This window comes from Diplotaxodon limnothrissa, linkage group LG23 (genome assembly GCF_057381915.1).
Source record: "Diplotaxodon limnothrissa isolate DT_005_m linkage group LG23, D_limnothrissa_male_GT1.1, whole genome shotgun sequence".
Lineage (NCBI taxonomy): Eukaryota > Metazoa > Chordata > Actinopteri > Cichliformes > Cichlidae > Diplotaxodon > Diplotaxodon limnothrissa.
In genome coordinates this window covers 40,880,496-41,024,674 of record NC_140617.1, presented here as the reverse complement: position 1 = coordinate 41,024,674, position 144,179 = coordinate 40,880,496, and the positions used below count along the sequence as shown (strand labels likewise).

The 144,179-nt window shown below is 42.4% G+C and overlaps 1 protein-coding gene across 2 annotated transcripts; it reads right to left on the bottom strand.

Annotated features, from left to right (window-relative positions):
• Positions 1–84,686: 84,686 nt before the first annotated feature.
• Positions 84,687–143,663, bottom strand: nrp2a (neuropilin 2a). Of its 2 annotated transcripts, XM_085347135.1 has the most exons (18): positions 142,782–143,663; positions 133,642–133,819; positions 123,501–123,682; positions 116,839–117,069; positions 115,302–115,457; positions 114,592–114,761; positions 113,488–113,643; positions 106,994–107,138; positions 105,028–105,203; positions 104,505–104,684; positions 104,266–104,410; positions 98,145–98,225; positions 97,811–97,915; positions 94,357–94,622; positions 92,800–92,896; positions 91,148–91,180; positions 86,153–86,203; positions 84,687–85,495 (listed from the first exon to the last, which is right to left on the bottom strand). In XM_085347135.1, exons 1-18 carry the CDS (start codon positions 142,855–142,857, stop codon positions 85,191–85,193), a joined length of 2,733 nt encoding a protein of 910 aa, XP_085203261.1. In that variant the 5' UTR covers positions 142,858–143,663; the 3' UTR covers positions 84,687–85,190. The 2 variants fall into 2 exon arrangements, with proteins under 2 accessions (XP_085203261.1, XP_085203262.1); XM_085347136.1 differs by lacking the exons at positions 84,687–85,495; positions 86,153–86,203 and adding an exon at positions 88,382–89,212.
• Positions 143,664–144,179: the final 516 nt, after the last annotated feature.

Genomic DNA, 144,179 nt, shown 5'->3' with positions numbered 1-144,179 from the left:
CTATTGAATTGAACTGGAGTGAATGGAAGAGAATTAAATAATGGATTTCATGTTCATGTTTATCTATGTTGTAACAGTGACGACTTGAGACATCTGTTTGGCACTATATGAAGAGAATTAAATAAAATTTAAATGAAAATGATATTAACTGTATTTATACATTTTATATTTTTGGATGAGACACTGTCAGTGTGCTGTTATATAACTCAGGTATTTTTAAGGCCTGACTGGTGGCATTGGTGCCCATTGCTTTACTGTGCTGTTGGATGTGTATGTGGGCTATCCCTTGTACCTGACATTTGACTGGGCATCACTGTGTTGCTATGGCATGATCCTGGTAGTTGTTGTTAATAAAACAATAACAAATTCAAATTCAAACATTGCTGCATTCTTCTGTCACTGAGGATTCCAAACCTGCACTCAGTCTCCTCATTACTTTGGTACTGAACAGACAAACTTTGGAGCTCCTGCAAACTTTATTCACAAACTGCAACTATTTTACACAAATCTGCGACTGACAACAAGCACAGAGACTTCAAACAATCACTGAAGTAAGGACTGAAAGATTTACTTTTAAACAATAATGATTAAGACCTTTTTCGTAAGGTTGTTTTCCCTTGATTGCCAGCTGTTACTGTTTTTATCTTCATATCTTTCATATTTGTCCACCTAAACAATGCTTTAATGATACAGTTTGAGAAGTTTGATATGAATTTATCCAACTGACTTGAAAATGAAACTGACAACTGTCCTGTAATCTTACACAGAGAAACCAAATCCTGCGTCTTTGCCTTGACAGACGCCTAAAATGGCTCGAGCTGTGGTAAGTTACCCTTCACTGTGTCTGTTTCTAAACATTCAATCGTGTGAATTTTTAAAGAAAAATCCAACAACAACAATAATAATATGTAACAGAGCAAAACGTCAGATGACTTGAATGTTCCTCTGCAACACAAGATCCCTTTGGCTCAAAGTCTGCCTCCTCCACAGGCAAAGGAGAAGCTCCCACACTCATCCGATGCAGACCGTTGTGCTCTGGACAATGAAGTTCCCGCTTTCATGTTCAGACCTATCAGCGCACCTGCATGTGAGCTCCCAAGTCCACCACCTGCTGATGCCAGCTTTCATTCAAAGGACACAAACAAGATCATGCATCCAGATTTGAAAAGTGATCGTTCATCCCTGGATGATGAAGTGGCGTATTTCATGTGTCCTGCTGATGTTCCTCTGCCTCCGAGACCTCCACCCACTGCAGAGTTACGTCTCTGCAGAAAGCGCAGACATTCTGCTGTTTTTTCTGTGGAGGATGAAGAGGAACATTTGATGCCTAAACGCATGAGGCTGATGAGTTCTGATGTTCCACTTTCTTCAAGTCCTCCACCTGCTGATGCCAGCTTTCATTCAAAGGACACAGACAAGATCATGCATCCAGATTTTAAATATGATTGTTCATCCCTGGATGATGATTTGGCCTTTTTAATGTGTCCTCTGCCTCTGACACCTCCACCCACTGCAGAGTTAGGTCTGGGCAGAAAGCGCAGATATTCAAGCGTTTTTTCTGTGGAGGATGAAGAGGAACCTTTGCCTCAGCCTAAACGCATGAGGCTGATGACTTGGGATGTCTCTAAGTCTCCAGCTGCTGAAAAGAAGTATGTTTTCTTTACGTGTCCTGAAGATAAGAGGTCTGAGTTACCTCTCAGCTCCCCCCAAGGCCATCCACCATCACCGGTCAATAATAATGACACTGACCAGTGTACCATTCTGCTGCCTCCTGAAATCCCAGTACCTCCAAGTCCTGCCCCTGTTGGAGTTCTAGAAACTGTTGATTTTCCTTGTGTTTAAATTTAAATAAGTGTTTGTAGTAATAAATAAATTTTTGAGCAAATACATCTTGAAATGATTCGGTTGCTTATGATGGTTATAATTATCCAAACAGTATTGTTCCTAAGAAGATCTTTACTTTTTCTACTTATTTTCTCCATGAACTATTTTGATGTCTATTTTGAAGATCCACTCATATCATGACAGTATGCTTATTCTCAGTAGAGTGTATAGCCACATCTGAAGAAAGAATAAATTAAAGTCACTCATTAACAACTTACCACATACGCCGGAGCTGAATTCAAGATGTAAGCAGACGTTTCACAGATATCTTGGTTGTCTTTCCATTTCCTACACTAACAGTATCCTGAGAATTGTCTTATACAGCTGATATAAAGGTGAAATTTGATGACTTAATCGAAGCATCATCAGCTTAAATGCAAATGAATCCACTGTACTTGAGGTAACCTAACACTGACCATGAACGCCACAATCACTGTGCGCCAGTCCAACACAGTGCTTTACTGTGAACTCACCACAGTACTGCAAACTAAAGTGTTTATCTTCCAGTCCAATCCAATCCATCTTTATTGAGAAAGCACTTTAAAAAACCCAGGACAAAACCAAAGTGCTGTACAGTAAATGAGTTAAGAACAATAGAATAAACTTAACAGTAAGAAAATAAAACACATAATACATAAAAAAAATTTAAACAGCCCTATATTTAAAAACAAGATAAAACAGCAAAAATAAACTAAAAAACTCAAACTAAAAACCAACATCTTACAAGGTGTCAAAGGTCAGGGTGAAGAGATGAGTTTTCAGGAGTGATTTAAGAACAGGCAGAGAAGAAGCCTGTCTAATCTCTAAAGGCAGATCGTGTCACAGTTTCAGAGATGCTACAGCAAAAGCACGATGTCCTCTAAGTTTGCGCTCAGTCCTGGGAACATTCAGGAACAGCTGATCAGCTGACCTGAGACAGCGGGTGGGTTTATAAGACTGTGGCAGCTCAGAGAGTTAAGATGCAGCTAGGTCATGGAGAGCTTTAAAGGCAAATAAAAGAATTTTAAAATGAATGCCAAAAGAAATGGGCAGCCAGTGAAGTGAAGCTAAATTAGGGGAGATGTGCTCAAACCTTCGAGTGCCAGTTAAAACACAAGCTGCAGCATTTTGCACCCTCTGTAAACGAGTAATGTATGAAGCACTGATCCCTATATAAAGTGCATTACAGTAATCCAGCCGAGTGCTAACAAAGGCGTGGATAACTGTCTCAAAGTGCTGCTGTGAAATAAATGTCTTTATTTTATCAGCTGCCTGAGCTGAAAGAAGCTTGATTTTACCACTGCCTTAATCTGACTGTCAAGCTTCAGGTCAGAGTTCACTTTGACCTCCAGGTTTGTCACAGCTGGTTTAACGTACTGTGCCAAGGTATCTAAATACACATTGGGGGTCTCAGTAGGGCTACCAAGAGATTTGAGCCCTGGTGGAGGAGACCTTCTCAATAAAAAAGTGTTTAAAAAAACGTTTACAGGCTGCAGTCAGTATGTGGTGCACTAAGAACAGAGTTAATGGTTTTAAATAAAACATGCAGGTTGTGACAGTTTGACGAAATAATGTCAGATAAGTGTTGTCTTTTGGTATCTTTTACAGTTTTTTGATATTGATGCCAACAGTCCTTTAGCATCTGGAATGACACTTGTAGCTTGTTTCCATTCACGCTCAGCTCGACAGCACTCGCGTCTGACAGCCTTCAGCCAGGGGTCAGATTTAGTTTTAGGCTGCCTGGTTCTTAACGGAGCCACAGTGTCCAAAGCAATCTGGTAGGTGGAATAAAACCATGAGCTCAGTTCCTCAGTCTGGCTGCACAAAAACTCCGGGATTTTACAGTTCTGCTTAAAAACTGTTAAAAACTGCTCAGCAGTGGACGGGTCAAAAATACGACAGCGGCGAGCAGCAGCGCGGTTTAACTGAGGTACGGGCAAGAGGAACTTGAAGCATCACAGGACTTTCACAATATGAAAATAAATAACTTATTAAAACAGATCATATACACATCCAATAACTAAGTGAAAATGATTGTTTTTGTTTTTTTATTTGCTAATAAAAGTGTTAGTGCAGTCAACCATCGTTTTTGTCCTCGTGCATTAGTTTTGATTTAGTTATCAAGTAAAATTTAATAGTAATTTTTTTACTTTGATTTTTGGGATGTAGGATGATTGTGTCAGTGTGTTTCCACTTCCCCTTTTATTTTCTGTGTATTTAAGTCTGCTGTCTTCCTCTGGTCAGTGCTGGTGCGTCTGTTTTCCTCTGTTCACGTTATTCCCGGTTTCAGGTTATCTCCTGATTCTGTTTAGGTCCATGTTCATGTTCATGTTTTTTCATCAGAGTTTCTCGCATGCACCTCCTCGGATTCATGTTCATGTTTTTCCTGTCATAGTTGTCATAGTCATACCGAGTTATTCCCAGTGTAGGTTTTAGTTTTAGTTGTCGCCCCTGTTTGCTGGGCCTTGTTTTGTGTTCATGTTTTTTCAACCTAATAAATGATTTGCTTTTTGTTAAGATTCAGTTCCATCTCTCCCTTGTCTGCTTTTGGGTTCATACTGCAATCACATCAGCCACCGTGACAATAAACTTATTTTGATTTTTAACTTTCTTTATTTTTTCAAATTTATTATGTATATATAAACATTTTGCATCTTACAATATAAAGCCTGGATCCTGCACATATTGCACTTTGAACTTGAAGTGTGTTGTCTGTTTATTGGAGATTGTACTACTTGAATTCATTATCCTGGTGATATAACACATTAATTCTCCATTTGGAATCAATATAGTATATAATACAGTATCTGTCTATCCATCTATATAGCTATTGAATTGAACTGGAGTGAATGGAAGAGAATTAAATAATGGATTTCATGTTTATGTTTATCTATGTTGTAACAGTGACGACTTGAGACATCTGTTTGGCACTATATGAAGAGAATTAAATAAAATTTAAATGAAAATGATATTAACTGTATTTATACATTTTATATTTTTGTATGAGACACTGTCAGTGTGCTGTTATATAACTCAGGTATTTTTAAGGCCTGACTGGTGGCATTGGTGCCCATTGCTTTACTGTGCTGTTGGATGTGTATGTGGGCTATCCCTTGTACCTGACATTTGACTGGGCATCACTGTGTTGCTATGGCATGATCCTGGTAGTTGTTGTTAATAAAACAATAACAAATTCAAATTCAAACATTGCTGCATTCTTCTGTCACTGAGGATTCCAAACCTGCACTCAGTCTCCTCATTACTTTGGTACTGAACAGACAAACTTTGGAGCTCCTGCAAACTTTATTCACAAACTGCAACTATTTTACACAAATCTGCGACTGACAACAAGCACAGAGACTTCAAACAATCACTGAAGTAAGGACTGAAAGATTTACTTTTAAACAATAATGATTAAGACCTTTTTCGTAAGGTTGTTTTCCCTTGATTGCCAGCTGTTACTGTTTTTATCTTCATATCTTTCATATTTGTCCACCTAAACAATGCTTTAATGATACAGTTTGAGAAGTTTGATATGAATTTATCCAACTGACTTGAAAATGAAACTGACAACTGTCCTGTAATCTTACACAGAGAAACCAAATCCTGCGTCTTTGCCTTGACAGACGCCTAAAATGGCTCGAGCTGTGGTAAGTTACCCTTCACTGTGTCTGTTTCTAAACATTCAATCGTGTGAATTTTTAAAGAAAAATCCAACAACAACAATAATAATATGTAACAGAGCAAAACGTCAGATGACTTGAATGTTCCTCTGCAACACAAGATCCCTTTGGCTCAAAGTCTGCCTCCTCCACAGGCAAAGGAGAAGCTCCCACACTCATCCGATGCAGACCGTTGTGCTCTGGACAATGAAGTTCCCGCTTTCATGTTCAGACCTATCAGCGCACCTGCATGTGAGCTCCCAAGTCCACCACCTGCTGATGCCAGCTTTCATTCAAAGGACACAAACAAGATCATGCATCCAGATTTGAAAAGTGATCGTTCATCCCTGGATGATGAAGTGGCGTATTTCATGTGTCCTGCTGATGTTCCTCTGCCTCCGAGACCTCCACCCACTGCAGAGTTACGTCTCTGCAGAAAGCGCAGACATTCTGCTGTTTTTTCTGTGGAGGATGAAGAGGAACATTTGATGCCTAAACGCATGAGGCTGATGAGTTCTGATGTTCCAGTTTCTTCAAGTCCTCCACCTGCTGATGCCAGCTTTCATTCAAAGGACACAGACAAGATCATGCATCCAGATTTTAAATATGATTGTTCATCCCTGGATGATGATTTGGCCTTTTTAATGTGTCCTCTGCCTCTGACACCTCCACCCACTGCAGAGTTAGGTCTGGGCAGAAAGCGCAGATATTCAAGCGTTTTTTCTGTGGAGGATGAAGAGGAACCTTTGCCTCAGCCTAAACGCATGAGGCTGATGACTTGGGATGTCTCTAAGTCTCCAGCTGCTGAAAAGAAGTATGTTTTCTTTACGTGTCCTGAAGATAAGAGGTCTGAGTTACCTCTCAGCTCCCCCCAAGGCCATCCACCATCACCGGTCAATAATAATGACACTGACCAGTGTACCATTCTGCTGCCTCCTGAAATCCCAGTACCTCCAAGTCCTGCCCCTGTTGGAGTTCTAGAAACTGTTGATTTTCCTTGTGTTTAAATTTAAATAAGTGTTTGTAGTAATAAATAAATTTTTGAGCAAATACATCTTGAAATGATTCGGTTGCTTATGATGGTTATAATTATCCAAACAGTATTGTTCCTAAGAAGATCTTTACTTTTTCTACTTATTTTCTCCATGAACTATTTTGATGTCTATTTTGAAGATCCACTCATATCATGACAGTATGCTTATTCTCAGTAGAGTGTATAGCCACATCTGAAGAAAGAATAAATTAAAGTCACTCATTAACAACTTACCACATACGCCGGAGCTGAATTCAAGATGTAAGCAGACGTTTCACAGATATCTTGGTTGTCTTTCCATTTCCTACACTAACAGTATCCTGAGAATTGTCTTATACAGCTGATATAAAGGTGAAATTTGATGACTTAATCGAAGCATCATCAGCTTAAATGCAAATGAATCCACTGTACTTGAGGTAACCTAACACTGACCATGAACGCCACAATCACTGTGCGCCAGTCCAACACAGTGCTTTACTGTGAACTCACCACAGTACTGCAAACTAAAGTGTTTATCTTCCAGTCCAATCCAATCCATCTTTATTGAGAAAGCACTTTAAAAAACCCAGGACAAAACCAAAGTGCTGTACAGTAAATGAGTTAAGAACAATAGAATAAACTTAACAGTAAGAAAAGAAAACACATAATACATAAAAAAAATTTAAACAGCCCTATATTTAAAAACAAGATAAAACAGCAAAAATAAACTAAAAAACTCAAACTAAAAACCAACATCTTACAAGGTGTCAAAGGTCAGGGTGAAGAGATGAGTTTTCAGGAGTGATTTAAGAACAGGCAGAGAAGAAGCCTGTCTAATCTCTAAAGGCAGATCGTGTCACAGTTTCAGAGATGCTACAGCAAAAGCACGATGTCCTCTAAGTTTGCGCTCAGTCCTGGGAACATTCAGGAACAGCTGATCAGCTGACCTGAGACAGCGGGTGGGTTTATAAGACTGTGGCAGCTCAGAGAGTTAAGATGCAGCTAGGTCATGGAGAGCTTTAAAGGCAAATAAAAGAATTTTAAAATGAATGCCAAAAGAAATGGGCAGCCAGTGAAGTGAAGCTAAATTAGGGGAGATGTGCTCAAACCTTCGAGTGCCAGTTAAAACACAAGCTGCAGCATTTTGCACCCTCTGTAAACGAGTAATGTATGAAGCACTGATCCCTATATAAAGTGCATTACAGTAATCCAGCCGAGTGCTAACAAAGGCGTGGATAACTGTCTCAAAGTGCTGCTGTGAAATAAATGTCTTTATTTTATCAGCTGCCTGAGCTGAAAGAAGCTTGATTTTACCACTGCCTTAATCTGACTGTCAAGCTTCAGGTCAGAGTTCACTTTGACCTCCAGGTTTGTCACAGCTGGTTTAACGTACTGTGCCAAGGTATCTAAATACACATTGGGGGTCTCAGTAGGGCTACCAAGAGATTTGAGCCCTGGTGGAGGAGACCTTCTCAATAAAAAAGTGTTTAAAAAAACGTTTACAGGCTGCAGACGAGGCTGCAGTCAGTATGTGGTGCACTAAGAACAGAGTTAATGGTTTTAAATAAAACATGCAGGTTGTGACAGTTTGACGAAATAATGTCAGATAAGTGTTGTCTTTTGGTATCTTTTACAGGTTTTTGATATTGATGCCAACAGTCCTTTAGCATCTGGAATGACACTTGTAGCTTGTTTCCATTCACGCTCAGCTCGACAGCACTCGCGTCTGACAGCCTTCAGCCAGGGGTCAGATTTAGTTTTAGGCTGCCTGGTTCTTAATGGAGCCACAGTGTCCAAAGCAATCTGGTAGGTGGAATAAAACCATGAGCTCAGTTCCTCAGTCTGGCTGCACAAAAACTCCGGGATTTTACAGTTCTGCTTAAAAACTGTTAAAAACTGCTCAGCAGTGGACGGGTCAAAAATACGACAGCGGCGAGCAGCAGCGCGGTTTAACTGAGGTACGGGCAAGAGGAACTTGAAGCATCACAGGACTTTCACAATATGAAAATAAATAACTTATTAAAACAGATCATATACACATCCAATAACTAAGTGAAAATGATTGTTTTTGTTTTTTTATTTGCTAATAAAAGTGTTAGTGCAGTCAACCATCGTTTTTGTCCTCGTGCATTAGTTTTGATTTAGTTATCAAGTAAAATTTAATAGTAATTTTTTTACTTTGATTTTTGGGATGTAGGATGATTGTGTCAGTGTGTTTCCACTTCCCCTTTTATTTTCTGTGTATTTAAGTCTGCTGTCTTCCTCTGGTCAGTGCTGGTGCGTCTGTTTTCCTCTGTTCACGTTATTCCCGGTTTCAGGTTATCTCCTGATTCTGTTTAGGTCCATGTTCATGTTCATGTTTTTTCATCAGAGTTTCTCGCATGCACCTCCTCGGATTCATGTTCATGTTTTTCCTGTCATAGTTGTCATAGTCATACCGAGTTATTCCCAGTGTAGGTTTTAGTTTTAGTTGTCGCCCCTGTTTGCTGGGCCTTGTTTTGTGTTCATGTTTTTTCAACCTAATAAATGATTTGCTTTTTGTTAAGATTCAGTTCCATCTCTCCCTTGTCTGCTTTTGGGTTCATACTGCAATCACATCAGCCACCGTGACAATAAACTTATTTTGATTTTTAACTTTCTTTATTTTTTCAAATTTATTATGTATATATAAACATTTTGCATCTTACAATATAAAGCCTGGATCCTGCACATATTGCACTTTGAACTTGAAGTGTGTTGTCTGTTTATTGGAGATTGTACTACTTGAATTCATTATCCTGGTGATATAACACATTAATTCTCCATTTGGAATCAATATAGTATATAATACAGTATCTGTCTATCCATCTATATAGCTATTGAATTGAACTGGAGTGAATGGAAGAGAATTAAATAATGGATTTCATGTTTATGTTTATCTATGTTGTAACAGTGACGACTTGAGACATCTGTTTGGCACTATATGAAGAGAATTAAATAAAATTTAAATGAAAATGATATTAACTGTATTTATACATTTTATATTTTTGTATGAGACACTGTCAGTGTGCTGTTATATAACTCAGGTATTTTTAAGGCCTGACTGGTGGCATTGGTGCCCATTGCTTTACTGTGCTGTTGGATGTGTATGTGGGCTATCCCTTGTACCTGACATTTGACTGGGCATCACTGTGTTGCTATGGCATGATCCTGGTAGTTGTTGTTAATAAAACAATAACAAATTCAAATTCAAACATTGCTGCATTCTTCTGTCACTGAGGATTCCAAACCTGCACTCAGTCTCCTCATTACTTTGGTACTGAACAGACAAACTTTGGAGCTCCTGCAAACTTTATTCACAAACTGCAACTATTTTACACAAATCTGCGACTGACAACAAGCACAGAGACTTCAAACAATCACTGAAGTAAGGACTGAAAGATTTACTTTTAAACAATAATGATTAAGACCTTTTTCGTAAGGTTGTTTTCCCTTGATTGCCAGCTGTTACTGTTTTTATCTTCATATCTTTCATATTTGTCCACCTAAACAATGCTTTAATGATACAGTTTGAGAAGTTTGATATGAATTTATCCAACTGACTTGAAAATGAAACTGACAACTGTCCTGTAATCTTACACAGAGAAACCAAATCCTGCGTCTTTGCCTTGACAGACGCCTAAAATGGCTCGAGCTGTGGTAAGTTACCCTTCACTGTGTCTGTTTCTAAACATTCAATCGTGTGAATTTTTAAAGAAAAATCCAACAACAACAATAATAATATGTAACAGAGCAAAACGTCAGATGACTTGAATGTTCCTCTGCAACACAAGATCCCTTTGGCTCAAAGTCTGCCTCCTCCACAGGCAAAGGAGAAGCTCCCACACTCATCCGATGCAGACCGTTGTGCTCTGGACAATGAAGTTCCCGCTTTCATGTTCAGACCTATCAGCGCACCTGCATGTGAGCTCCCAAGTCCACCACCTGCTGATGCCAGCTTTCATTCAAAGGACACAAACAAGATCATGCATCCAGATTTGAAAAGTGATCGTTCATCCCTGGATGATGAAGTGGCGTTTTTCATGTGTCCTGCTGATGTTCCTCTGCCTCCGAGACCTCCACCCACTGCAGAGTTACGTCTCTGCAGAAAGCGCAGATATTCTGCTGTTTTTTCTGTGGAGGATGAAGAGGAACATTTGATGCCTAAACGCATGAGGCTGATGAGTTCTGATGTTCCACTTTCTTCAAGTCCTCCACCTGCTGATGCCAGCTTTCATTCAAAGGACACAGACAAGATCATGCATCCAGATTTTAAATATGATTGTTCATCCCTGGATGATGATTTGGCCTTTTTAATGTGTCCTCTGCCTCTGACACCTCCACCCATTGCAGAGTTAGGTCTGGGCAGAAAGCGCAGATATTCAAGCGTTTTTTCTGTGGAGGATGAAGAGGAACCTTTGCCTCAGCCTAAACGCATGAGGCTGATGACTTGGGATGTCTCTAAGTCTCCAGCTGCTGAAAAGAAGTATGTTTTCTTTATGTGTCCTGAAGATAAGAGGTCTGAGTTACCTCTCAGCTCCCCCCAAGGCCATCCACCATCACCGGTCAATAATAATGACACTGACCAGTGTACCATTCTGCTGCCTCCTGAAATCCCAGTACCTCCAAGTCCTGCCCCTGTTGGAGTTCTAGAAACTGTTGATTTTCCTTGTGTTTAAATTTAAATAAGTGTTTGTAGTAATAAATAAATTTTTGAGCAAATACATCTTGAAATGATTCGGTTGCTTATGATGGTTATAATTATCCAAACAGTATTGTTCCTAAGAAGATCTTTACTTTTTCTACTTATTTTCTCCATGAACTATTTTGATGTCTATTTTGAAGATCCACTCATATCATGACAGTATGCTTATTCTCAGTAGAGTGTATAGCCACATCTGAAGAAAGAATAAATTAAAGTCACTCATTAACAACTTACCACATACGCCGGAGCTGAATTCAAGATGTAAGCAGACGTTTCACAGATATCTTGGTTGTCTTTCCATTTCCTACACTAACAGTATCCTGAGAATTGTCTTATAAAGCTGATATAAAGGTGAAATTTGATGACTTAATCTAAGCATCATCAGCTTAAATGCAAATGAATCCACTGTACTTGAGGTAACCTAACACTGACCATGAACGCCACAATCACTGTGCGCCAGTCCAACACAGTGCTTTACTGTGAACTCACCACAGTACTGCAAACTAAAGTGTTTATCTTCCAGTCCAATCCAATCCATCTTTATTGAGAAAGCACTTTAAAAAACCCAGGACAAGACCAAAGTGCTGTACAGTAAATGAGTTAAGAACAATAGAATAAACTTAACAGTAAGAAAATAAAACACATAATACATAAAAAAAATTTAAACAGCCCTATATTTAAAAACAAGATAAAACAGCAAAAATAAACTAAAAAACTCAAACTAAAAACCAACATCTTACAAGGTGTCAAAGGTCAGGGTGAAGAGATGAGTTTTCAGGAGTGATTTAAGAACAGGCAGAGAAGAAGCCTGTCTAATCTCTAAAGGCAGATCGTGTCACAGTTTCAGAGATGCTACAGCAAAAGCACGATGTCCTCTAAGTTTGCGCTCAGTCCTGGGAACATTCAGGAACAGCTGATCAGCTGACCTGAGACAGCGGGTGGGTTTATAAGACTGTGGCAGCTCAGAGAGTTAAGATGCAGCTAGGTCATGGAGAGCTTTAAAGGCAAATAAAAGAATTTTAAAATGAATGCCAAAAGAAATGGGCAGCCAGTGAAGTGAAGCTAAAATAGGGGAGATGTGCTCAAACCTTCGAGTGCCAGTTAAAACACAAGCTGCCGCATTTTGCACCCTCCGTAAACGAGCAGTGGCGTGTCTAGAAATCTTTTGTTGGGGGGGCCAGGTAGGGGCACAGATTTGGAGAAGGGTGCCAGATGTAATTGTCAGATAATGTTAAAAACAATTCTACCAACCGTTAACCATAATTCAATAATCCTATAAACCTAATAACCAAATGCGCTTTTAACTCTTATTAGAATGAGATTTTAACCACTACGGTGCAAAGTTTTTAGATACTGCGTTGATAAAGTACAAGAGATACAATCAGTCAGTGTTTATTCAGCAGTCAAGGACATCAATATTTGCATAGTATTTTTACTGACATGTAGTGCACATATGTTTTGGGCAAAAACATTTTTTAATATTAAAATACGAACATTTTAACATACAATTGGCAAATTAGCCAATGCCAATGCAAAACCAATGCCTATTAAAAAAAGAAGATAATCTTCTCACAAACTGGTGTTTGATTTTGAAACAGGAAAAAAGTGTGGAAACAAATGAAAAGACTAACATTTGAATAAAACCTGAAAGCAAGTAAATACTTTCTATGCTGCCTTATGGTAAACTTTGGTAATATTGATGTATAAAGAACAACACTGGCTGATGATGAAATACAGTCAGCTGGCATGGTGACACTGCCAGTATTAACCTGCAGGGCTGGACTGGGACAAAAAATTGGGCATTTTCACTACAGACCAGCCCACCAGGTATTAAAGCCATAAAGCCTTTGAATGAAAACAAACGCTGTTGTGACAGCGATGTACACTGTCTTTTTGGTATATGTATGATCTCTATACATTTTACGTCAGATAAAAACTTTGTTCGCAAGATTCAGATAATTATTTAATAAAAGCTAAATATTTGAAATGAGAATAAGAAAGAAAAGTATTTCTTTGTGACCCCCTCTCCCTGTTAATGCCCTACCTGGCCCCTGGCAACACTTTGCTAGACCCGTCCCTGCACAGTTACCAGCTGTCAGCTACTTAGAAAAAGGATGCTGGTGTTATTTGTCTCTCAGAAACAGTTCATAACTTCCCTTCAACTCATTCATGTCACCTAAAAGGTAAACCTGTTTCTCCATCACTGTTCAGCTCTGATGATTCAGTAAGGACATCTCCTGGTTTCATCTTCATGTTTCCCTCTCACCACATATACAAACCGATATCATGACCAGCAGCTTTACAGCTGTGGCTCCAGCAAACATCAGCTGATACTAGAAATTAATATTAAATAAATTCTAACAACAGCTGATCAAGCTTAAACGTGCTGCTGTTGTTTAGCGCGACATCCGCTGGTTTCCAATGATCAGCTGATCGGCTTTTCTCTCTTGTTTATTTATCTCCCACTTTGCGCCAGAAACAGGAATCAGAATCAATAAAGTATTCTGATTCCTGTTTCTGGCGCAAAGTGGGAGATAAATAAACAAGAGAGAAAAGCCGATCAGCTGATCATTGATCAGTTTCATGATCAAAGTAGCAACAGAAGAGGGAGGGAGGGGGGGGGGGATAAGAGAAGAGGCAGCTGTGCAGCGTAAAGACAGAATAACTCCAGCTTTTTGTCTTTTCCCATTCTAGCTAAAGTACGGGACAAACTGTGTCTCTTCTCAGCTCAATACAAAACGCATAATATTTTCTCTGAATGAGGGACCATTCCATTTTTTAAGGAGCCGTTGGCAACTCTACTAACTAACCTTATGAATAAAATAAAGTTCACTATCAGTAACATCATAGCAACCGAACAGCTGTATAGAAACTCCGTCATGCTAGCTCACGCAGTACGAGTTATTGTAACTGACTGTAAAAAGTCAGCACAACGAAAATAAACTCCACCTAAACTTGGTTTATATCTGACCCAGATAGACTGCAGGTCATAACTTCTTACCTGAAGTTCAGTTCACCGCCTCCGGCCTCTGCTCCTCGTGCCTTTCCGTCATCCACCTGCCAGCGTGTTGCATCTGCTGGCCTCCACCACTTGCTAATGTTACTGAATCTGTGGAAGCTCCGCAATAGCCACCACCAAACAATTGAGTTATTTTTACACATCTCCCAGCATCTGGCCAATCCACCACCTTTCAGTGTTTATACTGTTACGGGGAAAAAATGAAAAAAAAACCCATTGGCCCATAAAAACGAAAAATCACCATCGGCCCACCGGGCAAATGCCCAGTATGCCCGATGGCCAGTCCAACTATGTCCTCTGGGCTGGAGGGTGGCGGATTAAAAGCTTTGGTGCATTACCGTGAGGCGAAGGCCATCCATCACAGCTTTTTTGGGTTAGATAAATGAAAACTATGTTTTTGTAATAATTCCTGTGACTCCTCCTGCTTTTTCAACTCAGCCCATCACACGTCTATGTCTCTCCTTGTTTCGTCTTTTATTATGAAAGGGTTGTGTTTCCATGTTCAGTGTGTTTCATTTTGCTTCCCCTGTGGTGTCAGGTTCATTTGTGTCAGCTGTGTTTCCACTTCCCCTTTTATTTTCTGTGTATTTAAGTCCGCTGTCTTCCTCTGGTCAGTGCTGGTGCGTCTGTTTTCCTCTGTTCACGTTATTCCCGGTTTCAGGTTATCTCCTGATTCTGTTTAGGTCCATGTTCATGTTCATGTTTTTTCATCAGAGTTTCTCGCATGCACCTCCTCGGATTCATGTTCATGTTTTTCCTGTCATAGTTGTCATAGTCATACTGAGTTATTCCCAGTGTAGGTTTTAGTTTTAGTTGTCGCCCCTGTTTGCTGGGCCTTGTTTTGTGTTCATGTTTTTTCAACCTAATAAATGATTTGCTTTTTGTTAAGATTCAGTTCCATCTCTCCCTTGTCTGCTTTTGGGTTCATACTGCAATCACATCAGCCACAGTGACAATAAACTTATTTTGATTTTTAACTTTCTTTATTTTTTCAAATTTATTATGTATATATAAACATTTTGCATCTTACAATATAAAGCCTGGATCCTGCACATATTGCACTTTGAACTTGAAGTGTGTTGTCTGTTTATTGGAGATTGTACTACTTGAATTCATTATCCTGGTGATATAACACATTAATTCTCCATTTGGAATCAATATAGTATATAATACAGTATCTGTCTATCCATCTATATAGCTATTGAATTGAACTGGAGTGAATGGAAGAGAATTAAATAATGGATTTCATGTTTATGTTTATCTATGTTGTAACAGTGACGACTTGAGACATCTGTTTGGCACTATATGAAGAGAATTAAATAAAATTTAAATGAAAATGATATTAACTGTATTTATACATTTTATATTTTTGTATGAGACACTGTCAGTGTGCTGTTATATAACTCAGGTATTTTTAAGGCCTGACTGGTGGCATTGGTGCCCATTGCTTTACTGTGCTGTTGGATGTGTATGTGGGCTATCCCTTGTACCTGACATTTGACTGGGCATCACTGTGTTGCTATGGCATGATCCTGGTAGTTGTTGTTAATAAAACAATAACAAATTCAAATTCAAACATTGCTGCATTCTTCTGTCACTGAGGATTCCAAACCTGCACTCAGTCTCCTCATTACTTTGGTACTGAACAGACAAACTTTGGAGCTCCTGCAAACTTTATTCACAAACTGCAACTATTTTACACAAATCTGCGACTGACAACAAGCACAGAGACTTCAAACAATCACTGAAGTAAGGACTGAAAGATTTACTTTTAAACAATAATGATTAAGACCTTTTTCATAAGGTTGTTTTCCCTTGATTGCCAGCTGTTACTGTTTTTATCTTCATATCTTTCATATTTGTCCACCTAAACAATGCTTTAATGATACAGTTTGAGAAGTTTGATATGAATTTATCCAACTGACTTGAAAATGAAACTGACAACTGTCCTGTAATCTTACACAGAGAAACCAAATCCTGCGTCTTTGCCTTGACAGACGCCTAAAATGGCTCGAGCTGTGGTAAGTTACCCTTCACTGTGTCTGTTTCTAAACATTCAATCGTGTGAATTTTTAAAGAAAAATCCAACAACAACAATAATAATATGTAACAGAGCAAAACGTCAGATGACTTGAATGTTCCTCTGCAACACAAGATCCCTTTGGCTCAAAGTCTGCCTCCTCCACAGGCAAAGGAGAAGCTCCCACACTCATCCAGTGCAGACCGTTGTGCTCTGGACAATGAAGTTCCCGCTTTCATGTTCAGACCTATCAGCGCACCTGCATGTGAGCTCCCAAGTCCACCACCTGCTGATGCCAGCTTTCATTCAAAGGACACAAACAAGATCATGCATCCAGATTTGAAAAGTGATCGTTCATCCCTGGATGATGAAGTGGCGTTTTTCATGTGTCCTGCTGATGTTCCTCTGCCTCCGAGACCTCCACCCACTGCAGAGTTACGTCTCTGCAGAAAGCGCAGATATTCTGCTGTTTTTTCTGTGGAGGATGAAGAGGAACATTTGATGCCTAAACGCATGAGGCTGATGAGTTCTGATGTTCCACTTTCTTCAAGTCCTCCACCTGCTGATGCCAGCTTTCATTCAAAGGACACAAACAAGATCATTCACCCAGATTTGAAAAATGATCGTTCATCCCTGGATGATGAAGTGGCGTATTTCATGTGTCCTACTGATGTTCCTCTGCCTCCGAGACCTCCACCCACTGCAGAGTTACGTCTCTGCAGAAAGCGCAGACATTCTGCTGTTTTTTCTGTGGAGGATGAAGAGGAACATTTGATGCCTAAACGCATGAGGCTGATGAGTTCTGATGTTCCACTTTCTTCAAGTCCTCCACCTGCTGATGCCAGCTTTCATTCAAAGGACACAAACAAGATCATGCATCCAGATTTTAAATATGATTGTTCATCCCTGGATGATGATTTGGCCTTTTTAATGTGTCCTCTGCCTCTGACACCTCCACCCACTGCAGAGTTAGGTCTGGGCAGAAAGCGCAGATATTCAAGCGTTTTTTCTGTGGAGGATGAAGAGGAACCTTTGCCTCAGCCTAAACGCATGAGGCTGATGACTTGGGATGTCTCTAAGTCTCCAGCTGCTGAAAAGAAGTATGTTTTCTTTATGTGTCCTGAAGATAAGAGGTCTGAGTTACCTCTCAGCTCCCCCCAAGGCCATCCACCATCACCGGTCAATAATAATGACACTGACCAGTGTACCATTCTGCTGCCTCCTGAAATCCCAGTACCTCCAAGTCCTGCCCCTGTTGGAGTTCTAGAAACTGTTGATTTTCCTTGTGTTTAAATTTAAATAAGTGTTTGTAGTAATAAATAAATTTTTGAGCAAATACATCTTGAAATGATTCGGTTGCTTATGATGGTTATAATTATCCAAACAGTATTGTTCCTAAGAAGATCTTTACTTTTTCTACTTATTTTCTCCATGAACTATTTTGATGTCTATTTTGAAGATCCACTCATATCATGACAGTATGCTTATTCTCAGTAGAGTGTATAGCCACATCTGAAGAAAGAATAAATTAAAGTCACTCATTAACAACTTACCACATACGCCGGAGCTGAATTCAAGATGTAAGCAGACGTTTCACAGATATCTTGGTTGTCTTTCCATTTCCTACACTAACAGTATCCTGAGAATTGTCTTATACAGCTGATATAAAGGTGAAATTTGATGACTTAATCTAAGCATCATCAGCTTAAATGCAAATGAATCCACTGTACTTGAGGTAACCTAACACTGACCATGAACGCCACAATCACTGTGCGCCAGTCCAACACAGTGCTTTACTGTGAACTCACCACAGTACTGCAAACTAAAGTGTTTATCTTCCAGTCCAATCCAATCCATCTTTATTGAGAAAGCACTTTAAAAAACCCAGGACAAGACCAAAGTGCTGTACAGTAAATGAGTTAAGAACAATAGAATAAACTTAACAGTAAGAAAATAAAACACATAATACATAAAAAAAATTTAAACAGCCCTATATTTAAAAACAAGATAAAACAGCAAAAATAAACTAAAAAACTCAAACTAAAAACCAACATCTTACAAGGTGTCAAAGGTCAGGGTGAAGAGATGAGTTTTCAGGAGTGATTTAAGAACAGGCAGAGAAGAAGCCTGTCTAATCTCTAAAGGCAGATCGTGTCACAGTTTCAGAGATGCTACAGCAAAAGCACGATGTCCTCTAAGTTTGCGCTCAGTCCTGGGAACATTCAGGAACAGCTGATCAGCTGACCTGAGACAGCGGGTGGGTTTATAAGACTGTGGCAGCTCAGAGAGTTAAGATGCAGCTAGGTCATGGAGAGCTTTAAAGGCAAATAAAAGAATTTTTAAATGAATGCCAAAAGAAATGGGCAGCCAGTGAAGTGAAGCTAAAATAGGGGAGATGTGCTCAAACCTTCGAGTGCCAGTTAAAACACAAGCTGCCGCATTTTGCACCCTCCGTAAACGAGCAGTGGCGTGTCTAGAAATCTTTTGTTGGGGGGGCCAGGTAGGGGCACAGATTTGGAGAAGGGTGGCAGATGTAATTGTCAGATAATGTTAAAAATAATTCTACCAACCGTTAACCATAATTCAATAACCCTATAAACCTAATAAGCGAATGCGCTTTTAACTCTTATTAGAATGAGATTTTAACCACTACGGTGCAAAGTTTTTAGATACTGCGTTGATAAAGTACAAGAGATACAATCAGTCAGTGTTTATTCAGCAGTCAAGGACATCAATATTTGCATAGTATTTTTACTGACATGTAGTGCACATATGTTTTGGGCAAAAACATTTTTTAATATTAAAATACGAACATTTTAACATACAATTGGCAAATTAGCCAATGCCAATGCAAAACCAATGCCTATTAAAAAAAGAAGATAATCTTCTCACAAACTGGTGTTTGATTTTGAAACAGGAAAAAAGTGTGGAAACAAATGAAAAGACTAACATTTGAATAACACCTGAAAGCAAGTAAATACTTTCTATGCTGCCTTATGGTAAACTTTGGTAATATTGATGTATAAAGAACAACACTGGCTGATGATGAAATACAGTCAGCTGGCATGGTGACACTGCCAGTATTAACCTGCAGGGCTGGACTGGGACAGAAAATCGGGCATTTTCACTACAGACCAGCCCACCAGGTATTAAAGCCATAAAGCCTTTGAATGAAAACAAACGCTGTTGTGACAGCGATGTACACTGTCTTTTTGGTATATGTATGATCTCTATACATTTTACGTCAGATAAAAACTTTGTTCGCAAGATTCAGATAATTATTTAATAAAAGCTAAATATTTGAAATGAGAATAAGAAAGAAAAGTATTTCTTTGTGCCCCCCTCTCCCTGTTAATGCCCTACCTGGCCCCTGGCAACACTTTGCTAGATCCGCCCCTGCACAGTTACCAGCTGTCAGCTACTTAGAAAAAGGATGCTGGTGTTATTTGTCTCTCAGAAACAGTTCATAACTTCCCTTCAACTCATTCATGTCACCTAAAAGGTAAACCTGTTTCTCCATCACTGTTCAGCTCTGATGATTCAGTAAGGACATCTCCTGGTTTCATCTTCATGTTTCCCTCTCATCACATATACAAACCGATATCATGACCAGCAGCTTTACAGCTGTGGCTCCAGCAAACATCAGCTGATACTAGAAATTAATATTAAATAAATTCTAACAACAGCTGATCAAGCTTAAACGTGCTGCTGTTGTTTAGCGTGACATCCGCTGGTTTCCAATGATCAGCTGATCGGCTTTTCTCTCTTGTTTATTTATCTCCCACTTTGCGCCAGAAACAGGAATCAGAATCAATAAAGTATTCTGATTCCTGTTTCTGGCGCAAAGTGGGAGATAAATAAACAAGAGAGAAAAGCCGATCAGCTGATCATTGATCAGTTTCATGATCAAAGTAGCAACAGAAGAGGGAGGGAGGGGGGGGGATAAGAGAAGAGGCAGCTGTGCAGCGTAAAGACAGAATAACTCCAGCTTTTTGTCTTTTCCCATTCTAGCTAAAGTACGGGACAAACTGTGTCTCTTCTCAGCTCAATACAAAACGCATAATATTTTCTCTGAATGAGGGACCATTCCATTTTTTAAGGAGCCGTTGGCAACTCTACTAACTAACCTTATGAATAAAATAAAGTTCACTATCAGTAACATCATAGCAACCGAACATCTGTATAGAAACTCCTTCATGCTAGCTCACGCAGTACGAGTTATTGTAACTGACTGTAAAAAGTCAGCACAACGAAAATAAACTCCACCTAAACTTGGTTTATATCTGACCCAGATAGACTGCAGGTCATAACTTCTTACCTGAAGTTCAGTTCACCGCCTCCGGCCTCTGCTCCTCGTGCCTTTCCGTCATCCACCTGCCAGCGTGTTGCATCTGCTGGCCTCCACCACTTGCTAATGTTACTGAATCTGTGGAAGCTCCGCAATAGCCACCACCAAACAATTGAGTTATTTTTACACATCTCCCAGCATCTGGCCAATCCACCACCTTTCAGTGTTTATACTGTTACGGGGAAAAAATGAAAAAAAAACCCATTGGCCCATAAAAACGAAAAATCACCATCGGCCCACCGGGCAAATGCCCAGTATGCCCGATGGCCAGTCCAACTATGTCCTCTGGGCTGGAGGGTGGCGGATTAAAAGCTTTGGTGCATTACCGTGAGGCGAAGGCCATCCATCACAGCTTTTTTGGGTTAGATAAATGAAAACTATGTTTTTGTAATAATTCCTGTGACTCCTCCTGCTTTTTCAACTCAGCCCATCACACGTCTATGTCTCTCCTTGTTTCGTCTTTTATTATGAAAGGGTTGTGTTTCCATGTTCAGTGTGTTTCATTTTGCTTCCCCTGTGGTGTCAGGTTCATTTGTGACAGCTGTGTTTCCACTTCCCCTTTTATTTTCTGTGTATTTAAGTCCGCTGTCTTCCTCTGGTCAGTGCTGGTGTGTCTGTTTTCCTCCGTTCACGTTATTCCGGGTTTCAGGTTATCTCCTGATTCTGTTTAGGTCCATGTTCATGTTCATGTTTTTTCATCAGAGTTTCTCGCATGCACCTCCTCGGATTCATGTTCATGTTTTTCCTGTCATAGTTGTCATAGTCATACTGAGTTATTCCCAGTGTAGGTTTTAGTTTTAGTTGTCGCCCCTGTTTGCTGGGCCTTGTTTTGTGTTCATGTTTTTTCAACCTAATAAATGATTTGCTTTTTGTTAAGATTCAGTTCCATCTCTCCCTTGTCTGCTTTCGGGTTCATATTGCAATCACATCAGCCACCGTGACAATAAACTTATTTTGATTTTTAACTTTCTTTATTTTTTCAACAATATTATGTATATATAAACGTTTTGCATCTTACAATATAAAGCCTGGATCCTGCACATATTGCACTTTGAACTTGAAGTGTGTTGTCTGTTTATTGGAGATTGTACTACTTGAATTCATTATCCTGGTGATATAACACATTAATTCTCCATTTGGAATCAATATAGTATATAATACAGTATCTGTCTATCCATCTATATAGCTATTGAATTGAACTGGAGTGAATGGAAGAGAATTAAATAATGGATTTCATGTTTATGTTTATCTATGTTGTAACAGTGACAACTTGAGACATCTGTTTGGCACTATATGAAGAGAATTAAATAAAATTTAAATGAAAATGATATTAACTGTATTTATACATTTTATATTTTTGTATGAGACACTGTCAGTGTGCTGTTATATAACTCAGGTATTTTTAAGGCCTGACTGGTGGCATTGGTGCCCATTGCTTTACTGTGCTGTTGGATGTGTATGTGGGCTATCCCTTGTACCTGACATTTGACTGGGCATCACTGTGTTGCTATGGCATGATCCTGGTAGTTGTTGTTAATAAAACAATAACAAATTCAAATTCAAACATTGCTGCATTCTTCTGTCACTGAGGATTCCAAACCTGCACTCAGTCTCCTCATTACTTTGGTACTGAACAGACAAACTTTGGAGCTCCTGCAAACTTTATTCACAAACTGCAACTATTTTACACAAATCTGCGACTGACAACAAGCACAGAGACTTCAAACAATCACTGAAGTAAGGACTGAAAGATTTACTTTTAAACAATAATGATTAAGACCTTTTTCGTAAGGTTGTTTTCCCTTGATTGCCAGCTGTTACTGTTTTTATCTTCATATCTTTCATATTTGTCCACCTAAACAATGCTTTAATGATACAGTTTGAGAAGTTTGATATGAATTTATCCAACTGACTTGAAAATGAAACTGACAACTGTCCTGTAATCTTACACAGAGAAACCAAATCCTGCGTCTTTGCCTTGACAGACGCCTAAAATGGCTCGAGCTGTGGTAAGTTACCCTTCACTGTGTCTGTTTCTAAACATTCAATCGTGTGAATTTTTAAAGAAAAATCCAACAACAACAATAATAATATGTAACAGAGCAAAACGTCAGATGACTCTAATGTTCCTCTGCAACACAAGATCCCTTTGGCTCAAAGTCTGCTTCCTCCACAGGCAAAGGAGAAGCTCCCACACTCATCCAGTGGAGACCGTTGTGCTCTGGACAATGAAGTTCCCGCTTTCATGTTCAGACCTATCAGCGCACCTGCATGTGAGCTCCCAAGTCCACCACCTGCTGATGCCAGCTTTCATTCAAAGGACACAAACAAGATCATGCATCCAGATTTGAAAAGTGATCGTTCATCCCTGGATGATGAAGTGGCGTTTTTCATGTGTCCTGCTGATGTTCCTCTGCCTCCGAGACCTCCACCCACTGCAGAGTTACGTCTCTGCAGAAAGCGCAGATATTCTGCTGTTTTTTCTGTGGAGGATGAAGAGGAACATTTGATGCCTAAACGCATGAGGCTGATGAATTCTGATGTTCCAGTTTCTTCAAGTCCTCCACCTGCTGATGCCAGCTTTCATTCAAAGGACACAAACAAGATCATGTATCCAGATTTTAAATATGATTGTTCATCCCTGGATGATGATTTGGCCTTTTTAATGTCTCCTCTGCCTCTGACACCTCCACCCATTGCAGAGTTAGGTCTGGGCAGAAAGCGCAGATATTCAAGCGTTTTTTCTGTGGAGGATGAAGAGGAACATTTGCCTCAGCCTAAACGCATGAGGCTGATGACTTGGGATGTCTCTAAGTCTCCAGCTGCTGAAAAGAAGTATGTTTTCTTTACGTGTCCTGAAGATAAGAGGTCTGAGTTACCTCTCAGCTCCCCCCAAGGCCATCCACCATCACCGGTCAATAATAATGACACTGACCAGTGTACCATTCTGCTGCCTCCTGAAATCCCAGTACCTCCAAGTCCTGCCAATTGGAGTGCTAGAAACTGTTGATTTTCCTTGTCTTGATAATTAAATACGTGTTTGTAATAAAGTTTTGAGCAAATACATGTTGAGATGATTCGGTTGCTTATGATGGTTATAATTATCCAAACAGTATTATTCCTAAGAAGATCTTTACTTTTTCTACTTATTTTCTCCATGAACTATTTTGATGTCTATTTTGAAGATCCACTCATATCATGACAGTATGCTTATTCTCAGTAGAGTGTATAGCCACATCTGAAGAAAGAATAAATTAAAGTCACTCATTAACAACTTACCACATACGCCGGAGCTGAATTCAAGATGTAAGCAGACGTTTCACAGATATCTTGGTTGTCTTTCCATTTCCTACACTAACAGTATCCTGAGAATTGTCTTATACAGCTGATATAAAGGTGAAATTTGATGACTTAATCTAAGCATCATCAGCTTAAATGCAAATGAATCCACTGTACTTGAGGTAACCTAACACTGACCATGAACGCCACAATCACTGTGCGCCAGTCCAACACAGTGCTTTACTGTGAACTCACCACAGTACTGCAAACTAAAGTGTTTATCTTCCAGTCCAATCCAATCCATCTTTATTGAGAAAGCACTTTAAAATACCCAGGACAAGACCAAAGTGCTGTACAGTAAATGAGTTAAGAACAATAGAATAAAACATAACAGTAAGAAAATAAAACACATAATACATAAAAATTTTAAACAGCCCTATATTTAAAAACAAGATAAAACAGCAAAAATAAACTAAAAAACTCAAACTAAAAACCAACATCTTACAAGGTGTCAAAGGTCAGGGTGAAGAGATGAGTTTTCAGGAGTTATTTAAGAACAGGCAGAGAAGAAGCCTGTCTAATCTCTAAAGGCAGATCGTGTCACAGTTTCAGAGATGCTACAGCAAAAGCACGATGTCCTCTAAGTTTGCGCTCAGTCCTGGGAACATTCAGGAACAGCTGATCATCTGACCTGAGACAGCGGGTGGGTTTATAAGACTGTGGCAGCTCAGAGAGTTAAGATGCAGCTAGGTCATGGAGAGCTTTAAAGGCAAATAAAAGAATTTTAAAATGAATGCCAAAAGAAATGGGCAGCCAGTGAAGTGAAGCTAAATTAGGGGAGATGTGCTCAAACCTTCGAGTGCCAGTTAAAACACAAGCTGCAGCATTTTGCACCCTCTGTAAACGAGTAATGTATGAAGCACTGATCCCTATATAAAGTGCATTACAGTAATCCAGCCGAGTGCTAACAAAGGCGTGGATAACTGTCTCAAAGTGCTGCTGTGAAATAAATGTCTTTATTTTATCAGCTGCCTGAGCTGAAAGAAGCTTGATTTTACCACTGCCTTAATCTGGCTGACAAGCTTCAGGTCAGAGTTCACTTTGACCTCCAGGTTTGTCACAGCTGGTTTAACGTACTGTGCCAAGGTATCTAAATACACATTGGGGGTCTCAGTAGGGCTGCCAAGAGATTTGAACCCTGGTGGAGGAGACCTTCTCAATAAAAAAGTGTTTAAAAAAACGTTTACAGGCTGCAGTCAGTATGTGGTGCACTAAGAACAGAGTTAATGGTTTTAAATAAAACATGCAGGTTGTGACAGTTTGATGAAACAATGTCAGATAAGTGTTGTCTTTTGGCATCTTTTACAGGTTTTTGATATTGATGCCAACAGTCCTTTAGCATCTGGAATGACACTTGTAGCTTGTTTCCATTCACGCTCAGCTCGACAGCACTCGCGTCTGACAGCCTTCAGCCAGGGGTCAGATTTAGTTTTAGGCTGCCTGGTTCTTAATGGAGCCACAGTGTCCAAAGCAATCTGGTAGGTGGAATAAAACCATGAGCTCAGTTCCTCAGTCTGGCTGCACAAAAACTCCGGGATTTTACAGTTCTGCTTAAAAACTGTTAAAAACTGCTCAGCAGTGGACGGGTCAAAAATACGACAGCGGCGAGCAGCAGCGCGGTTTAACTGAGGTACGGGCAAGAGGAACTTGAAGCATCACAGGACTTTCACAATATGAAAATAAATAACTTATTAAAACAGATCATATACACATCCAATAACTAAGTGAAAATGATTGTTTTTGTTTTTTTATTTGCTAATAAAAGTGTTAGTGCGGTCAACCATCGTTTTTGTCCTCGTGCATTAGTTTTGATTTAGTTATCAAGTAAAATTTAATAGTAATTTTTTTACTTTGATTTTTGGGATGTAGGATGATTGTGTCAGTGTGTTTCCACTTCCCCTTTTATTTTCTGTGTATTTAAGTCTGCTGTCTTCCTCTGGTCAGTGCTGGTGCGTCTGTTTTCCTCTGTTCACGTTATTCCCGGTTTCAGGTTATCTCCTGATTCTGTTTAGGTCCATGTTCATGTTCATATTTTTTCATCAGAGTTTCTCGCATGCACCTCCTCGGATTCATGTTCATGTTTTTCCTGTCATAGTTGTCATAGTCATACCGAGTTATTCCCAGTGTAGGTTTTAGTTTTAGTTGTCGCCCCTGTTTGCTGGGCCTTGTTTTGTGTTCATGTTTTTTCAACCTAATAAATGGTTTGCTTTTTGTTAAGATTCAGTTCCATCTCTCCCTTGTCTGCTTTTGGGTTCATACTGCAATCACATCAGCCACAGTGACAATAAACTTATTTTGATTTTTAACTTTCTTTATTTTTTCAAATTTATTATGTATATATAAACATTTTGCATCTTACAATATAAAGCCTGGATCCTGCACATATTGCACTTTGAACTTGAAGTGTGTTGTCTGTTTATTGGAGATTGTACTACTTGAATTCATTATCCTGGTGATATAACACATTAATTCTCCATTTGGAATCAATATAGTATATAATACAGTATCTGTCTATCCATCTATATAGCTATTGAATTGAACTGGAGTGAATGGAAGAGAATTAAATAATGGATTTCATGTTTATGTTTATCTATGTTGTAACAGTGACGACTTGAGACATCTGTTTGGCACTATATGAAGAGAATTAAATAAAATTTAAATGAAAATGATATTAACTGTATTTATACATTTTATATTTTTGTATGAGACACTGTCAGTGTGCTGTTATATAACTCAGGTATTTTTAAGGCCTGACTGGTGGCATTGGTGCCCATTGCTTTACTGTGCTGTTGGATGTGTATGTGGGCTATCCCTTGTACCTGACATTTGACTGGGCATCACTGTGTTGCTATGGCATGATCCTGGTAGTTGTTGTTAATAAAACAATAACAAATTCAAATTCAAACATTGCTGCATTCTTCTGTCACTGAGGATTCCAAACCTGCACTCAGTCTCCTCATTACTTTGGTACTGAACAGACAAACTTTGGAGCTCCTGCAAACTTTATTCACAAACTGCAACTATTTTACACAAATCTGCGACTGACAACAAGCACAGAGACTTCAAACAATCACTGAAGTAAGGACTGAAAGATTTACTTTTAAACAATAATGATTAAGACCTTTTTCGTAAGGTTGTTTTCCCTTGATTGCCAGCTGTTACTGTTTTTATCTTCATATCTTTCATATTTGTCCACCTAAACAATGCTTTAATGATACAGTTTGAGAAGTTTGATATGAATTTATCCAACTGACTTGAAAATGAAACTGACAACTGTCCTGTAATCTTACACAGAGAAACCAAATCCTGCGTCTTTGCCTTGACAGACGCCTAAAATGGCTCGAGCTGTGGTAAGTTACCCTTCACTGTGTCTGTTTCTAAACATTCAATCGTGTGAATTTTTAAAGAAAAATCCAACAACAACAATAATAATATGTAACAGAGCAAAACGTCAGATGACTTGAATGTTCCTCTGCAACACAAGATCCCTTTGGCTCAAAGTCTGCCTCCTCCACAGGCAAAGGAGAAGCTCCCACACTCATCCAGTGGAGACCGTTGTGCTCTGGACAATGAAGTTCCCGCTTTCATGTTCAGACCTATCAGCGCACCTGCATGTGAGCTCCCAAGTCCACCACCTGCTGATGCCAGCTTTCATTCAAAGGACACAAACAAGATCATTCACCCAGATTTGAAAAATGATCGTTCATCCCTGGATGATGAAGTGGCGTATTTCATGTGTCCTACTGATGTTCCTCTGCCTCCGAGACCTCCACCCACTGCAGAGTTACGTCTCTGCAGAAAGCGCAGACATTCTGCTGTTTTTTCTGTGGAGGATGAAGAGGAACATTTGATGCCTAAACGCATGAGGCTGATGAGTTCTGATGTTCCACTTTCTTCAAGTCCTCCACCTGCTGATGCCAGCTTTCATTCAAAGGACACAAACAAGATCATGCATCCAGATTTTAAATATGATTGTTCATCCCTGGATGATGATTTGGCCTTTTTAATGTCTCCTCTGCCTCTGACACCTCCACCCACTGCAGAGTTAGGTCTGGGCAGAAAGCGTAGATATTCAAGCGTTTTTTCTGTGGAGGATGAAGAGGAACCTTTGCCTCAGCCTAAACGCATGAGGCTGATGACTTGGGATGTCTCTAAGTCTCCAGCTGCTGAAAAGAAGTATGTTTTCTTTACGTGTCCTGAAGATAAGAGGTCTGAGTTACCTCTCAGCTCCCCCCAAGGCCATCCACCATCACCGGTCAATAATAATGACACTGACCAGTGTACCATTCTGCTGCCTCCTGAAATCCCAGTACCTCCAAGTCCTGCCCCTGTTGGAGTTCTAGAAACTGTTGATTTTCCTTGTGTTTAAATTTAAATAAGTGTTTGTAGTAATAAATAAATTTTTGAGCAAATACATGTTGAGATGATTCGGTTGCTTATGATGGTTATAATTATCCAAACAGTATTATTCCTAAGAAGATCTTTACTTTTTCTACTTATTTTCTCCATGAACTATTTTGATGTCTATTTTGAAGATCCACTCATATCATGACAGTATGCTTATTCTCAGTAGAGTGTATAGCCACATCTGAAGAAAGAATAAATTAAAGTCACTCATTAACAACTTACCACATACGCCGGAGCTGAATTCAAGATGTAAGCAGACGTTTCACAGATATCTTGGTTGTCTTTCCATTTCCTACACTAACAGTATCCTGAGAATTGTCTTATACAGCTGATATAAAGGTGAAATTTGATGACTTAATCTAAGCATCATCAGCTTAAATGCAAATGAATCCACTGTACTTGAGGTAACCTAACACTGACCATGAACGCCACAATCACTGTGCGCCAGTCCAACACAGTGCTTTACTGTGAACTCACCACAGTACTGCAAACTAAAGTGTTTATCTTCCAGTCCAATCCAATCCATCTTTATTGAGAAAGCACTTTAAAAAACCCAGGACAAGACCAAAGTGCTGTACAGTAAATGAGTTAAGAACAATAGAATAAACTTAACAGTAAGAAAAGAAAACACATAATACATAAAAAAAATTTAAACAGCCCTATATTTAAAAACAAGATAAAACAGCAAAAATAAACTAAAAAACTCAAACTAAAAACCAACATCTTACAAGGTGTCAAAGGTCAGGGTGAAGAGATGAGTTTTCAGGAGTGATTTAAGAACAGGCAGAGAAGAAGCCTGTCTAATCTCTAAAGGCAGATCGTGTCACAGTTTCAGAGATGCTACAGCAAAAGCACGATGTCCTCTAAGTTTGCGCTCAGTCCTGGGAACATTCAGGAACAGCTGATCAGCTGACCTGAGACAGCGGGTGGGTTTATAAGACTGTGGCAGCTCAGAGAGTTAAGATGCAGCTAGGTCATGGAGAGCTTTAAAGGCAAATAAAAGAATTTTAAAATGAATGCCAAAAGAAATGGGCAGCCAGTGAAGTGAAGCTAAATTAGGGGAGATGTGCTCAAACCTTCGAGTGCCAGTTAAAACACAAGCTGCAGCATTTTGCACCCTCTGTAAACGAGTAATGTATGAAGCACTGATCCCTATATAAAGTGCATTACAGTAATCCAGCCGAGTGCTAACAAAGGCGTGGATAACTGTCTCAAAGTGCTGCTGTGAAATAAATGTCTTTATTTTATCAGCTGCCTGAGCTGAAAGAAGCTTGATTTTACCACTGCCTTAATCTGACTGTCAAGCTTCAGGTCAGAGTTCACTTTGACCTCCAGGTTTGTCACAGCTGGTTTAACGTACTGTGCCAAGGTATCTAAATACACATTGGGGGTCTCAGTAGGGCTGCCAAGAGATTTGAGCCCTGGTGGAGGAGACCTTCTCAATAAAAAAGTGTTTAAAAAAACGTTTACAGGCTGCAGACGAGGCTGCAGTCAGTATGTGGTGCACTAAGAACAGAGTTAATGGTTTTAAATAAAACATGCAGGTTGTGACAGTTTGATGAAACAATGTCAGATAAGTGTTGTCTTTTGGTATCTTTTACAGGTTTTTGATATTGATGCCAACAGTCCTTTAGCATCTGGAATGACACTTGTAGCTTGTTTCCATTCACGCTCAGCTCGACAGCACTCGCGTCTGACAGCCTTCAGCCAGGGGTCAGATTTAGTTTTAGGCTGCCTGGTTCTTAATGGAGCCACAGTGTCCAAAGCAATCTGGTAGGTGGAATAAAACCATGAGCTCAGTTCCTCAGTCTGGCTGCACAAAAGCTCCGGGATTTTACAGTTCTGCTTAAAAACTGTTAAAAACTGCTCAGCAGTGGACGGGTCAAAAATACGACAGCGGCGAGCAGCAGCGCGGTTTAACTGAGGTACGGGCAAGAGGAACTTGAAGCATCACAGGACTTTCACAATATGAAAATAAATAACTTATTAAAACAGATCATATACACATCCAATAACTAAGTGAAAATGATTGTTTTTGTTTTTTTATTTGCTAATAAAAGTGTTAGTGCAGTCAACCATCGTTTTTGTCCTCGTGCATTAGTTTTGATTTAGTTATCAAGTAAAATTTAATAGTAATTTTTTTACTTTGATTTTTGGGATGTAGGATGATTGTGTCAGTGTGTTTCCACTTCCCCTTTTATTTTCTGTGTATTTAAGTCCGCTGTCTTCCTCTGGTCAGTGCTGGTGCATCTGTTTTCCTCTGTTCACGTTATTCCCGGTTTCAGGTTATCTCCTGATTCTGTTTAGGTCCATGTTCATGTTCATGTTTTTTCATCAGAGTTTCTCGCATGCACCTCCTCGGATTCATGTTCATGTTTTTCCTGTCATAGTTGTCATAGTCATACCGAGTTATTCCCAGTGTAGGTTTTAGTTTTAGTTGTCGCCCCTGTTTGCTGGGCCTTGTTTTGTGTTCATGTTTTTTCAACCTAATAAATGATTTGCTTTTTGTTAAGATTCAGTTCCATCTCTCCCTTGTCTGCTTTTGGGTTCATATTGCAATCACATCAGCCACCGTGACAATAAACTTATTTTGATTTTTAACTTTCTTTATTTTTTCAAATTTATCATCTATATATAAACATTTTGCATCTTACAATATAAAGCCTGGATCCTGCACATATTGCACTTTGAACTTGAAGTGTGTTGTCTGTTTATTGGAGATTGTACTACTTGAATTCATTATCCTGGTGATATAACACATTAATTCTCCATTTGGAATCAATATAGTATATAATACAGTATCTGTCTATCCATCTATATAGCTATTGAATTGAACTGGAGTGAATGGAAGAGAATTAAATAATGGATTTCATGTTCATGTTTATCTATGTTGTAACAGTGACGACTTGAGACATCTGTTTGGCACTATATGAAGAGAATTAAATAAAATTTAAATGAAAATGATATTAACTGTATTTATACGTTTTATATTTTTGTATGAGACACTGTCAGTGTGCTGTTATATAACTCAGGTATTTTTAAGGCCTGACTGGTGGCATTGGTGCCCATTGCTTTACTGTGCTGTTGGATGTGTATGTGGGCTATCCCTTGTACCTGACATTTGACTGGGCATCACTGTGTTGCTATGGCATGATCCTGGTAGTTGTTGTTAATAAAACAATAACAAATTCAAATTCAAACATTGCTGCATTCTTCTGTCACTGAGGATTCCAAACCTGCACTCAGTCTCCTCATTACTTTGGTACTGAACAGACAAACTTTGGAGCTCCTGCAAACTTTATTCACAAACTGCAACTATTTTACACAAATCTGCGACTGACAACAAGCACAGAGACTTCAAACAATCACTGAAGTAAGGACTGAAAGATTTACTTTTAAACAATAATGATTAAGACCTTTTTCGTAAGGTTGTTTTCCCTTGATTGCCAGCTGTTACTGTTTTTATCTTCATATCTTTCATATTTGTCCACCTAAACAATGCTTTAATGATACAGTTTGAGAAGTTTGATATGAATTTATCCAACTGACTTGAAAATGAAACTGACAACTGTCCTGTAATCTTACACAGAGAAACCAAATCCTGCGTCTTTGCCTTGACAGACGCCTAAAATGGCTCGAGCTGTGGTAAGTTACCCTTCACTGTGTCTGTTTCTAAACATTCAATCGCGTGAATTTTTAAAGAAAAATCCAACAACAACAATAATAATATGTAACAGAGCAAAACGTCAGATGACTTGAATGTTCCTCTGCAACACAAGATCCCTTTGGCTCAAAGTCTGCCTCCTCCACAGGCAAAGGAGAAGCTCCCACACTCATCCAGTGGAGACCGTTGTGCTCTGGACAATGAAGTTCCCGCTTTCATGTTCAGACCTATCAGCGCACCTGCATGTGAGCTCCCAAGTCCACCACCTGCTGATGCCAGCTTTCATTCAAAGGACACAAGCAAGATCATGCATCCAGATTTGAAAAGTGATCGTTCATCCCTGGATGATGAAGTGGCGTATTTCATGTGTCCTAGTGATGTTCCTCTGCCTCTGAGACCTCCACCCACTGCAGAGTTACGTCTCTGCAGAAAGCGCAGATATTCTGCTGTTTTTTCTGTGGAGGATGAAGAGGAACATTTGATGCCTAAACGCATGAGGCTGATGAGTTCTGATGTTCCAGTTTCTTCAAGTCCTCCACCTGCTGATGACAGCTTTCATTCAAAGGACACAAACAAGATCATTCACCCAGATTTGAAAAATGATCGTTCATCCCTGGATGATGAAGTGGCGTTTTTCATGTGTCCTGCTGATGTTCCTCTGCCTCCGAGACCTCCGCCCACTGCAGAGTTACGTCTCTGCAGAAAGCGCAGACATTCTGCTGTTTTTTCTGTGGAGGATGAAGAGGAACATTTGATGCCTAAACGCATGAGGCTGATGAGTTCTGATGTTCCAGTTTCTTCAAGTCCTCCACCTGCTGATGACAGCTTTCATTCAAAGGACACAGACAAGATCATGCATCCAGATTTTAAATATGATTGTTCATCCCTGGATGATGATTTGGCCTTTTTAATGTGTCCTCTGCCTCTGACACCTCCACCCACTGCAGAGTTAGGTCTGGGCAGAAAGCGCAGATATTCAAGCGTTTTTTCTGTGGAGGATGAAGAGGAACCTTTGCCTCAGCCTAAACGCATGAGGCTGATGACTTGGGATGTCTCTAAGTCTCCAGCTGCTGAAAAGAAGTATGTTTGCTTTCCGTGTCCTGAAGATAAGAGGTCTGAGTTACCTCTCAGCTCCCCCCAAGGCCATCCACCATCACCGGTCAATAATAATGACACTGACCAGTGTACCATTCTGCTGCCTCCTGAAATCCCAGTACCTCCAAGTCCTGCCAATTGGAGTGCTAGAAACTGTTGATTTTCCTTGTCTTGATAATTAAATACGTGTTTGTAATAAATTTTTGAGCAAATACATGTTGAGATGATTCGGTTGCTTATGATGGTTATAATTATCCAAACAGTATTATTCCTAAGAAGATCTTTACTTTTTCTACTTATTTTCTCCATGAACTATTTTGATGTCTATTTTGAAGATCCACTCATATCATGACAGTATGCTTATTCTCAGTAGAGTGTATAGCCACATCTGAAGAAAGAATAAATTAAAGTCACTCATTAACAACTTACCACATACGCCGGAGCTGAGTTCAAGATGTAAGCAGACGTTTCACAGATATCTTGGTTGTCTTTCCATTTCCTACACTAACAGTATCCTGAGAATTGTCTTATACAGCTGATATAAAGGTGAAATTTGATGACTTAATCTAAGCATCATCAGCTTAAATGCAAATGAATCCACTGTACTTGAGGTAACCTAACACTGACCATGAACGCCACAATCACTGTGCGCCAGTCCAACACAGTGCTTTACTGTGAACTCACCACAGTACTGCAAACTAAAGTGTTTATCTTCCAGTCCAATCCAATCCATCTTTATTGAGAAAGCACTTTAAAAAACCCAGGACAAGACCAAAGTGCTGTACAGTAAATGAGTTAAGAACAATAGAATAAACTTAACAGTAAGAAAAGAAAACACATAATACATAAAAAAAATTTAAACAGCCCTATATTTAAAAACAAGATAAAACAGCAAAAATAAACTAAAAAACTCAAACTAAAAACCAACATCTTACAAGGTGTCAAAGGTCAGGGTGAAGAGATGAGTTTTCAGGAGTGATTTAAGAACAGGCAGAGAAGAAGCCTGTCTAATCTCTAAAGGCAGATCGTGTCACAGTTTCAGAGATGCTACAGCAAAAGCACGATGTCCTCTAAGTTTGCGCTCAGTCCTGGGAACATTCAGGAACAGCTGATCAGCTGACCTGAGACAGCGGGTGGGTTTATAAGACTGTGGCAGCTCAGAGAGTTAAGATGCAGCTAGGTCATGGAGAGCTTTAAAGGCAAATAAAAGAATTTTAAAATGAATGCCAAAAGAAATGGGCAGCCAGTGAAGTGAAGCTAAATTAGGGGAGATGTGCTCAAACCTTCGAGTGCCAGTTAAAACACAAGCTGCAGCATTTTGCACCCTCTGTAAACGAGTAATGTATGAAGCACTGATCCCTATATAAAGTGCATTACAGTAATCCAGCCGAGTGCTAACAAAGGCGTGGATAACTGTCTCAAAGTGCTGCTGTGAAATAAATGTCTTTATTTTATCAGCTGCCTGAGCTGAAAGAAGCTTGATTTTACCACTGCCTTAATCTGACTGTCAAGCTTCAGGTCAGAGTTCACTTTGACCTCCAGGTTTGTCACAGCTGGTTTAACGTACTGTGCCAAGGTATCTAAATACACATTGGGGGTCTCAGTAGGGCTACCAAGAGATTTGAGCCCTGGTGGAGGAGACCTTCTCAATAAAAAAGTGTTTAAAAAAACGTTTACAGGCTGCAGACGAGGCTGCAGTCAGTATGTGGTGCACTAAGAACAGAGTTAATGGTTTTAAATAAAACATGCAGGTTGCGACAGTTTGACGAAACAATGTCAGATAAGTGTTGTCTTTTGGTATCTTTTACAGTTTTTTGATATTGATGCCAACAGTCCTTTAGCATCTGGAATGACACTTGTAGCTTGTTTCCATTCACGCTCAGCCCGACAGCACTCGCGTCTGACAGCCTTCAGCCAGGGGTCAGATTTAGTTTTAGGCTGCCTGGTTCTTAACGGAGCCACAGTGTCCAAAGCAATCTGGTAGGTGGAATAAAACCATGAGCTCAGTTCCTCAGTCTGGCTGCACAAAAACTCCGGGATTTTACAGTTCTGCTTAAAAACTGTTAAAAACTGCTCAGCAGTGGACGGGTCAAAAATACGACAGCGGCGAGCAGCAGCACGGTTTAACTGAGGTACGGGCAAGAGGAACTTGAAGCATCACAGGACTTTCACAATATGAAAATAAATAACTTATTAAAACAGATCATATACACATCCAATAACTAAGTGAAAATGATTGTTTTTGTTTTTTTATTTGCTAATAAAAGTGTTAGTGCAGTCAACCATCGTTTTTGTCCTCGTGCATTAGTTTTGATTTAGTTATCAAGTAAAATTTAATAGTAATTTTTTTACTTTGATTTTTGGGATGTAGGATGATTGTGTCAGTGTGTTTCCACTTCCCCTTTTATTTTCTGTGTATTTAAGTCCGCTGTCTTCCTCTGGTCAGTGCTGGTGCGTCTGTTTTCCTCTGTTCACGTTATTCCGGGTTTCAGGTTATCTCCTGATTCTGTTTAGGTCCATGTTCATGTTCATGTTTTTTCATCAGAGTTTCTCGCATGCACCTCCTCGGATTCATGTTCATGTTTTTCCTGTCATAGTTGTCATAGTCATACCGAGTTATTCCCAGTGTAGGTTTTAGTTTTAGTTGTCGCCCCTGTTTGCTGGGCCTTGTTTTGTGTTCATGTTTTTTCAACCTAATAAATGATTTGCTTTTTGTTAAGATTCAGTTCCATCTCTCCCTTGTCTGCTTTTGGGTTCATACTGCAATCACATCAGCCACCGTGACAATAAACTTATTTTGATTTTTAACTTTCTTTATTTTTTCAAATTTATTATGTATATATAAACATTTTGCATCTTACAATATAAAGCCTGGATCCTGCACATATTGCACTTTGAACTTGAAGTGTGTTGTCTGTTTATTGGAGATTGTACTACTTGAATTCATTATCCTGGTGATATAACACATTAATTCTCCATTTGGAATCAATATAGTATATAATACAGTATCTGTCTATCCATCTATATAGCTATTGAATTGAACTGGAGTGAATGGAAGAGAATTAAATAATGGATTTCATGTTTATGTTTATCTATGTTGTAACAGTGACGACTTGAGACATCTGTTTGGCACTATATGAAGAGAATTAAATAAAATTTAAATGAAAATGATATTAACTGTATTTATACGTTTTATATTTTTGTATGAGACACTGTCAGTGTGCTGTTATATAACTCAGGTATTTTTAAGGCCTGACTGGTGGCATTGGTGCCCATTGCTTTACTGTGCTGTTGGATGTGTATGTGGGCTATCCCTTGTACCTGACATTTGACTGGGCATCACTGTGTTGCTATGGTATGATCCTGGTAGTTGTTGTTAATAAAACAATAACAAATTCAAATTCAAACATTGCTGCATTCTTCTGTCACTGAGGATTCCAAACCTGCACTCAGTCTCCTCATTACTTTGGTACTGAACAGACAAACTTTGGAGCTCCTGCAAACTTTATTCACAAACTGCAACTATTTTACACAAATCTGCGACTGACAACAAGCACAGAGACTTCAAACAATCACTGAAGTAAGGACTGAAAGATTTACTTTTAAACAATAATGATTAAGACCTTTTTCATAAGGTTGTTTTCCCTTGATTGCCAGCTGTTACTGTTTTTATCTTCATATCTTTCATATTTGTCCACCTAAACAATGCTTTAATGATACAGTTTGAGAAGTTTGATATGAATTTATCCAACTGACTTGAAAATGAAACTGACAACTGTCCTGTAATCTTACACAGAGAAACCAAATCCTGCGTCTTTGCCTTGACAGACGCCTAAAATGGCTCGAGCTGTGGTAAGTTACCCTTCACTGTGTCTGTTTCTAAACATTCAATCGTGTGAATTTTTAAAGAAAAATCCAACAACAACAACAATAATATGTAACAGAGCAAAACGTCAGATGACTTGAATGTTCCTCTGCAACACAAGATCCCTTTGGCTCAAAGTCTGCCTCCTCCACAGGCAAAGGAGAAGCTCCCACACTCATCCAGTGGAGACCGTTGTGCTCTGGACAATGAAGTTCCCGCTTTCATGTTCAGACCTATCAGTGCACCTGCATGTGAGCTCCCAAGTCCACCACCTGCTGATGCCAGCTTTCATTCAAAGGACACAAACAAGATCATGCATCCAGATTTGAAAAATGATCGTTCATCCCTGGATGATGAAGTGGCGTTTTTCATGTGTCCTACTGATGTTCCTCTGCCTCCGAGACCTCCACCCACTGCAGAGTTACGTCTCTGCAGAAAGCGCAGGTATTCTGCTGTTTTTTCTGTGGAGGATGAAGAGGAACATTTGATGCCTAAACGCATGAGGCTGATGAGTTCTGATGTTCCAGTTTCTTCAAGTCCTCCACCTGCTGATGCCAGCTTTCAGTCAAAGGACACAAACAAGATCATGCATCCAGATTTGAAAAATGATTGTTCATCCCTGGATGATGATTTGGCCTTTTTAATGTGTCCTCTGCCTCTGACACCTCCACCCACTGCAGAGTTAGGTCTGGGCAGAAAGCGCAGATATTCAAGCGTTTTTTCTGTGGAGGATGAAGAGGAACATTTGCCTCAGCCTAAACGCATGAGGCTGATGACTTGGGATGTCTCTAAGTCTCCAGCTGCTGAAAAGAAGTATGTTTTCTTTACGTGTCCTGAAGATAAGAGGTCTGAGTTACCTCTCAGCTCCCCCCAAGGCCATCCACCATCACCGGTCAATAATAATGACACTGACCAGTGTACCATTCTGCTGCCTCCTGAAATCCCAGTACCTCCAAGTCCTGCCAATTGGAGTGCTAGAAACTGTTGATTTTCCTTGTCTTGATAATTAAATACGTGTTTGTAATAAATTTTTGAGCAAATACATGTTGAAATGATTCGGTTGCTTATGATGGTTATAATTATCCAAACAGTATTATTCCTAAGAAGATCTTTACTTTTTCTACTTATTTTCTCCATGAACTATTTTGATGTCTATTTTGAAGATCCACTCATATCATGACAGTATGCTTATTCTCAGTAGAGTGTATAGCCACATCTGAAGAAAGAATAAATTAAAGTCACTCATTAACAACTTACCACATACGCCGGAGCTGAATTCAAGATGTAAGCAGACGTTTCACAGATATCTTGGTTGTCTTTCCATTTCCTACACTAACAGTATCCTGAGAATTGGCTTATAGAGCTGATATAAAGGTGAAATTTGATGACTTAATCTAAGCATCATCAGCTTAAATGCAAATGAATCCACTGTACTTGAGGTAACCTAACACTGACCATGAACGCCACAATCACTGTGCGCCAGTCCAACACAGTGCTTTACTGTGAACTCACCACAGTACTGCAAACTAAAGTGTTTATCTTCCAGTCCAATCCAATCCATCTTTATTGAGAAAGCACTTTAAAATACCCAGGACAAGACCAAAGTGCTGTACAGTAAATGAGTTAAGAACAATAGAATAAAACATAACAGTAAGAAAATAAAACACATAATACATAAAAATTTTAAACAGCCCTATATTTAAAAACAAGATAAAACAGCAAAAATAAACTAAAAAACTCAAACTAAAAACCAACATCTTACAAGGTGTCAAAGGTCAGGGTGAAGAGATGAGTTTTCAGGAGTGATTTAAGAACAGGCAGAGAAGAAGCCTGTCTAATCTCTAAAGGCAGATCGTGTCACAGTTTCAGAGATGCTACAGCAAAAGCACGATGTCCTCTAAGTTTGCGCTCAGTCCTGGGAACATTCAGGAACAGCTGATCAGCTGACCTGAGACAGCGGGTGGGTTTATAAGACTGTGGCAGCTCAGAGAGTTAAGATGCAGCTAGGTCATGGAGAGCTTTAAAGGCAAATAAAAGAATTTTAAAATGAATGCCAAAAGAAATGGGCAGCCAGTGAAGTGAAGCTAAATTAGGGGAGATGTGCTCAAACCTTCGAGTGCCAGTTAAAACACAAGCTGCAGCATTTTGCACCCTCTGTAAACGAGTAATGTATGAAGCACTGATCCCTATATAAAGTGCATTACAGTAATCCAGCCGAGTGCTAACAAAGGCGTGGATAACTGTCTCAAAGTGCTGCTGTGAAATAAATGTCTTTATTTTATCAGCTGCCTGAGCTGAAAGAAGCTTGATTTTACCACTGCCTTAATCTGACTGTCAAGCTTCAGGTCAGAGTTCACTTTGACCTCCAGGTTTGTCACAGCTGGTTTAACGTACTGTGCCAAGGTATCTAAATACACATTGGGGGTCTCAGTAGGGCTGCCAAGAGATTTGAGCCCTGGTGGAGGAGACCTTCTCAATAAAAAAGTGTTTAAAAAAACGTTTACAGGCTGCAGACGAGGCTGCAGTCAGTATGTGGTGCACTAAGAACAGAGTTAATGGTTTTAAATAAAACATGCAGGTTGCGACAGTTTGATGAAACAATGTCAGATAAGTGTTGTCTTTTGGTATCTTTTACAGTTTTTTGATATTGATGCCAACAGTCCTTTAGCATCTGGAATGACACTTGTAGCTTGTTTCCATTCACGCTCAGCTCGACAGCACTCGCGTCTGACAGCCTTCAGCCAGGGGTCAGATTTAGTTTTAGGCTGCCTGGTTCTTAATGGAGCCACAGTGTCCAAAGCAATCTGGTAGGTGGAATAAAACCATGAGCTCAGTTCCTCAGTCTGGCTGCACAAAAACTCCGGGATTTTACAGTTCTGCTTAAAAACTGTTAAAAACTGCTCAGCAGTGGACGGGTCAAAAATACGACAGCGGCGAGCAGCAGCACGGTTTAACTGAGGTACGGGCAAGAGGAACTTGAAGCATCACAGGACTTTCACAATATGAAAATAAATAACTTATTAAAACAGATCATATACACATCCAATAACTAAGTGAAAATGATTGTTTTTGTTTTTTTATTTGCTAATAAAAGTGTTAGTGCAGTCAACCATCGTTTTTGTCCTCGTGCATTAGTTTTGATTTAGTTATCAAGTAAAATTTAATAGTAATTTTTTTACTTTGATTTTTGGGATGTAGGATGATTGTGTCAGTGTGTTTCCACTTCCCCTTTTATTTTCTGTGTATTTAAGTCCGCTGTCTTCCTCTGGTCAGTGCTGGTGCATCTGTTTTCCTCTGTTCACGTTATTCCCGGTTTCAGGTTATCTCCTGATTCTGTTTAGGTCCATGTTCATGTTCATGTTTTTTCATCAGAGTTTCTCGCATGCACCTCCTCGGATTCATGTTCATGTTTTTCCTGTCATAGTTGTCATAGTCATACCGAGTTATTCCCAGTGTAGGTTTTAGTTTTAGTTGTCGCCCCTGTTTGCTGGGCCTTGTTTTGTGTTCATGTTTTTTCAACCTAATAAATGATTTGCTTTTTGTTAAGATTCAGTTCCATCTCTCCCTTGTCTGCTTTTGGGTTCATATTGCAATCACATCAGCCACCGTGACAATAAACTTATTTTGATTTTTAACTTTCTTTATTTTTTCAAATTTATCATCTATATATAAACATTTTGCATCTTACAATATAAAGCCTGGATCCTGCACATATTGCACTTTGAACTTGAAGTGTGTTGTCTGTTTATTGGAGATTGTACTACTTGAATTCATTATCCTGGTGATATAACACATTAATTCTCCATTTGGAATCAATATAGTATATAATACAGTATCTGTCTATCCATCTATATAGCTATTGAATTGAACTGGAGTGAATGGAAGAGAATTAAATAATGGATTTCATGTTCATGTTTATCTATGTTGTAACAGTGACGACTTGAGACATCTGTTTGGCACTATATGAAGAGAATTAAATAAAATTTAAATGAAAATGATATTAACTGTATTTATACGTTTTATATTTTTGTATGAGACACTGTCAGTGTGCTGTTATATAACTCAGGTATTTTTAAGGCCTGACTGGTGGCATTGGTGCCCATTGCTTTACTGTGCTGTTGGATGTGTATGTGGGTTATCCCTTGTACCTGACATTTGACTGGGCATCACTGTGTTGCTATGGCATGATCCTGGTAGTTGTTGTTAATAAAACAATAACAAATTCAAATTCAAACATTGCTGCATTCTTCTGTCACTGAGGATTCCAAACCTGCACTCAGTCTCCTCATTACTTTGGTACTGAACAGACAAACTTTGGAGCTCCTGCAAACTTTATTCACAAACTGCAACTATTTTACACAAATCTGCGACTGACAACAAGCACAGAGACTTCAAACAATCACTGAAGTAAGGACTGAAAGATTTACTTTTAAACAATAATGATTAAGACCTTTTTCGTAAGGTTGTTTTCCCTTGATTGCCAGCTGTTACTGTTTTTATCTTCATATCTTTCATATTTGTCCACCTAAACAATGCTTTAATGATACAGTTTGAGAAGTTTGATATGAATTTATCCAACTGACTTGAAAATGAAACTGACAACTGTCCTGTAATCTTACACAGAGAAACCAAATCCTGCGTCTTTGCCTTGACAGACGCCTAAAATGGCTCGAGCTGTGGTAAGTTACCCTTCACTGTGTCTGTTTCTAAACATTCAATCGTGTGAATTTTTAAAGAAAAATCCAACAACAACAATAATAATATGTAACAGAGCAAAACGTCAGATGACTTGAATGTTCCTCTGCAACACAAGATCCCTTTGGCTCAAAGTCTGCCTCCTCCACAGGCAAAGGAGAAGCTCCCACACTCATCCAGTGGAGACCGTTGTGCTCTGGACAATGAAGTTCCCGCATTCATGTTCAGACCTATCAGCGCACCTGCATGTGAGCTCCCAAGTCCACCACCTGCTGATGCCAGCTTTCATTCAAAGGACACAAACAAGATCATGCATCCAGATTTGAAAAGTGATCGTTCATCCCTGGATGATGAAGTGGCGTTTTTCATGTGTCCTGCTGATGTTCCTCTGCCTCCGAGACCTCCACCCACTGCAGAGTTACGTCTCTGCAGAAAGCGCAGATATTCTGCTGTTTTTTCTGTGGAGGATGAAGAGGAACATTTGATGCCTAAACGCATGAGGCTGATGAGTTCTGATGTTCCAGTTTCTTCAGTTCCTCCACCTGCTGATGCCAGCTTTCATTCAAAGGACACAAACAAGATCATTCACCCAGATTTGAAAAATGATCGTTCATCCCTGGATGATGAAGTGGCGTTTTTCATGTGTCCTACTGATGTTCCTCTGCCTCCGAGACCTCCACCCACTGCAGAGTTACGTCTCTGCAGAAAGCGCAGACATTCTGCTGTTTTTTCTGTGGAGGATGAAGAGGAACATTTGATGCCTAAACGCATGAGGCTGATGAGTTCTGATGTTCCACTTTCTTCAAGTCCTCCACCTGCTGATGCCAGCTTTCATTCAAAGGACACAAACAAGATCATGCATCCAGATTTTAAATATGATTGTTCATCCCTGGATGATGATTTGGCCTTTTTAATGTGTCCTCTGCCTCTGACACCTCCACCCACTGCAGAGTTAGGTCTGGGCAGAAAGCGTAGATATTCTGCTGTTTTTTCTGTGGAGGATGAAGAGGAACATTTGCCTCAGCCTAAACGCATGAGGCTGATGACTTGGGATGTCTCTAAGTCTCCAGCTGCTGAAAAGAAGTATGTTTTCTTTACGTGTCCTGAAGATAAGAGGTCTGAGTTACCTCTCAGCTCCCCCCAAGGCCATCCACCATCACCGGTCAATAATAATGACACTGACCAGTGTACCATTCTGCTGCCTCCTGAAATCCCAGTACCTCCAAGTCCTGCCCCTGTTGGAGTTCTAGAAACTGTTGATTTTCCTTGTGTTTAAATTTAAATAAGTGTTTGTAGTAATAAATAAATTTTTGAGCAAATACATCTTGAAATGATTCGGTTGCTTATGATGGTTATAATTATCCAAACAGTATTGTTCCTAAGAAGATCTTTACTTTTTCTACTTATTTTCTCCATGAACTATTTTGATGTCTATTTTGAAGATCCACTCATATCATGACAGTATGCTTATTCTCAGTAGAGTGTATAGCCACATCTGAAGAAAGAATAAATTAAAGTCACTCATTAACAACTTACCACATACGCCGGAGCTGAATTCAAGATGTAAGCAGACGTTTCACAGATATCTTGGTTGTCTTTCCATTTCCTACACTAACAGTATCCTGAGAATTGTCTTATACAGCTGATATAAAGGTGAAATTTGATGACTTAATCTAAGCATCATCAGCTTAAATGCAAATGAATCCACTGTACTTGAGGTAACCTAACACTGACCATGAACGCCACAATCACTGTGCGCCAGTCCAACACAGTGCTTTACTGTGAACTCACCACAGTACTGCAAACTAAAGTGTTTTTATCTTCCAGTCCAATCCAATCCATCTTTATTGAGAAAGCACTTTAAGAAACCCAGGACAAAACCAAAGTGCTGTACAGTAAATGAGTTAAGAACAATAGAATAAACTTAACAGTAAGAAAAGAAAACACATAATACATAAAAAAAATTTAAACAGCCCTATATTTAAAAACAAGATAAAACAGCAAAAATAAACTAAAAAACTCAAACTAAAAACCAACATCTTACAAGGTGTCAAAGGTCAGGGTGAAGAGATGAGTTTTCAGGAGTGATTTAAGAACAGGCAGAGAAGAAGCCTGTCTAATCTCTAAAGGCAGATCGTGTCACAGTTTCAGAGATGCTACAGCAAAAGCACGATGTCCTCTAAGTTTGCGCTCAGTCCTGGGAACATTCAGGAACAGCTGATCAGCTGACCTGAGACAGCGGGTGGGTTTATAAGACTGTGGCAGCTCAGAGAGTTAAGATGCAGCTAGGTCATGGAGAGCTTTAAAGGCAAATAAAAGAATTTTAAAATGAATGCCAAAAGAAATGGGCAGCCAGTGAAGTGAAGCTAAATTAGGGGAGATGTGCTCAAACCTTCGAGTGCCAGTTAAAACACAAGCTGCAGCATTTTGCACCCTCTGTAAACGAGTAATGTATGAAGCACTGATCCCTATATAAAGTGCATTACAGTAATCCAGCCGAGTGCTAACAAAGGCGTGGATAACTGTCTCAAAGTGCTGCTGTGAAATAAATGTCTTTATTTTATCAGCTGCCTGAGCTGAAAGAAGCTTGATTTTACCACTGCCTTAATCTGACTGTCAAGCTTCAGGTCAGAGTTCACTTTGACCTCCAGGTTTGTCACAGCTGGTTTAACGTACTGTGCCAAGGTATCTAAATACACATTGGGGGTCTCAGTAGGGCTACCAAGAGATTTGAGCCCTGGTGGAGGAGACCTTCTCAATAAAAAAGTGTTTAAAAAAACGTTTACAGGCTGCAGACGAGGCTGCAGTCAGTATGTGGTGCACTAAGAACAGAGTTAATGGTTTTAAATAAAACATGCAGGTTGTGACAGTTTGACGAAACAATGTCAGATAAGTGTTGTCTTTTGGTATCTTTTACAGTTTTTTGATATTGATGCCAACAGTCCTTTAGCATCTGGAATGACACTTGTAGCTTGTTTCCATTCACGCTCAGCTCGACAGCACTCGCGTCTGACAGCCTTCAGCCAGGGGTCAGATTTAATTTTAGGCTGCCTGGTTCTTAACGGAGCCACAGTGTCCAAAGCAATCTGGTAGGTGGAATAAAACCATGAGCTCAGTTCCTCAGTCTGGCTGCACAAAAACTCCGGGATTTTACAGTTCTGCTTAAAAACTGTTAAAAACTGCTCAGCAGTGGACGGGTCAAAAATACGACAGCGGCGAGCAGCAGCGCGGTTTAACTGAGGTACGGGCAAGAGGAACTTGAAGCATCACAGGACTTTCACAATATGAAAATAAATAACTTATTAAAACAGATCATATACACATCCAATAACTAAGTGAAAATGATTGTTTTTGTTTTTTTATTTGCTAATAAAAGTGTTAGTGCAGTCAACCATCGTTTTTGTCCTCGTGCATTAGTTTTGATTTAGTTATCAAGTAAAATTTAATAGTAATTTTTTTACTTTGATTTTTGGGATGTAGGATGATTGTGTCAGTGTGTTTCCACTTCCCCTTTTATTTTCTGTGTATTTAAGTCTGCTGTCTTCCTCTGGTCAGTGCTGGTGCGTCTGTTTTCCTCTGTTCACGTTATTCCGGGTTTCAGGTTATCTCCTGATTCTGTTTAGGTCCATGTTCATGTTCATGTTTTTTCATCAGAGTTTCTCGCATGCACCTCCTCGGATTCATGTTCATGTTTTTCCTGTCATAGTTGTCATAGTCATACCGAGTTATTCCCAGTGTAGGTTTTAGTTTTAGTTGTCGCCCCTGTTTGCTGGGCCTTGTTTTGTGTTCATGTTTTTTCAACCTAATAAATGATTTGCTTTTTGTTAAGATTCAGTTCCATCTCTCCCTTGTCTGCTTTTGGGTTCATACTGCAATCACATCAGCCACAGTGACAATAAACTTATTTTGATTTTTAACTTTCTTTATTTTTTCAAATTTATTATGTATATATAAACATTTTGCATCTTACAATATAAAGCCTGGATCCTGCACATATTGCACTTTGAACTTGAAGTGTGTTGTCTGTTTATTGGAGATTGTACTACTTGAATTCATTATCCTGGTGATATAACACATTAATTCTCCATTTGGAATCAATATAGTATATAATACAGTATCTGTCTATCCATCTATATAGCTATTGAATTGAACTGGAGTGAATGGAAGAGAATTAAATAATGGATTTCATGTTCATGTTTATCTATGTTGTAACAGTGACGACTTGAGACATCTGTTTGGCACTATATGAAGAGAATTAAATAAAATTTAAATGAAAATGATATTAACTGTATTTATACATTTTATATTTTTGTATGAGACACTGTCAGTGTGCTGTTATATAACTCAGGTATTTTTAAGGCCTGACTGGTGGCATTGGTGCCCATTGCTTTACTGTGCTGTTGGATGTGTATGTGGGCTATCCCTTGTACCTGACATTTGACTGGGCATCACTGTGTTGCTATGGCATGATCCTGGTAGTTGTTGTTAATAAAACAATAACAAATTCAAATTCAAACATTGCTGCATTCTTCTGTCACTGAGGATTCCAAACCTGCACTCAGTCTCCTCATTACTTTGGTACTGAACAGACAAACCTTGGAGCTCCTGCAAACTTTATTCACAAACTGCAACTATTTTACACAAATCTGCGACTGACAACAAGCACAGAGACTTCAAACAATCACTGAAGTAAGGACTGAAAGATTTACTTTTAAACAATAATGATTAAGACCTTTTTCGTAAGGTTGTTTTCCCTTGATTGCCAGCTGTTACTGTTTTTATCTTCATATCTTTCATATTTGTCCACCTAAACAATGCTTTAATGATACAGTTTGAGAAGTTTGATATGAATTTATCCAACTGACTTGAAAATGAAACTGACAACTGTCCTGTAATCTTACACAGAGAAACCAAATCCTGCGTCTTTGCCTTGACAGACGCCTAAAATGGCTCGAGCTGTGGTAAGTTACCCTTCACTGTGTCTGTTTCTAAACATTCAATCGTGTGAATTTTTAAAGAAAAATCCAACAACAACAACAATAATATGTAACAGAGCAAAACGTCAGATGACTTGAATGTTCCTCTGCAACACAAGATCCCTTTGGCTCAAAGTCTGCCTCCTCCACAGGCAAAGGAGAAGCTCCCACACTCATCCAGTGGAGACCGTTGTGCTCTGGACAATGAAGTTCCCGCTTTCATGTTCAGACCTATCAGCGCACCTGCATGTGAGCTCCCAAGTCCACCACCTGCTGATGCCAGCTTTCATTCAAAGGACACAAACAAGATCATTCACCCAGATTTGAAAAGTGATCGTTCATCCCTGGATGATGAAGTGGCGTTTTTCATGTGTCCTGCTGATGTTCCTCTGCCTCCGAGACCTCCACCCACTGCAGAGTTACGTCTCTGCAGAAAGCGCAGACATTCTGCTGTTTTTTCTGTGGAGGATGAAGAGGAACATTTGATGCCTAAACGCATGAGGCTGATGAGTTCTGATGTTCCAGTTTCTTCAAGTCCTCCACCTGCTGATGCCAGCTTTCATTCAAAGGAAACAAACAAGATCATGCATCCAGATTTTAAATATGATTGTTCATCCCTGGATGATGATTTGGCCTTTTTAATGTCTCCTCTGCCTCTGACACCTCCACCCATTGCAGAGTTAGGTCTGGGCAGAAAGCGCAGATATTCAAGCGTTTTTTCTGTGGAGGATGAAGAGGAACATTTGCCTCAGCCTAAACGCATGAGGCTGATGACTTGGGATGTCTCTAAGTCTCCAGCTGCTGAAAAGAAGTATGTTTTCTTTATGTGTCCTGAAGATAAGAGGTCTGAGTTACCTCTCAGCTCCCCCCAAGGCCATCCACCATCACCGGTCAATAATAATGACACTGACCAGTGTACCATTCTGCTGCCTCCTGAAATCCCAGTACCTCCAAGTCCTGCCCCTGTTGGAGTTCTAGAAACTGTTGATTTTCCTTGTGTTTAAATTTAAATAAGTGTTTGTAGTAATAAATAAATTTTTGAGCAAATACATGTTGAGATGATTCAGTTGCTTATGATGGTTATAATTATCCAAACAGTATTATTCCTAAGAAGATCTTTACTTTTTCTACTTATTTTCTCCATGAACTATTTTGATGTCTATTTTGAAGATCCACTCATATCATGACAGTATGCTTATTCTCAGTAGAGTGTATAGCCACATCTGAAGAAAGAATAAATTAAAGTCACTCATTAACAACTTACCACATACGCCGGAGCTGAATTCAAGATGTAAGCAGACGTTTCACAGATATCTTGGTTGTCTTTCCATTTCCTACACTAACAGTATCCTGAGAATTGTCTTATACAGCTGATATAAAGGTGAAATTTGATGACTTAATCTAAGCATCATCAGCTTAAATGCAAATGAATCCACTGTACTTGAGGTAACCTAACACTGACCATGAACGCCACAATCACTGTGCGCCAGTCCAACACAGTGCTTTACTGTGAACTCACCACAGTACTGCAAACTAAAGTGTTTATCTTCCAGTCCAATCCAATCCATCTTTATTGAGAAAGCACTTTAAAAAACCCAGGACAAGACCAAAGTGCTGTACAGTAAATGAGTTAAGAACAATAGAATAAACTTAACAGTAAGAAAAGAAAACACATAATACATAAAAAAAATTTAAACAGCCCTATATTTAAAAACAAGATAAAACAGCAAAAATAAACTAAAAAACTCAAACTAAAAACCAACATCTTACAAGGTGTCAAAGGTCAGGGTGAAGAGATGAGTTTTCAGGAGTGATTTAAGAACAGGCAGAGAAGAAGCCTGTCTAATCTCTAAAGGCAGATCGTGTCACAGTTTCAGAGATGCTACAGCAAAAGCACGATGTCCTCTAAGTTTGCGCTCAGTCCTGGGAACATTCAGGAACAGCTGATCAGCTGACCTGAGACAGCGGGTGGGTTTATAAGACTGTGGCAGCTCAGAGAGTTAAGATGCAGCTAGGTCATGGAGAGCTTTAAAGGCAAATAAAAGAATTTTAAAATGAATGCCAAAAGAAATGGGCAGCCAGTGAAGTGAAGCTAAATTAGGGGAGATGTGCTCAAACCTTCGAGTGCCAGTTAAAACACACGCTGCAGCATTTTGCACCCTCTGTAAACGAGTAATGTATGAAGCACTGATCCCTATATAAAGTGCATTACAGTAATCCAGCCGAGTGCTAACAAAGGCGTGGATAACTGTCTCAAAGTGCTGCTGTGAAATAAATGTCTTTATTTTATCAGCTGCCTGAGCTGAAAGAAGCTTGATTTTACCACTGCCTTAATCTGGCTGACAAGCTTCAGGTCAGAGTTCACTTTGACCTCCAGGTTTGTCACAGCTGGTTTAACGTACTGTGCCAAGGTATCTAAATACACATTGGGGGTCTCAGTAGGGCTACCAAGAGATTTGAGCCCTGGTGGAGGAGACCTTCTCAATAAAAAAGTGTTTAAAAAAACGTTTACAGGCTGCAGTCAGTATGTGGTGCACTAAGAACAGAGTTAATGGTTTTAAATAAAACATGCAGGTTGTGACAGTTTGATGAAACAATGTCAGATAAGTGTTGTCTTTTGGTATCTTTTACAGTTTTTTGATATTGATGCCAACAGTCCTTTAGCATCTGGAATGACACTTGTAGCTTGTTTCCATTCACGCTCAGCTCGACAGCACTCGCGTCTGACAGCCTTCAGCCAGGGGTCAGATTTAGTTTTAGGCTGCCTGGTTCTTAATGGAGCCACAGTGTCCAAAGCAATCTGGTAGGTGGAATAAAACCATGAGCTCAGTTCCTCAGTCTGGCTGCACAAAAACTCCGGGATTTTACAGTTCTGCTTAAAAACTGTTAAAAACTGCTCAGCAGTGGACGGGTCAAAAATACGACAGCGGCGAGCAGCAGCGCGGTTTAACTGAGGTACGGGCAAGAGGAACTTGAAGCATCACAGGACTTTCACAATATGAAAATAAATAACTTATTAAAACAGATCATATACACATCCAATAACTAAGTGAAAATGATTGTTTTTGTTTTTTTATTTGCTAATCAAAGTGTCAGTGCAGTCAACCATCGTTTTTGTCCTCGTGCATTAGTTTTGATTTAGTTATCAAGTAAAATTTAATAGTAATTTTTTTACTTTGATTTTTGGGATGTAGGATGATTGTGTCAGCTGTGTTTCCACTTCCCCTTTTATTTTCTGTGTATTTAAGTCTGCTGTCTTCCTCTGGTCAGTGCTGGTGCGTCTGTTTTCCTCTGTTCACGTTATTCCCGGTTTCAGGTTATCTCCTGATTCTGTTTAGGTCCATGTTCATGTTCATGTTTTTTCATCAGAGTTTCTCGCATGCACCTCCTCGGATTCATGTTCATGTTTTTCCTGTCATAGTTGTCATAGTCATACCGAGTTATTCCCAGTGTAGGTTTTAGTTTTAGTTGTCGCCCCTGTTTGCTGGGCCTTGTTTTGTGTTCATGTTTTTTCAACCTAATAAATGATTTGCTTTTTGTTAAGATTCAGTTCCATCTCTCCCTTGTCTGCTTTTGGGTTCATACTGCAATCACATCAGCCACCGTGACAATAAACTTATTTTGATTTTTAACTTTCTTTATTTTTTCAAATTTATTATGTATATATAAACATTTTGCATCTTACAATATAAAGCCTGGATCCTGCACATATTGCACTTTGAACTTGAAGTGTGTTGTCTGTTTATTGGAGATTGTACTACTTGAATTCATTATCCTGGTGATATAACACATTAATTCTCCATTTGGAATCAATATAGTATATAATACAGTATCTGTCTATCCATCTATATAGCTATTGAATTGAACTGGAGTGAATGGAAGAGAATTAAATAATGGATTTCATGTTTATGTTTATCTATGTTGTAACAGTGACGACTTGAGACATCTGTTTGGCACTATATGAAGAGAATTAAATAAAATTTAAATGAAAATGATATTAACTGTATTTATACATTTTATATTTTTGTATGAGACACTGTCAGTGTGCTGTTATATAACTCAGGTATTTTTAAGGCCTGACTGGTGGCATTGGTGCCCATTGCTTTACTGTGCTGTTGGATGTGTATGTGGGCTATCCCTTGTACCTGACATTTGACTGGGCATCACTGTGTTGCTATGGCATGATCCTGGTAGTTGTTGTTAATAAAACAATAACAAATTCAAATTCAAACATTGCTGCATTCTTCTGTCACTGAGGATTCCAAACCTGCACTCAGTCTCCTCATTACTTTGGTACTGAACAGACAAACTTTGGAGCTCCTGCAAACTTTATTCACAAACTGCAACTATTTTACACAAATCTGCGACTGACAACAAGCACAGAGACTTCAAACAATCACTGAAGTAAGGACTGAAAGATTTACTTTTAAACAATAATGATTAAGACCTTTTTCGTAAGGTTGTTTTCCCTTGATTGCCAGCTGTTACTGTTTTTATCTTCATATCTTTCATATTTGTCCACCTAAACAATGCTTTAATGATACAGTTTGAGAAGTTTGATATGAATTTATCCAACTGACTTGAAAATGAAACTGACAACTGTCCTGTAATCTTACACAGAGAAACCAAATCCTGCGTCTTTGCCTTGACAGACGCCTAAAATGGCTCGAGCTGTGGTAAGTTACCCTTCACTGTGTCTGTTTCTAAACATTCAATCGTGTGAATTTTTAAAGAAAAATCCAACAACAACAATAATAATATGTAACAGAGCAAAACGTCAGATGACTTGAATGTTCCTCTGCAACACAAGATCCCTTTGGCTCAAAGTCTGCCTCCTCCACAGGCAAAGGAGAAGCTCCCACACTCATCCAGTGGAGACCGTTGTGCTCTGGACAATGAAGTTCCCGCTTTCATGTTCAGACCTATCAGCGCACCTGCATGTGAGCTCCCAAGTCCACCACCTGCTGATGCCAGCTTTCATTCAAAGGACACAAACAAGATCATGCATCCAGATTTGAAAAGTGATCGTTCATCCCTGGATGATGAAGTGGCGTTTTTCATGTGTCCTGCTGATGTTCCTCTGCCTCCGAGACCTCCACCCACTGCAGAGTTACGTCTCTGCAGAAAGCGCAGATATTCTGCTGTTTTTTCTGTGGAGGATGAAGAGGAACATTTGATGCCTAAACGCATGAGGCTGATGAGTTCTGATGTTCCAGTTTCTTCAGTTCCTCCACCTGCTGATGCCAGCTTTCAGTCAAAGGACACAGACAAGATCATGCATCCAGATTTTAAATATGATTGTTCATCCCTGGATGATGATTTGGCCTTTTTAATGTGTCCTCTGCCTCTGACACCTCCACCCACTGCAGAGTTAGGTCTGGGCAGAAAGCGCAGATATTCAAGCGTTTTTTCTGTGGAGGATGAAGAGGAACCTTTGCCTCAGCCTAAACGCATGAGGCTGATGACTTGGGATGTCTCTAAGTCTCCAGCTGCTGAAAAGAAGTATGTTTGCTTTCCGTGTCCTGAAGATAAGAGGTCTGAGTTACCTCTCAGCTCCCCCCAAGGCCATCCACCATCACCGGTCAATAATAATGACACTGACCAGTGTACCATTCTGCTGCCTCCTGAAATCCCAGTACCTCCAAGTCCTGCCCCTGTTGGAGTTCTAGAAACTGTTGATTTTCCTTGTGTTTAAATTTAAATAAGTGTTTGTAGTAATAAATAAATTTTTGAGCAAATACATGTTGAGATGATTCGGTTGCTTATGATGGTTATAATTATCCAAACAGTATTATTCCTAAGAAGATCTTTACTTTTTCTACTTATTTTCTCCATGAACTATTTTGATGTCTATTTTGAAGATCCACTCATATCATGACAGTATGCTTATTCTCAGTAGAGTGTATAGCCACATCTGAAGAAAGAATAAATTAAAGTCACTCATTAACAACTTACCACATACGCCGGAGCTGAATTCAAGATGTAAGCAGACGTTTCACAGATATCTTGGTTGTCTTTCCATTTCCTACACTAACAGTATCCTGAGAATTGTCTTATACAGCTGATATAAAGGTGAAATTTGATGACTTAATCTAAGCATCATCAGCTTAAATGCAAATGAATCCACTGTACTTGAGGTAACCTAACACTGACCATGAACGCCACAATCACTGTGCGCCAGTCCAACACAGTGCTTTACTGTGAACTCACCACAGTACTGCAAACTAAAGTGTTTATCTTCCAGTCCAATCCAATCCATCTTTATTGAGAAAGCACTTTAAAAAACCCAGGACAAGACCAAAGTGCTGTACAGTAAATGAGTTAAGAACAATAGAATAAACTTAACAGTAAGAAAAGAAAACACATAATACATAAAAAAAATTTAAACAGCCCTATATTTAAAAACAAGATAAAACAGCAAAAATAAACTAAAAAACTCAAACTAAAAACCAACATCTTACAAGGTGTCAAAGGTCAGGGTGAAGAGATGAGTTTTCAGGAGTGATTTAAGAACAGGCAGAGAAGAAGCCTGTCTAATCTCTAAAGGCAGATCGTGTCACAGTTTCAGAGATGCTACAGCAAAAGCACGATGTCCTCTAAGTTTGCGCTCAGTCCTGGGAACATTCAGGAACAGCTGATCAGCTGACCTGAGACAGCGGGTGGGTTTATAAGACTGTGGCAGCTCAGAGAGTTAAGATGCAGCTAGGTCATGGAGAGCTTTAAAGGCAAATAAAAGAATTTTAAAATGAATGCCAAAAGAAATGGGCAGCCAGTGAAGTGAAGCTAAATTAGGGGAGATGTGCTCAAACCTTCGAGTGCCAGTTAAAACACAAGCTGCAGCATTTTGCACCCTCTGTAAACGAGTAATGTATGAAGCACTGATCCCTATATAAAGTGCATTACAGTAATCCAGCCGAGTGCTAACAAAGGCATGGATAACTGTCTCAAAGTGCTGCTGTGAAATAAATGTCTTTATTTTATCAGCTGCCTGAGCTGAAAGAAGCTTGATTTTACCACTGCCTTAATCTGACTGTCAAGCTTCAGTTCAGAGTTCACTTTGACCTCCAGGTTTGTCACAGCTGGTTTAACGTACTGTGCCAAGGTATCTAAATACACATTGGGGGTCTCAGTAGGGCTGCCAAGAGATTTGAACCCTGGTGGAGGAGACCTTCTCAATAAAAAAGTGTTTAAAAAAACGTTTACAGGCTGCAGTCAGTATGTGGTGCACTAAGAACAGAGTTAATGGTTTTAAATAAAACATGCAGGTTGTGACAGTTTGACGAAACAATGTCAGATAAGTGTTGTCTTTTGGCATCTTTTACAGGTTTTTGATATTGATGCCAACAGTCCTTTAGCATCTGGAATGACACTTGTAGCTTGTTTCCATTCACGCTCAGCTCGACAGCACTCGCGTCTGACAGCCTTCAGCCAGGGGTCAGATTTAGTTTTAGGCTGCCTGGTTCTTAATGGAGCCACAGTGTCCAAAGCAATCTGGTAGGTGGAATAAAACCATGAGCTCAGTTCCTCAGTCTGGCTGCACAAAAACTCCGGGATTTTACAGTTCTGCTTAAAAACTGTTAAAAACTGCTCAGCAGTGGACGGGTCAAAAATACGACAGCGGCGAGCAGCAGCACGGTTTAACTGAGGTACGGGCAAGAGGAACTTGAAGCATCACAGGACTTTCACAATATGAAAATAAATAACTTATTAAAACAGATCATATACACATCCAATAACTAAGTGAAAATGATTGTTTTTGTTTTTTTATTTGCTAATCAAAGTGTCAGTGCAGTCAACCATCGTTTTTGTCCTCGTGCATTAGTTTTGATTTAGTTATCAAGTAAAATTTAATAGTAATTTTTTTACTTTGATTTTTGGGATGTAGGATGATTGTGTCAGCTGTGTTTCCACTTCCCCTTTTATTTTCTGTGTATTTAAGTCTGCTGTCTTCCTCTGGTCAGTGCTGGTGCGTCTGTTTTCCTCTGTTCACGTTATTCCCGGTTTCAGGTTATCTCCTGATTCTGTTTAGGTCCATGTTCATGTTCATGTTTTTTCATCAGAGTTTCTCGCATGCACCTCCTCGGATTCATGTTCATGTTTTTCCTGTCATAGTTGTCATAGTCATACTGAGTTATTCCCAGTGTAGGTTTTAGTTTTAGTTGTCGCCCCTGTTTGCTGGGCCTTGTTTTGTGTTCATGTTTTTTCAACCTAATAAATGATTTGCTTTTTGTTAAGATTCAGTTCCATCTCTCCCTTGTCTGCTTTTGGGTTCATACTGCAATCACATCAGCCACCGTGACAATAAACTTATTTTGATTTTTAACTTTCTTTATTTTTTCAAATTTATTATGTATATATAAACATTTTGCATCTTACAATATAAAGCCTGGATCCTGCACATATTGCACTTTGAACTTGAAGTGTGTTGTCTGTTTATTGGAGATTGTACTACTTGAATTCATTATCCTGGTGATATAACACATTAATTCTCCATTTGGAATCAATATAGTATATAATACAGTATCTGTCTATCCATCTATATAGCTATTGAATTGAACTGGAGTGAATGGAAGAGAATTAAATAATGGATTTCATGTTTATGTTTATCTATGTTGTAACAGTGACGACTTGAGACATCTGTTTGGCACTATATGAAGAGAATTAAATAAAATTTAAATGAAAATGATATTAACTGTATTTATACATTTTATATTTTTGTATGAGACACTGTCAGTGTGCTGTTATATAACTCAGGTATTTTTAAGGCCTGACTGGTGGCATTGGTGCCCATTGCTTTACTGTGCTGTTGGATGTGTATGTGGGCTATCCCTTGTACCTGACATTTGACTGGGCATCACTGTGTTGCTATGGCATGATCCTGGTAGTTGTTGTTAATAAAACAATAACAAATTCAAATTCAAACATTGCTGCATTCTTCTGTCACTGAGGATTCCAAACCTGCACTCAGTCTCCTCATTACTTTGGTACTGAACAGACAAACTTTGGAGCTCCTGCAAACTTTATTCACAAACTGCAACTATTTTACACAAATCTGCGACTGACAACAAGCACAGAGACTTCAAACAATCACTGAAGTAAGGACTGAAAGATTTACTTTTAAACAATAATGATTAAGACCTTTTTCGTAAGGTTGTTTTCCCTTGATTGCCAGCTGTTACTGTTTTTATCTTCATATCTTTCATATTTGTCCACCTAAACAATGCTTTAATGATACAGTTTGAGAAGTTTGATATGAATTTATCCAACTGACTTGAAAATGAAACTGACAACTGTCCTGTAATCTTACACAGAGAAACCAAATCCTGCGTCTTTGCCTTGACAGACGCCTAAAATGGCTCGAGCTGTGGTAAGTTACCCTTCACTGTGTCTGTTTCTAAACATTCAATCGTGTGAATTTTTAAAGAAAAATCCAACAACAACAATAATAATATGTAACAGAGCAAAACGTCAGATGACTTGAATGTTCCTCTGCAACACAAGATCCCTTTGGCTCAAAGTCTGCCTCCTCCACAGGCAAAGGAGAAGCTCCCACACTCATCCAGTGGAGACCGTTGTGCTCTGGACAATGAAGTTCCCGCTTTCATGTTCAGACCTATCAGCGCACCTGCATGTGAGCTCCCAAGTCCACCACCTGCTGATGCCAGCTTTCATTCAAAGGACACAAACAAGATCATTCACCCAGATTTGAAAAGTGATCGTTCATCCCTGGATGATGAAGTGGCGTTTTTCATGTGTCCTGCTGATGTTCCTCTGCCTCCGAGACCTCCACCCACTGCAGAGTTACGTCTCTGCAGAAAGCGCAGATATTCTGCTGTTTTTTCTGTGGAGGATGAAGAGGAACATTTGATGCCTAAACGCATGAGGCTGATGAGTTCTGATGTTCCAGTTTCTTCAAGTCCTCCACCTGCTGATGCCAGCTTTCAGTCAAAGGACACAGACAAGATCATGCATCCAGATTTTAAATATGATTGTTCATCCCTGGATGATGATTTGGCCTTTTTAATGTCTCCTCTGCCTCTGACACCTCCACCCACTGCAGAGTTAGGTCTGGGCAGAAAGCGCAGATATTCAAGCGTTTTTTCTGTGGAGGATGAAGAGGAACCTTTGCCTCAGCCTAAACGCATGAGGCTGATGACTTGGGATGTCTCTAAGTCTCCAGCTGCTGAAAAGAAGTATGTTTTCTTTATGTGTCCTGAAGATAAGAGGTCTGAGTTACCTCTCAGCTCCCCCCAAGGCCATCCACCATCACCGGTCAATAATAATGACACTGACCAGTGTACCATTCTGCTGCCTCCTGAAATCCCAGTACCTCCAAGTCCTGCCCCTGTTGGAGTTCTAGAAACTGTTGATTTTCCTTGTGTTTAAATTTAAATAAGTGTTTGTAGTAATAAATAAATTTTTGAGCAAATACATGTTGAGATGATTCGGTTGCTTATGATGGTTATAATTATCCAAACAGTATTGTTCCTAAGAAGATCTTTACTTTTTCTACTTATTTTCTCCATGAACTATTTTGATGTCTATTTTGAAGATCCACTCATATCATGACAGTATGCTTATTCTCAGTAGAGTGTATAGCCACATCTGAAGAAAGAATAAATTAAAGTCACTCATTAACAACTTACCACATACGCCGGAGCTGAATTCAAGATGTAAGCAGACGTTTCACAGATATCTTGGTTGTCTTTCCATTTCCTACACTAACAGTATCCTGAGAATTGTCTTATACAGCTGACATAAAGGTGAAATTTGATGACTTAATCTAAGCATCATCAGCTTAAATGCAAATGAATCCACTGTACTTGAGGTAACCTAACACTGACCATGAACGCCACAATCACTGTGCGCCAGTCCAACACAGTGCTTTACTGTGAACTCACCACAGTACTGCAAACTAAAGTGTTTATCTTCCAGTCCAATCCAATCCATCTTTATTGAGAAAGCACTTTAAAAAACCCAGGACAAAACCAAAGTGCTGTACAGTAAATGAGTTAAGAACAATAGAATAAACTTAACAGTAAGAAAAGAAAACACATAATACATAAAAAAAATTTAAACAGCCCTATATTTAAAAACAAGATAAAACAGCAAAAATAAACTAAAAAACTCAAACTAAAAACCAACATCTTACAAGGTGTCAAAGGTCAGGGTGAAGAGATGAGTTTTCAGGAGTGATTTAAGAACAGGCAGAGAAGAAGCCTGTCTAATCTCTAAAGGCAGATCGTGTCACAGTTTCAGAGATGCTACAGCAAAAGCACGATGTCCTCTAAGTTTGCGCTCAGTCCTGGGAACATTCAGGAACAGCTGATCAGCTGACCTGAGACAGCGGGTGGGTTTATAAGACTGTGGCAGCTCAGAGAGTTAAGATGCAGCTAGGTCATGGAGAGCTTTAAAGGCAAATAAAAGAATTTTAAAATGAATGCCAAAAGAAATGGGCAGCCAGTGAAGTGAAGCTAAATTAGGGGAGATGTGCTCAAACCTTCGAGTGCCAGTTAAAACACAAGCTGCAGCATTTTGCACCCTCTGTAAACGAGTAATGTATGAAGCACTGATCCCTATATAAAGTGCATTACAGTAATCCAGCCGAGTGCTAACAAAGGCGTGGATAACTGTCTCAAAGTGCTGCTGTGAAATAAATGTCTTTATTTTATCAGCTGCCTGAGCTGAAAGAAGCTTGATTTTACCACTGCCTTAATCTGACTGTCAAGCTTCAGGTCAGAGTTCACTTTGACCTCCAGGTTTGTCACAGCTGGTTTAACGTACTGTGCCAAGGTATCTAAATACACATTGGGGGTCTCAGTAGGGCTACCAAGAGATTTGAGCCCTGGTGGAGGAGACCTTCTCAATAAAAAAGTGTTTAAAAAAACGTTTACAGGCTGCAGTCAGTATGTGGTGCACTAAGAACAGAGTTAATGGTTTTAAATAAAACATGCAGGTTGTGACAGTTTGATGAAATAATGTCAGATAAGTGTTGTCTTTTGGTATCTTTTACAGTTTTTTGATATTGATGCCAACAGTCCTTTAGCATCTGGAATGACACTTGTAGCTTGTTTCCATTCACGCTCAGCTCGACAGCACTCGCGTCTGACAGCCTTCAGCCAGGGGTCAGATTTAGTTTTAGGCTGCCTGGTTCTTAATGGAGCCACAGTGTCCAAAGCAATCTGGTAGGTGGAATAAAACCATGAGCTCAGTTCCTCAGTCTGGCTGCACAAAAACTCCGGGATTTTACAGTTCTGCTTAAAAACTGTTAAAAACTGCTCAGCAGTGGACGGGTCAAAAATACGACAGCGGCGAGCAGCAGCACGGTTTAACTGAGGTACGGGCAAGAGGAACTTGAAGCATCACAGGACTTTCACAATATGAAAATAAATAACTTATTAAAACAGATCATATACACATCCAATAACTAAGTGAAAATGATTGTTTTTGTTTTTTTATTTGCTAATAAAAGTGTTAGTGCAGTCAACCATCGTTTTTGTCCTCGTGCATTAGTTTTGATTTAGTTATCAAGTAAAATTTAATAGTAATTTTTTTACTTTGATTTTTGGGATGTAGGATGATTGTGTCAGTGTGTTTCCACTTCCCCTTTTATTTTCTGTGTATTTAAGTCTGCTGTCTTCCTCTGGTCAGTGCTGGTGCGTCTGTTTTCCTCTGTTCACGTTATTCCCGGTTTCAGGTTATCTCCTGATTCTGTTTAGGTCCATGTTCATGTTCATGTTTTTTCATCAGAGTTTCTCGCATGCACCTCCTCGGATTCATGTTCATGTTTTTCCTGTCATAGTTGTCATAGTCATACTGAGTTATTCCCAGTGTAGGTTTTAGTTTTAGTTGTCGCCCCTGTTTGCTGGGCCTTGTTTTGTGTTCATGTTTTTTCAACCTAATAAATGATTTGCTTTTTGTTAAGATTCAGTTCCATCTCTCCCTTGTCTGCTTTTGGGTTCATACTGCAATCACATCAGCCACCGTGACAATAAACTTATTTTGATTTTTAACTTTCTTTATTTTTTCAAATTTATTATGTATATATAAACATTTTGCATCTTACAATATAAAGCCTGGATCCTGCACATATTGCACTTTGAACTTGAAGTGTGTTGTCTGTTTATTGGAGATTGTACTACTTGAATTCATTATCCTGGTGATATAACACATTAATTCTCCATTTGGAATCAATATAGTATATAATACAGTATCTGTCTATCCATCTATATAGCTATTGAATTGAACTGGAGTGAATGGAAGAGAATTAAATAATGGATTTCATGTTTATGTTTATCTATGTTGTAACAGTGACGACTTGAGACATCTGTTTGGCACTATATGAAGAGAATTAAATAAAATTTAAATGAAAATGATATTAACTGTATTTATACATTTTATATTTTTGTATGAGACACTGTCAGTGTGCTGTTATATAACTCAGGTATTTTTAAGGCCTGACTGGTGGCATTGGTGCCCATTGCTTTACTGTGCTGTTGGATGTGTATGTGGGCTATCCCTTGTACCTGACATTTGACTGGGCATCACTGTGTTGCTATGGCATGATCCTGGTAGTTGTTGTTAATAAAACAATAACAAATTCAAATTCAAACATTGCTGCATTCTTCTGTCACTGAGGATTCCAAACCTGCACTCAGTCTCCTCATTACTTTGGTACTGAACAGACAAACTTTGGAGCTCCTGCAAACTTTATTCACAAACTGCAACTATTTTACACAAATCTGCGACTGACAACAAGCACAGAGACTTCAAACAATCACTGAAGTAAGGACTGAAAGATTTACTTTTAAACAATAATGATTAAGACCTTTTTCGTAAGGTTGTTTTCCCTTGATTGCCAGCTGTTACTGTTTTTATCTTCATATCTTTCATATTTGTCCACCTAAACAATGCTTTAATGATACAGTTTGAGAAGTTTGATATGAATTTATCCAACTGACTTGAAAATGAAACTGACAACTGTCCTGTAATCTTACACAGAGAAACCAAATCCTGCGTCTTTGCCTTGACAGACGCCTAAAATGGCTCGAGCTGTGGTAAGTTACCCTTCACTGTGTCTGTTTCTAAACATTCAATCGTGTGAATTTTTAAAGAAAAATCCAACAACAACAATAATAATATGTAACAGAGCAAAACGTCAGATGACTTGAATGTTCCTCTGCAACACAAGATCCCTTTGGCTCAAAGTCTGCCTCCTCCACAGGCAAAGGAGAAGCTCCCACACTCATCCAGTGGAGACCGTTGTGCTCTGGACAATGAAGTTCCCGCTTTCATGTTCAGACCTATCAGCGCACCTGCATGTGAGCTCCCAAGTCCACCACCTGCTGATGCCAGCTTTCATTCAAAGGACACAAACAAGATCATGCATCCAGATTTGAAAAGTGATCGTTCATCCCTGGATGATGAAGTGGCGTTTTTCATGTGTCCTGCTGATGTTCCTCTGCCTCCGAGACCTCCACCCACTGCAGAGTTACGTCTCTGCAGAAAGCGCAGACATTCTGCTGTTTTTTCTGTGGAGGATGAAGAGGAACATTTGATGCCTAAACGCATGAGGCTGATGAGTTCTGATGTTCCAGTTTCTTCAAGTCCTCCACCTGCTGATGCCAGCTTTCATTCAAAGGACACAAACAAGATCATTCACCCAGATTTGAAAAATGATCGTTCATCCCTGGATGATGAAGTGGCGTATTTCATGTGTCCTACTGATGTTCCTCTGCCTCCGAGACCTCCACCCACTGCAGAGTTACGTCTCTGCAGAAAGCGCAGATATTCTGCTGTTTTTTCTGTGGAGGATGAAGAGGAACATTTGATGCCTAAACGCATGAGGCTGATGAGTTCTGATGTTCCACTTTCTTCAAGTCCTCCACCTGCTGATGCCAGCTTTCATTCAAAGGACACAAACAAGATCATGCATCCAGATTTTAAATATGATTGTTCATCCCTGGATGATGATTTGGCCTTTTTAATGTGTCCTCTGCCTCTGACACCTCCACCCACTGCAGAGTTAGGTCTGGGCAGAAAGCGCAGATATTCAAGCGTTTTTTCTGTGGAGGATGAAGAGGAACCTTTGCCTCAGCCTAAACGCATGAGGCTGATGACTTGGGATGTATCTAAGTCTCCAGCTGCTGAAAAGAAGTATGTTTGCTTTCCGTGTCCTGAAGATAAGAGGTCTGAGTTACCTCTCAGCTCCCCCCAAGGCCATCCACCATCACCGGTCAATAATAATGACACTGACCAGTGTACCATTCTGCTGCCTCCTGAAATCCCAGTACCTCCAAGTCCTGCCCCTGTTGGAGTTCTAGAAACTGTTGATTTTCCTTGTGTTTAAATTTAAATAAGTGTTTGTAGTAATAAATAAATTTTTGAGCAAATACATCTTGAAATGATTCGGTTGCTTATGATGGTTATAATTATCCAAACAGTATTGTTCCTAAGAAGATCTTTACTTTTTCTACTTATTTTCTCCATGAACTATTTTGATGTCTATTTTGAAGATCCACTCATATCATGACAGTATGCTTATTCTCAGTAGAGTGTATAGCCACATCTGAAGAAAGAATAAATTAAAGTCACTCATTAACAACTTACCACATACGCCGGAGCTGAATTCAAGATGTAAGCAGACGTTTCACAGATATCTTGGTTGTCTTTCCATTTCCTACACTAACAGTATCCTGAGAATTGTCTTATACAGCTGATATAAAGGTGAAATTTGATGACTTAATCTAAGCATCATCAGCTTAAATGCAAATGAATCCACTGTACTTGAGGTAACCTAACACTGACCATGAACGCCACAATCACTGTGCGCCAGTCCAACACAGTGCTTTACTGTGAACTCACCACAGTACTGCAAACTAAAGTGTTTATCTTCCAGTCCAATCCAATCCATCTTTACTGAGAAAGCACTTTAAAAAACCCAGGACAAAACCAAAGTGCTGTACAGTAAATGAGTTAAGAACAATAGAATAAACTTAACAGTAAGAAAATAAAACACATAATACATAAAAAAAAATTAAACAGCCCTATATTTAAAAACAAGATAAAACAGCAAAAATAAACTAAAAAACTCAAACTAAAAACCAACATCTTACAAGGTGTCAAAGGTCAGGGTGAAGAGATGAGTTTTCAGGAGTGATTTAAGAACAGGCAGAGAAGAAGCCTGTCTAATCTCTAAAGGCAGATCGTGTCACAGTTTCAGAGATGCTACAGCAAAAGCACGATGTCCTCTAAGTTTGCGCTCAGTCCTGGGAACATTCAGGAACAGCTGATCAGCTGACCTGAGACAGCGGGTGGGTTTATAAGACTGTGGCAGCTCAGAGAGTTAAGATGCAGCTAGGTCATGGAGAGCTTTAAAGGCAAATAAAAGAATTTTAAAATGAATGCCAAAAGAAATGGGCAGCCAGTGAAGTGAAGCTAAATTAGGGGAGATGTGCTCAAACCTTCGAGTGCCAGTTAAAACACAAGCTGCAGCATTTTGCACCCTCTGTAAACGAGTAATGTATGAAGCACTGATCCCTATATAAAGTGCATTACAGTAATCCAGCCGAGTGCTAACAAAGGCGTGGATAACTGTCTCAAAGTGCTGCTGTGAAATAAATGTCTTTATTTTATCAGCTGCCTGAGCTGAAAGAAGCTTGATTTTACCACTGCCTTAATCTGACTGTCAAGCTTCAGGTCAGAGTTCACTTTGACCTCCAGGTTTGTCACAGCTGGTTTAACGTACTGTGCCAAGGTATCTAAATACACATTGGGGGTCTCAGTAGGGCTACCAAGAGATTTGAGCCCTGGTGGAGGAGACCTTCTCAATAAAAAAGTGTTTAAAAAAACGTTTACAGGCTGCAGTCAGTATGTGGTGCACTAAGAACAGAGTTAATGGTTTTAAATAAAACATGCAGGTTGCGACAGTTTGACGAAACAATGTCAGATAAGTGTTGTCTTTTGGTATCTTTTACAGTTTTTTGATATTGATGCCAACAGTCCTTTAGCATCTGGAATGACACTTGTAGCTTGTTTCCATTCACGCTCAGCTCGACAGCACTCGCGTCTGACAGCCTTCAGCCAGGGGTCAGATTTAGTTTTAGGCTGCCTGGTTCTTAACGGAGCCACAGTGTCCAAAGCAATCTGGTAGGTGGAATAAAACCATGAGCTCAGTTCCTCAGTCTGGCTGCACAAAAACTCCGGGATTTTACAGTTCTGCTTAAAAACTGTTAAAAACTGCTCAGCAGTGGACGGGTCAAAAATACGACAGCGGCGAGCAGCAGCACGGTTTAACTGAGGTACGGGCAAGAGGAACTTGAAGCATCACAGGACTTTCACAATATGAAAATAAATAACTTATTAAAACAGATCATATACACATCCAATAACTAAGTGAAAATGATTGTTTTTGTTTTTTTATTTGCTAATAAAAGTGTTAGTGCAGTCAACCATCGTTTTTGTCCTCGTGCATTAGTTTTGATTTAGTTATCAAGTAAAATTTAATAGTAATTTTTTTACTTTGATTTTTGGGATGTAGGATGATTGTGTCAGTGTGTTTCCACTTCCCCTTTTATTTTCTGTGTATTTAAGTCTGCTGTCTTCCTCTGGTCAGTGCTGGTGCGTCTGTTTTCCTCTGTTCACGTTATTCCCGGTTTCAGGTTATCTCCTGATTCTGTTTAGGTCCATGTTCATGTTCATGTTTTTTCATCAGAGTTTCTCGCATGCACCTCCTCGGATTCATGTTCATGTTTTTCCTGTCATAGTTGTCATAGTCATACCGAGTTATTCCCAGTGTAGGTTTTAGTTTTAGTTGTCGCCCCTGTTTGCTGGGCCTTGTTTTGTGTTCATGTTTTTTCAACCTAATAAATGATTTGCTTTTTGTTAAGATTCAGGTCCATCTCTCCCTTGTCTGCTTTTGGGTTCATACTGCAATCACATCAGCCACCGTGACAATAAACTTATTTTGATTTTTAACTTTCTTTATTTTTTCAAATTTATTATGTATATATAAACATTTTGCATCTTACAATATAAAGCCTGGATCCTGCACATATTGCACTTTGAACTTGAAGTGTGTTGTCTGTTTATTGGAGATTGTACTACTTGAATTCATTATCCTGGTGATATAACACATTAATTCTCCATTTGGAATCAATATAGTATATAATACAGTATCTGTCTATCCATCTATATAGCTATTGAATTGAACTGGAGTGAATGGAAGAGAATTAAATAATGGATTTCATGTTTATGTTTATCTATGTTGTAACAGTGACGACTTGAGACATCTGTTTGGCACTATATGAAGAGAATTAAATAAAATTTAAATGAAAATGATATTAACTGTATTTATACATTTTATATTTTTGTATGAGACACTGTCAGTGTGCTGTTATATAACTCAGGTATTTTTAAGGCCTGACTGGTGGCATTGGTGCCCATTGCTTTACTGTGCTGTTGGATGTGTATGTGGGCTATCCCTTGTACCTGACATTTGACTGGGCATCACTGTGTTGCTATGGCATGATCCTGGTAGTTGTTGTTAATAAAACAATAACAAATTCAAATTCAAACATTGCTGCATTCTTCTGTCACTGAGGATTCCAAACCTGCACTCAGTCTCCTCATTACTTTGGTACTGAACAGACAAACTTTGGAGCTCCTGCAAACTTTATTCACAAACTGCAACTATTTTACACAAATCTGCGACTGACAACAAGCACAGAGACTTCAAACAATCACTGAAGTAAGGACTGAAAGATTTACTTTTAAACAATAATGATTAAGACCTTTTTCGTAAGGTTGTTTTCCCTTGATTGCCAGCTGTTACTGTTTTTATCTTCATATCTTTCATATTTGTCCACCTAAACAATGCTTTAATGATACAGTTTGAGAAGTTTGATATGAATTTATCCAACTGACTTGAAAATGAAACTGACAACTGTCCTGTAATCTTACACAGAGAAACCAAATCCTGCGTCTTTGCCTTGACAGACGCCTAAAATGGCTCGAGCTGTGGTAAGTTACCCTTCACTGTGTCTGTTTCTAAACATTCAATCGTGTGAATTTTTAAAGAAAAATCCAACAACAACAATAATAATATGTAACAGAGCAAAACGTCAGATGACTTGAATGTTCCTCTGCAACACAAGATCCCTTTGGCTCAAAGTCTGCCTCCTCCACAGGCAAAGGAGAAGCTCCCACACTCATCCAGTGGAGACCGTTGTGCTCTGGACAATGAAGTTCCCGCTTTCATGTTCAGACCTATCAGCGCACCTGCATGTGAGCTCCCAAGTCCACCACCTGCTGATGCCAGCTTTCATTCAAAGGACACAAATAAGATCATGCATCCAGATTTGAAAAGTGATCGTTCATCCCTGGATGATGAAGTGGCGTATTTCATGTGTCCTACTGATGTTCCTCTGCCTCCGAGACCTCCACCCACTGCAGAGTTACGTCTCTGCAGAAAGCGCAGATATTCTGCTGTTTTTTCTGTGGAGGATGAAGAGGAACATTTGATGCCTAAACGCATGAGGCTGATGAGTTCTGATGTTCCAGTTTCTTCAAGTCCTCCACCTGCTGATGCCAGCTTTCATTCAAAGGACACAGACAAGATCATGCATCCAGATTTTAAATATGATTGTTCATCCCTGGATGATGATTTGGCCTTTTTAATGTCTCCTCTGCCTCTGACACCTCCACCCACTGCAGAGTTAGGTCTGGGCAGAAAGCGCAGATATTCAAGCGTTTTTTCTGTGGAGGATGAAGAGGAACCTTTGCCTCAGCCTAAACGCATGAGGCTGATGACTTGGGATGTCTCTAAGTCTCCAGCTGCTGAAAAGAAGTATGTTTGCTTTACGTGTCCTGAAGATAAGAGGTCTGAGTTACCTCTCAGCTCCCCCCAAGGCCATCCACCATCACCGGTCAATAATAATGACACTGACCAGTGTACCATTCTGCTGCCTCCTGAAATCCCAGTACCTCCAAGTCCTGCCCCTGTTGGAGTTCTAGAAACTGTTGATTTTCCTTGTGTTTAAATTTAAATAAGTGTTTGTAGTAATAAATAAATTTTTGAGCAAATACATGTTGAGATGATTCGGTTGCTTATGATGGTTATAATTATCCAAACAGTATTATTCCTAAGAAGATCTTTACTTTTTCTACTTATTTTCTCCATGAACTATTTTGATGTCTATTTTGAAGATCCACTCATATCATGACAGTATGCTTATTCTCAGTAGAGTGTATAGCCACATCTGAAGAAAGAATAAATTAAAGTCACTCATTAACAACTTACCACATACGCCGGAGCTGAATTCAAGATGTAAGCAGACGTTTCACAGATATCTTGGTTGTCTTTCCATTTCCTACACTAACAGTATCCTGAGAATTGGCTTATAGAGCTGATATAAAGGTGAAATTTGATGACTTAATCTAAGCATCATCAGCTTAAATGCAAATGAATCCACTGTACTTGAGGTAACCTAACACTGACCATGAACGCCACAATCACTGCGCGCCAGTCCAACACAGTGCTTTACTGTGAACTCACCACAGTACTGCAAACTAAAGTGTTTATCTTCCAGTCCAATCCAATCCATCTTTATTGAGAAAGCACTTTAAAATACCCAACAATAGAATAAAACTTAACAGTAAGAAAATAAAACACATAATACATAAAAAATTTAAACAGCCCTATATTTAAAAACAAGATAAAACAGCAAAAATAAACTAAAAAACTCAAACTAAAAACCAACATCTTACAAGGTGTCAAAGGTCAGGGTGAAGAGATGAGTTTTCAGGAGTGATTTAAGAACAGGCAGAGAAGAAGCCTGTCTAATCTCTAAAGGCAGATCGTGTCACAGTTTCAGAGATGCTACAGCAAAAGCACGATGTCCTCTAAGTTTGCGCTCAGTCCTGGGAACATTCAGGAACAGCTGATCAGCTGACCTGAGACAGCGGGTGGGTTTATAAGACTGTGGCAGCTCAGAGAGTTAAGATGCAGCTAGGTCATGGAGAGCTTTAAAGGCAAATAAAAGAATTTTAAAATGAATGCCAAAAGAAATGGGCAGCCAGTGAAGTGAAGCTAAATTAGGGGAGATGTGCTCAAACCTTCGAGTGCCAGTTAAAACACAAGCTGCAGCATTTTGCACCCTCTGTAAACGAGTAATGTATGAAGCACTGATCCCTATATAAAGTGCATTACAGTAATCCAGCCGAGTGCTAACAAAGGCGTGGATAACTGTCTCAAAGTGCTGCTGTGAAATAAATGTCTTTATTTTATCAGCTGCCTGAGCTGAAAGAAGCTTGATTTTACCACTGCCTTAATCTGACTGTCAAGCTTCAGGTCAGAGTTCACTTTGACCTCCAGGTTTGTCACAGCTGGTTTAACGTACTGTGCCAAGGTATCTAAATACACATTGGGGGTCTCAGTAGGGCTACCAAGAGATTTGAACCCTGGTGGAGGAGACCTTCTCAATAAAAAAGTGTTTAAAAAAACGTTTACAGGCTGCAGTCAGTATGTGGTGCACTAAGAACAGAGTTAATGGTTTTAAATAAAACATGCAGGTTGTGACAGTTTGATGAAACAATGTCAGATAAGTGTTGTCTTTTGGTATCTTTTACAGGTTTTTGATATTGATGCCAACAGTCCTTTAGCATCTGGAATGACACTTGTAGCTTGTTTCCATTCACGCTCAGCTCGACAGCACTCGCGTCTGACAGCCTTCAGCCAGGGGTCAGATTTAGTTTTAGGCTGCCTGGTTCTTAACGGAGCCACAGTGTCCAAAGCAATCTGGTAGGTGGAATAAAACCATGAGCTCAGTTCCTCAGTCTGGCTGCACAAAAACTCCGGGATTTTACAGTTCTGCTTAAAAACTGTTAAAAACTGCTCAGCAGTGGACGGGTCAAAAATACGACAGCGGCGAGCAGCAGCGCGGTTTAACTGAGGTACGGGCAAGAGGAACTTGAAGCATCACAGGACTTTCACAATATGAAAATAAATAACTTATTAAAACAGATCATATACACATCCAATAACTAAGTGAAAATGATTGTTTTTGTTTTTTTATTTGCTAATAAAAGTGTTAGTGCAGTCAACCATCGTTTTTGTCCTCGTGCATTAGTTTTGATTTAGTTATCAAGTAAAATTTAATAGTAATTTTTTTACTTTGATTTTTGGGATGTAGGATGATTGTGTCAGTGTGTTTCCACTTCCCCTTTTATTTTCTGTGTATTTAAGTCTGCTGTCTTCCTCTGGTCAGTGCTGGTGTGTCTGTTTTCCTCTGTTCACGTTATTCCCGGTTTCAGGTTATCTCCTGATTCTGTTTAGGTCCATGTTCATGTTCATGTTTTTTCATCAGAGTTTCTCGCATGCACCTCCTCGGATTCATGTTCATGTTTTTCCTGTCATAGTTGTCATAGTCATACCGAGTTATTCCCAGTGTAGGTTTTAGTTTTAGTTGTCGCCCCTGTTTGCTGGGCCTTGTTTTGTGTTCATGTTTTTTCAACCTAATACATGATTTGCTTTTTGTTAAGATTCAGTTCCATCTCTCCCTTGTCTGCTTTTGGGTTCATACTGCAATCACATCAGCCACAGTGACAATAAACTTATTTTGATTTTTAACTTTCTTTATTTTTTCAAATTTATTATGTATATATAAACATTTTGCATCTTACAATATAAAGCCTGGATCCTGCACATATTGCACTTTGAACTTGAACTGTGTTGTCTGTTTATTGGAGATTGTACTACTTGAATTCATTATCCTGGTAATATAACACATTAATTCTCCATTTGGAATCAATATAGTATATAATACAGTATCTGTCTATCCATCTATATAGCTATTGAATTGAACTGGAGTGAATGGAAGAGAATTAAATAATGGATTTCATGTTTATGTTTATCTATGTTGTAACAGTGACGACTTGAGACATCTGTTTGGCACTATATGAAGAGAATTAAATAAAATTTAAATGAAAATGATATTAACTGTATTTATACATTTTATATTTTTGTATGAGACACTGTCAGTGTGCTGTTATATAACTCAGGTATTTTTAAGGCCTGACTGGTGGCATTGGTGCCCATTGCTTTACTGTGCTGTTGGATGTGTATGTGGGCTATCCCTTGTACCTGACATTTGACTGGGCATCACTGTGTTGCTATGGCATGATCCTGGTAGTTGTTGTTAATAAAACAATAACAAATTCAAATTCAAACATTGCTGCATTCTTCTGTCACTGAGGATTCCAAACCTGCACTCAGTCTCCTCATTACTTTGGTACTGAACAGACAAACTTTGGAGCTCCTGCAAACTTTATTCACAAACTGCAACTATTTTACACAAATCTGCGACTGACAACAAGCACAGAGACTTCAAACAATCACTGAAGTAAGGACTGAAAGATTTACTTTTAAACAATAATGATTAAGACCTTTTTCGTAAGGTTGTTTTCCCTTGATTGCCAGCTGTTACTGTTTTTATCTTCATATCTTTCATATTTGTCCACCTAAACAATGCTTTAATGATACAGTTTGAGAAGTTTGATATGAATTTATCCAACTGACTTGAAAATGAAACTGACAACTGTCCTGTAATCTTACACAGAGAAACCAAATCCTGCGTCTTTGCCTTGACAGACGCCTAAAATGGCTCGAGCTGTGGTAAGTTACCCTTCACTGTGTCTGTTTCTAAACATTCAATCGTGTGAATTTTTAAAGAAAAATCCAACAACAACAATAATAATATGTAACAGAGCAAAACGTCAGATGACTTGAATGTTCCTCTGCAACACAAGATCCCTTTGGCTCAAAGTCTGCCTCCTCCACAGGCAAAGGAGAAGCTCCCACACTCATCCAGTGGAGACCGTTGTGCTCTGGACAATGAAGTTCCCGCTTTCATGTTCAGACCTATCAGCGCACCTGCATGTGAGCTCCCAAGTCCACCACCTGCTGATGCCAGCTTTCATTCAAAGGACACAAACAAGATCATGCATCCAGATTTGAAAAGTGATCGTTCATCCCTGGATGATGAAGTGGCGTTTTTCATGTGTCCTGCTGATGTTCCTCTGCCTCCGAGACCTCCACCCACTGCAGAGTTACGTCTCTGCAGAAAGCGCAGATATTCTGCTGTTTTTTCTGTTAATGATGAAGAGGAACATTTGATGCCTAAACGCATGAGGCTGATGAGTTCTGATGTTCCAGTTTCTTCAAGTCCTCCACCTGCTGATGCCAGCTTTCATTCAAAGAACACAAACAAGATCATTCACCCAGATTTGAAAAGTGATCGTTCATCCCTGGATGATGAAGTGGCGTATTTCATGTGTCCTGCTGATGTTCCTCTGCCTCCGAGACCTCCACCCACTGCAGAGTTACGTCTCTGCAGAAAGCGCAGATATTCTGCTGTTTTTTCTGTGGAGGATGAAGAGGAACATTTGATGCCTAAACGCATGAGGCTGATGAGTTCTGATGTTCCAGTTTCTTCAAGTCCTCCACCTGCTGATGCCAGCTTTCATTCAAAGGACACAGACAAGATCATGCATCCAGATTTTAAATATGATTATTCATCCCTGGATGATGATTTGGCCTTTTTAATGTGTCCTCTGCCTCTGACACCTCCACCCACTGCAGAGTTAGGTCTGGGCAGAAAGCGCAGATATTCAAGCGTTTTTTCTGTGGAGGATGAAGAGGAACCTTTGCCTCAGCCTAAACGCATGAGGCTGATGACTTGGGATGTCTCTAAGTCTCCAGCTGCTGAAAAGAAGTATGTTTTCTTTACGTGTCCTGAAGATAAGAGGTCTGAGTTACCTCTCAGCTCCCCCCAAGGCCATCCACCATCACCGGTCAATAATAATGACACTGACCAGTATACCATTTTGCTGCCTCCTGAAATCCCAGTACCTCCAAGTCCTGCCCCTGTTGGAGTTCTAGAAACTGTTGATTTTCCTTGTGTTTAAATTTAAATAAGTGTTTGTAGTAATAAATAAATTTTTGAGCAAATACATGTTGAGATGATTCGGTTGCTTATGATGGTTATAATTATCCAAACAGTATTATTCCTAAGAAGATCTTTACTTTTTCTACTTATTTTCTCCATTTGATCATTTTGATGTCTATTTTGAAGATCCACTCATATCGTGACAGTATGCTTATTCTCAGTAGAGTGTATAGCCACATCTGAAGAAAGAATAAATTAAAGTCACTCATTAACAACTTACCACATACGCCGGAGCTGAATTCAAGATGTAAGCAGACGTTTCACAGATATCTTGGTTGTCTTTCCATTTCCTACACTAACAGTATCCTGAGAATTGTCTTATACAGCTGATATAAAGGTGAAATTTGATGACTTAATCGAAGCATCATCAGCTTAAATGCAAATGAATCCACTGTACTTGAGGTAACCTAACACTGACCATGAACGCCACAATCACTGTGCGCCAGTCCAACACAGTGCTTTACTGTGAACTCACCACAGTACTGCAAACTAAAGTGTTTATCTTCCAGTCCAATCCAATCCATCTTTATTGAGAAAGCACTTTAAAAAACCCAGGACAAAACCAAAGTGCTGTACAGTAAATGAGTTAAGAACAATAGAATAAACTTAACAGTAAGAAAATAAAACACATAATACATAAAAAATTTAAACAGCCCTATATTTAAAAACAAGATAAAACAGCAAAAATAAACTAAAAAACTCAAACTAAAAACCAACATCTTACAAGGTGTCAAAGGTCAGGGTGAAGAGATGAGTTTTCAGGAGTGATTTAAGAACAGGCAGAGAAGAAGCCTGTCTAATCTCTAAAGGCAGATCGTGTCACAGTTTCAGAGATGCTACAGCAAAAGCACGATGTCCTCTAAGTTTGCGCTCAGTCCTGGGAACATTCAGGAACAGCTGATCAGCTGACCTGAGACAGCGGGTGGGTTTATAAGACTGTGGCAGCTCAGAGAGTTAAGATGCAGCTAGGTCATGGAGAGCTTTAAAGGCAAATAAAAGAATTTTAAAATGAATGCCAAAAGAAATGGGCAGCCAGTGAAGTGAAGCTAAATTAGGGGAGATGTGCTCAAACCTTCGAGTGCCAGTTAAAACACAAGCTGCAGCATTTTGCACCCTCTGTAAACGAGTAATGTATGAAGCACTGATCCCTATATAAAGTGCATTACAGTAATCCAGCCGAGTGCTAACAAAGGCGTGGATAACTGTCTCAAAGTGCTGCTGTGAAATAAATGTCTTTATTTTATCAGCTGCCTGAGCTGAAAGAAGCTTGATTTTACCACTGCCTTAATCTGGCTGACAAGCTTCAGGTCAGAGTTCACTTTGACCTCCAGGTTTGTCACAGCTGGTTTAACGTACTGTGCCAAGGTATCTAAATACACATTGGGGGTCTCAGTAGGGCTACCAAGAGATTTGAGCCCTGGTGGAGGAGACCTTCTCAATAAAAAAGTGTTTAAAAAAACGTTTACAGGCTGCAGTCAGTATGTGGTGCACTAAGAACAGAGTTAATGGTTTTAAATAAAACATGCAGGTTGCGACAGTTTGACGAAACAATGTCAGATAAGTGTTGTCTTTTGGTATCTTTTACAGGTTTTTGATATTGATGCCAACAGTCCTTTAGCATCTGGAATGACACTTGTAGCTTGTTTCCATTCACGCTCAGCTCGACAGCACTCGCGTCTGACAGCCTTCAGCCAGGGGTCAGATTTAGTTTTAGGCTGCCTGGTTCTTAACGGAGCCACAGTGTCCAAAGCAATCTGGTAGGTGGAATAAAACCATGAGCTCAGTTCCTCAGTCTGACTGCACAAAAGCTCCGGGATTTTACAGTTCTGCTTAAAAACTGTTAAAAACTGCTCAGCAGTGGACGGGTCAAAAATACGACAGCGGCGAGCAGCAGCGCGGTTTAACTGAGGTACGGGCAAGAGGAACTTGAAGCATCACAGGACTTTCACAATATGAAAATAAATAACTTATTAAAACAGATCATATACACATCCAATAACTAAGTGAAAATGATTGTTTTTGTTTTTTTATTTGCTAATCAAAGTGTCAGTGCAGTCAACCATCGTTTTTGTCCTCGTGCATTAGTTTTGATTTAGTTATCAAGTAAAATTTAATAGTAATTTTTTTACTTTGATTTTTGGGATGTAGGATGATCATTTTCATTTCTAACGCTGTGACATCTTCTTGTTCCAGCATGATTTCTTTCTCATTGACATTTGATGGGTTTTCAAGGTGTTCCATTAACATTACATCTTATTTATTTTAATTTTATATGTGCGTGACTTGGAGCATGAACCAGAAATATGCAAGCCTCGTGGAGGTTTTTTTGTCTCTAAATGATCGAAATTAAAAATCTCGGTATCATCGGGACCTCATCCATCTAGTCGAGGAGCTGACCGCGGTCTAGACTACACTAAGCAGCAGCAGTGTACTCCTAGTATGTACAATGCATCACTATGAGACATAAATGCACACTTAGTGTGATGTATTCTTAACAACTTTGAATGATGGGGTATGAAGTGAGAGGCATTTAATGAACTGGAAGTGCTTCTCTGAGCCCTCACACGCCCAAGACAGATTAGGAAGAGAGGGGAACCACCTTGCTGCATGAGTAGCTCCGCGGTCAGGTTGACTTCCACATGGTTTGCTGGGGACGCTGCCAGGGAGGAGAATGTCAATTTTAAAAGAGCGTCTCGTTCCTCTGGGCTGGAGGGTGGCGGATAAAGCTTTGGTGCATTACCGTGAGGCGAAGGCCATCCATCACAGCTTTGTGTGTATGTGTGTGTGTGTGTGTGTGCACAGTATCTGCATGTGCTGACTGCATGCAGGTAGTGCTGCACTCCTCTAGGCTGTTGTAGTGTGGTTATAGGAGTGGATGAGGGAGGGGAGTGCTGGGCCTGGTGGATAGATGCGGATCCAGAGCATCTGGAGACAAGGACTCTCACTGGTGTTGAGTGGGGGCAGCTTATTTATTCAGCTGGGGGTTGTGGGAATACTTGAAGCATCTTCCCGCTGATGAAGAACTGTTGCTTTCAGTTACATTGCAACGTGGTGGAACATATTTGGTGTCAGAGGCTGCTTTGTCTTGCACCACACATAGCTATAATAACGCAGAAAGAGACCTGCACACATGCTTATACCATGCATTTACACACAGAACATATAATTTAATATTCATGAGTAGCTGGGGTTTCTCAACAGATTTAAGACTCAGCAGTAGACAAGACGGTGCAACACTTTGTCTCCCACTTGAAAATACCAAGTTAAAAAATATATATATTTTGGACATAAATGGCTGTGAAAGCAGCTCAGAGCTAAATTTATATGCGCATAATTTGCAGAACCTTTTGTATTTTCGCTTCTGTTGGAGGTGATCCACTCAATACAGAAGCACACAAGTGCAGAGGCGCTTCTCCTTCTTGGCAAGGTGCTGCGAGAGAGAGAGAGAGATACTGTAGTTTGACCTGCTGAACTTGTGCTGCTTAGCATACCATGCTCTCTGGGGCTAACATACAACACCCATGCAAATTCTGTTCCCGCACAGCCCCACGCCCCCTCTTGTTTCCATAACAACCGAAGGTGCGGGAGAAAGGCCTCGGCCTGGGTGGGAGGACACCTGGGGGACTAAAACCTGTGCGTGTGCGCGTCCACAGCTCCAACAAGCAGGTCTGTACATGCAAAAAAATGAAAGAACATAAACTAAACGCAACGCGTGCAGGTGGAGTTGTGCACGCCCACCCACTCATCCAGCTACTCTTGTTGTTATCCCTTCCCCAGGTGGGTTAGAATTGGAGGCAGGTGGCGCATGCTCCCCAGTCCCCATCCTCTAAGGTGTTATTACTGTTACAAATAATCCCATGATGACGCCAAGTCCAAACTGTATCAAAAATAAAGTGGGGATATTGATTTGATTTCTGCAGCGTTTGGATTTGCCTGCTATTTGTTGTTCTTTCCTCTGTATATATGAACACTGCAGCGCTGGTTCGTTGTGTGTGGCCTTGGTCATGGGAGGAAGGCCTTTTTTTGTGCAGCTTGCTTATTCTACTACAATGTGTTTACTTGACTTGATACTCCCAGTGGCCTGATGGTTGTTATGTCTCAAAGGGCTCCAAACTGCACTTTGAGGGGGAGTGATAAGCAAATCGAGCCGGCCTCTTTCCTCCCTCTTTTATTTGGTTACATGCAGAACAATTGTTCCATTTGTGTAAACTGTTTTTTTCTGCTTTTTCTCTTCCCTCTCGAAGTCACCGCACGAATATTTGCGAGCACGAAAGCTTGTGTGGGAGCGTGGCGGTTTGAAGCCGGTGCAAATGTGAGATTCGCTCCGTGATGTAATAATTCAGGTGAAAAACAATGCAGAGAGGAATGCAGCGAGCTAAATCTCTCCCGTGGATCTGCCGCCGTGGCATCATTCGGGGAGAGCCCGTGCGACGCGCGTGCTGGTATGAGGGAGGGTGTTTGTGAGGGGAGATAGGAGAAAGAGAAAGAGAGAGGGGGATAGCTAAGCTTGGTGGTGTGAATGATGTTTAACTGGAGCTCAGCAGAGTTGAATGAGGCTGTAAATCTGCTCTCCTCCTGGGTGCAGTTTTTCTAGAGCGCTATGGTACAGAGCTATCACAGAGAGACGGATGTCACCACATTACAGTCCTACACACACACACACACACAAACACACGCACACTTTTTTCCTCACCTCCTACAAGGCATAAAATATAACCCATACCATCAACAGCAGCCCACTCAGAGGATTGAGGGCATACACAGAGCACAGAGCTCCATCCCACATTAACCAAACAGTGAGAGCTCTCCCTCTCGAGGCTTCACATCGACACCGGCCTCGCTGGCACATAATCTTTCTCTGCCACATCGCTTTTCCTCACAGCTTACACTGTCTATGATGAAATCGTAAAGAAGGAAAACAACAGTCGCTGAGTGACAGCTGCAATTTCATGCCATAATGGAAATCAGTGTATTGGATAGATAAGATGAAGGATGGGAATAGTTGTTGTAAGGTCAGTGTTTTTGTTGCTTTTTTCTCCCTGTTGAGAGAAATGTATCTATTATATGTCCAAGTGTATTATTTACAGCATGACTGTGGCCATGGAGTTATCACTGAAGGGGGACTGAATGTGGAAAGGCATTAATGCAAACATCTGACAAATAAAACATAATGAAGATATTAAAGTTAGTTGAATGTGAGCACTACTGGGTACATGTGAGCATAATTAGGTTTACATAACTTAACAATCATGGCTTCTGATAGATTTGGGAATTTTTTTTGTTTTTTCTGTGCTTTTTGTGACTGGTTTGACTGAAGTTAAGATTTTCCACTAATATGGAATCTTGAATGAGCCTAAATTTAGGAAAAATAAACTGATCTGCGAGGATTTTCACACACAACCATCTCCAGAGTTTACCATCTGAAAACGAGAAAATAGCCAGTGAGCGGCAGTTCTCTGGGAGAAACTGCTGTGTTGATGTCAGAGGGCAGAGTTGACATCAATGGTCAGGCTGCTTCAAACTGATTGAAAGGTAACAGTAGCTCAAATAACCACCTGTTACAACCAAGGTATGCAGAAAATGCGCAGTGCATCAAATCTTAAAGCAGATGGGCAACAGCAACAGAAGACCACAGCGGGTGCCGCTCCTGTCAGCTAAGAACAGGAAACTGGTGCTTGAGTTCACACTGGCTCAGGTCTTGAGTTCTGTGCAACAATCTGATAGTAGGACCTGAATTTGCTGTAAACAACATGAATGCATGCATCCTGCTTTGTATCAATGGTTCAGACTGCTGCTGGTGATGTAACGGGGTGGAGGATACATTCTTGGCACGCATTGGCCCCCTTAGTACCAACTGAGCATTGTTTAAATGTGGCAGCTTACCACATTGTTGCTGACCATGTTCATCCCTTTATGACCACAGGGCACCCACCTTCTGATGGCTGCTTCAACAGAACAACACCCCATTTCAAAAACCTAAAATCCCCTCGAACTGGTTTCCTTAACTTCATATGTCCACAGTGACCAGTTCTCAAACTAACAGAACTCCTTATGGATGTGGTGGAACGGGAAATTCACATGATGGATATTCAGCCGAGAAATCTGCAGCAACTGTGTGATGCTGTCATGTAAATATGGATCAATCTGAGGAAAGTTTCCTCCTTGTTGAATCTATGCAACACATAATTTTGGTTCTGATGGGAAAAAAAGCTCCAACCATGACCAGCAAGGCGCACCTAATAAAGTGGCTGTATGCTTCTTTTTGTTAAACATATGAAACACGCAGTAAGGCATTTGACAAATATTAGACCCGCCCCCAGCAGTCAAGCATGAGCTTCTGCTGGTGTATGGGAGCACCATTTGGACAAACCACATGCAGCACACCGTGATACTATAAACAGTGATAACAATAATGACACGTTGTTACGGTTATGATTACATTTGCTAATGATTATTTTGAACAACGCAGCAAAATATGAGGGGCTGAGAGGTGATCATATTATCTATATATGGCTATGTTAGTAGGATGTGGCCCCTGGGAGATTTATAGTAAATGTGGAAGTTTTAAATATTTCAAATATTTTATCGCAAATACCAAACGGGAGCATTTACAGAACAAAACTTTGATGCTTTTACAGTTTACCTTTTTATTTACTGCATATCTGCCCACATCACACCATCGTCATCAAAGGAAAAGTGTGGTGGGTGTTCCCGACACAGCTGCTTGGTAAACACACGTTACTTACTAATTTGATTCAGATGAGGAGATTTAAGTGCAGAGCCGGGGAGACTTGGGCGGTTGTTTTTTCGACGGGTAAAATCGTCAATTATTTTGGAACAGATTGGTCTCAAAGTGCAATTGAACTTGATTATTGGCTCAATGGAAAATGTAATGAAAAAGCCCTGATTTGAAAGGAAAGTTATGAGAAGGCTATTTCAATTACTCTAGAAAGCCTAAACTGGGATACCAGCACCCCGCACCAAACACACTCAACAGGCTCAGACACTCTGACGTTTTCTTTATTTCTTTATTTTCTTTCTTCTTTTTTTCCCTTTTAATGACAGTGAGCGCGAATCGTGATGAGCACAGCTGTTTATTTGCCTTTTTCCCCTGAAATCCGCTCCAGCTGCATTCTTTAAAGCGTCATGCCTTTGTCACTGTTAATTGATTACCACTTCTCATGAAATACAACTTTGTTTTTTTCAATTCTATTATTGACACGCTTGTTCAAATAATTACAGTCTTAACTGCTCAGCTTTGTTGAAATCATTTGACAGATACAGAGTGAAGAAACAGTCTACGGTGCCAGCATCGAACAGATTATTACAGATGCTTTTAAGATTATCCAAAGGAAGAAAAAAACCCCACTCAAATCCTGACAGCCTGTCAGGGATGATTGCTCAACTAACTGCTTTCCTTTTTGTGACTGACAGATACGTTTTAGCTGTTTTTTTCCCCTCTCGGGTTCAAGAGTTCACAGCGATTAAGGTTTCACAGAACTTACTTGAACTGTTTTAAGAGCTAAGTTAAAACTTAAACCATCATCATCATCCTGCAGTTTTCGAGTATCAATGGTGATCACTCTTCTATTCAAAAGTCATTTTGGTTGGACCAACCAACTAAAGTAAGTTATTGGTTGCTATAATTGATAGAAAATTTGCCAGACCTCTGGGGTCTGAATTGATAGTAAGGCTGACCCCAATACAAAAATAGAACTTTTATCTAATTCAACATAATATCAATCATATCAAAGATCTCCTTGGGCAAAGTGAACTTACTCATTTAAATCTATTTGAGCCAGACAATAGGTCTACAGACTCAAAGTTCCACTGATTTCATTTAATAAATTGGGCCAAGCATCTTCCATACACTGTATATAAGAGATGGAGGTATTTCTGAACTCTTCATTTTGTAGCCTCCACTTTTACAGCTGGCGCCAACTTGTTATTTTGGACACAGAAGTGACCACATTTAAATTCAGTCCAATTTAATTAAAATTTATTTATATAGCACCAAATCACAGGAACAGTCACCTCAAGGCCACAATCACACGATCTCCTGTGAGCACCCACTTGGTGACAGTGGGAAGGAAAAACTCCCTTTTAACAGGAAGAAACCTCCAGCAGAACCAGGGGCAGGGAGGGGCAGCTATCTGCTGTGACCATCTGGTTATTAGAAGAAGGATGCAAGTTATCAAGTAGCTAGCTAACACCAACTTTGAGGCTTCTTAATACAAAATCCACACAATCAATGTGTGGGGTCCATCTTTTATTTACAGTTCATAGGTGAAACCTAGGTTACGGTTTTTGGTCTAAGTGACCAAAGTAGCCTACCTCACTCAAAGAGCTAATAATGTAAAACTCTAAGGGTTAATACCCTCTCTACAGCTGTTATGAAGAGGAACATCAGGAATAGAGATCAAAGTATTTCATGTACCAGTCAGTAAACGTGTATTTCATCTGTGAAGCTGGTTATGGTAACATTAGAGTCCATAGGGCATCAACTTGCCTTTGGAGTCACCCTCACGTGGCCATTTGCGAGTCTTATTTTTCAGCCCTGGAACTTTCTGCTTGTTTTAAGCATTTGATCAAACAAAACAGTGGTTAAAACAGCAAATAACATTTCTCCTCAAGGAATAATCCCACTGGCATCTGATGTCAAGCACTTGAAGTGCAACACCTTCAATCAAGCTCAACCAACAACACTCCAGACAGATGGTTAGGGCTGACTGCGAGAGGCCTCCCACCATGCCCGATAACAAGTTTCCCTGGCTATATAGGGCAACTGTGAGTGTAAACACACCAGCCTCAAGTGGAGAGGACAGGTGGCCTGCCACACAGGACCGCTGGTCATGTTGCGAGTCCACAACAAAAGTTCAGTTATGTGGAAATGCCTGAGTGTCTTAATAGTGCGATACAGTGCCAGTGGCTCAGATCTGATGATGGGGGCTATAGCAGAGCTGTGATACTTCTGGGAAATCAAATCTGAACCAAAATGTTGCTGCTGAGCAAAGGCGGCTCGAGGCATTAGCTTTAGTCTAGTGGGAGGAACATACAAGCGAAAACAAAACCTAAAACCAGACCATCAGTGATGCGTTCCCTTGTCAAGAGGCCTCAAAATTGCCTCAAATGACACTCGATATCTTTTTTTTTATCAAGTTAATTTCCTCCTTTCTGCCTCACAATGATAGGACTGCTGGCCTAGTTTGGACCTCTGAAAGGAGCCTTTTCCACCCCAATCATTTCCTCCATGTATTTGTTTTCGGAAGCAGCATCCTCTGGAGGCGGGCAGATGATGATGTCACAGAGGAAGGAAAATGATGGTTTGCCTGCTGTTTGTACAAGACTTTGGCATTTGTTGTCACTGGGTCTGGCATCACTGGCAGGCACACTGCCACCGAACCCCCCCACTCCCCCACCCCCACTCGGCCTAGCCTTCATCCACCCTCCCCGCAATGACCCATATAGGTGCTTTGAATTGCTTGGCAGGCTCAAGAAGATTTATCTGGGCCCCCCTCCCAGAAAGACCACTGGGATTTAAGCATGTGGTGGTGGTTCGAGTGCAGCTAAACATGTAAGCAGGTTGTCAATTTTGACTCGTGTACGTTTGTGCGTTTGTGTCTGTGCATCGCTGCTGCAGTTTGTGACAGCTCTTTGGATGCAGTTGAAGGAGATATGCTGTCTAGTCTCCAGGTGTTCTTTTTCAGACACTCACTGAAGGAGTTGTGTGTTTTTTTGATGTGTGAATTACTTTTGGTGAGGTACATTCTGTTCTCTTAATATCCTGGATGAGTAAATCGAAAGCTGTTTAATAGGATAACTGCATTTAAAACCCCAAAAAGCTGATTTAAACAGGCCTCGTAAAGTTGAGCCATCATGAGAATCTTTTATCAGGCAACGTAAAGAGAACAATAATTAAGTTAGAAGACCAAAGAAAGTTTCCTCCCCGACTGTGATGACTAATACTCTGCCTTCTCTTTTCCACCCTTCTTGCATAATCCCCCAGATTAATTAGCTGTGTGTTCGAGTCACTTCCTGTAGCGCGACCCTCAAATAGGCTCCCTTCTCTCAATCTGGCCTATCCACTTATAGGGCGCCAGAGCGTTTTCCCTTTGAAGACCGCTCGGGCTTCAGAGGCAACAAAACTCTCTGATCTGGCGGCTAAAGGAAAGGGCTCCTGCAGCGTGCCGTTACAGGCTGATAAAAACTTAGAAAGAAAAAAAGAACAACATTTGGGTAACACACACACACACTCAGAGGGGGGGAAAAAATTAAGAATAATTTGGTAGTGAAAACAAGAGGCAGCATGGAACAATGACAATCTGGCTCCTTTGGTAATTTCCTGTCGGCATTCATTCGTGTGATGTGGTCGTGACTGTTCTGCCGGGATCAATCAAACCTGCGAGCAGATGGCATCGCACTCCTCCAGCGGACTGGGGATTGTCTGTGAGGTTGTTTTTTCGTAGTTTTTTTTCTTTCAGAGATGGTAATTGGCCCGCTATGTCACGGACCAGAGCATCCTAACAGCCGCTGCCATTGCCACCATGCAGCAACAACACCATTCGTTATGCTTAGCACAGCTCATAATGTCCTACCCATGCTGCAGGCTGCATTTCTTTTAAAACTCCAGCTTGTATTAAGCACGGCTGTAATTAATAAGGTGCGACTGCAATGAGCTCGGACGAGGGAAAAACACATTTCAGGAGCAGCATTTTCATTTATCCAAGTTTGCCCCGCCCCCTGTATAAAATTTGGACCACTTTGGCTCCCTTACCACACGCACCCACGAGGCCTAGATAAGTCAAACATATCTCCTTCTGGATCGGAAACTGCGTTTGCTAACAGGGCTTGCATTTAGGTGAAGAAAGCTTATGTAGATAAATGGAACCGTGTGTGGGAGCCTCAGCAAGCTGTATAAAAGAGAAACAAAGTAATTGCATGTGTACTGTATGAGTCTGTGTGTGTGTGTGCGCGCGCGTGTGTGTGGCTGAGACACCGGGCACTTCAAAGCTTTGATGTTGGAGCTCCTAAATGAGGGCCACCAGAGGTCCAGACTAATGGGACATCATGGGGAGATTAGAGGCCAAGTGTAGCAGGCTGACAACACAGTATTATGTGTGTGTGTTTGTGTGTGGCAGAAATAGAGAGCAAGAACACGAGTTTGTGTGTGTTGCTCCTTGCGTGTACTCCTTTTGCAATTAAAAGTGAAAGTTTTGGCTCCAAGTCTGAGAGGGAGTTTGCAGGAAGTAATTGGACAGGAAGCATCAAGTTGTGGCCACGAGCATTCCGGTGCTCATGCCAAGATTTCGACAAAAAAATGTAAAAACGCGTCAGAGTTAAAGAAATCATCAGTTTATTCGTTATGGTATAAATCCTTTATTAAATAATCATAACAATAATTATAATAACAATCATAAAAAGAGCATTTCTGTACAAAGACCCCTTTAAAACAACAACAGCAGTCCTAGCAGTGCGAAGGGTTAGGGGTGTATGTGTTTGTGTGTGTGTTTGTCGGGGGGGGGGGGGGGGGGGGGGGGGGGGGGGTCCTGTCTTTCTGTGTGTTTCATTTGGTCCCCCCGGGCTGAAGGGGGCGCTGTGACTGTCGCTGGCAGTCTCAACTTACTGTATCCGATACTGGCTCCAAAGGCAAGCTGGATCCCCGAGGCTCCAAGGCACTTTGAAAAGAGTCAGTGGGGGTCCAGAGATGTGGGCCTCAGAGGAGAGAGAGAAAGAGACAGCGAGTAAGGGTGGATGGGATGTGATGCTGAGTGCGAAAGTGTGAGAAGCCATCGTTCCCTTTAATTTCTAGATTCTGCCATACTCTCGGTGTGCGCGCATGTCCAAAGTTTCTCGAGTTTTTCAGAGAGGAAAGACGTGTATTTGTGTTCTGTATATACATCCGTATATACAAGGGAAGTGCGTGGATGTTTGTGTCCGTGGACGGGGAATTTTAAAGGCCTTCACTCCCTTCTTCTCATGGCTTACAAGTCCAATCCAAGCATGTGCGACAAGACCTTTTTAAACAGTTTAAAAAAAAAATGCTGCAACAGTAAAAATTAACACACGCACAAAAAAATTAATCACAAAATAGGCCACGACTAGCCAGTAAGTTGAGGTGGGACGGGGGTTCCGGTGTTGGTGTGTGTCGGTGGGGGAGGTGGGTGGCGGGAAAAAAGAGGGGATAGGTCCTTTAAATCATGGCTTTTGAGGTCCACGTGTAAAAGAGAGCGAGAGAGATCCTCCTCTCTGGTCTCGATGTCTCCTCAACGTTCCTTTTTTCAACATTTCCACCAACAGTTTGCTTTTAAGGCGTTGTTGTGTGTCCGGGCACACAGTCAGTCAGTCGATTGAGAAGAGCTGTGTCTGACTGCATTTGTTTTTGATCCCATTTGCTTTTTTTTTGACTTGTACTCGTGAAAGAGAGAACATCGCCCCTACGAGGGAGAGGCAGGGGATTTTTTTTTTAGTGCGCTGTCAGTCATAGTCTCTTATAGCCTCTCTTTCCTTCTCTTTCTACAGTGCTTCACACTCTTACCAGCAATCCATAGGTTGCACCAACCAAAGCTCCTTGACCTTTTACCATTAACCGCAATGTAAACGTGACCTTCTCTTTGACAGGAACCGGCAACAACAGTCTCCGACAACTAAATCTAACAAGAACATCTCTGCCAGTAAAATAATGTGTTAAAAAGCCCCCCTCCCCCCTCCCCACACACACACACACACACACACACACACACACACACACACACACACACACACACACTTCCTTTGCTTCATTAAAAAAACAAAAAACAAAACATATCTGCCAGACTGGGTAACAGGCCAGAACTAAAACATTAAAACAGAAAGTGATTGAGCAGTGAGACAAACTCGAGGGGCGTCGGTGACTAAATAGACCACAGACTGTCAGGAACTAAGAGGATAACTGAGGCTGATACGTAGAGAACAAAGGAGCCAACGGTCCACACCAAGGAGCTAACTTCTAGGCCACTGTGTTCACACGTGATCCAAAAAACAAAAGAAAAAAAGACGCTTTCTAAGCACGTTCCTAACCTACCACCTTTCCAACACGATGTGTCTGCCTCGCTGTTTGTGTAGTTTACAGTATCCACTTTCAAAACTAGACCTCATACAAATCTATGATGCATCTATAAACATTTCTCTGTTGGTGGACCAAGAATCTGTACTTGATATGTGTAGATATTTACTTTTTAGGCCCAGAACGGAACAGTCCATCAGTTTTTTACTCAGTGGTTCATTTTGCCATAGAACTACCAATACTGGACTGTGCAATGCTTTCCGAAACAGGAAAACAAGTTCTCGTTTGAGCTCGAAAGTGGCTTTCTTGTTGCCTGTGCATCCTGGGATCTGCGCTGCTGAGGAATAAAGTGAACTGAAGCAAAATGAAGAAGATAGCGGGAGGTTTTCACAGGGTGACTGTCATCCCTCTCTTTCTTTCCATCTTCCTTTTCCTTTTCGAATCGCCTTTTCTTTCTCACGCCTCGGTGCAGCAGCGCTGTTGGTTGAGTTTGACCTTGTGCTTGAGGCCGTCGTAGAGTTCGAAGTTGTAGTTCTCCAGGGTGGTGGAGGAGCGGGACGACAGGCCGCTGTAGGAGCAGGTGCAGTACAGCAGGAGGCCGGCGCACACCGCTCCGAGCAGGACGCCCAGAGAGCTCATGACGATGATTGTGACCAGTATGGGGTCAAGGGTGTACAGCCACGAGTTGTCCTTTTCTGAGACACGCGTGACTGGAGGCTCGGATGACGGTGATGGCGTGTTCCTCTCTGGGAACTGTAAACCTGTGACAAAAACGGGAGGTTAGTATGATGACAGGCAAGGAGTGGTTGTATAAACCTGTTATTGCTACAGTTAATGATGATATACATGACATGGGGAGGTGGGTTGCAAAGTGGCTTGGAAAAATCAACGTAAATACGAGATTTTACAATTACAGGTAAACTGCTGTTAATGAGATCAAGTGATCTGTCAGGAGTGCAGGTAAACTTGACTTCCTGACCCTACCTGATCTTTTGCGATGTTTTTGACTTACTAAAGAGAAAAGATTGTATCAAACATCACTAAAGTCATGAATTGTTGTGAGTAGAAGACTCGTTTACAAACAGAAACTAAAGTCCGAACAGAGGTAATTCAATTCAATTTTCATTTATGTAGTGCCATTTAATATCAAAACAACAGTTGCCTCAAGGCACGTTATATTGTAAGGTATGGACCCTACAAAAATTCAGAGAAAACCTCTAGAATTGGACGACCCCCTATGAGCAAGCAATTGGCAACAGTGGGAAGGAAAAACTCCCTTTTAACAGGAAGAAACCTCCATCAGAACCAGGTATAGCCATCTGCCACAAGGGAGATAACTTACAGAAATGTTCTTTATAATTTATAAAAGTACTTTATAGAAATGACAAAAAGGTACTGGTGTGAGCTCCGTGTCTTACCTCCACCTAGCGGGCCACCGTAAATTCGTCCATCGCCACCTGGTCCCTTAACTATCAGACAGAAGCACAGGACACACCGACTTTAAACACCAATCCGATTTACGCATAATTCTAGCTGTAATTACAACAAATAAACAAAAACATGCCTCTGCATTTGCCTCTGCAAGGTTTCCTTTAAATGCTCGCCAAGTGCCTAACTCGAGTTCAGTGTCTTTTTACACAATCACCAGAAATAACAGCAACCCTTTGCATACCGTTAACTGCTTTATATTTGCTGCTAATTTTGATATTACACATTTATACTCATACACACACTTATAAATAGAAAAATACGACTTTATTAATAATAAAGATCATTAAGATACATTCCTGTCAAACACACAGTCATCACATGGTATATCGATGGTGTAAGACTGCTCATTCAGTGTGAATAACAATGCAAACATGTCATCAAATCATTAACAATTCCCGTCATTATCGCTGCTGAAATCATCATTACTGTTCGACCGGTGCATTAGATCATCAAAGAAGAGAAAAATAATGGAGACAAAATGTCAGCAGTTGCTCGTGACAGTGCTTTGTGTGAAAGTAACAGGTCTGCCAGGTGGTGTGAACTGAAAATTGACGTGGATGTGAGTGTCTGAATTGTGGCAAGCCCTCCCTCCCAGCACTTTATTCGAGCCCAATAGCCTGAGAGTACTTCTACTTTAGGTGGGTTTTCTTTTAACTTTGTGCACATTTGTGTCCGCACATGTGAGTGTGTGTTTGGGCTCGCTTGCTCTTGGCGAGCAGTCAGGAGTGGGAGTAGCTGCTTGGCAAGGCACACGTCTAGATCTGCTGGTCTCTGATGGCCACCGGCATTATTAATACTGTTTCCAGGGCAACTGGTAGTTGGCAGGGGATTGGGCGATCGAGGTGCGGTTGATGGGAGGGAAAAGTGCTTACCGCAGACCTAATAAATGCTATCTGTCCATTAACTAATTACGACTATTAGAGGCTTGGAAGCATAATGGTGTTCAGATGGCTCGAGTAGGGTGTCCGGTCCCTCCTCCCCCCAAGTTGATTTAAAAGCACATGGGCAAAGTGTGCCAGAAAAAAGTGCAGCTTCTAAATTGTGACAACAAATTGAGGTGCATTTCTGCTGAGCTGCGGGCTTGTAGGTGATGGATTTTTGCAGCAGTGACAAACCAGGGAAAGCACGCCCCGTTAAGCTACAGAGTGAAGACCTCAATTTCATTCAATCCAGGGTGTTAAATTGAGCTCGTGTCAGATCTCATCACCTCTGTACCAACTGATGAGAGAGAAATTGCCGCTAGTGTGTCTATCTCGGTGACAATTACACGATAAAAATGGGTTTTTAGAGCCCATATGTGTTAAATATTAGCGAGAAGTGCATTAGCTGTGTCTTATTTTATGTCACCGGCCAATAATGGCACTAAAAAGGGAAAAAAAAAAACCAACCCTGAATGGCTGAAACTCTCTGCTCTGGTTTTTGTAATATCTCGGATTCCTCTCAAGGATGAACACATAAGGCAAAAACACTTCGCTTATGGCTTCCAGCTGGTCTGGCGGCATTGTGGGATTTGTAGGAGCGTAAATCAAGGATCGAAGCGGCGATGGCAGACAGATGTGTCTATTTACAACCCTAAAAACAACAAGCACATATTCACACTGGAAAACACGACAAGGCTCGGCTCAGGCACGGCTTTCATCTGGGCGGCTCAAAGACACGGAGAACAACTGGAGTGGGTGGTATGAAGCATGAATGGGAGTGGTACAACGTGCTTTATTACACAAGAGATTCAAGAAGAAACACTGAAACACTGAAGACAGCCGCATCCATCACTGACTGATGCCTTTATCGAGAGAAAGATGAGACGTTCAATCAAACGGAGCTGGTTAACTCCGTTTGCGATGCAGGACTTTTTAAGTATGATGGATTTGCATTCCTTTGTTTTGTATTTTTGTGAGGTTTTTTTTTGTAAATGTGCACATGCTTTGTTGAAAAGGACAATGGAACCCCCCCCCTCCACACATCCCATTTCTGTTCTTTTACAAACACCCTCGCTATTGGCACAACTCATATTGCAACTATCCTGTGGTTGTGTTATTACAGAGATACCAAGAGCTTCATTTTCTGGGCCTTGCCAGATCATTTCCACAGCTAGCACAGTTTTCTCCCCCCCCTCCCTCCCCCCGTCTCTCCCTCTCTCAGCACTGCAGGGTTCCTCGTGTCTCTGGGGTCTTGTTTTAGCCTCGTGGTTTGGCAGCTCTGGCTGGCTCCTTGCAGCGGAACCAGCTCAAAATCCCCTCCCCGTCCTCTTCCCCCTCGCATGCCTGTGTGTGTGTCCACGTTGGGGTCATTCCAGAAGGACCGTTGGGGTTATGAGGAGCCAGACGGTACTCAATGGTCCGAATCAAGCTGTTCAGACAAATAACTTACTCAGTCTTCAGTTCTCTCATCAGGAGCAGCATAGTGTGAAATGTCAACAGCAAAACTCCTTAATGGAACAGGGAAGGAAAAACAGCAACCGAAGCTACATCCATTAGAGAGCGTGCATGTGTGAGAGAGAGAGGCCACAGTGTTTCCTTTGCCAAAAAAAAAAAAAATATATATCACTCAGCAATTTAGGACAATGTCTTTGTCGTCATCATCACCGCTGGGGGCTGTAAACTAAAGCAAGTGAGGGTTCGTCGATCTTGCTGCGCCACGACTCTCACTGCCATCGCCGGTCGGCGTCCTCCTCTGACGAATACAGTGCAGCTTATAAGCGCTTCGCTTTTAGCAGAGGGTACGGTGTCGGTCCCGGCTGTCCAACCTCACCGTCAGGACCGGCTCCACCCCGGGGGTGGCCATACTGGAGGACCAGTTAGAGTACTGGAAGCACTGCGAAGAGCTGTGATAGGCCACAGACAGTTGGCTCTTCTTGGTGGCCAGGTGTTGTCGACAGCAACAGAGTGCTCTGACCAAGATGGCCGCTGCCAGGAGAAGGAGGGCACCCCCGGCAGCCATAATGTAATACCAGTGGATGGGCAAGGGAGGCACAGGAACGCCTCCCCCTGGTGGAGAGATACAGAATAATTGGCCAGCGGGAAAAGAGAGGAGTGGCACTTGTTTTTCACTTTTTAACACTGAATTCGTCTGATTCTATCCCTGTTCGTGCACCTCGTGTGAGCATGCACAAGCATGCCAGTTGCAAAAAGAAAGAAAGAAAGACATCTCCAAGGCCAGAAAAGAAAGAAAGAAATGCATCCATCTCTGTCACGTAGCTTGGGTTGCAATTGGAGGACAAGTTTTCACACCAAGATCGTCAAGAGATTTGGTTTGAAATCGCTCCAATAGTTGGATCCAATCAAGTGCAATGCAAGCGATTTATTTCTTTTATTTCTTTATTTATTTATTTTAAACAAAGCTCCAGTGAGATTTCTTGGTGTGAAACGAAAGCCAAAATAATTAGTCATAAAAGCACGCACACACATTGACTTAAGGAGCTTCCTCTTCCTGTTTCACACTGGCACAGGAAGTCACAAACAGCTCCTTGATATCATCTCAGAACCATGCAAGGATCAGCGGGAACATCACACGGGTATCCAGCGTTCCAGAGCTCGCACTCTCTCTCTCACTCTCTGAGCTCATATTGGACCGGGATTTGTTATTTAGCTGGCTCGAGTTGTCAGATTTTGTTTTGAGTACATAATTTATCCTGTTCTCTGTTCTTGGTTTTTCATTTTCCTTTTTTGTGTGTTTTTTGTCTGTCATGCATCAGCATCCTGGCCAGTCCTCTCCTTCTCAAGCCAAAGAGCTGTCTCCTCGGAGACCATCTCCACAGATCCTCTACTCTTCTGCTGCTCCTGGATTGAGTTCCCCCTCCCCCACCCAATTCTCAAATTTTTGGTAAGAACCAGCTAACCGGCTTCCAAGAGGCCTCTACTCCTCTATCCAAGTCTACTAAAACAAACCCTTGTAGACAGAGTGGAAAAACTTAAAAAAAAAGAAGAAGAAGAAGCCCACATGCTCTTTCCAAAGCTGATGTGGAGAAGCTGTATGTAGGATGTCACACTGAACTAAAGGGAAAATGAAGCGGGGCTGAATACATCCTGATTTTTGGACCGTGTCACATAATTACAGGGGGAAATGGTGCGTGCTCCTGCTACTTCACACTGCACACACTCATTAGGCAGAGCTGACTTAGGGAGAGGAGACAGAGACACCCATGCTCGATGCTGCTCAGTCACTCTATCTGATTGCTTTCCACTGGGGACGCTGGTGTGTGTGTGATGATATTAATGTGTGTGTTTGTCAAGGGTTAGACACCGTGTGCTATATGTGTGCGCGTGTGTGAAGTCAGAGGAGTAGAAAAGCCGAAGAAATGCACACACATCACATTCGCACTGAAGCCTCCTAGCTCTTATCTCATTGGAAGACATTATGAGATGCCAAAACACTAACATCAATCTCATAGGGTCTCCTAGGATGCTCTAAATATTTTTCATGAGGCAGACAGTTATTTAAAACCCTTCAGGCTGTGTCAGGAAGCCTAGAACAGAGAATATGTAGCCCTTTTCAAATATGACTCCTTATGCCGTGCCGGATTCGGCTTCCTTCGCACGTACAGTCTTTCCTTTTGAGACCAATCCTTTGTTTCTGCTAAAACTGACAAGGTAAAACAATGAGCTACTGAAGCGATCTATCCTGTAACTTCACTAAAATTTGATCAAAATTAATTTGGTGTTTGGTGAATATTTGCCATTAGTACTCATTTTGAGACGTCTACATGCTGCCGGTGACGTGGCGAATCAGCTTTAAAAAGTCTGGAATCACAAAGCTGTGGCAGACTCGGCTTCTGTGCTGTCAGTGTAAAAGAGTGATTTAGACTAATTGGTTTTTCTTTTAGTGGTTCAGACCAAGCAAAAAAAGAAACCCAGGCTAGTGCATACCGACGGGCAGGAAGCAAGACCACAGGAGAAGTGACTTCACACCAAAGTCAGACTCACCTGGATTTTCGGGAGGAAAAGCCGCGAAGGGTTCTGTGAGGATAGAGAGGCGGGCGGGAGACAGGAGCAGAGAGAGAGGGGGGAGAGAGCGAGACAGCTGTTAGATAACTTTAAATATAAGAGAAAAAGTCAGCCAAATGTCACGCAAATGTCACAAGACTATCAAACTCCTCCTGAGGAAATTTTAAGTTAATTCCTCAGATAACGCACATGAATTATGGCATTTACAGTGATTCTCTGCTAGAACGCTGTTTCAAACAGAGTATATTGTGGTTGCCAGGAATTTGAGACGGGAGTGTATAGTGTATAGGCTATGGGCGTATGTGTGTGTCTGCATTTGCAAAGTTCACACATTTCAAGTTGTTTATCTGCAGCGTCCAGTAAAACTGGAGCGGGCTGTGAATGCACAGAGCAGAACCTTCACTTTGATTGCCTGGAATGCAAACACAGAGAAATGATGTGTGTGTGTGTGTCTCAGTGTGTGGTACATGGTGTGTGTGTGTGTGTGTGTGTGTGTGTGTGTGTGTGTGTGTGTGTGTGTGTGTGTGTGTGTGTGTGTGTGTGACTGGGGGTGGGGGTTGAGAAAGAGAGAATGGGAGTAAAGGAGCAGGGGGTCCGACTTGGGAACTGGCGCCTTTTGGCGGGAACGCCGACGTACTGTGAAAAACTCAACTGTGTTTGGTGATAAGCAACATCCCAGCATGCTCTGGGAGTGGCAAAGGAGGAGAGGGAAGGGAGGAAGGAGGAAACACAGCAGCAGGGAAGCAGGAGGGGGGCTGGGCTATCATCTTTGCCTTCCAAGCTGCTGTGCTGCTTAGACTCTCTCAGGACTCGCATGACACACACAGACATATAAAAATGACTCAACACAAACACACAGAAAAACACTGGCCATACACATAGACACACACACTTTCCCTCTGTTACACTCTGCCACCCCGCCGCCATGTTCCCACTGTGGTCCGGCTCCAAAGCACACTGGACGTCAGTCAGAAGTGATGACTGCAGGTTTTTGGCTCCGAACCGCCGGCTTGGTCTCTGATCTGTTTAACACCCTCTCCGAAGCCCCTGCTCAGGCTAGATTAGGGAGGCTACACTGGAGCTCGGCTCGTGCGAGGCACCCAGAAACTTGCTTGGGAAACAGCCTGTCTAGTAATTCCCTTTGATGGCTCGGGAAAATCTCTGTTTACAAATACGACAGAGGAGGGAGCGCAGGAGAGATAGAGGGAGAAAGAGAAGAGAAATCTAATGAAACATAGATTAGCATCGCCGGGGCCCACGGGGCGTTTATGGCCTAGTTTTCCTATTCTTCGTTTCTTTTCTTTCTTTCTTTTTTCGTGGAGGAGTAAACGCTGTCCCTCCCTCTTCTTCCTGCTTTCATCTCTGTGTTCGGTGGGCTCTTTGGAGGAGAGGCTGTCTCTGAAACTGGGATGGGAGGGCGAGTGAAGGATTGGTGTGTGGTGGTGCTGGTGTTTCTCACTTCATGTGTGTCACTGCTCAAGGACCTTACGACTGAAAGTCGAGGTGGTAGTAGGGAGCAGTAGACTGATAGGAGGGTGAGATAATGTGTCATGAGTGTGTGTGTGTTTATCTGTAAAGATTTTTGGCAAGAAGAAGCAAAAATAAAGAAACAAAGCATATGTGCGACTTACGTGTACACTCCGTCAGTGGGGTGCTCGAGCTGATGTGGATGTTGTCTATCCAGATGTGCCCTCTGGTGCCGTGCACAAAGTAACCCTCCATCACAACCTACCACAGCCGAAAAAAAGGAAGGATGAAGAGGAAGAGGAGGAGGGAAAAGTTGAAGGAAAAAGAAGTGAGAGGAAGAGGAAGACGGATGACAGGATGGGGGGTGGAGGCACATTGAAAATGGGGACAGCAGCAGGAGGAGGAGAAATAGGATAAAAACTTAATACGGTGCCTGCGATTTCAAAGTTGCACTCAACACTTGCAATCATCCTCCCTGCTCTGCAACCATCTCCCACTTACTTTTTTATGAGAACATTAACTGCTTGTGATGTCTCTGACAAATGCACAGCCAACTTCCAAACAGTCCCACAGCCAGAGGGACACTACAGCGTACTTTATTTCAAATGTGGCCTAAAGTGACACAGAGCTTAAAACTGATACTGTCATATGCTCTGCTACAAGTACAAGTGCGTACTTTAACTTTAGAAGAAGCGTCACATGGGCAGCTGAACTACAAGAAGCAAGGGGAAGACACACAGTCATGGCCCTTTTATACTTGGAGTGTTGTGCTACTGGCGTGTACACCTGTAGCTGAGAACAATACTGCAGCGGCTACCATGGCGAGCATGAATGGAAGCAGCTGTGTGATAAAAAATAATAGCAATGCATGATGTGGCCAACAGGCCGGGTATACTGGGAACTGAACCGTCCTCAAGACAGACTTAAAACTCTGGAATAGCTTTAGAGCACATGGGTCACATGCTAAACCTGGTAAGCTAAGTCAGTACCCAAGTAAGTAAACTTTATTTAGATTTAGGAAAAACTCTTAACAGTAAAACAACAATTAGCAGCTAAGCAGTACAAAAAAACCTACCACCAAAAGAAATGGGTGTGATCGCTAACGGTCGAAAAAAAATTTTTAAATTGTATGCTAGCTAAAAATATTAAGTACAGTAGAAATTGTTGTCTAAGTTATGGCTAATCTGTTGAAATGGTTTGTGAAAACCTTAGCTAAAACTTGTTAGCTAAAACACCTGCAATAGAGCTGAAATAGCTAGCAAAGTTACTGTTAGCTAAACATGATGATTAAGTATGATGGGGAACTGTAACTAGAGTAGCAGATAAAAGTTGTGGATAAATGTTTGAACACTTAAGCTAAAAATCTTGGGTAAACAGCTGAAGCTGAAGTCTTAACATGGCTGAATGAAATGGCTAAGAGCCTGCCTGAAAGTTTAAAATAAGTTCAAGTTAACAGATTTTGACATGTAGGTGGTGGTGAGCGCATATAATGTAGCTTTGGGGGTGTTTAAGATTGAAAATATTAACAGCCTACTCTAATAAAACTACAACAGAAATGTTTTCCCTTCCTGGGTAGCATGTAATTAAAATGTCTAACTCAAGATTACAAAGCCTGATTCGTATATAACTCAATAATACTGGTAAGAAGCTTGATTCTTTCATCTCCCATTTGCCTTCTTTTTAAGTATTTATTTTATGAGCACACAGAGTTTAACCACTACCTGGACGCTTTTAGGAGATCGAGGTAGTATGGTCCGACCCTCCTTCCAGACGGGGCCCTGATCGTCTGTTAGTGTCCACAGGACCGTCTCTTCAAAGTGGGCGTCCTGTACCAGGACCCTAAGGTGGCCCTGGGCCTCCCCCGATATCTGGTAAGAGAAGACTAGACACAGGGGCCCAGTGTCGGCGGTCAACACGGGGCTCAAGAGCCGAGCTCGCTGCTGCTCAGTCTTTAGGCTTGCGTCTATGTACAGATAGCTGTTGAGCTCTGGAAGGGAAAGAGATATGAGAAAAGATAGAGCATGAATTTTTCTAACTCGGACCAAAATGGGATATAAAAGTTGCCACATGCACATTCCTGTTCACAGCAATTTCACAGCAAAAATGTGAAACTGAGCCCTTTCTGCATTCTCTCCACATTACCGAAAGTGAGCAGGGTTTTGTTTTAACCTTGAGTTCGCTGGTTACTGCAGTCAAATGAAAATGAAAAAAATAAATAAACAGAAGTCTGATTTAATGGATTTTCATTCAGGCCTCGAGGCAATAAAAAAATGAGAAAATGAATGGTTGTGTAGACTTTTGATATTCACTGTAAATGGATGCTGCTGCAGTTAGTCTGTGCGGCAAACACGGAGCGTATACACAAGGGAATCGTGTGTGCGTACAGTGAGAGAATTATCGTCGTTAATCATGACTTAGACACATATATAGACATGCACACATGTACATAATGGCTTTTCACACGGTTAGACATTTCCAACATGACTGTTCAAAAAAAAAAAAAACCCGAGACACTAATCACCAGTTGCTAACAGGAATGGGATTACCACAGCACAATAGTCATACCAAACAATAGGGATGTGACAAATATAAACACAGAGAAGAATAGGTCCACTGAGAGCGTCGTTCATACACCGAGTGCTAGCAGAACTCCAGCCAAGACCCTTGAGGCGTTTTTTTCTTCATTCCCTTTCAGGTAAATGACTTAACCAACGGAAACGTCCAACAGAAATGCATCCCCCTCCACTTGTTTACACCAGAGGATGTTTAGTTTGCAAATTGGAAAGCGACACGAATTCCATTGTGAGAGACCGCATGTATGAGTGACTGCCTGTGTGAACGAGAAGCACAGATTGCATTGTGCATGCCCGCGTACGTGTGAGAGAGCGGCTCGGTGAGGTGTCTGCTGAGGAATTTCTTAAGTGGGCCCGGTGGGAAAGAGTCCAATATCAACAATCTGCAGATTAAATCACCTGCTTTATCAAGAACAACTGTGTGTGTGTCTGTGTGTGTTGGTGCCTGTGTGTATATGTGTTCCAGCAATTAAGCGCCTTTCTGTTTTATAGGCGAGAGAAAAACTACCACAAGAGTAAGAAGTTTCAATCGGCGTGCAGTAGCATCCACTGCCACCGCACTCAGGTTCGCTGAGTGACTAAGTGAGTGAGCCTTTTTTTGCTCCGTGTGTCCAGCAGATCACACTGGAAGTATCTGGGGGGGATAAATCTTCTTCCTAGTTGACAGCTCCCCTCTGCCCGCCATGTGTCGCAGTCGCCTGTGTGTGACACCTAAGACAGCGTGTGACAGTGTGTCCCTTGGCCCTCTGCAGCTTTGAATGAATGTGTATGTGTCACTGTAGGAAATATATATATATATATATATATATATATATATATATATATATATATATATATATATATATATATATATATATATATATATATATATGCATACAACTGGAGAGGATGTGAAATCAGGTCTCCATGAGGCGTTTTATGACTTATTTCAATGTGCGCACCAAAGCTTCCTCCATTCTCATCGCCTCGCATTGAAGTGGAGTCTGTTGCCCCCCCCCCCCCCGTCCATTGTTGTGCCTCTTGTTCAGCAGACGCCTCATAATCGAGGCTGCCACGCCGGACACAGCAAAAAGAGAGCATTATTAATCTATTTCACAGAGGTCTGCTGCTGGCATGAGGAAAACAATGATTCAGTCTACAAAGCCCAGTTTATCACACTGGTACTAGCATGATAAACTAGGAAGTCTGATTTAGTATTAGAGTAGATGGTGGCTATTTCTAGGATTGTGTGTTATTACTGTTACTATGACTGGTGTCAGGTGTGAGGTCAAGAGGTGATGAGTTTGTGGTTTCTGGGAGAGGTGAGGGAATTCTGTAGAGGATTACAACAGTGATTTGATAGGGGCGAAATAAAGATCCTGCAGGCTGGCTGGGATATCGTGACCTTTGACCCCCGTGGGAAAATCAAAGGCTCAGGCGGCGTGTCAAAATGGCTGGAAATGATACTTCAGGCATGAAAGCCACCACGGCCTGTCTAATGAAAGAAGCCGCTTTGAAGCCCCCCCCGTCATAGATTTTTTATGACCTGAAGAGGTCACGCTTCAAGAACATTTCCTCCTTTTTGCCACGAGATCTGCTGTCCTCCTGAACATGACCGAGGTGACATCACTGAAGCAGGTTGGGTGTGTGTGTGTGTGTGTGTGTAGGGGGAGGGAGACTGGACCTAATTTTCTCCAGCTGCAGAAATGCTAAATCTTTCATGGAGACTTGCTCGAGACCAATGAATTTTAAAACAATCTTGGGATAACGATCCCTTACCCTGAAAAATTATAAATAGTGCAAAAAAAAGAAACCCAGCAGGAAACCTCTTCTGTACCTTTTAACAACCTGCCAAATGCTGGACTTTTGATCTGTGGGTATGCGTAAGAGGAAAATGAATAATTATTTCTTCAAGGAATGCCTAAGTAAATGGAAGTCTACACAGCATCATGTGGGACGTGCCTGAGGTAATTGCGGGGCAGTAAAGGACGACTGGGGATAACCACTCGTCTTTGGAATCTCCTGCTCTGAACTTAATTGGAGCCGCTCGGTCTTAACCCCTTCCTGCCGACACTTCATTCTGACACGCAGAGGTGAGCCTCTGCATGTCACATGCGAGGCTGTGTGCGCTTTCCGTGGAGGCTGTTCTCCCTCTGATTCCCTCAGTTCATTTTCATTCTCATTCACTCGGAAAGAGCGGCGTGGCTGGCGCACGGCGTCGCTGACAAATTAGACTGGTTTCAATTTAAGGAATTATTTTAATCAAATTGAAAAAGGGGGGACTCAATGAAGATTCAGAAGGAGAATGACTCCATTTAATTATAGAAAATGCAGTCTTGTCTAGACCCGAGGAAGTTGATGGAATAAACGGCATGCTTGTGCAATTTCTGCACCCAAGTAGAAGTCTGCTTGCAGCTGCATGCATAAAAGCTGATACCCCACAATAAAAAAAAAAGGAAAAAAGAAAAGAAAATGGGGTTCCCGTAGTGAACCTGAGCTGCTAACTGCACTGTTCTGTAAATCCATCCGGACATAACTTCAGATCTATTAAATGCATGCTGTGCAGAGGAAAAACACTGAGGGAGTCGGACCAAATATTCACATTTCTGTTAAGGAGACTCACCGTTGCTGTGCAGGGACCAGAGCAGCGGGGCGTTGGGGTCGTGTGTCCACCCACACAGGCCGTGGTCGAACTCACACACGGCGTCTGATGGGGGAGAGGTGGCCGCTGTAGAGGTGGAGAGCAGCCAGGGAGAAAAAGGCAGCGTAAGAGCGAGAGCCAAAGGGCAGATAGGCGTGAGAAATCAAAGTCATTTCAGATACAGGAGCATTTGCAGCTGATCTACATAATGTCATGCAGCGCTTTCTCAGGCCTTTCATCTTTCTTATTACAGCTTCCTAATGACGCTATTAATCCAGCATTTCTTTGGCTCTTTCATATTAAACACCTGTCTCACCTGTAGTCGTGACAGGGACCGTGGTGGTTTCGACGTCAGCTGGCAGCGTGGGTGTGGTGGTGCCTGCTGGGGTTGAGGTTTCTGCAGGAACAAACATAATGAAACTTGGGTCAAAGGTGGCCCCTTAAAGCCAACTTCAGACAATGTATTACTGTAAAGAGGGCAGCAAAATGAACTGCTGTTTGTTAAAGACATTATTTATGTGGCGATATGTCCTTTGGGAGCTGCACATTAGGGAGGGCCAGGAAATACAAACGGGAAAGAGGAAATGATAAACTCACAAAGGCAAAAAAAACAACAAGACGGAAATGAAGTCTTTAATAATAACTCTCCATTGTGCCTCCATAGATCATAGACTATGCAAAAGATAAAGGTAGTCTCCGGGTGTAAAAAGTGAAAGCCATTCAGGTCATGGAGTCTTCTTGACAATCAGCAGGGGGTCAGAAGGAGTGAGATTATATAGACGGCTATGGGAAAATGACCCCTCTTCTCACTTGATTTAATACAGCAGAGAGGAGTTTTTGCCCTCATTCACTACTTTTATATCTTCTTCATTAGAACATGATGCTCATTTTGCAAATCATGGTCTTATTTAAGAGTAAAATACACAATAAAGAAGAGCATCTTTTATGGGGTAGCTATCAGAACCACCCCTTACATCATCATATATAATGATAGTAGCATATGTATGTATGATTCCTATTTCCTCCTAGACGAACGGAAAAATCTTGATAAAACTTTGACATGCCACTGAGAGTGCCGGCACCTATGTGGTTTATACAAATACTTTATTCAAATGTCACAATTCAAAGTTCAATCTGCAATCAATGTGCGCATGTTTGTTGACATTACTTGTGCCTATATTATGTTTATTTAGTTTGTGGATGTTCATTATGCTTTTTACCGGTGCAGCTGAGCAAGTTCTTGATATAAGCTGCTATAAAAAGTCTAGAAAACAGCACAGAAGAGCAGACAACAAGAATGCGGGATAAGAAGACGTAGTTTGGGTCGTCGCAGTAACTAAGAAAGTAAGTAAGGTTTTTTTCTTTTTAATTTAGTGTGTTTCGTAGCTAGGGTGATGAAAAAATTGCTCAAAGGCTTCAAAAATGGGCGAAAGCAAAGTAAGCTAGCGACAGTTATTAGCACAAAGAACAGAAACAGTGAACTTGGCTCATTAGAAACACAAAATAACAAGTTTGTTTGATCCAAGCAAACAAAAAAGAGTCGCTCAGATGAAGCAGGAAAATTTGACTTCTTGTTTTATGAATGTTGATTTTTGTTACGCTAAAACAGCTAATGTCTCCGTTAGCATGCACCTTTATGCAGGACAATGCAGTAACGCTGCTGCTTGAGTTAATGACCTTATCGTTATTTTATCATAACTCAGCACAAAGAACGTGCCTACAAATCGTACGTGGTACTGAAACCGCCTCACTGTACTAATTCATGTCTCCTGTCAGAGGAAGGCACAGAAAACCCAAGAGAGCCCTTGTCATGTTGTGTCTGGGAGCTCAGGCGTCAGTATGTATGGTAGATACATACTGGCTCGGATATGCAGACGCACAAATGAACAGGCACACATGTCCACATGTTAATACACACACACAAAACAGGCTGGCGCTAAGGCTGATGGATGGCTCTGTCTAACAAACTCCCCTCGACCTCGGACGGGATGATCGCACTCTGGGACCACTCTCTCGCTGTCAAGAAGGGTCTAAAAGCGCGCACACACAAACACACACACTCCATCACCCACTCTGCTGTCTGTGTGAACTGTTGTGCGTGTTTGTCTGTGTGCATTCGAGGGCCTTCTTCACTCCATAACTCAAGCGCGCTTGGAAGGAGGGAGAACAAACACAAAGTGAAATGTATGATTTTCGGTCCTCCATTAACGTCAACTAAATCTCGCATATATCAAAAAGAAAGACAAACAACACACAGAGGCATAAATAATCCAGCAGTTTGCTCATTAAAAGATGTCAAATGCACAAACACACACACACATGTTGAGCAGGCTGCAGCTAGAATGTGAAGTGGTAGGAAGAAAAAATAAAAGCGTAGTTATTAAGAGCAGATGGGCTGACCCTGGTGAGCTGTGGGAATTTACGCAGGAGTTTGGGTCAGCCAAAGATCCAGATGTATAATAAAAAAATAAAAATGCAGGTGTTTTCCCACATTTACATTTAGTCAGCCAACTTGTTTTTCTTTCTGTTTGTCTCTTTTCTTCAAATAGATTCAGACATTTGACGACGGTGACTCCTAAAAAAAAAGGCTAAGTGCACTCTCAAACCCATTATATTTCATTTTCCTCTGCCTTTTTCTTATTTAGTCCATCTAAACAACTCCAAGACTTGGATGCTTGATGATCGTGTGTGAGACGGGAGGTTGAACAGACACACACGAGTATCTAAGAAGGAAAAAGCGTGACATGGATTAAGCATGTCTAACGCCTGTTAGTGGCAGTACTAGAGGCCTCCTGCTGTTAAGGTTCCTCCTTCTGTGAGGCTACCATTATCATTTAAAGGCTGCGAAAAAAGCAATGAGGGTAACAAACACACTGTGATACGCAATTGATCTGCTTAAAAGAACTTCCCGCGGAAACGAGCGCAGCGGCGCCACAGCTGGAGAAATGGCAGAGATGAAAAGGCTGGCCACAGCTGGCGACTGCTTCTGACATTAACTCAGCGTTAATGTCACGTCCTTTATGCCAGCTATTAACTACCTAATGAGACTCTTATCGCTGCCGGTCCACTGGGAAGCAAAAGCATGGAAAGCAACTCTACCCTTCTACCTCTCTTCCACCCATCCGACTTTCAAATGGGCCACCACGTCTTGTTCAGCGTCTCCTCTTTATTCCTCCTCTTGTGTTCGCTCTTCTCGCCGTCTTTTTCTTTTTGTGTGTGTGTGTTTGCCTTTTTATTCCATTCTGACCTTTTGGGTCCTCTAGTTAAGTCTCAGGAGCGGGCGTTAAAATAAACCATCTACACATTACCTGAGCGCGCGCCGCAGCTAAACACACACAAGCAGAGAGCGCGCAGTCGAGTCCATTAAGATTCTGCCCAGCTCCTGAGTACTCTATGCTTTCAAAGGTCAGGCCTTGTCACAGTGTAAATGTGCTGACCTTTCCAGGGTGTGACAGGAGTGTTGCGCGCTGTTTGCAGGGTGTGTATGTTTGTGCGAGGCGAGGGGGAGGTAATGTGTGTTAACGTATGTGACCTGCCTACCATGCCCCGAGTCCTGTCCTTGATGCGTGCGAGGACGGTGTCGCGAGAGCTGGGTTTGTTGCACAGCAGAGAGGGAGCCTTGAAATGCAGGAACAGTCCCTCTGCAGCAGAGTGTTGTCTTACATAATGTGTCTGCTGCTGCAGGTGATGATGCAAGTCATCATCATGCACGGGATGAGATACCAACACTTAGAACCGGGGGCCCTAGGCGGCTGGAAGGGGGTGGGGCAGTGCTGACATAGATAATCGAGATGCACGCTCACATATGCGAATGCACATGCTCACAGACAAATTCTTCTGCGGGCTTGCTTTTCAGTGCACACGCAGTCGCCAAACACACACACACACACGGTCGTGAGGGCCAACCCACCCTGTAAAAAAAGACATTGCTCACTTCCAAAGAGTCTGACTCAGCAATATGTCAGAGAAGAGGAAAAAAATCTTCAATTATGTAGAAAGCTTTTCTGTAAATCTTTCCCTGGCAGTACTGAGTGCACACACACGCGCGCACACACACACATACACTCAAACACACACAGAGTGATGGATGCATGCACGCAGATATACATACACCCCAAAAGAACACAATGGGGTAGACAAGTAGCCATTATTTGATATTTTGCCGGGTGGGGTTAAGTGCTCAGATCAGGGATCATCCTCACACACACAGACGCACCATCACTTCAAAGATTGCATTAATTTCCTGGAGAGTTGCCCTAATCGCTACTTGCGGGACTCTAATGCTAAATCAAGCCTTCACCTTAAAAACTTAATCATTTAAGTTAAGGGTTATTGCTTTTTTCTCCCCCAAACGGGAGGCGGGTTCCCTTATGACATGAATAATGCAAGAGCACAAACAACAAAGAAGCCAAAATTCCAGAGGCTGGGATGCTGTGAAAACACTGGGATAATGCGCTTACTCCAAAGGCGGAATGATATAGGACCGAACTGAGAAAAATGGTTCAGAGCGATCATCATTTGAAAGCTAGCTCTACTGTGTTTACTCGAATTATGGAGGGAGGACAGACAGCTTGAGGTGTGTGTGCGTGAGCATGTGCGAGCTCTACTTTTCAGTGCTCCCAAGACTGAAATGAGCCTACCTGGATTTTTTTCCCCTCTAAAATTTCATCCCTGAGCTCATAAATTTTTCATTCTGGGAGTACGTACACTAAAAAAAAAAAAGTCACTGTAGAGGATCTGTGTGCAAGTCAGTTGTGTGGCAACAGTGGGGGGGGGGAGCAGGAAACTGAAGGAGTCAGGACCAACAGCAGCGAGCGTGGAAAAGAGGTGCGAGTGATGAGTAACAGAGGGGAGGAGACGAAAAGAGAGGAGGCATGGAAACGAAGAAAAAAAAAAAAGAACAAAAACATTTTTAGACCCACGCACTGGGCCTCGGGGTGGGAACGAAACAACTGCAACCATGTGGAGGAATAAGGAGAGAGAGCTCTTATTGTGCTTTAGTGCGCTGGGGTTGATTTGGGGATAAATTTCATCCTCTTACTTTAAATCACAATAAGGTGAAAAGTAAACCGAGAACATCGCTGAAGACTGGAGAGAACGACTGAAAAATCAGAGGGGACGGAGAAGCGAATGATTTACGGGATGTCAGCGGTAGTCCGTCATCCCTGCTGAGTTCTGGTGGTCTGTGAACAATGTGTGACCCTTAACAATAGTACTGTGTGTCACGTTTCCCCCGAACTCTCCACTCCATCTTCAGAAAGTCAACTCTGTCAAGCGGTAAAGCCTAAAATACTTTTTCATTTTGTTCCCATTTTTTAAGTTGGTGTTTAGTGTTCATTGGTTTCTGTGCTCTGCTTTCCACATGTCAATCATCAGGCAGCAGCTAATGTAAAACACATTGTTTCCTGTGCTCTGGAGGAGCTCCAGGGGAGGATAAAATGACCAGGGACCAGGTGTTTAGAGCAGCAAGCTTTAAGCAGCAATCATAAACTGCATGGAACTTCCCTCTGTTCATTTTTTTTTAAAACTGTACATAATGATGGATTGAAAATATGGGTGCTGCATCTTTGCACAACGAGGCACATGCAAACAGACCTGTGCACATTTACATTTATATTGTAGACTCTGTGGTTACTTTGTTAGCTGGACGTGCAGTAGAGGTGATAATGACAATCGCTCTTCAACTGTGCTCTTCATCAGGTCTTGTGGGAGCGCACAAAAGCACATAAATCGTCCTAATGAAAGCGTAGCTTGACATGCTTGTGTAATAAAGTACGTGTCTAGAGAACATGCATGAACACTTTGCTCGTTTCCTGTGGCGCGTGGGGTAAACGTGTGTCAAAACATGCATATGTACTCATGTTTAAGCGCTGTTGTAAATGTTGAGCTATACTGCCCAGTCGTCCTTTTGAGGCACAGAGGGAGTGGTAAACAGTGAAGGTCCATATGTGCGTGAGTGCTGATGATAGCGCGTATGATCTGACAGCACTTTCACATCTGGATAACAGACCACGCTGGAGAGTGAACTGATAAATACTCTCTCTCTCTGGGGATGCATTCATTTAAACCAAGCTCTGTCCACTGCCTGCCGCTCACGGTGCTTGTGGATACTTAAAGACAACCTAACACAAAGCCCGGTGTAATAATATCAGAAATAAATCAGAAATAATTACTTTTCAAGGGTGCTATCAGTTTCCCTTTCTCAGCTCACACGGGGTGTCTCTTTTCACCTCTGGCATCCTCTAATGACTCTCATGCATATCTAATGTGAGGCTCGCTTTTCTAGTGAGCCACCTTCCTCAAGGTCCATTCACTTCTGGTTAGAGTTCATTACAGCGCAGGGCAAATAATTCAGCCTGGAATACTGTAGGCAGCAAATTATCATATATGTATATAAAATGATCCTGTGTCAAACAGATCACGGCCGAGCGTCCTACCTGGAAGGTCACAGCCCAGAATCTCCACTCTCATCCCAATGCCTGCCGGAGACCACCGCTCTGGATAGAGTCGGATATACTGGGCCACTGTCTCCTCGAAATGCCGGAGCTCTGGGGTGTCATAGTGTGTGTTCCCCTCAAAGATCTGCACAAAAAAACCAACACTGCAGTGGTTACTGAACTGGTAAAAAAAACACACAAGAGCATCGCTCTTCATCTGCCCGCCTCCCCTGACCCACCTTTGGTAAGCTAGTCTTGCTGTCCATGATGAAATTCCAATCTTTCCCATTCAGGCTGTGTGCCACTTTGTACTTCCTGACAAATGCCCGGTTATCTGTGGCCGCTCCACTTCCTGCGTCTCCTCCCCTCGCTCCCTGGGTGATGACTCCGCGCACTGTCTTGGCTAAACCCAGGTCCACCTGTGGAGTTTAGATTTATAATTTAATTCAATTCAATTCAGTTTTATTCATATAGTACCAAATCACAACAACAGACACCTCAATGTGTTTTATATTGTGCGATAAAGACAGTTATAGAAAGAAAACCCAACAATCACACTATGAGAAAGCACTTGGCAACAATGGAAAGGAAAAACTCCGGGCAGCCATTTTTTTTTTTTGAGGGGGGGGACTCATGCATAAGAACAATAGTTATGTTTTTATGGCAGCTGTGCTCTGTGACTGCGTTTTAACTTAACTAGAAGGTAAAGGTGTATGCTAACATCATTGCTTTAAAGTAATGCACAATAAATGCAAAGTCTACCTGCAGCCACTCCTCTCCAGCCAGTGGCTGCGCAGGAGCAGGGAACCAGCCGGAGCGGCTGGCCACGAGACGGGTGCTCCCGGGATTCCACACCACGTCCCTGCTGGATGAGGTTGAGATCTGGGCATCGGGGAGCAGGCCGGACATCAGCCCCTGCAGGTCTGAACACGGAGCATCTGGAGGGGAAAGGCAGAGAGGGTTAGAGACTTCTTTAGTTTCCTTGGAAGAAGAGACCACCTAACGCTGTGCTGGTACACATTTTCCCACCGGGGAGCTGTTAGGCTTTGCCGCAGGATCACACTGCTGGCCACTGAGCATTAAGAGTTTAGACTGGAACAAACAGGAAAAGATGAGGTGAGAGACAAGAGAATGGAGGGAAGAGAAAAAAAAGATGTGTAACAAAGCGCTACTGCTTCATGTTCAATATGCAATTAGGCTGCCATTAGTGAGATAAAAGCATATGTTAAGTCTGCTGCTGAATGGGCACACTTGTCTGCTTTGCATGCACGCTTCTCACATCTCACATCTAACAAAAAAATACCCCGAGCGCCATATAATGCTGTTCGGAGCATTGTTTCTTTATATTCTGTACAATAGCTCGTCTGCTCATTATGCGGCACACATTTTATGTACATTCGCCGACTGAGAGAAAGTTTTATGTACACGTCAAAGTGCTCGGAAATGAAACTCATTCCGATACGGATGGGTGAGTAGAAGTGAAAATAAAATAATATAAAACTTGCTGAGGGAGTATGTGTGAGAGAGAAATGAGGATTAAGGGGATCAAAATAAGGTATGATACAAGGAGCGGGGAGACAGAGAAGTAGAGAGTGGAAAGAAAGAGTGGTGACGGGGATGAAAATAAAAGCAGAGAAGGAGACTTGGAGCGGGAGATGACGGCTTGGGGAGGCTGGGAAAAGGAGAGAGAAACGCAGAGATGAGTCGCCTGCAGAGACAAACAGTGGGAGAGGGGGAAGGATGGAGGTAGGCGGAGTGAGAGACGAGCGGCGCTGGATGAGCGCGGAGGGCGTCGAGAGAGACGGAGGGGAAGAGATGTGGGGAGATGTTAGTAGTGCTGACGGTTTAAGAGAACACAGATCAAAGTTTCATGCTGTTATGTCACCGCAAATGCAGGAGATGTAAATAATGAATAAAAAGCGCAGGAGACGGAAAACGTGTGACTGTGCGTACATGTGGGAAGGGTCTGTGTATATTCCAAGAGGTGTGCCTGCTTTTTTTTGAGGTCACGCGCTATATTTAGAAAGCGCCTGTGTGCTGAAGCACCTGTACTGTAAGAGCTAATAGTTATTCCAATAGCAGCTGTTGAGGCTGAGGCGAATCACAGTTTCTGATGTAAGAGTGAACGGGGAGCCATGAATGATTGATCGGTACTCGTTTCTCAATCTAGAGGAGCTCACGGAGCAAAGACGGCACATCAAAAAAAAAAAAGTCTCCAAAACCATGAGAGGAAAAATGGGATGTGGTGGTGGTGGGGGGTGGCAGCGTTGAGGGAGTCAGAGACAGAAAAGCGAGCAGAGGGGAAAAAGAAGTGGGAGAGCACTGAAAGAGGAAAATGACACTGGTGGTGCCTCTGGAAGAAAGAATAGAAGCAGAAGCTTTCTTTAATTAGCCCGAGGGTTGCCATGTTTAAACCACAGCAAGAGGGATTGTGGGAGAGAGTATAAATACACATTTATGTCTGAATGCGTGTGTGTGTTTGATCCGGCCCTTTAAGGTTTAGGAAGTTAAATGTCGTTAAAGCTGATGGGTTTTTCTTTCTTTTCTTTTTTTTAGAACAAGTTAGATTTTAAAACAGTGCTTTGTGTTGGTTGAACCGAGAGGATAGAGCTGGTGCATGATTACTGATTTAAACCCACGAAAAGTTCTGTTCAAGCCATGAATGCAAAGCGGGATGATTCTGGCAACTTGACTGCTTCATGACACGCACACACGCCCACGAACGCACCTGTAATCTGGCATCCGTAGAGCTCGAAACGAAGGGCGATGCCGTTCTTCCAGGTCTGTGGTCGGATCCGAACGAACCGGGCCAAGACCGGCTGCGGGACGCGGTTGAGAACCACTTCGGCCGGATCTGTGTTAGCGTGGAAAATCTGGACAGCAAAGGCAAACAGAGGACAAGCAAAAAAGGGTTGGTTACCATCAGGAAGAGATGTGCTGTAACTTAGCTGTGCTGTCTTATTTCTCTTTCTCAGTTAGACACACACACACTCTTGTTTGAACACCCACCCACAGTGCACAGTTTCGCTTGGCTTCACACACACACACACACACACAGTGGCAGGCTGGACAAAGCAGAGACAACCCAAACACGGATCCAGTGTCACCAGCCCAGCTGTCGATGTGTTTTAGGGTCGAAGGTTCAGCACCGGGAGGCTGGGAAAGCCCATCGAAGGATGAGATTTCCTCAAACACACACACACACCCTATCGACATCTATCGACTTCCACACACCTCTGCACTGGTGGTCATAGGAAGCTGTGGGAGAGTTGACCTGACACGACAGAACATGATTAGCCGCCGGAGACAGGAAGTCTATCCAGGTGGGCAGGATGCGAGTGAAATTCACTTCCTGACGCTTCCACAGCATCAACATTCACTTCTCCCTGAACCGCTCCTTTCCTCCCGTAAGGCAGCGGGGTGGGGCAGCGAGGGTGGAGGGGTCAGAGGGCAAATGTAACCGCGGTGGTCAAGTTACTTCCTGTTGTGGGCAGAAAAGTGTGCAATCGCCTGTGATGCTCGAGAGAATCGGATGGGAACACTCAATTGTGACTTCCTCCTCTTTCCTTCCCCGCATCCTCTTCCCTCCACTCTCGAGCCCACATCGCTCTGAATCCCTTCATCTCAAAAACCTCCATTTTCTACATAAATCTCCTCGTCCAGACCGCGCTGTTGATGTCTCCTCACACCTCCCGTATGCCTTTCTTCCTCTTGCTGGCGGCTACTCACTGTAACCGCACACCCAGACGCAGGAAACCACAGGAGCCCACACAAACACGGTCACATCCCACGCACCCAGATAAGCAGGGTGAGCGTCTTTTAACTGAGTGACTGTTAAGTGTCACTCACTCTCTGTTTGCGGTTGACCGTGCCAGCTGATAGGAACGCCGCATCACAGCTGCCGCACACAATGGAGAGATGGGAAGACAACTGCTACAAGCGGCTGAATTAAAGATTAAAAGGCATCATGCCTAAAAAAAAGGTCCCTACACGAGTTTTCTTTTACTTTAATTGAGATCAAACCTCAGCACTCTACCACAGCCTTAAAAATTTGATTTTTTTTATATATTTTTTTTAAATCATTAAAGTCTGCTTTCTGTTTGACCCATTTACAAAATTCCCCTAACTCTAAAAAATGATATTCCAGAAATTCCATAACCGATGGGAATACGAGTGATATCATTTCTAAAATCCTTCTCGGGGGGTTTTATTTGATTTTGGGCATGGCCTGATTAAATCAAGTGGAGCTCACACTGATAATACAAAGCGCTGTGAGTGTTTGAACAGATAAGCGGGCCTATCGCTGCTCTATCTGCTGCTGGATCGAGGATAGACAGCTGTTATGTTTACCTAAGAGGCAAAACAGGGGATGTGGTTATGGGGGTTATGTAAACACCAGTGCGCGTCCATGATGGAAGGCAGGCCTTGCAATACAACCGCCCCATCATTCCCACTCCCAGATGCCGGGTATGTGAGACAAAGAGCAGCACGTGAGGCAGTAAAAACGAAAATGACTGCGGGGGAAAGGAAGCGCGTCCTCAGAAGGATGGTTAATGACAGAAAAAGCGAGGGTGTGCGGGAGAAGGGAGCGGCAGACAGAAAAAGGTTGAATGGAGGGCAGAGGACATAACTTAGGAATATGAAGGGAGTGGTGACGAGCAGGGAGGAAAAGAACAACGAGCAGATCGACTGTAACAGGAAATACTCCATCCAAGCATTTATCACATAATAAGCCAAAATGAGAAAATTCAGTGGAATTTCCTCATTTGGGAAGAAGCTGGAAATGCAAAAACAAGCAAAAAAAAAAACCACAAAAAAACCTAACGAACACTATTTTTTGTGTAAAGTTCCAACTTTGGCACAAAGTTTACTTTAATAAATGCCACGTAAATAAAACAGCAGTGCGTTTCGGTCAATAGAAGTGGGTAGACTGAGGAATGACTGTAAAATATCTGTGGGCTTCAGCTTCCCAGAAATGTTTCAAAATGCCCAACGTTGCTAAAAGGCCATCAGTCAATGCACTGCAACACTGCCAGCTGCTTTTCTTTCCTACTCATCTTTGGATAAAACCTGGGAATGTGGCCAACATTACTGACACAAAAAGAATAATTTTCTCAGTACGAATCATCTCCAGGGGCTCTTTTTATTTTCCTTTTAAAAAGCAAATTATTATGGATGTGAGTGGAGAGAGAGCAAACTTAGAAGAAAGACAGCACAGAAAGACAAGGGCAGTGAAGAGTTGCCGGTTTGGTCTTTAGTGTCCTCGGTTCTCACGACTTCCTCCACTCTATTGTCAGGATACCTGAGTGGTCTCCCACTCCTCACCCATTACTTCTAAGGTTAAAGGTCAACGGCCATGGGAAGCAGATGGTTGTTCATTGACTAACTCGTTGGTAACCTGGTTACTTTTTCGCCAACTTGAAATAAAGGAAGTTGTAGCAACAGGAAGGGCGGTCAGTGTGGTTGGTGTCTGGGCCACCTCCAATCTGCCTAACAACTGGAATTTTGGGGTTTTATTTTTTAATGTGTGTGTCTATACGGGTCCCTCCCCTCACGTGAGCGTGCTTTCGAGGTGGGCTGAATAATTGATGCTGTCATGTTGTGTCTCCAAGTGAGCCGAGAGTCATTAAAATATAACGAAGACCCCATTACGCGCTCGCATAGCAACATGTGACGGTCAGGCCTCTTTTTCGCGGACATCGGCAGAACCCAGGCACCACGGGTGTTTAACTATTGATGACTTTTGCAGAGAACCAGGTCACCGCGATGGGCGTGTTTGTATTATAGTAAACATCCTCCTGACATTTCTAAGCAAACAGAGCACGGAAATGTAATGTGCAATCTTAAAGCAGGCAGAGGTTTGCTGGATCTTGTTAGAGCGCTTGTTCCTGGAAAGTGAGGTGCGGATGGATGTACACATCATAGCTTGATTCATTTACCATCCATTCTGCGCTGTTTTGGCACACATCTCCTTCCTCTGTCAGTGTTTTTCTGCAACATGATGGCACCAGGGGGAGATGTGGCAAGCTCTCTGCACAAGCCATTATTTGTTTTCCAGCCATTTTTTTTCTTTCTTCACTCCCATGTTGTTCTCCTGATCCAAGCCTCTTTCTCCGTCCATTACACTTTTCATCCCCCCTGGCTCTCTTCCCCTGTTTCTCACTATGAAGATGTTGACAGTAGAAACTGGTTCCAGCTGGCCGCTCTCTACAACTAGCTCTAAGAGAGGCTGAGGCGAGTGTGTGCGCGCGTGCAAAGGTTGACGTCGTGACCCTAACACCACCTCTGGTCAAAGCCTCCTGCTTGGTGCCGATGTAACCGATTGTGTCTCGCTGTGTGTCGGCGCACGCACACGCTGTTTTTAATACGCATCAGCATGTAGAATAAGCGGAAAACAAAGCCTGTGTGTTTGTGCCCGAGCTAGTGCTGTGGGATACTACAAATGTGGGCATTGATCGCATACCAAGTGAATACAGGGCCAGTATTAGCGATACCACCTGATCGATCGATATGTCCACCGCTAGCCTGAGAGCTACAAAGGTAATAAAAGGCTATTCTATTCTCTTCTACTCTACAGTGTGATGGAGGTGCAGGAAGAAAAGCTGAAGGCTGACTTTTCACCCCCTCTCCTCCATGTTACTATGTGTGTGTCAGTGTTAGACTGATTTAGCACATACAGTGCCTTTCAGCAGCACAAAGCTTGCTTAGCACTGGGACGCCTGGGATTTTCTTCACAGACAGGTGACAGCGTGTGTTTTAAATGTTAATTAGTTTGGGCGCGGGAGCGTGCGCGTCTATTTAAACAAAACAAAACAGAAGAAAAAAGTCGTTGCGAAGCTCGCGTCTACGTGTAAGTGTGCGAAATATGCAATTCCTGAGTGTCTTCGCATCTCATCAAGTAATGAGGCGCATATGTGAGAAATGTGACTTAGAATTAACAAGTCACATGGGTGTCGAATTGAAAATGCGATGGCATGCAGAATATTTGGGAAAAAAATTAATAAAATTGACAGAAACGCCCACACCTGGTGGTGTGATTGAGGTGATTAATGTGCAGCGCTGGTGTGTTTTACACCTTTCTGCATCACTCTAATTTCCCACATTACTTTCCCTTTTCTTCTTAGGAGCATTCAGCCCTTCATCCTTTGTTAACACATCAAAAAAGCGACGCATCGTGTCAGAGAGCTGTCTTCCATTAGCAAACACGGGGAGGTAAGAACCACCAAGCTGGCCCTTTCTTTCACGGGTGATTCATACGTGATGCACAGGCACACTCGTGCCTCAACCTTACGCACACGCACACACACACACACACACACACACACACACACACACACACACACACACACACACTAATGACACGTCTACACGCTCCTGTCCAAAGCTGCACGAGCTTCAAGCTCACTGCTAAATGACAATTAGAAGAACCAAATCCCAGTCATTACAGGACCCCTGACGAGAACTGAGCTTCAACCACTTAAGGGCTCTTTGGGGGGCTTAGGACAGGCTAACCGGGAGTTTGTAAAACACCAGTGGTGGATTAGCAGTTACGGAAAGATTCAACTGCAGCCTTTGGAGAACAGAAGGGAACCTGTCTGACGAGGGTCACGAAGAGTAAAGCGAATTCTTTGGCTTCACCATCACGAAGTCCGAGGTAAAAACCGTGGCTGCAAACTCTCCTAGACGGCTCTCTCTGTGGTCGGCAAATACACAAAGAGCAGGTTTTATGTAACGCAATCTGAGATGCCTCTTTATTATACATAAGAGGAGGGAGAGTGTGCAATAAATCCTTGTAGAGTTTGAATTTAGAGCCCTATCATGCATGCAGTAAATGCTGTAGCTGTCGTATTTCTTTATCATCAGAAGCAGATGGTATGCTTAATCAATTCTGCATTTTATGTAGATTAAGTAGTGTCCAATTAGAAAAAGCAGCAGGCATTATTCCCTGACTTTGCTTCCTCAGACTTTTGTTTGTCGGGTTTTCACCATTTTCTTTAGAAAACGTACATTTTTCAGATTTTGTTCTATCTTTCACAGATCTTCAATCCTCCTACCGCCTTTACGGTTTTCTAAAAGCTAACAAAACGCTGTTTTCAAAGCAGCGTAGCGCCACTAATATCTCTCTCCCGAATGCAAAATGCATGCCTAAGCATCTGTCTGATTCCGTGTCTCAAAGTGTCCGAGCAGTTTTTGCTCAGACGGATTACCGGACTCAGATTACACGCCGCAGACAGGCACACATCATATACGTATGCGCTCACACGCACAGATCTCCAGACAGGGAGATCAGCCAGAGGTTATTTAAAGAAAGGGAGGGGGTCCTCTCAATTGTGTGTGTGTGTTTTTCCGGGGGTTCTAATAAATTGCACAGATGTTGACTTTTGTGTCAAATCCACATTTTGTTTAATAATCTCTACATCAAATACCCCCCACTGGCCCCACCCAAACCAATCACTGGCACACACAGAAGGATGAGGGGGGGTGGGGAATCCCAGTCTGTGCGGGTAGTGTGGATTAACCCCTCTTTACACACACGCCCACTCTTGCCACTCTCTATTTTTTTGTTTGAAATCCACAGTGACCTTAAACCAGATGTGAGGGACAAGGTTTAAATGCCCTGGAAACAGGCTGTCTGCAGGTCACGGCATGGCAACAACCTGCCATTGTGTGTATATAAGTAACAACGAGCAGGCAATCAAATGCAGATTTAACGAGGCTCGATCGAAGCACTAAATGGGAGCGATTTTGGAGAGTAATGCTGCGAATCTCTCAAGGCGCAAATTTGCTCAGTCCACACCTGGCCGGCCTCCAGAGGGTTTCACAACCCCCAGGTGTGTGTGTGTGTGAGTTAGGCTGAGAAAGATGATAAATAGCGGTTCCAGATAAGGGCACACAGAGGACTCCATTGTTCTTGTTTGTCAGGTTCCCCTCCTCTCTCTATCTCTTCCTCCCTCCCGTTCCCTTTCTCTCCAACTCATGACTGAGGTCATGACTCGGGTTCATAAACAGTCTTAGAAGGGGAAAGACTCCTTCAGGAATTTAGCGTCCGCTGATGCCATTGATATGGCTCTCGAGCGAACACAACAACCTTAGTTGTTTGAGAACATCTCGGAGGTGTAAATGCGGCGTTCAGCGTGGATGCTCGGCTTCACTTTAAAGCGAGCTTGCCCGTTGGACCATTTCAGGCTTCGTTTTTACTTATAAACACGTTTAATGCTCTACCTTGTGGTTCTTGCCATGGCGGTACACCATCCAGTCCTCTCCGTTGGTGCTGACCTCCAGCTTGAAGGTTGTGACGTAGTAGGACTTCTGCGTTTCCTTGGATATGGCGCCCTGTGTGGCAATACCGGTCAAAACCTTGAGGAAATGAAGATCCACCTGGAAAAAAGGGGGAAAATGTATAAAACTTGTTTTCATGAACTGAAATAAAATAGAATAGCGGCAGAGAAAGCTCCGTAGACTGCAGGATGGATGTGCTCCGGGCTGATGCAGATAGCCGAGCAGCTGCAAGTCTATTGCTCACACAGCAGCAGCAGCAGATTGTGGCCTTCTACTGAAGAAGCCTAGGTGGTATCTATGAGTGTGTGTGTGTGTGTGTGTGTGTCTGTACATTGTGATGTGTGTAAGGGGAGGAATGGTTGGAGGCAAAGATCAATGGCGCAGTGTTCGGATGCATTCCTGAAGAGCACCTTCATCAATCACGGCCTTCTTGCCGCTCTCCTCCGCGCTCTGCCTATGCACGCGTTTGAGACAGGAAAGATTGAGAGTGTGGAAGCACTTCCTTATCATCGGTTCACAGTTCCTCCATTCCCTTTATGTGTGAGCACCTCTGTGTGTCCCCCACTGTACGTGAGAGCCTTCTTCGCCGAGCCTTCTTCCGCAAGTATCACCGAGACAAATTTACTGTCACCAGCGAGTTAACGCGTCGCTGATTCAGATATCAGTGTCGACCCGCTCTAGACTTTGTGCCTTAAATCAAATATTCGCCTTCAGATTTCTACCAGAGCAAACCAACTGCATTTAAAAGTTTCTTAAACACCCGGGCCCTCGAGACAGCTCAAATGCGCGGTTATTTATATTTGGTGGCACGGCTCTGTTCTGGAACCTCTCTGCCCCTTCCACGTACATTCAAGGCAAAGAAAGAAGCAGCACGACTTCTTTCTGGGGTACGAAACAACTGCAGGTGGGCTAAAGCGACTTAAATAGTTGACATTTGCCGACTGAATGCATGAAAGGGTACCAGCTGATCCGTCAGCTGCTGCGAGCTGCCGCTGACATCGACTGATCTCGACAGCGTAGGCCTGCTTGAACCTCGCGGAGTGATACCTGTATGTATTCCTTGTTGCTGTCCTCTGCCGGCGTCCAAGCGTTGTCGTCGTTGTTGAGGCGAGCCTGGCGCGGCAGCCAGCGATTGTCGTAAAAGGACGTCGAGGCCGTGATTTGGTCGTCGCTGATCTTCCCCGACTCCATGCCCAGCGCCATGCTGCAGTGAAATGCTGACGGGAGAAGAGGGAGCAACGTCAGCTATGTTTGCATTGAATATAACTGAATATAACGGTTTAGCAGACATGAAAGAAAAGGCATGAGGGGCACAGAGCTCGAAAAAACAAGAGGCGTGAAGTTAAACTCAGGCAGACACAAAGAGAAAAGACAATGAGAGGCAGAAAGCAGCCCAACAGGTGAGTGAAGTTAAATTGAGGTTGAGTTAATTTATATTCTAAAAGAAAATAGTATGAGCCCGCTTCTGAGAAATCATGCTCTCTTAGGAGAGCGCAAAATAGGCTGAGAGGGGCGAGGGAGCGCTCCGAGATTGAAATAGCATTAAAGCAGGCACGGCTGAAGAGATCGAGAGGGTAAGAGGAGAGGAGGAAAAAGAAAAAAGATGAAGAGAGAAAGACGAGTGTCAGCAGAGATGACAGAGACGAAAGCGGTGAAAGAGAGAAAATCGAGTTGGGAATAAAAGCAGGTAAGCAAACCTACACTCTGTACACACAAATGCACGCACACGTGCGCTCTTAAAGTGATGGTGCACTCACAGTCGGAGACTTCTTTTTGTGTCATGTTGTAGCGGGCGGAGAAGCCGTCTTTGGCGACAGCCATGTCGGTGTGGAAGGAGAGGGACAGCAGGCCGGAGGACGATTGGATCTCTGGGGGGATCTTTGTCCCGCAGTACCGGCCAATCAGAGGAGCCACTGCACACACACGAAATTCATGTTTATACAGTCATATTGCAAAGAAATGATTTTAAAAGAAACATTCGTGCTGTTATTTTGAAAAACTCAACATTTACTGCTTTTTCTGTATGATGCTACATTCAAGGAAGGAAGAAAAATCAGAAAAAGCACGCACATGTGATAATTCCTATAAGATTAAAAAAAAGGAAATCCAGCACTGCAAAGACAGGTTTCCAGTGGTCATGCTGCTTCGGTAAGTGTTGTCTAATGACTCACAGCATGCCTCTCCTCCATCTCCCCTTCCTCCATTCATTCCTCTCTCCCTTAACTCTCCTGTCCATCCCTCCATCTGCCATGTGTGTGTCTCAGCCAGAACCCAGCAGGAGAGGGAATGGAATCCCTTGCTTTAATGCAAGCTGCACTGGGATCAGCTGCAGACAAGCACTCACACATGCATAGACACACACATGCGCGCACGCACTCACAAACATTAAGGATTACAACGGTCTCCAGACACAAAAATTCTTCACCCTTCCGCCTCGTCTCCCGTCCCTCTTTCACGCCCAAGGAAACTCAGGCTCACTGGAACTGGGTTACACTTTAATTTGCTCCTAATTCTCAACTTTGAATGGTATAAATTGTTTTCAGCTATCAAAGCTCCTAAATTCAAGGCTATAATTGGAATTTTAAATCCACTTGGATCCCTTCTTAGCGACTGAAAATGGAATAATTAGAGCAAATCCTTGGTTCCCCCCCCCCCGCTTCATATTTTCAAAAAGAAAAGGAAAAAAAGAGAGAAGAAAAGGAACTCGGCAAAGCGAGAGGTGAGAAATGAACCACTCACCACTACTAATGTGGCTTTCATCAGCTACAGAGCAACTAGCATTACCCTATGGCGGTCACTATCAAAGCCCCTTGATAACATCCTCAAATGTTTTTCTCCCCCAAACCCCTCCCATTCCCACTTTCTGATCTCGGCTCTTTGCATACAAGCAGATACTCATCGTGGCCGTCACTCTCGCTCACCCTGGGGAGGAAGGAAGTGCTAGGTGATAAGGATGGAGGACAGGGAGGAAAGTACGAGGGGGGTTAGGAACGGGTTGTTATTATGGAGAGGGAAGAGAACCATGGGAACAGATTGGTCCTCAGGGGTGTCCAGTCCCCCCCCTCCCATGTAATGGGATGGACTGTACGGTAAGAGCTTACATCAAAGAGAGGGATGCCTGCACAGGAAATTGAAGGCTGCTATGCAGATTTCAGTGTAGGAATGTGCATGTGGAAATGTGGCTGTCCATGCACGTTAAAAGGTGAGGACAGGGTGTCTTTCCAGTGTGTCTACGCTCACGCTGAGATATTCCGACATCTGTTTGTGTGTGTCTGTGTGTGTCTGTGCGCTCACCTTGTGGCAGACCGTCCCACACGTCCAGCCAGTCGTACTTGCAGTCACCCTCTCCGACCAGCAGGGGGTCGTTCTCGAGATCGAAGGTCAGGAAGGTGAGCGTGATGTCCATGTGGGGCGGGGCAATGATCATGTAGGAGCATTCCAGATTGTGAGGGTATTTATCCGGGAACCCCGGGGACTCGATCATGCCGGTAGGGCTGGTGAAATTGCGGAAGCAGAATTCCGAGCCTAAGCAGACACACAAGGATAAGAGGATATTTAGAGTCGGGAGTGAAAAACAAAAACAAAAACCCATAATGGTCGCGTTACGAGCAGGAGCAATCGATCACGTGGCGGTATCTCATCTGACTTGCAGAAGGTGTTTCAGAAACTCATTCGTCACTGACAGCCCCGCTGGGATTTTACAGTAGCTGCGGTGGTGAAAGGACACGAACGTGCACGACTCGTGGCTGTAGATGGAGGAGGGAAAAAACCCAACAGAGCGAGCAAATGCTCAACTGGGCATTTCTAATTTTGCATCATGCAACGCAAGCAGGCTTAGAGCTCTTTTTTTGTGCACGCTCCCCTTAAATTCATACCACCTCTGTGCTCTCAAACAATGACAGTGCACTGCAAAACCCAGCCTTTACTTGAGCCCTTAAAAAATTCCACCTTTAAAGACGGAACCCTGCTTTAGAGCATATATTTAAAATTTTACCCTTTTTTGGGTCTCATTTGCACTCTGTGTGTGCGCGTGTCTTTCACTTTCTCTCGCACACCTCGCTCATGCATACCACAAAAGTTGTGTAATGGTTCTAAGTGGGCCCTTTGCGGCGGCTCCTCATTAGCTATGCAGATTTATGCGCCCTGGGCAGCTCACCTTGAGCGGCAGCAGCTGTGTGGCTCAGATCATCTACCCATCAGCCACTGCTCCGCGGTCCACTGGGGAGCCTGAGTCACGGCCGAGTGTTTATGGACCGGCACATCAATGAGGCGGGAGAGAGCTGACAATCCAGCACACACACACGCACACACACACACGGCAAATAGACAGGTCTTCACACAAATGTCACACGCGCTGCCTCATTCATAAGCTGTGTTTATTTTCCGAGCCTGAGTTCGCTCACCCTTTAAATAGTTCTATCTTTACAATGCAGGCTCCGTTCAGTCGTACATCTTTATGCATTTCTATTTTCATGCTCACCGGACACACACACATCCTCATGTGGCAACGCTGCTAAGATACGTGGGACAAATCGCAGCTCTTCCTCTAGAACTAAAGCGCACTTAAACTGGACATTGTGTGTTTTTTTTCTTTTTGCTACTTCTCTCCTGCTGAAATGACTCGTTGAAGGTAAATTCATTTAAAGACGCATTTAACTTCAGTTTCCTTTCCCAGACAAATGCGCCTGGTCGGTCACTACCAGCAAGGAAAAACAAGCCTAAGCTAGAAGCATTTTTCCCATCGTTGACTCCACTGGAAAGCTGGGAGGTCAGGTTGAAGAGGCTCACGGGAGGAGGCATCTGGTGGATTTCAAACCTGGGAAAGCGGCGCCGCATCCAGGCAAGCACTGCACTGTCTCAGGGAGCTGCCAGGGCTGCGTTTGATAACCAGATTCATATTCGTAGAGGCGGCGTTTAGGAGCACAGACGCGTTAGTGGAACATTCCTTCGGCAGCATTCCTCGGAGGCACCGGTTCTTATTATCAGGCGGCCCTATGAAAAGCTGAGGGGTCGACTGTGCTGCTCTGACCCCCCCCTCCCGGTGTCTACACTTGGTAATGGCAGAGAGCTGACCCTAATCAGCATAGAGACAGAGGGAGGAAAACCCAGGAGACGTATACCATATCTCTATTTGTATTCCCCATTTTGTGAGAGATTCTTTATACCCCATTTTCTCTCATTTCCTGCCAAAGCCTCACATTTTAAAAAAAAGTGCTTACATATATAGCTGAGTGCAATGATGCATATATCTTCCTATTGATTTACCTGGCACCAATACATTCATGTCACAGTTGACAGTTGAGATGTTGACAAAAAAAAAATGTATGAATCTTCCCCCCCCACGCGTTAAAAGCAGGCATTCAACCCCTTGTGTCGACTCCCACACACACCGTTACATCAAAACACCCGTGGATCAGTTGCCTGGCTGCCTGTACGCACACACAAACACACACACAGAAGTAGGGATGCTGAAATGTGAGGGTAATTTACAGCCAAGATCTCCCCATCCCTTCAACCACTGACCTCAGCTCTGTGTGTTAAGTGTACAGTTATAATGTAGGAGTAAGCAGCATCAATCTCCATGTGTCTGTAATGCGATCATAACGACAGCAAATGAACTGCGCAGTACGCATGAGTCACATCTCCTGCGAATGCTCCTCTTTGCATGTACGTTTTTGCTCACACGACCCGTTTCTTGCTGCCTGTTTTCCCTCAGTGTGTGCGTGCTTGAAGGTGTGTGTCTGCATGTGTGAGACCCAGTAACACACTGGCCTTGTTTCTCACTGGGTCACAGTGCAAAGCAAGTCTGCGGAGTCCTGCTGGTGAAATCTTCAATCTGAGCGCAGCTTGACTCCACCGCCCATTCAAACACGCCGTGTCTGTTACTCGAGGAGCTGTCGCCCTCGCGCGACGTCACGTGCCGATGCTCTGCCGAGTGTGCGCATATGCACCTTCTCTTTGCGTCACTGCTCATTAGCTCACAGTGTATGAACACGCCAAAAACAAGTCCCCCTCGCCCCTTTCTACCTCCCTCTGTCACCCCCTCATGTCTTAAAAACACACACACATGCCTGCGCACACACACGTGCCTGTCTGGTGCTTGCATCGCACCATGAGCTGCCATTTGGCGAGAGCTGTCTTCTGGCAAGGAGCGGGAGGTCATAGTGTGAGTGAGTGAGAGTGTGTGTCAGTGTGATTGGAGGTGGGGTGGGGGTAAGAGGGCGAGTTGCTGGGTAGAAACCACTCGATTCTTGCACATGAGTGCCTGATGTAGTAGCGGCAGCTCCACACGTTGTGTCAGGGCAACCCCTTTCCTCTCCTCCTCCACCCAGCGACGCGCCGGGCCTGTGTTCATTCACTCTTTCAACCCTCTGTCTCGCCTGGCGTCGACATACAACTCTAGCTGAGGGCTCACCTCTGCGTCTGCCGCACATCAAAACCTGCCTCACCCTCCTCTCTCTCACCTGCCTGTCTCCGCCTGACATACAGCTCACTCCTCGTATACAGTCGCGAGCAGATCTCTCGTGTAACCTCCCCACGCTTGAGTTCGGCTCACGGTTTCCATTGAAGAAAATCTCTCCCGAGGCATCTGGGGAAGGGCGGTGTACGTGCATGCCTGTGTAGATGTGTAGCGGAAGGGGCACGCTACACAAGGGTGTGGGGGGAAGGGTTGAAAACCCACAACAACAAAAACAACAACAACAACAACAACACTGTGAACAACTGGAAGACCCAAGAAAAGGAGAAACAGCATTCTTGGCATGCTGTGGTTTGACACTTTTATATATCCGGAGAGACAACTCGAGAGGAATGTTTCTTCTTAGACTGATGCCTCTGTTGTGTTGTTGTTGTTAAATGAATTACCATTATCAATTGTTTTTCATCTTCAGCACACACACACATACAAAAAAATGCAGATGCCAAAAAAAGCCCTCCTGCTGTTTGTGATCAAAGCCGTTCACGCGGTTGCTGATAATGTCTCGTTATTTCATTCCGGGTACGCGTTTTTCCTCATCGCTGATCAGTCTTAAGCGCTCTTGTTTTTTTTTTGTGCTCGATTTATTTATTCATGACTTTAATTCACCTTTTGCCGGTTAATTACGTGAGCGTGATTTCGGCAGTGGGATGGGGCTCATGGGTTTTTTAGGAATAAACAAGTTGCAATCAGCCGTAACAGCCATCACTGACGCGTCCAATCAGCATGATAGCATCAGAGAGACACGCAAGGCCAGTGTGTTATGTCTGGTACTTGGGCGGGGGTCCCTGCCGTAGGCTGCGCCCTCTTCCACCACCACCCGAACCCCCAGATGCCACAGAAGCGGTCATCAGCGGTCATGGAGGAGACCCAATGCCCCAAGGTTCTCTATGCTCCCATCTTAACACTGGATTGGCTGCCACTGTTTTTCTGCCCCCACTGAGCTACTGGTGGGCTTTGGGGAAGGGTGAAATGGGGGCTTCCATCATAAGTCTTCCCCTTGTAGCCGTGGTAACAGCATCAGCAGCACGTGACTTTGTGTGGGGTGGTAGTCAGGGCTGTATAAAGGGTTAAGCACGCATGAGTAGGACCAAAGTAGGCCACAACAATAAGGGGGAAGGGAGGGGGGCTGTGCACTTTCACTGTACAGTAGGATTAAGGCGTTTGTGCACTGTATGTGTGCGTGTGCATGAGTATAGTGGACTGAGGGATAGATGGAAGACCCTGGCTCTTCTTAGGACGTGAACCGAAGGGTGAAGGGTTATTTGGGACGGATGTAGAGCCAAAGGTCGACTTGTGATCCTCAACGCTGAAAGTGATTAGCTCTAACTGTGCTGTACCACGCCACTTACACACACATAAACCACACACAAACACACACAGTGGCAGTGGCACAAACAGATTGCTTGTCCAATTCAAAAAAACCCTGGAGTAGCTACAGTCACTGCTTATGTAATAAGGTTGAATGAACAAAACAAAAACAAGCCACAGTATCATTAGTCCAATGCAGAGAAAGCAGGGCAGGATATCTCAAACACACACACACACACACACACACACACACACACACACACACACACACACACACACACACACACACACGGACAGAGTCAAAACCAGACCTGCATTGTCTGACTTCCAGACACAGTGTGGTGGGGTCAGCCTCAGCTGTCTGTTTAAGATGGGGAGGAAGCTGAAGACACGCACACAAACACACACGTCTCCCAGCTGTTTGCACAGATTTCTATCTGTCAGGACACACCCTTTAAAAACACACACAGACCCATAAACACAACCTCCCAACCTCGACACTGTACACACAAACTGAGTTTCATTTCTCCATCACCTCCCAAAAATAAAAGCGCGCAAAAATGCACAACGCCTAAATCCGTTAAGAATATTAAAAATAACGCTTGCACAATTGCCACTTTTCCTCTAGTAAGTAAACACATCTCAGCCTCGGATCTCTGTGTACCCGTCAGAAGTTGTAAGCTGTTTAGAGGGCCCGGGCCTGCCACGGTAAGACAAACAGCCATGATGAGAGAGCGTGCAGGCGCTGGGAACGCCGTAATTAACACATGGCCTCAATCACGCATCCTGAATTCATTTCCACTCTCTGACTCACTCCTTCTTTGTCAGTTTGTCTCCCTTAACCCCAATCATTTTCCCTCTCAGTTTGTCCCTCTCTCTCTACCTCTCTGTCTCACACACACACAAACATACGGGTCTCTCTTCCCGCCTCCACATACAAACATACATAGAGCCAGACAGAATCTCGCACAACAAGCTGAGTGGAACCACCCACACATGCAGCCAGCAGACACCTACATGTGCTCGCACAGTGACACCAGCTCTTACACCCCTGTATTTATACCAGGATCTTGTTAAATGCACGGCAACCGCATCCCCCCTCCACCACAATCCACCAGCCTTCGATCCATCTATGCGTGAGACAGATGCAGTCAGTTATACCGCCAGGGTCTGAGCTCGGTGTCCTCGGTAACATCAAATTTGGGTCACACTCATTTGACACAAAGCCAGGGACATTTCTTCAAAGGTGGGAGGTGAATTAACGAATTCTTTCTGTTTTCGCGGTGTTAAATTGAAAAGCATTTCCAGACCCAAATCAGGAGTTACCTTTAACTGCTGCAGAGACAATACGCTGGCAACTCGTACATAAATCTTGTTCCCCCCGAGGCCACCTGACCAATTCACCTCACCTCCTCCCACTATAACTCACACACACAAACACACAAGTGCCACTAAAACAATACTTCAACCTTGCCCGCAAAGCGCACTTCACCTCGTGCACTTTGACGACTTTTGAGAAAATTCCATTTCGCCACACGCTCGTCCCCATCACTCTCCTCGCCTCTGCCTCCGCTCATAAACCTTTGACCTTAAGTCAAACTCCCAAGTAGCCTCGGAGCTCTTTCCATTTTCCATCATCCCACAATAACCCTTCCCACACCCCAGTCTTCCTAACGGCCCCGGAGGAAGTGTATTCTTGCTTCATATAAGAACGCATTCCTCACGTGCTTTGAGGCAACTTAAAAGTTGTTGTTTTTTCCTCGCTCTGTAAGTTTTGCCTGCATTCCCGGTCCCCTCTGCTGAAGTAAATTACTGGGAAAGTGATGGGATGAGTGATTGCAGGTTTTGGGCCGCTAACATGAAGGCGAAGGAGGCGCATGATGACAAAAAACCATTAACTTGAGTGTTTTTGAGAAGGGGAGCCTTACGTTTGATGAAACATGTCCCACACATAAACTGTAACAAAATGATGCACACTGTTTTGTTTTGTTTTTTGTTGTTGTTTGTTTTGCTTTTCATGTAATATAAAATATTGCTTGAATTGCCCAAAAATATCTGCAGAAAAACAAGAAAATTAAGAAAAAACACGATGAACTGTGTGGCGTTGTTGACTTAATGTGGCACTAAACAGACCCAGCTTTAAGAACACAACCCGTTAATGCTTCCTTACCTGTTTTGAATATCTCGTAGCGCAAAGAGAAGCCGGCTCCCTGATGGGCGTAGTCAGAGACAAATCTGATTTGGAGGGATGGCCCAGATGAGATAATTGGCCCTGGGGCGATGTTGCTGCAGTGCCGCCCCAAAACATCGGCCGTCTCTGAAGTTCCATCGCGGATCTCTATGAAGTCGTATCTGAAAAGAATAAGAGAAATGAATTAGATTCTTTCCTGTTATGTTAAAATGTTCTCTTAAAAGCATTCCTTAAAAAAATCCTAGGATGCAGCATACTCAGAGTTTAATGCATCAGGAAGGGATTAAGAAAGGTAAAGAGATAAAAGGAGAAATGTAGAGGGGAGATAAATGTAGATAGTTATGGGGTTATGCAATCGGCACAGCTAATAAAAAACAGACAGGTGTGGATCTATTTACCGTCAGAGTTCAGCCTCAGGACAGAATACACAGAGCGAAATAGCACAACACAACTTCAAGACACAAATAAACATCTCTGCCACACCTCATATGTGCTGCTTCCCCTCAGCTGTATTCAATAAATTTAGCTCTTATGACCCAGTTCTGCTTGAGACAACAAGCTCAGATCCCTCTGACATCAGCTCGAGGTTAGCTCCCGCCATTTTACCAAATCTTGGATAACAGGAAAGAAAATGAAGAGAGGGCTGCGTTTGAGCAGAACGTAATTGAACAAGTGGCTGCAATCTGAGGGTGAAGACTGGGGCAAATGGATGGATTTGTTAATAAGAGGCGCAAAAATAGGCAGGAGCTCATGAAATAGTAAAACAGTGAAGGCTGGGGGGGATGATGACATTAAGGTGAAGGAGCAGAGAGTAAAATTGGTCCAAAGAAATGCACAGGCACCTTGCTTATTAGCTTACACATGCTTGAGCTCTTGGCTCATTTTGACCTTTGACTAGCTAACTGACCCTGAATGATAAAAGCAAATTCTCAACTGGCAGGCTACTACGCATGTGTGTGTGTGTGTGTGTGTGTGTGTGTGTGTGTGTGTGTGTGTGTGTGTGTGTGTGTGTGTGTGTGTGTGTGAAAAACACACACAAAGAGGCAGCCCAACCGATTGATCCAAAATTAACCCCGAGTGTCACTCCTGTGCCATTATTAGACATAAGCGGCGACACAGAGTCACAGAGTTCAGTCAAAAGAAGATTGTTATTTCCATCCGTCTGTCCTGGGAGCAACAAGACCCACCGCGATGATCATGTGGGGTATAGGACGAAAGAAGAAGCCGGCTTGGAGGTGGGTTGCAAAGTGGCTTGCAGATGCACCACAGCTGCAGGCTGATATTTAGTATCTGTTTCCCTTTAAGGAAAATACTACATGGATGGATTTTACAGCATCAAAGTTTTCCAAATTTCCACTTTTGCACTTGTTTTCCACAAGGACACAAAGTTTAATGCAGCTATGTAGCCTGTAAGAGATAACACACATAAAATATGGATCTAAAGATTTTTCACTGATATTCATGTAGGCAAAAAAAGTCTATGAATGGTAGACTAATTTGGTTTCCTTAGCTCCCTTAACGGCTAGCGAATACTACGCAGTGTATGAAAACACAGCCCTGCCTTGGACAGCCATCATTAAATTATATCATAGCTCTGCTGATATGATAAAGATGGAGCTAGTTCATGTTTTGGAGCTGAAAGTGAATCACCAGGTTTCAGGATAGTAATTTTGGGTTGTGTGAATACTGGAAGGTGTGGAAATCTCCGTGATTTTTGCTTGTTTCTAACTCAGTGCTGGATTACTGTTTTAAAGCAAGTTTCAATCATTTTCATCCAAATAGTGTCTGAGAGGAATCTGCACTTTTCTATCTCTTATATTCTCTTAAGCATGAGCTTGTTTTGCTGCTGTATGAGTACAAGATTTGTGTTGTTATTGCATTGCAAGTTGTTGCAACTGTGAATAATTTCCTTGTAATTTTATAATCTATCATGATACTCAATCGTGTTTCTCTCTACAAGTGTCTTTACCACACACACACACTAAACACAAAACACTGGGTTTCCCAATGTAGCTGACTGCATTGCTGCAGGCATCCTGCAGCTACACCCTTCAAACATACAGGCATGCAAAACGCACTTGCTTCAATTAGTTTGTGTAACAAAGCTGTCACAAAACAACAGGGCTGCTGTTGTCTCGCTAATTAGCGTGACGGGTTGTTTGATGTTAAAAAATCGTCGCAGATGACTCCGGGTTTTGGAGCCGCCTTCAAACCCAGCATCTCGCCAATGTCCCGAACAGGTAAGCGCTTTCCCCCCCGCGACTTCTCTACAATGAAAAGCGTTCAGAAGAGATGAGACAAACCAATCAGCTCAAGGCTGTGTTTCTTTGTGGAATCTCAGCACTAAGACTGCTTTTGTGCTGCCTGCTTGGAATAAAACCTGGATTAAGTAGAGTCACTAAGCCTCTTTTTTGGCTATCGCATTCCTGCAGTGTATTGATTCCTATACAGAGCATTCAAGCTAAGACTGCTGATGGAGGGATAATCCCAACCATATTAATCTAGGTCAGAGTGGTACATGCACAGGTGAGGCTCGAAGTGTGAAAATGCTGCAATGAGCCTGCAATATCGCCACATGAAAGCATCTGACCAACAAAAAGAACGTACAGGACGAGGCGAGTTAATTAAACCAAAAAAAAAAAAAAAGAGTACAAAGGACATGCACTTTGGGAAATAAAGGAATCTCAGGTTTGATTTGGCCTTGGGAAGATTTTCAGGTCATGGTTTCAGAGAATATTTTAAAGCCGAGATGAAGGTAAGAAGGTTTATATATGAGGCAAAGGAGGGTTTAACGAAAACAGTGCCAGAGTTGGATTAGGGGGGAACTGCAAGACACAGTTTCTGAAGCCTGATCCGTTTACTCTGGTCGCAGCCAGTTGATGGGTTTGTGGACTTGCAGCTTTTTCATTATGTTCATTTCAAGGCTAGTTGTTGGCTTCCGCAGAACTTTTCACACAGCTATGTTACCTACAGGAAGGTGTTTAGCTAAAACTGTACTGACACACCTGTTAGCTTGGTTGGATTGAGGTGCGATCACATTCATGCCACGAACAAACTGCTCTGGAGTTAATTTAGAACCCCACCAAGACCACCTCCTCCAAAGGGTCTCGGTTTTGGTCTGAACTTGAGTGGAATTACTGTGTCCACTTCTGCACAGGTGAACCAGAGTCTAATTTAAACCAACCAAACACGGCTGGTGTGAAAGCAGCCTTAGGCTAAATAGCATGATAGCCTGATATTGCTACACCTCCTGAACCGGTTTCAACAGTTTCACTCTCTCTGCCTCTCTCTTACCAATTTTTATTGTTATTTTTTTAAAAATTCATAAATCTTAAAGTTTCAAAGGTGCACTGCGACATGTTTCAGTCTTCCTGCACGCTCCTCCAGTCTAAGCTTGTGATGACGACTGGGGCTCAAGCCAATCTGCACAAAAGAAGGCCTGAAGAGCTCTCCTCCTAGTAAGTAAAGAAGCTGTTGTCCAATACTCTTATACGTGTCTTGGTTGTAATCCTGCATTACAGAGGCGATCGTAGAGGCTTTAGTGGCAGGCTCCAACTGTGAGTCTGTGAGAGCCGCGGCCAACCCTTAAGTACGCCTGCTTAGGGCTGTTACTGACACATGCTTTAGGGAAAACACACACTCAAAACATGTGCCAACAAACACACAAAGACAGACGCGTACACAGACACATGCCGCATAGACAAGCACATGCGTGCGCGTACACAGTCGATGCTGCATCACCAACGCCGAGGATAAAAGGCCCGCGAAGGAGCTGAGAGCCTAATTAGGTTTTAATTGATTTTGGAGTGGGTCTCTATCCTTCCCTCCCCTCTCCCTCTCTCCTGTCGTGGATTAGCGTCAGTGAGTGAGTGTTCCTCAGATGTGATTATTGACCTGTTCGCTCAGCCTCTCCCCAGGCTCTGATGAATACTTGCATGAGGACCTGACGTGTGAGAGCCCACTGTCTGTCTCTCTCAAGCACACACTTGATTGCATTCCAGGACACTGCGCAGACACACACATAAATCATTTGCACATGCGCACTCGCACATCTGCGCCCATGAAGGTACGCATTAGCGCCGCATCCCGCTCTCTCACACACACACGGAAGCAGAAAGCCCCCATCCAGATCCAGATTCCTCTAGGAATTGTTTTGATTCAAACTCCGCCTTTCTGTCTGACACCATCCATCCTCAACTTTCCGTCTGTCTGGAGGTCTGTCTAGGTCTGCACGACCAGCCCTGTGTTAGGGAACCATTATGGGGGGCAGCAGTTTCGACCTCCCTCATTTCCCCTATAGAATATAGCTGGAACAGAGGGAGAAGGTTAAAGAAACTAAAAACCCTTAAAGGCCAGTAATTCTGCACCAGCCCAGACACGTCTTCTCTTCCTCTGATCTCATATATCACGACACCCCTGTGCCTTTCACACATTTTGCTGTTTGCTGGGGACCGGGGACATTTCCTGCAGGCAGCAGTGCCTCAGTACAACCAAACGCAGGCCCAAAGCGAGTATACATACACACCACACACAGCAGAAACTGTAAAAATAGGCTACAAAAAAATCGAGAAACCACTAAAGACGAAACTGGTACGAGCAGTACTGGTTTCTTTTAAGAGATGCCAAATTGGGTGCTGACGGTATCGTAAACAATGAAGCTGCTCTGGAAGATTACTATACATGATGACACTTTATCTAAATTACATCCTTTATGAGGTTTACGTAGCAAAGATTTATTTATTGTCACATATTTGACAATAATCAGTCCCATTAAACAATGCGAGCTGTGCTTGTATGGCACCTTTTGGCCTTACTAGAGGAGAGTAGTAGAATGAGCACTATTTATGTGAAGGGGCAGATTTAACAACCTACCTCGCGAAGAGTCGACGGTCCGCCGTATTCGCTATCATCGCCCATCATTTAGCAGGTGTTACTGTGAAATCTGGGAACTTCTCAAAGCCAACATTAATCTTGATGTGTTCATTTAGGCAGATCTTCTAAGCAGGAGCTTGTGGAGAGATATGAGGTTGCAAGCCTTTGTTAGGTGTTAAGTCTTTTTGCAGAGCACTGCTTGCTTATATATTTATAGGCCTTTTATGCCTCTGTGGCCTTACTAACCCTGCTAGTGGTCACTATGCAATAATGTGCAGTCAGTCCTGTCATTCCCCTTTAGGGATCTGCTATATACATTTACAGTCCTTGCTGGTACCGTCCTCCTGCATCTTTTGTGAAATCAGCACATGAGTTCTCATCTAACCACCCTTCTGTAAAAGAGCTAGCTTTGTGTATGTGTTTCATTTAGTTTATTCTCAGTGCCTACACAAAGCATTCTCTGGGAACTTCAGCACTATGTAAGAGATCAACACGTAATTTGCCACGGGTGCGTCACTGTCTCCTTGATTTATTTTGTTTATGCTGGTAAAAGGGGAACAGCTGTTCTCGAGCATCAGGAAATCAAACTTGGCCGTACCCTCAGACACTCGGGGCCGTCGGCTGAAATGATTTCCCCCCTTCCTGTTGCCTGTGTTTCTCCACCCGTTTTTTCTACTTCTCAGAGCTCACAGAAACCTCAAGACCCACATCCAGTAAACAATGAGGCGCTGTCTTTGGCTTTCTTTCGTCCACCTCGCCGCGATTTACACAAGCAGAGGCAGAAATTAAGCAAAGGCACACACACCCAGATATTCACATATCTGAACACACACTCCCTCCCACCCGCAAAGGGGACTCTAATAAGCCATAAGTGCCTCTGAAATATTAACTAGATGCTGCGAGCGAAATCCCAGCAGATCCGCGGGGGCCTGCCATCTTCAATCTAGCCCCCTCCAAAAAACAAACAGCACTTCTCCTTCTCATCTCCTCATGCCTCGCCGCCCTCCCCCTTGCTGTCCATCACGAGTTCATGCTTACAGATGACTCGGGCCAAACCACTGACCACAGACCGTCTAGGCTCAGCCCCAGACCTTCTAGTGCAGCATCGATCGGAAGCATCAAACTATAAACGCTGTCTGCACTGAAGCCGTGACCCTGCTGACTCTCGCTGGACGCGTTTCACCTCTATCGAAGCATGTTGAACGTTGTGCTTTCCTCGCGCCGCGGCGTAGTTCATCAACTCTGATTACATTTGTGACAGATGAATACAGAGACAACAGTGCTGCAGCTGCACCGGGCTATCCTAATCACATGCTGGGTTTTTACGGTTAATTGTACCAGTTAGCCATTATATCATCATTAAATCCCGGCAGCTGTGTTGACTGCTGGACGCTGATGACCATGATTGTGTCCTAACTGTAGGCCAAATGCCAGATGTTGACAGATATGATCCTGGAACAACTCCCTCCTTTAGCCATGACCTCTGGGAGCTCGTCTGTCCTTCCTTTCATCCTCAGCCATCATCCTTCCCTTTCCCTTTTTGCGCCTTCTTTACTTTCCTTCCCCTCTGGCTATTGCTGATCATTTATAGATTTCCCATTACAAGCGGAATACAGACATTGATCCCACCCCTCCCTCGAGCTCTAGCAAAAAGGCGATATCATGCATAGAAACACAGAGCTGGTACGTGTGTTGGTGGCACTTCTCGCTGTGGCCAGACATGTCACAAGCCCCGGGGGGTGGGGATGGGTGTGGGGGGTGTCTAGCTGTGTGTCTGAAGAGTTATAAAGTTATATAATAAAATCTTTCCACCTCAGGCAGACTGCATTCAATAACAAATAACCAAATAAAAGTGAGAAAATAAAAACCGGGAAAAAGTGCAAGAAATGGATCTTCTTGAATGACTGTTTTTGTGTCTGTGTGTGTGTCTGTGTGTGCGCGTGCACCCACCCGTTTCAATGTTTAATTCAAGTGCATAAAAATAAAACACCTCCTTGGGCGGGAGCGAGAGGGAGAGAGGAAGAACAAAGGGAGAGATGGAGGGAAGGAAAAAATCGGAGGAGGGAGACGTCGAGAAAGAGAGCTGGAGAGAAACTCTCTCTCTCCCCTTCCTCGACTCCTGGTATATCACTAGGTAGCATCCTGGGGCTTGGTGATGGCAGATTGCATTAGAGATATGGGCCTGATATTTCATCTAGCCTTTATTACATTTAGTTCGCATCAATCGGCTGGCAGCCTGGAGGTAAGAGCTATTTGGCACATGGCCGGACTCCCCCTGAAATGAAATCCTGAATTAAAGTGCCACCTCAGACATGGAGCGCCTGCATAAGGCTCACGATTTGATTGCTGCAGTCGAGCCGGTGTTTGGCTTCGTTACATCGCACGAGTACTGACTGTTTGAACCCGCCGAGGGAAAATCACCAGCTGGCAGGGGATATTAGCGTTCAGAAGCCTTGCCTGAGCTGACCAAGCACTTTTCTCAGTTTTATAAAGGCCTAAAGTGCCTTGGTATGGGGTGGGGGTGGCGGTGGTGAGGTGATGACTGATGAGCACTTTTACACCGACAGGTTGCGTGCTTAATAGCGCACGTGCATGCGTGCTTTATAAGCATATCCAAAAACATATGTTCAGCCTTTCATGTGACCATTTTCCCCCCGTTTCCTGCGTGCTTCCATGATCAGCAGTCCAGACACCACAGCCCTGCGTCTTTCAGGTAACACCGCTTCGGTTTTCTGCTCTGCCATCTCTGTAATCCCACCTGTCACGCAGATTTTCAGCCCCGGCCGAGATACCGAGCCCTTCCCTCCTCCTGGAAAGCCCTCTGGCTCCCCTTGCCCTAACCTCGCAGAGAGGACCGTGAAAACATGCAAAAATCTCCTCTCTGCTCACTCTCTCACACCGCCATGCCTAATCATACAGGCAAGAAAAGGAAGCAACCCGTAACAGCGCTACAGGGCCTGGATCAATCCGTGTAAAAAAAAAAAAAAAAGAAAAGCATAACACGGGATGGAGAGAGGAGGATTATCAAGCCCTATTTTGCTGTTTTCTGTGCCTTAAAGGGTTCTCTACAAAACACAGAAGGGCACACTGGTGTTCAAGGTGATGCATAAAAACATGTTGGCAATATTCCCTATTTCTTTCCAAACTGGGGGGTGGGGGTCACCAGAGGTGATGGATAGAGAGGGATGCTAACCGTGCAAACTTGCAAAACGTGCTTGCACAGTTACTCACTCATAAACGCCCACTCACACTCACACACTCATACATACAGGATGAAGGGAGACTGAGTGGGAGTGTGTGTTAGAGGGCACGCCGAGGCCTTGTCCCCTTCAGGCGTGTGTTAAAAAAAAAAGTTAAAAAAAAACCCATCCTAATAAGATTGTCTGTACCGAAGGGAAAAAAAAGAAGAAGTAGAAGAAGGGGGTATTTCAGTTTCTCTTCCTCCTCCCTCAGCCTCCTCCTGCCCTGCATGCCTTGGGCTGTGAGAAACTGCCTGACACACTGCTTATCAACAGCTGAGGCATCCCTCCCTCCCTCTCTACCAGTCCAGCAGGAAGTGCGGGCACGCCGCATTGCCGACACAGCGATGCTGGTGTCAAAGCGGAGAGGCGCTTTAGTGCAAAACACGACGGAAACCTGGAGTTTCAAAGGCAGCGACATCAAAATAACATTTCAAGTTCAATGCCGTTGCGGCGCTACCGTGCGAAAAGAACCCGTCAAATATTACAAAACATTTTCCAACCAAAGCGGCCATTCATGCGCTCATGAAAGCAACGTTTTTTTTTATTTTGGTTTGGTTTTTCTTCCCTTCTCCCAGCCAGACAAAGCACTTTGTAGACGAACAATGCAAAAAATAAATAAAATAAATGCAAAAAAACCCCATTATTAATTCTTCAATTTACCGAGTGGAGAAGAGAGAGAAAGTGCACTGATAAACTGACCAAATGGACTCATCGTTTGACCAAAATTGGTTGTATATAAAACTGAATTAAACAGTAGAGACTGGGAGCTTTTTCCACCCTCCCGCTACTGTCTTCCTCTGAGGTCATAGACAATAGAAGACCATATGATTTGGATTATTTATGTCTCTGAGAAAGGAAACTGACCAACTCGCTCATATCGAGATAAACAGCTGGGTCTCATTCCCTTCTATTACTTCTTAAAGCCTCCCCTATTTATTCTCTCTCGGCCCACCCTCCAATCTCTGACTTCAAAATACATCATGATTCATTTTCTTACATCCTATCTTATCATTCTGTCTTTACTGCCCAAAAGCAGACGCCGACTTCCAAATATTGCTTGGCATTTGATTATCAGATGGAGGGGGGATTAGAGCTTTATAGTCTGGGTAATGCTGGCTGATGCCTTCAAAAGTAAATTTCAAATTTTTACATCTGTCAAAAATCTTCCCGAGTAGTCTGCTGTTCTTCAGAAGGTTAAAAACCTCACCTTATATGGTTCTTAGCAGGATAAAACACAAATACATCCTGGCTGACAACGCTTGTTTTTTAAAGCTTAACCAGCGGAAATAACACAGGAACTTATTATTAAACTATCTGAATCATTCTTTCCATTTGGGTTTTATTGTTTTATTGCGACCTGTTTTTCCTCGTCTGTATTCAAGAGTGTGTGAAAGAAGCAGAAAACCTTGGGATGTGGAAATGAGCAGCATTTCCTGTCCTCTAAAACACAGAGGGTTGATATTGCAGCTGATGTGCCCTTGAGCAAGGAATTTAACCCCCATAACTGCCTGGGAGAAGGCGACTAGCATCCAGGACAAAATGAGTTTAATGGTTATGTGCTTCTACATGGAGCTTATGTGCTTTCCATTTTCTGAATAAATAATTATGTCAGAAAATATAAAAAGAAAACCACAGTCTACCTAATGGTCTGCTATTCACAGGAAGCCTGCAATCTGCAATTAAAATTTCCTTTGCGATTGACCTGTTGTGGTCAAAATGTGGATTACGTTTCAGCAGCCTGGAATTGGGCCAAACCACCCGGCACTGAATTATAACAGTATGTAAAAATCTGTGCGCCTCAACTGGAAATTACTTGTTTGAGATACGGATGCTTTCGCAGCATACTAATGAACGTGTCAACATGAATCATCATTCAGCCACAATAATAGCACACCATCTTACTGGTGAAGCCAATTTTCCCCTGACAGAAAAGAGTGGGTTTTATGGACTGCACCATTATGACCCGAATCCAGCTCCTTCCCCCCTCCCCGGCCTTCCCGTCTTACTTGCAGTCGAGCCTCTCGATCTCAAAGTGGGGGTTGAAGTTGAGGACGATGCGCTGCGAGGGCTCTGGCGCCGTGATGATCCAGTGGCAGTTCTGGTGTGGGGGGTACTCCAGAGGATAGCCAGGGGAGGTGATATAACCGGCCTCGCTGGCATCTAGCAAACCTCCGCACTCCGGCGCTGTGTAAGAGACAGAAAGGTGAGTTAGAAGGTGCTGGGAGGTACTGACTATAAAGCAGGCGAAGAGGAGCGGTTAAAAATGTTTTATGCATGTTTTTATTTTAAACATAATTTGATGCATTTCTACACAGCGTCATTTGCAGGGGCAGACTCATTTAAAGCACTGAAAAATAATAAATAAATAATAAAAAAGATTGAGGAAATGATGCGCTCCCCTAGTGCAGCATCTCAGTGGGCGCCCCTTCATTTACCTTGCTTCTCTATATGAAGATGTGATGAGCAACAAATGAACAGTAAAACAAAAGAAAGCAATTTAGGCTGTCAGTTAGGAGGAAATTGGAAAAACTTCTCCATTGTGGATTCTCAATGCAAGCAGCGCCACATGGGTAAGCTATTAAAACAATAAAAGATCATTACTGTTGCATTTGGTGAAAGCGCGCACACACACACACAGAGAAACACACCGAGCCTTTTTCACCCTCTTCCACACCCAGGCTCTTATCTCCCTACTCCCCCATAGGGAGCGTTCTCCAAGTGTAATTGTTGCTCCTGCAAGCCAATCTGCAAACATTAGGACACATTCCCTGATCCTATCACGCTCTCCCAGGAACAATAGCTTGCCAATAGCGTAGCTCTGCAGGCTTAGACAGGAAGTGACACGCAGACGGCCTGTCTAGCTAGGTTCTGGGGTTCACCCCTACTCTGTAATGAAAAGCTAACGCGCTAACAAAAGACCCCATTCTCTGATTTCGCCCCGTGAGCCACGGCGGCTCTCGCTCTCTCCGTTATCTCCCACAAACATGCTAAACACATAAACTCACATGCACATACAAAAGAAACATATATGAGTATTCTGCACACATCCACGCACAAAGCCCGGCAGCCTTGTGCATATTGGTTCTTTATTAATCTTACTCTGCAACAGATTTGAGATATTATCAATTTTAGAGAAAAAAAAAAAAAAACAGGGGCACCACGACAACAGCAGGAGCTAGCTTAGCTCAGATGGTCCCAACCTTTTTCATTTGATGTACCACCACAGCTCTAAGATTAATCCAAACTGCTTTCATCCACAATGGTTCTAATGTTTTATTTTATGATTACTGATCAATTTTACCTGTTAAATCTTTTAAAATTCTGTTTGGATAGCATAGTGCTAGCTAACAACTTTAGCTTTTCACCATACTTTTAGCTAACGTTTTTATCCATTGTTTTAACTTCCTATTGTAACACTTTGTACATACATTTTACTTTTATTTAACTTCATGTTTGCTTTTACTTCTAACGATAATCTTTCATATTTACTTATCTATTTTCTGTGTTGATTTTTACCGGTTACCCATTACTTTAAGAAGTTACTGCTCGGGTCGGTTCAATTCTTACTCTTTTTGGATTTTCTTATTAGTTGAGCTAATCTTTTCATGTGCCTGCTGGTTATGGAGAGAAGCACCAAAGACATAATCAAAGAGAGACGTTCAGATAGTGAAAAGAGACAAAGAATCCTAAATTGAAATCTATGGAAGAACCGCAGAAGTATATCTTCCAAGGGATAGAAAAAAAATAGACTAGGATAGACTCTTTAAAAATGTATTTTAGGGAAAAGTCATGACTTGTTAAGCGTTTCTTTAAGATTTGACTGATTCTTTCCATTCAGTTCTTTTTGTCCTGGTGAAAGTTAATTTAGATAATTCTTCTAGAAGGACCTGAAGTACACTCTGGGCTAACTGTATCCCTGTTTGGCAATCCCTTGTTTAGCTTATGTTTGCTGATCCTCCAGTGAGATCTTTAATAACCAACACGATTTTGAACGCAACAACAGACAAATCCTGTTTCACTACAGTAGCGGACGTTCATAGGAATACATATGAGGAAGGAAAGGAGCTGAGACAGGAACATGAATCATATGGCATTAACAATGTGTCACTAAACGTTGGCCTTAACCACTCAGCTACTGGAATGAATCCATTATTGACATAAATGGGTTGATATTTTTGCCTGTTTCTTTCAAATTTCTGTGAAAGCACCAATAAAGGAAACAGAAGGAAAGATAAGGGGGGAAAAAAACAGCACCAAAGGCTTGAAGTGTAATAGACCCTTCAAGTGTTGACATTTCCACCGCCTATTGTGCTTAAAAGGCACACTTAGATTCTCTGACATTTGATAGAGCTGCGATGGCTTCCTTACTTTGTTACTGGAGAGGAGCAACGCCCACGCTCACATCAGGCACACGCACACACACAGAGCTGCCGGTGATTTCATGGGAGCGCATGACTCCAGCCGCCCACATTGCGTACGCACAGATACAAACTACTGCACAAATATACACACACGCAATTTTAGCCATAAGTGCACACATGAATACATGCTTTAACGCACGCCCACGCGTTTAGGTGCACGTATAAATACACGGAAACACAGAGAGCCACTGCACAATGTTCAAAGGACCACCCACACACACACAAACTCACTTCCAAAAACACGCAGAGGGCCTGTCAATCACAGGAGGGAGGAAAAAAATCACTAACTGAAATTTTTCAAAAAGATAGCAGGGATAGGAAAGAATGACAAAGACAGACAGAAAGACCGAGACACACACACACACACACACACATAGACACACACATGCACAGACATCTCTTTATCTGCCGCGGCTGTGCAGACAGACAGTCATTGTTGGGAAGCCTATGGAGGGGACGGTGTGCAAGAGGCTATCAGCGCGCAGAGCCTCGGCAGATTAAGTCGTTTGGGGAGAATCCTGCAGCCTCAACACTTTTTTTCCTCTGAGCTGCCCATTCAGTGGCCTCCAAAGGAGGATGAAGAGGAGGGATGCAGGAGAAATGACAGAATGAGTGGGAAGAGAAGGGGGGATGAAAGGATTACAGTAGGAAAGGAAAATGGGAGATGTGACAGAGAGGATGAGGGTGAAGAAAGATGATGAAGAAGAGCAGAGGGTTGTGAGGAAGGGTGAAGGATTGATGGCGAGGCGATGGATAAAACACGGATTGAGAAAGAAGGGGAAAGATTGATCGGAGGGGGGGTGAAGGCGGCAGGCTGGGTTGATTCATGATGGGCGGTGGTGAGCACATAGGTGGGAAGAGCGAGGGAGAGGAGTGACAGGCGCGGGGAGAGGGAGGAGGCGACAAAAGGTGATGAGGAAGGGGAAAAAAATACAGGCAGCCGAGGAGGAGAGAGAAAAGATGGAGAAAGGAGCGGGTGCGTGTGTGCAGCGCAAAAGAGCCTGACGAGCCTCATTAAGACATGCCTGCTATCCGGTGCTGTCCTGCAGATCCCGACCCCCAGGGGGAAACCTCTGTCAGTCACCTCTCACACACACACACACACACATGCACTGGCAAACATGCGTGTGTGCAGTTTGGTGGGTGTTTGTTTGCGGCTGATGAGAAAAAAATTAAATAGAAGAAGGAAAGTGACAGATGCGTGTGTATTCTCTTCTAATTTTTTGAATAGCTCGCCATTATGAGGATGCTTATATGGTACAAATGTGTGTGTGTTTCACTTTAAAGCAGAATGTTTGGGTGTGAACAGAACTTGTGGTGCTGGATGAGTAACAGAGGGGAAGCACTCAGGAGCTGCCAGCGAGCTCCACGAATTACACTGTCTCTTCTACTAGAGCAGCCCATCTGTCTGCACACAAACACTCACACACAAAGTGCTGCATATGTCCCTACCATGCATGGACCAAGGCCCTATTACAATGAACAATGCCACTTTTATGCATGTGTGAGTCTTAAGAGTATGTTTGCAGAGCTGCGTTTTGAGTGGATGGAACTGAAATCCAAAAGATATAAAGCACAGCGCAGACTGTATCAATGAAATTAATTAATGACTTTTGTGTGAGTGTGAGCGCGCATTTCTTTTTTAGTCGCTCCTGAGACGTCTTCGCACCCAATGCGATTGCCTTTATCTTCATTATCTGAGAAAATGTGCATACGTCTGCATGTCTTAGCTCAGGTTTCTGCAGCATGTGTGAGTTCGGCTGCACGTCCCGCCGCTCTTATTTCTATTAGCTGCCTTATCGGGGAGGCACGGCGTCACGCTCTGGGATAAGCCGCGAGTGCGAGGAGAGGCGCTGATAAATCCCTCCATCATTCCTAGTGTCTCTCGTCCCGTCCCTTGCGCCTGCTCCCTCCCCGCTTCCCCACCTTAATTAAAAAGTGCTATCACCCAGAGTGAGGGAATACGAGGGGAGTGAGTGGGCAGCACTCATGCATTCAGACATTCAGAGAAGAGCATGGGGTTGTCTCTCTGACTGCTTTTAATCTCACCCATTCGACACTAGGCTGGGCCAAAGGAGGGAGGGAGATGAAGAGGTGGGGACCTGCTTTAAGACCTTTTAGGTCAAACCAGTGTGCGCCTCAGCAGCAGGGAGCGTGGCCCACCCAGTCATAGATGGTTGAGTTTAGTCAATATGCTGGTTTCAAATGTTTCTTGTTGCCGTATTCAAAATAAAAGCGTTAAGAGAGAGAGACTCATGCTTTCTCTCGCCAGGTACTCCGACTTCCCCCCTCAGTCAAAAGACACATGTTAGGCTAATCGGTGAGTCCAAATTGGCCATGGATGTGATGCAGGTAAAGTGTACAGGTGTATGCATGCAAGGAAACAGCAAGATTGTTAATAGACCAGAAATATAAAAATAATGAGACAAGAACTGTTGCACTTCTATCATCCAGCTGGTTCTTTATTTCTTATTCCACGTTCATATTAGTTTAATTAACCAATAACTTTATTTCAGAAAGACATTTGAGACTCATTTCACTTTTTTTATGCTCTGTTCTTGTCGTCGTTTCCTTTCAGATTGAGGAGTCTGTAGAAATAAACCTGAGGATTACAGTTTAACGCCTTTATTCATTCCCTGCATTCTGATTGGACGCCCATAACATTTTCTTGTTCCTGTCAGGGGGGGCTGTGTCTGTGCTTGTGAACATAAAACAAGCATAGAAATCTCTCCCCTCACTTACACAACGCTGCGTCAAATTTACATCTAAAATCAAATACGCTGTAGCTAAACGACGGCGTTCCGCTGAAAGCTGAGCCTGATTTCAGTGGTCACTAGCATGCATTGATGCTTAGGTGGATTTGAGCTTGTGAAACCTGACCAAAAGCAAATAACAGTCGGCTCCAAGAAACGCAACAGTTGCTGACAATGGCTTTTTTGTTAAACACTGTTAACTGTGTTTAAAGGGGGATTATTTCTTTTAAGAACTAACAAAAGCCACATCAAAAGCAGATAATATCCCCAAATCCTCTTTGCCTCCCTTTTCTTTCTCCTTCTCTACTCCTCCCTCCCTAACAGGATAAGTGCCCCACGTTAATCAGCTAAATGCACAGCGCTGGCCATTCCGATCAATGGATCAATGGATCAATCGAGTAAACAGATGGTCACTGGTGCCTTCAGCAGGAGGTGGGTGGAGGGGGGGGGGGGGGGGGGGGGTAATGGTGTGGGCCTAATCCTAAACGCTACCTGGCTACTGTATCACGTCTCCTTCTCCCCCCACCGGTGCACCCCCTCGGCTCTGCGCGCCAGTGTCAAACCTGCACCACCGAAGCACTTTTCACAAAAGATTTTCCCCGTCTAAGGTGGAGCGAGCCTACATCAGCAAGGGAAAGCTGTGAAGAATTGAGCTTTGCTGCAGGAGTCTTGGTGATTTGTTAGCACCCTCTACCCCCCACCTTGCAGAGTGTTACCTTGCAGTGGAACTGACTGCTTAAAAAAAAGGAAGAAAAAAAAAAAGTAACCTCTTTTTGGGTGAATTACACTTCTTACAAAAAAGGCAGTTTCTTCTCTTTAAATTTACACTCCTGAACTGCTTCCTTCTTTTCAGAACCCGCGGTTTGAATTGCAGTAGATTCTAAAACACCCTGCCTCTTGACAAAGCTGACCCCCTATGGCTCCCTACCTAAAAACCCAGTCCCCGAGCGCCCGCTAAGATCCCCCCCATGTGCAGCTAATGCGACAGACTGAAAAGACCCAGCTCTGTTTTATTTATGGGGGTCTTGTATTTAATTTCACCCTGAGTGTGGTGAGCTGTTCAAGGGCTTTGTGCGAGCCTGTGACTCTCATACCTGACTGGTATTGAACGGGCCGCTGGGTTTGTCTTTGGCTATGAATGCTAAGAGAGGTGACCTTGTTTTTTTCAGATTAAAGTACAGAGAAATGCAAAGGACTAAGTTCTTTTCACCCTGGAGCTGATATTATTAAATAATAGAAATCCAACTTCTAAAGAAGTCAATACCATGAATGGAGAGGATGCACAGCCGCCCGCTCAATAAACATGCAAATGAGCTGCTTAATGGCTTGAATATTAATGCTTGTGGTAAGGAGTAATTAATGCACATGTCAGCGAGTCAAACTATTGTGATTACAGGACAAGTGGAATGGAAGTGACTCTTCTTCGTGCAGAAATATTGCAGCAGAAAACTGCCTGAGGAAGAACCACACACAAAAAATGGTGCTTTGTAATGAGGGTGAAGGTGCCACCAGCAAAAAAAAAAAAACAAAAAACAAAAAAAAACAGAAGTCCACAGCATGACCTGTCCAAGCGCTGAACATCTTTAGTGGATCATTTACCCTGGCACCTCGTAGGATTTTTACACTTAAAAGAGTTTCCTGGCTGGGATGCCTCAGGCGTGCATCTGCTCGTTCCATAACATTACATTTTAGGGGAAACCTTTTGCTGCTGCAAATGTATCAAGTTGCCGAAGCACAGATGGACTCTGTCATCACAAAACAGCAACTCTTTAGAAAATGAAACACTTTAACGTGACTCTGTGTGCTTAACATTCACAAGAGGATCTCTGCGATAGTATTTTCACCCCTGTGGCTGGGGCGTTATCCCACTTTACGTGACGCTGTCCCTTCATGAACCCTGGATGCGATCTGACTCTTGACCCCTGCACACTTTGATGTCGTCCTTTTCCTCCACCATGCCGCTTGATGCAGAATCCACTCAGCTGATCTGGTTTCTGAGCGTTCCTCCTCTTTGTTGCCTTCGTGCTATGGCTCGGTCACTCTTCTGTGCTTTCTTAAACTCTGGAGTCACCGTCTTTCTCCCACTCCCCCTGTCTCTCTGTTTATGCTGCTCTCGCTTTCTCCCTGTTCTGTCTCTGTTCTGTTATCTGTCAGTCTCTCTTTCCTCTGGCATCTGTGTGTAATGTGGCTCTTGAGGGGAGTACAGAGGCAGGGAGATGTGGTGCAGTGTCTTGGCAGGGGAGAGAGAGAGAATAGGGGGGGATCCAGCTTCTTGCCTGCCTGATGACTGCCAAGAGGCCCACATCTGTCTCTGATCAACGGGTACATGCGCAGCCAGTGAAAAACACACACACATTCAGAGGGATGTCTGAGATAGCTGTCCTATTTAAAACAAGTAGCTTTAAAAAAAAAAAAAGAAGAAGATGGGTGCAAATGAAGTGAAGAGAGAGCTTGGCTTTGTTTTGAGGCACGCCAGCGGGTGGTATTGTAAAGGCTGAGCAGTCATGATGAGCTCACGGACAGCTCCCCAGCCCGCCTACTCCCAGTAGACTACTTATGCAGATCGCATAAAATGTACATCTTACTACAGCGCATGATGATTAAGAAGTAAAAAGCCAGCACTGAGAATCACAGACACGCGAAAGAAAGACATAAAGCAGTTTTGGGTTGCGAAATGCCACCTGATCACCACAGCGGCGAAGAAAAGCGCACATAAATATGAAAAAGTGTGCCACCGTAAATGCGTCAACAATCCGAGACAGGAACGAGTGAGCCGAGCGTGAGGCCATGTGTCATCCCACCAGTGGCGTCACTTCTCTGTATGGTAAGACAAGCCTTGCTCACCACCAACAACAACCACCGGCAGCAGCTTCAAATCTGTCACAATTTCTGTCCGCGTAAAGAAACGGCACGCGTGAATTTGTAATCCACTCATTTATTTGCCGGCGATCGAACGCATCGCGATCACCCTGATTTATTCCCCCCCCCCCTTTTTTTTTTTTTGAAGAATACAAAGGACTCATGTGGTTAAGGTATACCACAGTGCCGTTTCTGTTTGAACAGTAAACTACTTAAGTATCTTAAAACAAGGCTCTAAATCCATACCAACTGGCTCCTATTATGCTGCTCCTTATCTTCCTAGTTGCGGTTTTTTCTTTTCTTTTAGACGGCTAAGAGCGCAGAGGTGGCGGTGTGCCACTACGCCGCCTGGAGCTCTCAGCCTTGGCTTCACCCTGCCCAGACAACCCGGAGGAGCACGAGGAGATACTGAAGGAGAGACTCGTGGTGGCTGATGAAGATAGAGATCCTATTAGTCAACACAACTGAAGCTCGTACGCTTTTACGCACGGGCTCTGTGAGACGCAGGCTCTTCACCCAGCTTTAGCCGTTTTCATCACGATGTGCGCAAAAGCATTTTAATCAGGCGTGGGGTTAGTTTATACCCAGAGATGATTAATCAAAGGAAAACAACTGATGAGAACGGGTTGGATAAACATCGTGTTTAAATTTAACATTCACGCTTCACGGCAAACTATTCTAAGCGTAACAATTTCCACTTTCCGTTTTTCTAAATATTTAATGAACGCATCCATGTCTTTCAGTTTTTAATGTTTAGTATGATTTTGATGAAACAAGTGCATAAGATCTAAACATTTAAAAACAAAACAAATAAAGAGCCTTTCCTCCGCAGGCTGCTGTATTTGCCATATTTAGCAGGAATAAAACATCAACAGCTTTATCATGGGAGCGTTTGTGTGTTGAAATAATTTGAAACATATGACTTGGAGACCTGGAAATGAATTTGAAGGATAAAAGCAATTACAATGACCAAGAGAAGATGATACTTAAATGTGGTGCTTATAGTAAAAACACGTTCCCGTGATTTAGAGCAACGTTTAGTGTCAATTAGGCTGTTTTGGCTGACTCAGATCACGAGTGCGTCAAAATCAAGAAGTAACCAAAAAAACTCACCGTTTTGTCCTCTGACTCTTAACGACACATGGCACACTGCCATTAAGAATCCAACCAACGAGAACACAAAATCCATGTTGAATCACACACAAAACCAAAAACCAAAAAAAACTTGTAGATAGTTTCAAGTATCTAATGTTTCCACCTCGCAGGATTGAAATGCTTCCGTTCCTCCAAAAAAAAAAGAAAAATCCACAGCCGTTTGGGACCAGCAGTGAAAACTAAACCGCTGTAGTAAAAAGCCCACGGTGTTTATTAAACCATTGGTGGAGAAAAGTGTGTGCCAACTACTTGTCACTGAGAAAAATCTGAATATTTTGTAAGCGCTGTCCTTTTGACTCTGTCCATTTAGCGGAGCGATGCCACCAAACCGCATCCAAAAGAAGAAGAAGAAACCCACAGTGAATCAACAAACTCCTTGATCAGTGCTGCGTGCGCTCCGCAGCTGGGAGGCTTCAGGGGATATCTGCGCCTCGCAGAGTCCGGACAGGACAGCAGGCTCCGGGGTGCGCCAACTTCTGACCGATGAGGGGGACTCTCCCTGTCCCGGTATCTCCCTATAACTCTGCGTCCTCCCGCTCGCGGATTTTACGCACACGAGGGTTTGGCTGGTTCTCCGGTAGGAGCGTTATAAGAAACCCGAAGAAAAAAAAAGTCCAACGGTAACAGCTCTCAAAGCCACGTAAACCCCAGTCCGAAGCTGCTTCCCAGCGAGGCACAAAAGTAATGAAATAAATGAAAAGAAGCGCGCTCTGGATCCTCAGAAACAACGAACATGCCGTGCCTCCTCCTGCAGCACCTCTCCTCTCTGCTGTCTTCGCTCCTCTCTCTGGTAACGGCTCCGTGAAGCCTGCGCTCTGCCCCGACAGCAGCGTGGGTCCAGCCTGTGAGGTGTGTGCACTGTGTGTGTGAGTGATCGCGCTTTTGAGCTGAGCAGCTATCGCGTTACAGTCACGGCGCCTCGGCTCCGCCCCCTCCCGTCGATCGCCGGTTATAGGATGTGTGTGTGGGGGGGGGGCACGCTCTCCCTCACTCGCTCACTCACACACACATAAACAGATGCATCCTATTTCAAAAGACACCACAGATATTAACTCTTCCACAGATGAGACCGAGATTAAAAAAAAAAAAAAAAAAAAAACATTCTCATGGTAAACCAGGGGATCACAGCTTCTCCTGGGGCTGTTTAAAAAATGGGCGGGGGTGCAGATGAAGATCAAAAATATATCACAGAGAGTGAGAAAGAAGGGAGTGTCTGATTAGTGAGGCGGGTGGCTGCACAGCCGACTTTTGCCACAAAATACACACACGCACAAGAACGACCGATACTATATGTCAAAGCCCTCGACTGAGTGGAGGGAGAACCCACCTCAGCCCTGCCCAATTTCAGCCCTGCAA

Excerpts from the sequence above, each read along its gene's own strand:
- nrp2a (XM_085347135.1), bottom strand. The coding sequence starts at position 142,857 with ATGGATTTTGTGTTCTCGTTGGTTGGATTCTTAATGGCAGTGTGCCAT. Across the intron at positions 104,411-104,504 it reads GCAAGACTAGCTTACCAAAG|ATCTTTGAGGGGAACACACA; the intron begins GTGGGTCAGGGG and ends TTTTTTGTGCAG. Across the intron at positions 85,496-86,152 it reads CGGTGGCCCGCTAGGTGGAG|GTTTACAGTTCCCAGAGAGG; the intron begins GTAAGACACGGA and ends TTTTTGTCACAG.